This window comes from Saccopteryx leptura, chromosome 1 (assembly GCF_036850995.1).
Source record: "Saccopteryx leptura isolate mSacLep1 chromosome 1, mSacLep1_pri_phased_curated, whole genome shotgun sequence".
Classification (NCBI taxonomy): Eukaryota; Metazoa; Chordata; class Mammalia; order Chiroptera; family Emballonuridae; genus Saccopteryx; species Saccopteryx leptura.
Genome location: NC_089503.1, coordinates 11,841,294 through 11,954,264, shown reverse-complemented (window position 1 = coordinate 11,954,264; position 112,971 = coordinate 11,841,294). Strand labels below are relative to the sequence as shown.

General features: G+C 55.6%; 4 protein-coding genes across 13 annotated transcripts; 1 reads left to right on the top strand and 3 right to left on the bottom strand.

Annotated features, from left to right (window-relative positions):
• Positions 1 to 4,232: 4,232 nt before the first annotated feature.
• On the bottom strand, positions 4,233 to 22,948 carry FADS3 (fatty acid desaturase 3). Its single transcript, XM_066360677.1, has 12 exons — positions 22,514 to 22,948; positions 10,120 to 10,230; positions 9,449 to 9,646; positions 8,550 to 8,651; positions 8,303 to 8,425; positions 7,963 to 8,023; positions 7,305 to 7,381; positions 6,769 to 6,866; positions 6,284 to 6,380; positions 6,042 to 6,121; positions 5,765 to 5,890; positions 4,233 to 4,590 (listed from the first exon to the last, which is right to left on the bottom strand). Exons 1-12 carry the CDS (start codon positions 22,742 to 22,744, stop codon positions 4,539 to 4,541), a joined length of 1,356 nt encoding a protein of 451 aa, XP_066216774.1. The 5' UTR covers positions 22,745 to 22,948; the 3' UTR covers positions 4,233 to 4,538.
• Positions 22,949 to 31,215: 8,267 nt separating this feature from the next.
• Positions 31,216 to 72,041, bottom strand: RAB3IL1 (RAB3A interacting protein like 1). 8 transcript variants are annotated; one of them, XM_066360639.1, is made up of 12 exons: positions 72,008 to 72,041; positions 46,320 to 46,572; positions 45,861 to 45,956; positions 45,700 to 45,777; positions 44,778 to 44,996; positions 43,905 to 44,051; positions 43,150 to 43,278; positions 42,957 to 43,069; positions 42,600 to 42,623; positions 41,287 to 41,386; positions 34,851 to 34,917; positions 31,216 to 33,209 (listed from the first exon to the last, which is right to left on the bottom strand). In XM_066360639.1, the coding sequence occupies exons 1-12, from the start codon at positions 72,034 to 72,036 to the stop codon at positions 33,127 to 33,129; spliced, it is 1,338 nt and encodes a 445-aa protein (XP_066216736.1). In that variant the 5' UTR covers positions 72,037 to 72,041; the 3' UTR covers positions 31,216 to 33,126. The 8 variants fall into 8 exon arrangements, with proteins under 8 accessions (XP_066216736.1, XP_066216717.1, XP_066216723.1 ...); XM_066360620.1 differs by lacking the exon at positions 72,008 to 72,041 and adding an exon at positions 56,952 to 57,180; XM_066360626.1 differs by lacking the exon at positions 72,008 to 72,041 and adding an exon at positions 56,952 to 57,180 and having other exon boundaries at positions 31,216 to 33,206.
• A 58-nt stretch (positions 72,042 to 72,099) lies between these two features.
• BEST1 (bestrophin 1) lies at positions 72,100 to 90,170 on the top strand. 3 transcript variants are annotated; one of them, XM_066360610.1, is made up of 11 exons: positions 72,100 to 72,140; positions 79,649 to 79,835; positions 81,379 to 81,473; positions 81,951 to 82,184; positions 82,779 to 82,933; positions 83,301 to 83,378; positions 83,725 to 83,877; positions 85,253 to 85,333; positions 85,663 to 85,814; positions 88,041 to 88,685; positions 89,842 to 90,170. In XM_066360610.1, exons 2-11 carry the CDS (start codon positions 79,684 to 79,686, stop codon positions 89,858 to 89,860), a joined length of 1,764 nt encoding a protein of 587 aa, XP_066216707.1. In that variant the 5' UTR covers positions 72,100 to 72,140; positions 79,649 to 79,683; the 3' UTR covers positions 89,861 to 90,170. The 3 variants fall into 3 exon arrangements, with proteins under 3 accessions (XP_066216707.1, XP_066216699.1, XP_066216692.1); XM_066360602.1 differs by lacking the exon at positions 72,100 to 72,140 and adding an exon at positions 78,293 to 78,394; XM_066360595.1 differs by lacking the exon at positions 72,100 to 72,140 and adding an exon at positions 78,293 to 78,394 and having other exon boundaries at positions 79,619 to 79,835.
• A 115-nt stretch (positions 90,171 to 90,285) lies between these two features.
• FTH1 (ferritin heavy chain 1) lies at positions 90,286 to 92,931 on the bottom strand. The gene is made up of 4 exons (XM_066360583.1): positions 92,619 to 92,931; positions 91,136 to 91,282; positions 90,705 to 90,830; positions 90,286 to 90,607 (listed from the first exon to the last, which is right to left on the bottom strand). The coding sequence occupies exons 1-4, from the start codon at positions 92,730 to 92,732 to the stop codon at positions 90,449 to 90,451; spliced, it is 546 nt and encodes a 181-aa protein (XP_066216680.1). The 5' UTR covers positions 92,733 to 92,931; the 3' UTR covers positions 90,286 to 90,448.
• Positions 92,932 to 112,971: the final 20,040 nt, after the last annotated feature.

The following is a 112,971-nucleotide window of genomic DNA, read 5'->3' as shown; positions in this document are numbered from 1 at the left end:
TCCCCACACCTTTGGGGAAAGCCTGCGTGCGTCATCCCAGCCTCACGTCACTCACCGGTTCACGGGCAACGCCGTGGAGGCTAGGTCCAAGGAGGCAGTCCCGCAAGGGGGCTCTCGACCTCCGAGCCTGGGACGAGACCAAAGGGATGTACCAGGGCCACTTGCGCAGGTGGTCCCACACTGCTCCATGACCGTCCGCTCCTGGGCTGGCTCAGGGGGCCACGTCAAACTGGGCAGGCTGGGGAAGGACCAAGCACCATATCTGGTGCTGTGAAGGCACCGGGTAAACCTTGGCTTAGGTTGAGGGGCACTTGGATCTTTTCTGACTTCTTACCTTGCCCTTGGGTCAAGAAGCTGGGGGCTTGCCCTGGCTGGGTAGCTCAGTTGATGAGTGTCTTCGTACATGAAGGTTGCAGGTTCCATTCTCAGGACACACACAAGCATCACCCAATGAATGCACAAACAAGTGGAACAACGTTTCTCTAAAACCAACATACAAAAAAATAATTTTTTTTTTTTTAAATCATGTCTCAGTGCCTCGGTAGATAGAGTTTCGGCCCATACATATATGGATGTCCTGGGTTCGATTCCTGGTCAGGGCACACAGGAGAAGCAACCATCTGCTTCTCTTCCCCTCCCTCTCTGCCTTCTCTTCCTCTTTCCCTCCCGCACAGCCAGTGGCTCCATTCGTTCAAGTGTGGCCCTGCGTGCTGAGGATAGCTCAACTGGTCTGAGCCTGTCAGCCTCAGGTGCTAAAACATAGCTAGGGACTCGAACACTGGCTCTAGATGTGGTTGCCAAGTGGGTCCCAGTTGGGGTGCATGCAGGAGTCTGCGCATCTCCCTCTCACCTAAAAAATAAATAAATAAATAAAAGCCTTGGCCCTGGCCATTGGTTCAATCGATAGAGCGTCGGCCTGGTGTGCAGACATCCCAGGTTCGATCCCTGGTCAGGACACATGAGAAGTGACTGGCTGCTTCTCCCTCCACTCCCCTTTCTCCCCTTCCCATCCCACAGCCAGTGGCTCAGTTGACTCCAGCATCGTCTCCGGTGCTGAGGGTAGCTCGTTTGGTCTGAGCATTGGCCTGGGTGCTGAGGATAACTCAGTTGGTTTGAGCATCAGCCCCAAACAGGTTGCCGGGTGGATCCCAGTCGGGGTGTGTGCAGAGGTAGGTCTATCTCCCTCTCACTTAAAAAAACAAACCATGTCTCTACTGTCCTCTACCATTATAAATGTTTGTTTTAATTTTGAAGGTTTTTCTTCCAAATCATCTGGTTCAGAAGCAAGTGTCTTAGAGAATTAGTAATGGGCACCAAGAGCTTGCTTGGCAAGGGCCACGTTGACCAGGGCAGCCAAGGACTTCAGGGCATGTGTGGGGGAGGGGGATTGTGGGGAAGGCTTATGAAAGGGCCACTACTTGGTCACAAAAGTCTGTCATCGCTACCAGGCCCTCAGGACATAACAGGCAAGGACTGGTGCTTGTGACTTCTTTGCCACCACCTGGCTGGGTCAGCACACAGGTGACTTAGAGTAATGACTTCCCTCAGTAGTTTTGTGTTTCTTTGGGGCCCAAGACTGCAGACCATAGAGCAGGGACAGGGTTCCTTAGAGGGCCTGCCCTGTAATTCCCTTCTCCCTTTCACAAACCCCACACATGCCTCCAAGTTCTTACTCAGTGACTGCCTAAGAGACCTACAGCTGGAGAAGGGAGAGCTCGGCTCAGGTGCAGGGTGGCGACCTGTCCCCAGGGGCTCTAGTATGGAGGACAGAGTGGGACATGGGCAAAAATGTCTGGCCCGTGGAGGATTCCAGGCAAAAAGGAGATCTGGGAGTGGCTATTTGTTATAAGGGAGCCTCCCCAAGGGTCCTTTAAGCCAGTGGTCCCCAACCTTTTTTGGGCCATGGACCGGCTTAGTGTCAGAAAATATTTTCACAGACCCGCCTTTAGGGTGGGACGGATAAATGTATCACATGACCGAGGCAAGCATCAAGAGTGAGTCTTAGACAGATATAGCAGAGGGAATCTGGTCATTTTTAAAAAATAAAACATCGGCCCTGGCTGGTTGGCTCAGTGGTAGAGTGTCGGCCTGGTGTGCGGGAGTCCCGGGTTCAATTCCCGGCCAGGGGACGCGCCCATCTGCTTCTCCACCCCTCTCCTGCTCCTTCCTCTCTGTCTCTCTCTTCCCCTCCTGCAGCCAAGGCTCCATTGGAGCAGCGTTTGCCCTGATGCTGAGGATGGCTCTGTGGCCTCTGCCTCAGGCGCTAGAATGGCTCTGATTGCGGCAGAGCGACGCCCCAAGATGGGCAAAGCATCGCCCCCTGGTGGGCATGCTGGGTGGACCCCAATCGGGCACATGCAGGAGTCTGTCTGACTGCCTCCCCGTTTCCAATTTCAGAGAAATACAAAAAAATAAAAAATAAAAATAAAACATCGTTCAGACTTAAATATAAATAAAACAGAAATAATGTAAGTTATTTATTCTTTCTCTGTGGACCGGTATCAAATGGCCCACGGACCGGTACCGGTTCACTGCCCAGGAGTTGGGGACCACTGCTTTAAGCAAATGACGGCAACTACCCATTTGCAGACGAGAGGTTACACTGCCCACTTGCTACCACCAGGGGCAGCATGGAGCAGGGCCTGCCCCACAACGGTGCAGATACTCCGGGCGCCCCAGGGTGGTGCTGCAGGCTCAGTGTTGGCTCTGGGTGGGGGCATGCTGCTGTAGAGTCCAGGGTATTCTATCTCCCTGATGAAGGCATCAGAGGCACGGCAGGAAACGTACTGCCCGGTCTGCTCAGGCGAGGGGGACAGAGGGAATGCCATCCAAGGGCCCCCGTGGCACTAGGCTTTCCACAGGAAGGGGGACTCCTGGCAGAGGGAGGAGCCTGTGCAGGGCCTGAGTGTGAGCCCTGCCCTGGACATAAACAATTTGCTTTCAAGATAGAAATACCTTTCAAGAAGTAAACAGGCTCAGAGACAGCCAAGGGCTTGTCCCAGGTCAGAGCAGGTGATGGCCCCAGGGTGCCGAATCGTGTGCACACAATTTCAAAACACAGTTCTGAGCTCTGTTGCAGGGCCCTATGTCAAGAGGCTTCCACAACATCCCTTTTATCTTCCATCACCCTAGCCTAGGGGGTCACACGACCCTCAGAGAGGTTGCATAAAGTCCCCAAGGTCACACAACCTGAGTTCTAACAGAGAAGCAAGACCTGCAGCTGGTCAGCCAGACAGCAGAGAGGAGGGGAAGCCCTGTGGGATGAATGAGGGTGGAGCTGAGTGACCCCAGGAAAGGCTGAACAAGAAACACAATACCGTGCCCCTGCCCCCGCCTGCTTCCTGTAGGACCCAGCCCCGGGGCATTGGGGGCCAACAGAGTGGGGGACAGTGCTCAGCTGCCGGCTCCCATTCCGGCAGGGCCCTCCAAGCATTTCAGTATTTTCTTGAAATTGCTGACACTTCTTCAAATGGAACCTTTGTCTCAGCTTAGAGCTGTTACAGTGTGGGGGTACTGGGGTCTCAGGGGTCCAGCAGCCCAGCCCCCTCTTCCTCCCACCGTCAGGAAGTCCCAAGGGGCAACTCAAAGCCCTCCACAGAATTGTTGAAAACCACAGGCCCAAGGCCAATTGCACCCATTTTCCAGGAGCCTGAGGCTTAGGGAAGGACACTGGCCACTTCTCAGACTTCAGGGGTGGAAGTGGCTATTTCTCAGGGGCCCACTTAGTCACTGCAGCAATGACGGGCAAGCCCCTGGCTCCAGGCAGGCATGGGGAAGAGTCGGTGTCACTTCCTGTGGGTGACTGAGTGGGGTCCAGCTGTGCTCCCACTGGTGCACTGGCAAGTGTGATACTGAGATCGGCAGGTGGCCCACTGCCCATGGCCCTCTGAGGCCCCTCACCACAGAGGCTGCAGGAAGAGATGGCTTCCCCATCCCCTGCTCCAGGGCCACCTGCAGACATGGCCCTCAGGTCTGGACCCACCCCGATCCCACTGTGCCCAGGAGTCAGGTCAGGGGAGCCCACGTGACCACCCAAGGCTGCGGGTGAGCGGGTGAACAGGAAGGGCCCGGGCCTCAGGCGGATGTGAGCCGGAGGCAGCTGCAGCTCCCCTGCCCCGAGTAGAGGGAACCGAAAGGCACCCCCACCCCCACCCCCACCCTGCCCCCAACACCCTGCTGACCCCAGGGCCTGAACTCTTGGGGATCTCAGCAGACTAAAGTGCCAAAAGTCATGCAAGTTCAATACTTTATTTCATAATATATCTGAGTTTGTTTTTATATAAAAATAACAGTTTTCCCAAAATTTTTGCTCTAGGAAAACATCCCGTGTTCATCGTGTGGCTCTCTATCCCACTCCCCCTCGCCCTCGTCCTGTCGGGCAGAGAGCTGTGGCCTTAGGGCTGCTGAGCAGACAGGCAAGAGGGAGGATGGCAGGACCAGGAGGGCAGCAGGACCCCCAAGCCCCGTGGCGGGGGGGGGGGGTTTGGTCGAGTCTGCCTGTGCCCGCTGGATGGTTGCTGGGGTCCCCGCCGCTGCCGTCACTGTTGGAGGTAGGCTTCCAGCCAGACTTTGCCAGACTTCTTCAGGGACCTGGGAGGCAGGGGTGGGGGAAGGCGCTGGGAACTCAGTTCCAAGATACCAAGCCCCTTCCCTCGGGAGGATGAGTGTGTGGAGGTATACCCATTCCCCTGCGGCAGGCAGCAGGTGGGGCTGAGAGGGGACTGGGAGATGAGGCTGCCCTCTCAGGAACTGGACCGGCTTCTAGACCTGGCGTGGAGGCAGGGGGAGGGCTAGAGCCAAGGCCGAGTCCCGGCAGGAGCCAGGGTGGGCCTGGCCCTCTTTTCCCCAGATCTGTTCCCTCCTTCCGCTGGGCCCTGCGGCCCAGAGACTTGTGAGGCCTGGCACCTGCCCACCGGCAGCCTGACATCAGGCAGAGGAGCCAGAAATATCAACGGCTACGGAAACCCTGTGCCAGGTGTTCTGACGGGGCCCGGCTGCGTGGCAGGGGCTCAGGGGACGGGGCCGGGAAGGGGCCCGGCTGCGTGGCAGGGGCTCAGGGGCCGGGGCCGGGGAGGGTCGTAAATGAGAAGCAGGATTCACACACGACAGAAGGAAGGGCCTGCACGCAGACAGCACAGCGCGTGTGGAGGCAGAGAGGTGGAAGGGCTTCGGCTGTGGAATCCAATCCCGCGTCCCTCCTCCGCTCAGCGGCCCTCCCACGCTCTGCACCTGCCTCAGGGCCTCTGCACCAATGTTCCCTTGCCCAGAATATTCTTCCTCCAGATGTCTCCGTGGCCAGCCTGCCCCCTCTTCCCTGTCTCTGTTCACCTGTCACCTCAACACCAGCCACCTGCCGCGCTATTAAAAGCTGCAGCCACTGCCTGCACTCCCAGTCCCTCTCCTGTTCCCACCCTTGGGTTTTGTAGTTTTGTTTTTTGCCAAAGTACTTCTCCCTTTCACCCATTTTCTGTAACTTACTTAATTTATTGTAAGTAAGCTTGTTTTCCGTTTCCCCTGCTAGGACGTCAGTGCCAAGAAGGCAGAGCCCCCGGCCTGTTTTCACTGGTGTTTTAATAGCAAGCACCCAGGCTCACGGCAGGTGGTGAGTGAGCGCCGGGAAAGGGAGGCCACAGGCCGAGGACAGAAAGACCGAAGGGAAAGACCTCGAGTGTCAGCTCTTAAAGAGGGACCAGTGTGGGCTCAGACAAGAGGCTGACGGGCCAGGGTGAACAGGGTCCCCGGGGAAGCCACCATGAGCCCTTACCCAACAATGTCCACCAGGGCAGTGAGGAAGGGCTTCACCTCGTAAATGAGGCCGTGCTTGGCACACAGCGCCTTGACCAGCGGTGCGACCCTGTGGTAGTTGTGCCTGGGCATCGTGGGGAAGAGGCTGGGGGAGGAGAGCATGTGCTGGCACCTGAGGTGGGGGGCTGCCAGGGGGACCACCGCCCCATCACCAGCCAGGCCCTGCTCACCACCCCTTGCAGGCCCCAGGGAAAGCCTCACTCCCACCCCTGCTGGGCCCCAGGGCCTGCACTCACTGGTGCTCAATCTGGAAGTTGAGGTGCCCGCTGAACCAGTCAATGAAGAGTGAGGGCTCCACGTTGCAAGTGGCCGCCAGCTGTTAGGAGTAGGCGAGGGCACAGATGAGGGAGGCTGGCACGAAGCCCCAAGCTCGTGGCATGCTGAACCTGGCAGCCCCATCAAGGGCCCCTTCCCTCCCAGTGGGGAGCCCACCTCCCACCCCAGAAGATACCCCTCCCCGCCTGCCCCTGCTGCCCACCTGAGAGCTGGCCCAGTCCCGGTGCTTCTCATGGCCAATCTCCTTGGGGATGTGGTTCATCTGTGTGATCCACACGAACCAGTGGCTCTCCAGGACCCTGTGGGGGAGGCACTGCCCCATGTCCAGCTCACCACTTAGACCAGACCTGAGCCTCAGCTTCCTCATCTGTACAATGGGATTGCAGTAAACCCTCCCCCGCTGGTGCTTAGAGCTGCTGAGAGGAGCAGGCGCCCTGCCAGGCTGAGCCCAGAGCAGGCCTGCTCAGGAGAGGGAACACCCACAGGGCCACTTGCCCCAGGCCCACTGTCCCCAGGAGCCCAGGAGCCCGCCCCTCTCGGATCATTTGATTCTTGCATAACCCAGGGAGGCAATCCTGCTGTTCCCGTTCTGCAGATGGGGAAGTGGAGGATGCGAGGGTGGAGGGCTATGGGTCCCCTGCTGCTGGCACGTGACCGCCCCATCCCTGCCATGCCGAACCGCCGTACCTGACAGCCACGAAGAGGAGCAGCACCCCAGAAACGCTGTAGAAGGGGACGTAGGACCAGAAGAAGCGGAAGTAGAAGCTGGCAGCCCAGAGCAAGTCCTGCAGACAGCAGAGGGCAGAGGTCTCGAAGCAGCTGGGACGGGGAGCCGAGCTCATCCACCCCTCCTGCTTGATGTGCCCCGAGCCCTGGACCGGGCACTGCTCCTCGCTGGGGCCTTGGTTTTCTCAGCCAGGTAAAGGGACAAGGTCCTCACCCTGCCAACTGAGCACGGAAGTGCAAGGGCCACGCAGGGGCTGAGATGGGTGAACAAGTGCCTGGTGGAGTCAGACCAGTGGATCCCCACCACGGGGACCCCCCAACATGAGACCATGAATGCCACACCCTGAGCACACACTCGCTCCCCTCCTGCACGTTCGGCACACTGAGGCATGCGCAGATGCACACCATCTGCATTTGTGGACAGGGGCTGCCCCCTGAAATGCCCCCCACCGCCGTCACAGCCATGTGCCAGGGGGACTGGAGCAGGGCCCACTCACCCTCCACTGCATGCACACCAACATGTAGGCCAGATTCTCCACCTCAAAGTTCACCAGGGTGAGCAGCGGGGGGCCGACTGCAAGGAGGGCAGAGAGGGCTCAGCCACAGGGCAGGGGCGCCAAGCCGGCTGGCGGGGGAGGTGGGGGAGGGGACTTAACTCCAAGCACAGCCAGCTGGGGTGACCCGGCACGACCCACAAGCCCGGTCCACATTCTTCCCTCAGCATCCGAGCCTCCCCAGGCTGACCCTCACCTCGCTGCTGCAGGTCGGGGCTGGCCTTGCCTGTGCCCACCCTGCCTGCTTTGCCCACACGCCTGTCCACCCCAACAACTGCTCAGAGGCTCTGGAACTCTGCCTGGGCCACCCCGACGTGAGGGCAGGAAGGCACTCTGAAAGCTCGGGCTGGGCAGTGACCACCTCTGGCCGGAACCGGGCCTGGCAGTGGGACAGTCAGCACGGGCTCAGGCTGGGGCAGCAGAGCAGAGGCTGGGAGAGGCTTGGAGGTTCCGTGCTGAGGGATGGCTAACAGGCACCCCTGCCCCAAGAGGCTGCTGGGAGCTGCCCAGGGTTGGCAGGCACGAGGCAGACAGCGCAAGCTCAGGTGTGGTCCCCGGCCCAGCTATGTCCCCACCCTTGGGCACACAGAGGGACACTCACTCAGGAAGAAGTACAGGTGCTGGTGGTTGTAGGGTAAGTATCTGCGTTTCTTCCTGCCGTACTGTGGAGACAGGCGGCAGCTGGGGAGGGCAGCTCGCCAGGACCCCCTCCCGGGCAGGGGCAGGGGCAGGGCGCTGGCCAGGGCCACGGGGCAAAGGCAACTCTGGATGCCAGCAGCTGGGCCCATCATCACCAGAAGGCTGGAAGGTGGGGAGGGGACACCTCTGGGGGTGAAGGCTCAGCCTTGAACCAGCATGGGGGGCTCGGTTAGGGGCTGGGCCACAGTGGGGGCCCCTCAGCAGCAAGCCCAGCCCATATGTGTCCACGGCCCCCCACGAACCTCAACAGATGACTCCCCTAAGAGGAAGACGGGCGCCAGAGTCACATCTGGGTCTTTGTGGAAGATGTTGGGCTTGGCGTGGTGCTGGAAGTGGCGGAAGTTCCACCAGTGGGCGGAGAAGCCCTGCGGGGAGAGGCGGCTCTCAGGGGTGGTCCCGGCGTCCCCCGCACCACGCTCGCACACTGGGCGGGCCCTGCATGGCGCCCCAGGTCGGCCGCTGGCTGCCCACCACCCACCGCCCCCTCACCTTCAGCTGGCCCATCACAAACTGCTGGGCCAGGTGGTTCCACCGGGACTTCCTGAAAACAGAGGTGTGGCCCAGGTCGTGCTGCAGATACCAGCTCTGAGCCTGCAGGAGAGAGGCAGGCTCAGAGCCCTGGCCCCGGCTCTGGCCGTGGGGGAGGGTGCTGGCTGCCCAGGGGCCCAGCCCCGGAGTCCCAGGGAGCCCCCGCTCACCAGGCACACCCACAGCTAACGCTCCATTTTAGGACCCTGGGCACCAGCTAGCTTCCTCTTTGTACAGAGCAGCGAGTTTCGGGACGTCCAGGGGTCTGCCCGTCATGAGGCTGAGGGGGTGCAGCCTCCTGGCTCCCCATCCTATGCTCACCCGAGGTTAAGGAGCTTCCTCAGCTCATGCAAAATGCAGCTTGAGCCTGACCAGGCGGTGGCGCAGTGGATAGAGCGTTGGACTGGGATGCCGAGAACCCAGGTTCGAGACCCCGAGGTCGCCAGTTTGAGCGTGGGCTCATCTGGTTTGAGCAAAGCTCACCAGCTTGAACTCAAGGTCGCTGGCTCGAGCAAGGGGTTACTCGGTCTGCTGAAGGCCCACGGTCAAGGCACACATGAGAAAGCAATCAATGAACAACTAAGGGGTCGCAACAAAAAACTGATGATTGATGCTTCTCATCTCTCTCCGTTCCTGTCTGTCTGTCCCTATCTATCCCTCTCTCTGACTCTCTCTGGCTCTGTAAAAAAAAAACAAAAAAACAATGCAGCTTGCCCCTCAGACACACCTCGCGGGGCCTCTGGCTGGTCGTTCACTCGTCCGTTCATTCATTCACTCGTCCATTCATTCAGCACATCTGTCCAGAATGTTCACACATGTCTGCTGGACAGTGTAGGGGCTGCAAGGCGGTGCTGGGTCACCTGGGAGACGGCTAGGATGAGGGCAGCGAGGGTGCTGGGCGCCCAGCCGGGGCCGAGGAGGTAGACAGTGAGCCAGGCGAGCACCTCCATGGCCAGGATGTGGCCCAGCAGGAGAGCGAAGAAGGTGGGCTTGGCCTCGAACAGCTTCATGTCCTGAGCTGCCTGGCGCAGGGCACGGAAGTCCTCGACCAGCTGGGCCTGCCATCGTGAGTGGTCAGTCAGGCAAGGGGCGAGGTCCCAGTTCTCCCCAGAAACTGCCCACAGCCACTCCTCCCACGCCAGGCCCAAGGGGTGTGGCCAAAGGGGTCAGAGGGACAAGAGCACCTGGCTTGGGGTGTGACCTGGATTGCTGCCTGGTGGCAAAGGCTCCCCTGCAAAAGGTGGGCGGGATGTGAGAAGCAGAAAAAGCCGGAGCGGACAAAACCCTTCCAGCGCAGTGGAGATGGGGACGCTGGGCCAGCCAGGGAGGGCGTGTCTGGGGACAAGTGCTGGCCCAGCCAGAACCGAGGCCCTCGGCTCCTCGCAGGCACCCCTACAACCGCCGGCCCAGGAGGGGATGGCAAAGCAGCCTGGGCCCCAGGGCCCCTCGGGGCACTGCAGGCGGGGCCGCTACCCACCACGCCCCGCCAGCCCCCCAGGGACGGCTGAGCCGCCACCAGCGTCCTGCTCACATTCTGGGGTCCATCCTGGCTGGGCTCCTCGGGGGCCAGCTCTCCGACCAGCAGCGGCTGCAGGAACTTGCGTACAAAGCTGAGGTCCTGGTGGAAGGCATGGAAGGCATCCTGAGGGAGAGCAGACAGTCAGGTGGGCAGACAGACAGACAGCTGGAGCAGCACCCAGAGGCGGCAGGCGAGGTGGCGGGACTGTCAATGGAAGGGCAGAGCAGACAAGAGAGACGAGTGGAGGGAGAGTCAGCTGGTTGTTTAGCGGTCACAAACACCAGGTGGGCCCGCCTGGCACGGGAGCCTGTCCTGGTCCTCCCGGGCCCTCGGTGCCCTCAGTGCCCTGCCAGCCAGGCCCCGGCTGCGTCGCCCAGCACCGGGGCCCTTCTCCAAACCTGGCTGGGTGTCTATAAGTCTGGGTTTGCAGAAAGGTCTCCCTGGAAGACTCCTGATTCCTTTTATGACAGGGCTCAACTTTTCCAAAAAAAGATCTCTGAAAAGTCTTCCTGAAATCACATGGTTTTCTACTGCAGATAAAATAAGGTCTGGCCTGACCAGGTGGTGGCGCAGTGGATGGAGCATTGGACTAGGACACAGAGGATCCAGGTTCAAAACCTGAGGTTGCCAGCTTAGGTGTGGGCTCATGTGGTTTGAGCAAAGCTCACCAGCTTGGACCCAAGGTCGCTGGCTTGAGCAAGGGGTCACTCGGTCTGCTGTAGCCCCCCAGTCAAGGCGCATATGAGAAAGTAATCAATGAACAACTAAAGTGCCACGACGAAAAATTGATGCTTCTCATCTTTCTCCGTTCCTGTCTGTCTGTCCCTAACTATCCCTCTCTCTGACTGTCTCTGTCAAAAAAAAATAATAATAATAAGGTCTGGATCACAAACGTCACACATACGCAGCACTCACAAACACAACCAGCTGAAGTGTGGGTGGGGACATGTAACTGAGGACCACTAGGCCACTGGGAGAAAGAAAATCAGTTGAGGGCCACACAGACTGAGTTCTTAGGAGGTCTGCAAGGAAGATATTTGAACACTTAAACCAACAATTTTAAAAGCAGGAGCAGAACATGTAAGTTTTTTAAAAAGTAAATTAAATAATCTAACATGCTCTAGTTATGGGGAGGGGGTGGGGAGCAATGAAGGCGAACAGGTTAGAGGAGAGACAGAAGAGAAATAAAAAACCCCTAGTCAGGAAGTGGCCTGGGCATTTCTGAAGTGATGGTAACCTTGACATTCACACCTGTGGCTCGTATGGTCTCCCCGATCGAGCCTGGGTGTAACTGGCTCCTCCCTGTTCACAGCTCTTCAACTGATTGTTACACCTGGGCTTTCAGAGGCGCTCTCTGACAAGCTGGCCACAGCCACCTGGGGGTTGAGGGGAAGAAGCAGTGCCTAGAAAGGTGTTGTCGCCTGACTGGTGATGGTGGCACAGTGCATAAAGCATTGACCTGGAATGCTGAGGTCGCCGGTTCAAAACCCTGGGTTTCCCCAGTCAAACCACATACCAGAGGCTGCTTCCTGCTCCCCTCCCCCTCTCTCCTAAAAATCAATAAAAAAAATCAGAATGGTGCTGTCCCCATGGGCCTGGGGCAGGTGACTGCTGGCCTGCTAAAGGAAATACCCTGAAGGCTGAGAACAGCGGCCTCCTATTGTCCTCTCACAAACGAGCCTACCCACTTCTGGTGAGTGTTAAAAAAAGAAGTGACGGCCTTACCGGTGGTGGAACAGTGGACAGAGCCTCAACCTGGGATGCTGAGGTCCCAGGTTCGAACCCCGAGGTCGTGGGCTCCTCCAGCTTGAGCGCAGGCTTGCCAGCTTGATGATTGCATGGTCATTGGCTTGAGCCCAAAGGTCGCTGGCTTGAGCCCAAGGTCACGGGCTTGAGCAGGGGTCATTGGCTTGAGCAAGAGGTCACTGAATCGGCTGGAGCCCCCTGGTCAAGGCACGTATGAGAAGCAATCAATGTACTCAAGTGACACAACTACAAGGTGATGCTTCTAATCTCTCTTCCTTCTTGTCTCTCTCTCAAGAGAGACAGACAGAGAGAGAGCGAGAGAGCAGTGACAGCCAGGCCTGTACTTGCTGCCGGACAGCCCCGAGTCTTGGGGAGAGGAAGCAGCTTGGGCAGCCCCCCCAGACCCCACGCAGAGGCTACACCCGCAGGACGGCTGCTCTCTCACTGGCCAGGGCAGCCTGAGACCGGGACACGAGTGGGGGGGGGGGGGCAGGAGCTCTCTCACTGGCCAGGGCAGCCTGAGACCGGGACACGAGTGGGGGGGGCAGGAGCTCTTTCACTGGCCAGGGCACCCTGAGACCGGGACACGAGTGGGGGGGGGCAGGAGCTCTCTCACTGGCCAGGGCAGCCTGAGACCGGGACACGAGTGTGGGGGGGGGCAGGAGCTCTCTCACTGGCCAGGGCAGCCTGAGACCGGGACACGAGTCGGGGGGGGGGGGGGCAGGAGCTCTCTCACTGTCCAGGGCAGCCTGAGACCGGGACACAGGTGGGGGGGGGGCCCAGGAGCTCTCTCACTGGCCAGGGCAGCCTGAGACCGGGACACGAGTGGGGGGGCAGGAGCTCTCTCACTGGCCAGGGCAGCCTGAGACCGGGACACAGGTGGGGGGGGGCAGGAGCGCTCTCACTGGCCAGGGCAGCCTGAGACCGGGACACGAGTGGGGGGGGGCAGGAGCTCTCTCACTGGCCAGGGCAGCCTGAGACCGGGACACGAGTGGGGGGGGCAGGAGGAGGTGGGCGGGTGAGGCTTCCGGAACAACCTGGGCCCTCAGGAAGGCTGATTCGGGGCTCCTCCCTGGAGTTCCCAACAGAAGAGGGGGCTGTGTGAGCGGTTAAGGGCAGACCTCCTCTCCGGAGGGCGCGGCCCAGCGGGAAGCTGTGCGGGGAGCTGGGGAGACTGCTCTGGTCAGCTGACTCCCCTCACTGTGAGTCTGTTTTATTGGAACTAGGCAAAGGCAGGGGCAAATCTAGGGGCAAGGGGGCAAGGCTCCAGGGCCATTCTGGCTCCTGAATGAAGTATCCTTTCTTTTCCCCTTATTCTTAAAATTATAGTAAAGCATACATAAAATTTGCCTTTTTTTGGGGGGGGTAGAGATAAGATGCATCCACTTGTAGTTGCTTCATTTCAGTTGTTTATTGACTGCTTCTCATACATGCCTTGACTAGGCACCTCGAACTGAGCTAGTGACCCCTTGCTCAAGCCAGAGACCTTGGGCTCAAACCAGCAGCCTTGGCTTCAGGCCAGCGACCTTGGGATTACATCGGTGATCCCGCACTCAAGCCGGCGGCCCCGTGCTCAAGCTGGCAGGCCCACACTCAAGCCTCTGACCCCCAAGCTCAAGCTGTCAACCTCAAGGTTTTGAACAATGGCCCTCAGCATCCCAGGTTGACATCAACCCACTGCACCACCACTGGTCAGATTGTTCCAACCATTAAAAAAGAATTTTTTTTAATTTATTGACTTAAGAGAGAGAAAGAGCAAGAGACAGGAACATAGATTTGCTCCTAAATGTGCCCTGATTAGGGATCTCACCAGCAACCCCTGCACTTCAGGATGCCACTCCAACCCAGTCATCCGGCCAGGGCCCTTTTCACCAGTTAAGTGTACAGTTCGGTAGCATTAAGTGTATTCACCACCCTCCACCTCCAGAACTTTGTCATCCTCCCAAACTAAACTCTGTCCCCATTAAACAAACTGCCCACCCCCCTCACCCCGCTGCTGGCCCCCACAGGTCTGCTTTCTGTCTCTCTGAATGTGACTACCCTAGGGACCTCAAAGAAATAACAATGTTTGTCCCTTTGTGACTGCATTGTCACTGAGCATGTCTTCAAGGTTCCTCTATGTTGTGGCCTATGTCGGGTCTCCTTCCTTTGTAAGGCCAAGTGAGCGGGAGTCTGATTCCCTCTGCGTTCCTCAGCCCCCTGGCGGCTTGCCATGCTTGTGGGCACACTCGCGGGCACACCCACCAGGAGCCAGAGGCGCACACCTGTCACAGAAATGCAGTCAGTGTCTGCCGCCTGGGCCTCCACACGCTCCACTCACCTGGCACCGAGACTCGGACACACAGACGCACACTCGGAAACACGCAGTCACAAACACGCAGACGAGCAGAACACGAGCACACTCAGGCAGATACGGCCTCACGCACGCACTCACAGAGCAGGACTCACGTGCCGTGGCCGAGACCCCAGGGTTTCCTGTCCCCCAGGCCTTTCTCTCTCCCACCCCGTGTCTGTCCTGGGGCTCCCAACCCCAGGGCTCGCTGGGGGCCTCACCAGGAGGCTGGGCACCATCCCAAGCAGTGGGCTGCGCTAGGCGCCCCAGGGCCACGCCCTTGAGCTGACTTGCTGCGGGAGCAGGTCCACTTCCCCGACTCCGTTCCCTTGGTCCTGATCCACCCAGGTCAGGCCTGGAGATGAGCTGGGGGCGAGGACAGAGCCAGGTGCACCCAAGGGACCTCCAGCCAGGGCTACCCTTTGCAGTGACAAGGGGAGGTGTGAGTGCTCGGGGCCCAAGGGGAGGTGTGAGTGCTCGGGGCCCGAGGGGAGGTGTGAGTGCTCGGGGCCCGAGGGGAGGTGTGAGTGCTCCGGGCCCGAGGGGAGGTGTGAGTGCTCCGGGCCCGAGGGGAGGTGTGAGTGCTCCGGGCCCGAGGGGAGGTGTGAGTGCTCGGGGCCCGAGGGGAGGTGTGAGTGCTCCGGGCCCGAGGGGAGGTGTGAGTGCTCCGGGCCCGAGGGGAGGTGTGAGTGCTCCGGGCCCGAGGGGAGGTGTGAGTGCTCCGGGCCCGAGGGGAGGTGTGAGTGCTCCGGGCCCGAGGGGAGGTGTGAGTGCTCCGGGCCCCGGGTCTGGGCTTCCGCGGCAGAAAGGGGCTGGGCAGGTCCGGGAGAGCGGGGCAGGCACCTCTGGGCTCGGGCTTCCCGGCTTTCAGCACCAGCCGGGTGGGCCCCTGGCCTCAGCACCAAGCTTGATGCACCAACAAACAGCACTTTTCTGGTACACTGGCTGGGCCTCATAACTCAGTTCTCTTTGGCCTCTCTTTAGGACCCAGGGGCCCGACAGAAAACTCAGAGGATGATAAGCCAATCATCCAGCTCCATTTGGAGGCCGGATCAGACCCAGTCTGACCGACTGTAGAACTGTGCTTGTAGCCGCTCGGCCGGAGCCCCAGGGTGGCCACTCCTGGGCCGGAGGGGAGGTGGCGGACCTCCCAGGTGAGGGGGGATTCCTCCCCATGAGGCTGGGCACCATCCCAAGCAGCCAAGAACCCGGCTGTCTGGGACTTGGTTGTCAGGGACAGGAGGGTGGGCTTGGTGTTTCGTGGCCACAGTGACCCAGTTTCAGGGCACCCACCCCCGATGCACTTGGAAGAATCCTTCCAGGGAGTGAAAGCAAACCCATGGTCCTCCCCCACCTAACAAGTCAAAGGCGGTAGTCAAGGTCTCTCATTGGGGCCTAGAGCAAAGCTGGGAATGACTGCTGGGATAAAAATGGTGCTCTCAATGGCACTGCTGGTGGCAGCGCTGGGCTCTGATGACAGCGGTGTCCTCGGAGGAGGGGCTGGAGAGTAGGTGTGAGCGGACACGAGCCAGCCCTCCCCAGTCCATGAGCAGGGGTGTGAGTCATTTCACTGGTGGGGACCAGAGGCACAGTGCGGGGGGAACACCTGCCCAGGTCAGAGTGTGCCGTGCGGGGATGGCACTGACACCCGGGTCCATCTCCTGTGACATCCATGCCCTCAGGATGCAGCCACCACTCAGCCCTGCCTCGGTTCCTGGCAACCGTAGAGTGGCCCCTGCCCTGCCTCAGTTCCTGGCAACCGTGGAGTGGCCCCTGCCCTGCCTCGGTTCCTGGCAACCGTAGAGTGGCCCCTGCCTGCCCCGGTGCCTGGCAACAGTGATGTGGCCCCTGCCCTGCCCTGGTCCCTGGCAACCGTGGAGTGGCCCCTGCCCTGCCCCGGTCCCTGGCAACCGTGGAGTGGCCCCTGCCCTGCCCCGGTCCCTGGCAACCGTGGAGTGGCCCCTGCCCTGCCCCGGTCCCTGGCAACCGTGGAGTGGCCCCTGCCTGCCCTGGTCCCTGGCAACCGTGGAGTGGCCCCTGCCCTGCCCCGGTCCCTGGCAACCGTGGAGTGGCCCCTGCCCTGCCCCGGTCCCTGGCAACCGTGGAGTGGCCCCTGCCCTGCCCCGGTCCCTGGCAACCGTGGAGTGGCCCCTGCCCTGCCTCAGTTCCTGCAACCGTGGAGTGGCCCCTGCCCTGCCCCGGTCCCTGGCAACCGTGGAGTGGCCCCTGCCCTGCCTCAGTTCCTGCAACCGTGGAGTGGCCCCTGCCCTGCCCCGGTCCCTGGCAACCGTGGAGTGGCCCCTGCCCTGCCTCAGTTCCTGCAACCGTGGAGTGGCTCCTGCCTGCCCTAGTCCATGGCAACCGTGATGTGGCCCCTGCCTACCTCGGTCCCTGGCAACCGTGATGTGGCCCCTGCCTCCCCCGGTCCCTGGCAACCGTGATGTGGCCCCTGCCCTGCCTCAGTTCCTGGCAACCGTGGAGTGGCCCCTGCCCTGCCTCAGTTCCTGGCAACTGTGGAGTGGCCCCTGTCCTGCCTCAGTTCCTGGCAACCGTGGAGTGGCCCCTGTCCTGCCTCAGTTCCTGGCAACCGTGGAGTGGCCCCTGCCCTGCCTCAGTTCCTGGCAACCGTGGAGTGGCCCCTGTCCTGCCTCAGTTCCTGGCAACCGTGGAGTGGCCCCTGCCCTGCCCCCAGCCCTGAGCTCCATGCAGCAGCTGGTTAAGGGGTGGCGGGGGGGGGGGGGGGGGGCTGGAACCAGCCTGCTAGAAATGGAATCTGATCTGCCACTTATGAGCTGGGCCATGGGGACACAAAGATCACACTCTCTCTCTGTTCTCTATTTTCTCATCAGTGAATGAGGAGCTACAAATGTCCCTCTCGAGGGCCAGTGGGGAGGACCCAGCCAGCGCAGGTGGAGCACGCAGAAGGGGCCGCACGTCCAGCGGGCACTCCACAGCGAGCTCTGACCCGAGCCCCTACCGGCCTGAGCGCCCTAGAACAGTGAGCCCACAGCGGTGACATGTGGTAGGACAGTGTACCCTGCGGGTCTCGTCCTGGCCAACCTGAGGCTGAGGAATGAGAGGACTGGTAGCATCCCTTCACCCGAGACACAGAGGGGGTGGGGCAGCATGTCTGGCTACTCTTCAAAGATTCTGGAATGTTCCAGATCAGAAGGGGGGGACAGGGCTTTGGGGGTGGTCTGGATCTGCTCCTTAAGCCTTTGCTGAGGTGGCAGTGGGTTTTGGAGATGGGGGATAAGGAGATATGCCTCCAACGACACCCCAGGAATCCTCCATCCCTCTCCCAGGTGGGAAGACAGGGCAGGAACTCACACCAGCATGAGGCTGACAGACAGGCACTATCGGTACCCCCATTTTACAGATGTGGAAACTGAGGCACAAAGAAGCCAAAGGGCACACAGCTCTGACCATGGCACATCCAACTCCCACCCACGCAGCACAGCACAGCTTCAGGAGAGTTGCCCCTCTCGCCCTGGCACGGCTGGTGTCCCCAGTGACAGGCTGGCACACACGTTGGGGCCTCCTCCACCCAGCACCCTTGGCCTCACAAGTGTCACTAACCCCAGGGTGGCCCCAAAGTGGCCAGGCTCTCTGGCTCTTGGTCCTCTCCACCACTAGGCTCTGGCTCCTCTCTGCTGTTACACGAAAAGCCCAAGGCAGCTCGGGACCCTTGGGAAGACACGAGAAGGCTGCCAGCAGCCCCACCTCTGTACACTGTGTCCCTGCCCACTGCTGGGCAGTCTCAGCTCCTTCTCCAGGGAGGGAGCAGGCCACCACAGCAACACTGGGAAGGGGCCCGGGGGCGGGGACGTCACAGTAAATGCCTACAGAGCCCAGAGAGGTCACAGGCCATTAGGCAGCAGGGCTATCCCGGCAGCCAGTGTGGTGGATGGAAGAGTGTGGGCTCTGGAGCCAGGTCCCCCAAGTTCATGGCCAGTTCCCTGGGCCCCTCACCCTCACTCCAGAGCCTCAGGATCTGCCCTGCCTCCTCAACTCCACCAAGGCCCCACCCCACCCTCCAAGCCCAAGACGGAAGGCCCTGCTGTTCAAGGGCCCTAAGAATGTCCCTTTACACCACCCATACACAGCCTCCGTCTCCTCATATGCAAAACAGGTGAATACCAGCACCCGCCTTATAAGGGTGCTGTCTGAAGGCCACACTGAGCTACATCCCAATGGCTCCCCTGCGCCCACGGCACCTCTTGCCCTGCCCTGGCCACACCTGCCCTTTGGGACCTCTCATCTCTTCCCTTACCCCCTGCCCTTCTCCTGGGAGGCTCTGCCTTCTCCCTCCCCATTAGGGTTCCTTTTAAATCAAGACAGATTCCCCCAGCTCCCCTGTTGTACCCTGCAAGGCCCCCTTAGAATAAAACCACAGTCCTTCTTCCAAGGACACAGAAGAGCAGCAGAAGCAGCCGCTGCCACCCCTAGACCTAACCACTGCTCGGCTCCCGCGGCGCAGACGGCCCTGTGGCTCCTCGATCACGTGGAGCCGGGTGCCTCCTCGGAGCTCTGCTCTGGCTGGTCCACCCCCAAGGAGCGCCCTTCTGGCAGAGGGTTCGTTCCCAGCTATATCTTCAGAGGTGAGAACAGAGTCTGGCACTTAGGACATGTTCATTGAATATCTCCGGTGGGTTTAATGATTCAGTAGTTGAAGAATGCATGACTGAACGGAATAAACAGCTAAGTCACAGTGTAGCACGTGCTGAAGGGCATAGGCTGTGGGTTCAAATCCCAGGCTAACTTTTAATTTCAAGTCACTTTGCTTCTAGTCCTAGTTTCCTCTTTTGTAAAGTGGGAATAATCACAGTACTACCTGCCTCACAGGGGGATCTTGAGGCTTAAAAGAGAGAATCTATAGCCTGACCAGGTGGTGGCGCAGTGGATAGAGCGTCGGACTGGGATGCGGAAGGACCCAGGTTCGAGACCCCCAGGTCGCCAGCTTGAGCACGGGCTCATCTGGTTTGAGCAAAGAGCTCACCAGCTTGGACCCAAGGTCGCTGGCTCCAGCAGGGGATTACTTGGTCTGCTGAAGGCCCATGGTCAAGGCACATGTGAGAAAGCAATCAATGAACAACTAAGAAGTCGCAACGCGCAATGAGAAACTGATGATTGATGCTTCTCATCTCTCTCCATTCCTGTCTGTCTGTCCCTGTCTATCTCTGCCTCTGTAAAAAAAAAAAAAAAAAAAAGAGAGAGAGAATCTATAAAGCTGACTTCGGCGCCATAGTGGGTGCTTGGCGCCTGGCCTGGTCGACTTCTGACCATGGAGTACTGTGACGTCTTGGGACAGGACACAATCTCTTTTGCAGCAGCCGGGCCGGGCCTCACCCCGCCCGCCTGGCCGCACTCGCCTCAGGCTGCCTATGACTCTTAGACAAACCTGGCCCGGGGCCCAGAGCACTCTCCCTAGGGTACCCGCTTTGTATCCCAGGATGGCCACAGGCTGACTCAATGGCACAGGAACTCTGAGAATTTCCTGGCAGGAAGGCTTCTGTTGCCTGGACAGGAGAACAGCTGATGGATGGCCAGGGCGGGTGGAGGTAGCTTCAGAAACTCCGCCCTAGCAAGACAGCTGCCCCACCCCACCTGTGCTCTGGGACCTGGGACGGGATGCCTGGGGTCTGGGCTGGCCCACACAGGGCACTGGGCTCATCCAATCCTTGGTCTGCCCGGGGGGGCCCATTACGGACAAAGACTGGGCTCCCCCAACTCCAGCCACCTCATTACCCCTTTGGCCTGAGCAGACCAGGTATTTCTGGCAACTTCAGCCCAGTGTGGGGCCTTGAAGAAGTTAAGAGATGGCCCTAGTGCAACTCTTTCCTGTTACAGACATCGGCAGAGCCAGGCAAGGTCACCCAGCAGAGGGGTGGCTATGCCATCGCTGTCCCAATGCACTATACAATGTGCAGGGTTACACCCACACTTACCAGCCAGCAACATATACCCACCAGGAACAATGACATGGCAGCACTGGGGCCAGGGAGTCGAGAAGGCACAGTCCTGCCCTCAGCTGGCTTGCTGTCTGGCCCAGCTCTCCCCATCTTACTGACAAGGAAATCAAGGCTTAGAGCAGGGGTCCCCAAACTTTTTACACAGGGGGCCAGTTCACTGTCCCTCAGACCATTGGAGGGCCGGACTATAAAAAAAACTATGAACAAATCCCTATGCACACTGCACATATCTTATTTTAAAGTAAAAAAACAAAATGGGAACAAATACAATATTTAAAATAAAGAACAAGTAAATTTAAATCAACAAACTGACCAGTATTTCAATGGGAACTATGGGCCTGCTTTTGGCTAATGAGATGGTCAATGTGCTCCTCTCACTGACCACCAATGAAAGAGGTGCCCCTTCTGGAAGTGTGGTGGGGGCCGGATAAATGGCCTCAGGGGGCCGCATGCGGCCCACGGGCCGTAGTTTGGGGACCCCTGGCCTAGAGGAATGACATACCTGGTTCAAGGTCACTCAGGGCCTCCCGTGGCTGAGCCCTGACCCAGCCCCAGGGGAGGGACAGAATGCTTTTTGAAAACAAGATACAGACTTCACTGTGATGATGACTCAGTAAGAAAACTGTCAGATGGAGGTCTCGGGTCAAGAGCCACCTGTGTGACGGGGTTCCCACGTGGGAGGGTCCCCAGCACAGGTCCGGGCAAGGAGAAAAACGCAGTTGACGAATGCTCTCCGTCATCGCCTTCTCGCCTGCCTGCATCCTGTCCTGCAGATCAGCAGCTGCAAGTAGGGTCCTAGAGGGGTGGTCAGGGCTCCCCCAGGCAGAGGAGGGGCTGTGGCGCCTTGTACCCCCCTACCCGGACAGGCGTGCACACGTGTACAACCACACACAGACACACGCAGCATTCACACACATGCAGGCACGTACACAGTCACACACCGTGCGCCTATGGTTAGCTTCCACTCCACGGCCACCACCCGGCCCCTTGGCACCTAAGGACAAGGTTTTCTGTCCATCTCTAGAGTTTTAGGAAGCTTCTGACCCTAACCCCTCAGCTTCCTGGGGAAGAAGTGGGGGAAGAAAGACCTCTCTCCTCTAAAACAGTGATTTTCAACCAGTGTTGAAAGAAGCGCTCTGTCCTGCAAAAATTTTAAAACATGCAATACCTGCCTATTCAGCCGGGGGCACTGGCTCTTTTCCCTGAGATTGTCAAATAAAACAAAAATGACAACAGCCAACACAACAATAGCTGCCCGGTGTGAATGAATCAAAATTATACCTATTCTTTTGGTCAGATCAGCAAAAAATATATTTTTGGGTGTGCTGCAGACTTTCAGTAATTAGTTTACGTGTGCCGTCGCCGGAAAAGGCTGGAAAGCGCCGCTCTGGAAGAGCTCTGTGAAGAACGCCCAACGCAGGGGTGAAGGCAGTGGCAGAGCGCTGGTGGCCCAGCGACAGGGACACTGATCCTCTCGGGATAAGACACAATCTCTTCAGCTGACTCAAGTTCTGCCGAGTTAGGAATTCATTCCCTGGAATCTTGAAGACTTTCCTGGTACCCAGCCCGGCCTACCTAGTATTTCAGATGGTCAAAATCAGAGTATCACAGCCCCAACTCCTGTCCCCACCATGGGGGACTGTGGGAAAGGAGTTGATGGGAAGTCCCTCTACCACTGGGCTCCAGCCAGAAGGTCTCCCTGGGCCAGGCCACACCCTTTCATGGCCAAAACAAGTCTAGACACGGCCTGGGAAGGGGAAGTCGAGGCCCCCAGGGGCCAGCCTGTTCCTGGGGTGACTGTGCTTCCCAAGGAGGCCCACCCAACTTGGTTGGCAAGGTTCTCCCCCATGCGGCTGCCAGTCTGGGAGAGGTGAGTCACTGACCCTCACTGGCACTGACAGGCAGCTCTTGGGCAAGCCACATACCTCTGGGCCCAGTCCAACTTTTGTTGCCCAGTCCCCAACCTCTGATGGCACATCCTTGCCCAGCCCCTAGGGTCTCAGCCTTACCCCCGCACGCCGCATGAGGGACCTAATCTGGAGAAAGCCAGAACTGAGAATGCCCTGTTCTAAGGAAGATTCTTTCGGCCATGACACACCCACCTCTGAGCGCCCCTTCCTCCAGCACAGCCCGGCTCTGGTCCATGGCCGGATGTGCGGTCCTCCGCGCAGGGATGTGTCCCCCTTACCCTGCCTCAGGCCCTTGCCAGTCCATCTCAACTCAGGGTCCCCGGCCAGGAGGTCAAAGGTCACCTAGGGAAGGGCGCTAAGGCCCCGCTGGCGAAGCGGGACACAACACCCACGATTAGGCCCCAGCGAGCGCCAGGCTCCACCCCGTTGGCGGCGGAATTCCTTACCGTGGCGTCCTCAGCGCCGTGGTGGCCAATGAGGCGGCTGCCCCCCGGGTGCCGCTGTGCCCAGCGGCTGATGTCGTACACTCGGCGCTCGATGACCAGCCACTTGTCGCCCGGCAGGTTGTGCGGGCGGATCTGCTCCCAGCGAAAGGTGGGCAGCGGCGCCCCACGCTGCGCGGGCTCCTCGCGCGGCCCCGGCTCCGGCCCCCCGCCGGGCTCCCCAGCGCCGCCCATGGCTGCGTGCACAAGTCCTCTGGCACCAGGATCCTTCCGAAGTCCCCGCGAGACACGAGGGGCGCGAGGTGGCCTTCCCTGGGGCTCGCTCCGCCGCCACCAGCTCTCCTGCGGCCCCGCCCCGCTGCAGCAACCGGCGTACGAGCGTGCGCCTCCCGGCTCTCCCTGCCGCGCAGAACTTTCCTCTCTTATATCCGCGCCGGCTGCTCGCCCGCCGCCCGCCCCCGGCCGGCCCGGCCGGCTCCACCGCCCACCCCGCGCTCCAATCCCGGCGCAGCGCCCGGGCCCCCATTGGCTGCGCGGCGCAGGCCGCCGGGGAGGACCGTGTCGAGGCGGGCCAGCCCCGCCCTCAGGCCCGCGGCCACCACGCCCGGCCCTTCCCCGCGCTCCGGCCCTGCCCCGGGCTGTGTCCGCTAGTGGGCTCCGGGCTCGGCGGGGCCGAAGGGGGAGGGGCGGGGACAAATAACCACAGCTGGTGTCCGCCGTGCCCTCGGGGACCCACGTCTGCGCCTGGCGGGTCTGGAGCAACAGTCTGCGGATGATAGGCTTCCTGCCACGCGTCCCGGGACATCAAACCCTGAGCGCACAGAGCTGGGGACACTACTTTGGGGCGACTGTAAACAGCATGCAAACAGTGGAGCCACAGCATCTGCACAACTAGGCCACCGTGGGGCTGAGGGACCGACCCCGGGGTGGGGGTGGGGCGGTGGTCTTTCTGCTGTCCTAGCTGTAGGGTTGAGGATGTCCAAGGCTGGCCACTGGGGCAGAAGTGATGGAGGGTCACTGGAGTAGGCAGTGGGGGCTGTCATTCACTGACGGCTCGTTTGGATGGTTTGCTTGTTACCCTTCCCCCCATTTTTTACTTAAACTCAAATTCTTTTGAGAGTGTAGGTTTTGTCCACATGACTGTATTTCTTTAAGATAAAGATCCTTGTTCCTAAAAGTTAAGAGTTCACACCCAAGGCAGATGAAATCAGGCTAAAGTTATGCTTCAGGGCAGTCGTGTCACCCTGGCTTGCACATCAGAATTACCAGAGAACTTAAGGTGAAACCACAGGGCTTCCGAATGGAATTTCAGCAGGTCTGAGAACTGAATTTCTAAGTTTCCAGGTGCTGCTGATGTGCTGGTTCTGGAATACACTTTGAGACCACTGGGTTGACTCTTGAACAATAGGGGTTTGAACTTTGTGGGTGGAATTTTTTTTTCTTTCAGTAAACATATGGGTTCTGGCCAGTGGCTCAGTAGATTAGAGCCTCACCCCGTGTATCGACGTCCCAGGTTCAATTCCTGGTCAGGGCACACAAGCTAAGTGACATCTGCTTCAGTCCCCTTCCCTCTCCCTCTTCTCTCCCTCTCCCTCTTCTCTCCCTCTCCCCTCCGGCAGCCACTTGGCTTGATTGGTTCAAGCATAGCCCCGGGCACTGAGGGATAGCTCTATTCAAGCATCAGCCCCAGACCAGGTTGCCAGTGGATCCCTAGTCTGCCTGCCCGCCCTCCACTCATCAAAACAAACAAACAATAAAACATACACTGGGCCCTCCATTTTTCTTGGTTTCTTGTCCGCAGATTCAACCCACTGCAGATGAAACAGTATTTTCCTTCCCAGGTTGGGAATCCCTGGAAGCAGAGGGCTGACTGTATGCATCTTCTACACCAGTGGTAGTCAACCTGGTCCCTACCGCCCACTAGTGGGCATTCAGCTTTCATGGTGGGCGGTAGCGGAGCAACCAAAGTATAAATAAAAAGGTAGATTTAACTATAGTAAGTTGTTTTATAAAGCTTTATTCTGCCAAACTTAGCGAAAATCCAACATAAAGTACTTGGTAAGTAATTATTATTATATGCTTTAACTTGCTGTAACTCTGCTTTATAAATTTTATAAAGTTACTTCCCTACTTTATAAATCACCATTACTGTAGAACTAGTGGGCGGTTAGAAAATTTTACTACTAACAGAGATACAGAAGTGGGCGGTAGGTATAAAAAGGTTGACTCCCCCAGTTCTACACCATTTTGGATAAGGGACTTGAGCATCTGTGGATTTTGGTATCTGCGGGGGTCCTGGAACCAATCCCCCAAGGATACCACAGACAACTGAAGTTTTGGAGGACTCAAAAGTTACATACAGATGTAGATGTTCAACTGAGAGGGCATCCGTGCCCCCTAGTCCCTGTGATTTTCAAGGGTCAACTGTATAGTCCTCTGATATGCTAACATTTTATTTTGGTCTGACAGTTTGTAGAATATCATTCTAGCTAACATTTGTGGGTTAGGCAGACCAGGGCCCAGAAGAAGGGCTAAGGAGGCCACTGGTTCTCCTTGGTACCAAGAGCACCTGTTTTGGTTGCCAGGACAACCAGTGAGGCTGTGAGGTCATCCGCAGTGGGACTGCCTGAGCCCTTTCTACTGTGGCATCCTCAGACCGACTCCACAGCCTGTGTGTGTGGGTAGCGGGGGTAGAGAAGTGTGGCTGGCAGCTGAGGCTGGCTCCCCCTACGCCCACCATGTTCACAATGGGCATGAGGATAGAGGATGCAGCCTCTTGAAGGAAATAAACTTCCCGCACCAAAATATAGAGACATAAGCTGATGGTTGCCAAAGGGGGAGGGGTGGGTGAAAAAATAAAATGGCACCCCCCCCCCCAAACTTCCGGGCTTGTGGAGAGCCTGCGGGCTGCTCTCTCCTTCCGGCAGCTGTGGGTCAGCAAGGAGCAGGAGGAGGAGTCGGCCCCACCCCCTGGCCACTGCAAATACCTCTAAATGATGCAACTGCATAGTGTTTGTTGCATGAGTTCATTTACAAGTATAACTTTGCCCTGGCAAAATATATACACTTATGCCAAAAAGAAAAAAATGGATTAAATTCTTAAACGTAAGACCTGAAGCTATAAAACTCCTTAAATAAAACAAGGGCGGAAGGCCCCTGGACGTTGGTCTTGGCAACCGTTTCCTGGGCACAACACCGAAAGTGCCAGCAACAGAAATAAACATAAAGAAATGGGATTACATTGAACCAAAAAGCTTCTGCACAGCAAAGGAATCAACAAAACGACAAGGGAATCTTCTAGAATGGGAGAAAAGATTTGCAAATAATATATCTGATAAGAGGTTAATATCCAAAATATGTAAAGAACTCATACAACTGAACAGCAAAAAGGCAAACAATCTGATTTAAAAATGGACAAAGGGGCCCTGGCTGGTTGGCTTGGTGGTAGAGCGTCGGCCTGGCGTGCGGAAGTTCCGGGTTTGATTCCCGGCCAGGGCACACAGGAGAGGCGCCCATCTGCTTCTCTACCCCTCCCCCTCTCCTTCCTCTCTGTCTCTCTCTTCTCCTCCCGCAGCCGAGGCTCCATTGGAGCAAAAGATGGCCCGGGCGCTGGGGATGGCTCCTTGGCCTCTGCCCCAGGTGCTAGAGTGGCTCTGGTCCCGACAGAGCGACGCCCCGGATGGGCAGAGCATCACCCCCTGGTGGGCGTGCCGGGTGGATCCCGGTCGGGCACATGCAGGAGTCTGTCTGACTGCCTCCCCGTTTCCAGCTTCAGAAAAATACAAAAAAATAAATAAATAAAATTTTATAAAAAAAAAAAAATGGGCAAAGGAACTGAATAGACGTGTTTTTCCAAAGAAGACTGTTGGTCAAATAAGTTTGTAAATATGATATATAGGTTTGCTCACTTATAGTTTGCATTGGGTGTGGGGGACTGGCTGTAAGCAGGCAGGGTTGTTATACCCTAAGGCTTAGTTTTAAGACTAAGCCTTTCCCACCCTAAGTGACTTTGTATCAGAAACTTCCTTGTTTGTATGTTGGATTAAAGGTTTGGATTTCTACACTACAAAATGGGGGCAGACCAGGAGCTTTCTCTCTCTCTCTCTCTCTCTCTCTCTCTCTCTCTCTGTTCCTGAGATTAGCATTAGAGGAGAGAGCAGAGAAAGGAGAGCAGAGAAAGGCCACATGGAGGAGAGGAGAGGCAGCCAAGATGGTGGAGTGCTGAAGGAGAAGCCAGTTTGTGCAGAGAGAAGGAGATGGGGAACAGAGGTAAATAAGGCTGGTAAGGTACAAACGTTTGATTCTAGGAAACTCGGATAAGTCAGTGGCTTTGGGAACCCTGAATGGAAAGGGAAGTGTTTTCCCACTGTGTGTATTTCTTGCCCGTGAGGGCAAGCTAGGATTAAAGGTGACTGACGGCCCACCAGTTCGTGGCTACGTTGTTTCATTACCATCTGTTCGAATCAAACCTGAACCTGCATGGGCCAGGCGGCTGTGATGGTGGCTGTGGCTACTGGCCATACAAAGACATAGAAATGGCCAACAGGGAAATGCAAATCAAAACCATAATGAGATATTACCTCACACTTGTTGCAAACCAAAACCACAATGAGATCTCACCTCCCACTTGTTAGAATGGCTTTCATTTAAAAAAAAAAAAAAAAAAGACAAGAGATAAGTGTTAGCGAGAATGTGGAAAAAGCGAACCCTTGTGCACTGTTGGTAGGAATGAAAATTGGTACAGCCACTGTGGAAAACAGAGTTTTCTTAAAAATTAAAAATGGAACTACCATATGGTCTGGCAATTTCACTTCTGGGTACATAGCCAAAGGGGGAGAAACCCACAATCTGGAGGCAGCTGCGCTCCTGTGGTCCTTACGACAGTGGTGTTCCGAGGACCAGCAGTTGAAAACACTACATTACAGAATCGTTCGCAGTAGCCACGACATGGAAACAACTCGAGTGTCCATCCACCAACAGAGGAGAGGGTAAAGCAGCTGTGTGATGATGTGGACTATTATTCAGCCCTGAAAAGGAAGGGAATCCTGCCATGGTGACCACCTGGGTGAACCTGGAGGGAATTATGCTAAGTGACGTAAGTCAGACAGAGTCAGACAAATGCTGTATGACCTCCCTCATGGTGCGGAACCTAAAAAAGCCAAACTCCTGGAAACAGGGTGTAAAATGGTGGCTAACAGGCTGAGGGGTATGGGAAATGCAGCGAAGTTGGCCAAAGGGTTGAAACTTTCAGTTATAAAATGCATCAGTGTTGCAGATCGAATGTCTAGTGTGGCGATTCTAGTCGATACTACACTGTATACTGGAAAAGCGGCGAAGAGGGTCAGCCTTCAGTGTTCTCATCCAGGCCTCCACGGCCCTCACGTGGTGTTCAGCAGCTGTCAGTGGTTGGGGGCGCTGATCCCTGCCGCCCTCCCCCGGGGCCTGGGGCCTGCTCTCAGCTTCCGTACGGGTCCCTCAGGAGGTTACACAGGGACAGGGCTCGGTGCCACCCGCCCCTCCAGGCACTTCACCCAACAAGAAGGTGGAAGCACACGGGCCCTCCTGGCACCCGAGCCGTGTTCCCATAAAGCCTGAATTGTGTCTCCTCCCCACAGCGTCCCCCCTGATTTCTCTGCAGGCCTTGGTGCCCTCGGTGGGTTGCTTTACCTCTCTGGGCTGCAACCCAGTGGATCTTGCAAATCTCCTAGAATCAGGGGGAACCTGGGAATTCATTGTCTCCAAACCCCTATCGGGGCAACTGAGCCCTTTCTGACCACTTGGAAAGGGCGAGGTACCACTTGACATTCCTGAGCTGCCACTGGGCCACTGCCAGAGTGTTTGGTTTAGGGAGGGGGGGGGGGGGAAGCTAGCCAAGAGGCAAGGGGAGGGGGGGGTCTGGCCAGCCAGAGCATTTTGGGAAGGGACACTCAAACACAGCCCTTGTCCCAGGCCCCGCCGGCTTCTCCCTACCGCAAGCTGCCACACAGGCCTCTTGTTGGCCACACTGAAGTCTCCACCCCGATGGGGCCGCCAGCCACTGTCCTGGAGCCAAATGATGCTTGTACTGGCCAGCGGGGCTCGGGCAGGCCATGGACACACAGCGGCCCAGGCAGGCACATTTACGGGATGGTGCCAGCGCCGGGCTTCCCGGAGACAGCGCTCACAAAGCCTGGCCGCTGGTCTGCAGCAGACGCACCAACGGGCTCGAGTCAGAGCTCTGGAGTTTGGCTTGGAGTGAGAGCCTGCCACACAGCCAGCTTGACTACTCATCCCGGTCACAGCGCTTTTGTGACGGGAGGACTGGGCCCTGGGGTGGCAGGGCCCGCAGAAGTATTCAAGTGCTATGGCCCCACCAGCCACAGAAGACATCTCTGAAGGCCCTGAGTAAAAAGAAGCTGAGCAGGGAAAGGTGCTCAACGTCCTTAGTCCTCCCAGAGATGCAAATCGAAACCACAAGGAGTTACTGGCTCACAGCCATCAGTGTGGCCTTTATCAGACGGCACCAATGGCGAGGACGTGGAGAAAGGTGGGACCCTCGCACACTGCGGGAGAGATTGTAAACTGGTGCAGGCACTGTGGGAGATAGTCTGGAGGGTCCTCAAAAGATTAAAAATAGAACTATCGTATGATCCAGCAATCCCACCTCTGGGTGAATGTCTGAAGGCATTGAAAGCAGGGTCTCAGAGCGGTGTCTGCTCGCCGTGTTCCTACGGCATTTTTCACAATAGCCAAGAGGTGGCACCCCCCCCCCCCCGCCCCTGAGTGTCCAGCGGCGGATGGATGCAGCAGATGTGGTGTACACGCACAACGGAATGTTCTTCAGCCATAAAAGGAAAGACAGCCGGTCCCACGCTGCAACATGAATGACCCTTGAAGTCAAATAAGCCAGTCACATAAAGACGAGGACTGCGTAACTCCACTTCAAGTCGCCAGTCAACTTCATAGACACAGGAAGTAGAATGCGGTGGCCAGCAGCAAGGGGAGGGGAGTTGTCGGGGGGGGGGGGGGTGTATGGAGTTTCAGACCGCAAGATGAAAAAGCTCTGGAGACCTGTTTCATAACGATGTGAAGATAACGCAACTGACCAGCACACTTAAAAACGGTTAAGAGGGTAAACTTTATGTGTTCTTTTATTACAATAAAATAAATGAAACAAGAGGGAGGGGAGCTACGAAGGTCACTTAGTCCGATCTTTACAACCCACAGATGGGAAAACTGAGGCCCAGCGAGGAGTGGGTCGCCCAGGGACACCGCCCCGGCAGGATCAGACCAGGCCAGGTTTGGTTGATTGTGAAATGTAGCAGCAGAGTGAGGGGTACAGCCAGCCGCTGCGTGGAGGCCTCAGGCTCAGTGGCCACGGCTGGTACCAGCTTTCAAGAGCTGGCCCCATGCGCCAGGGCCAACTGGGTTATCTAGACAAGTGCTTTTCAACCTTTTACACTTACAGACAGGTGAAAATAGAATTATTTTGGGGAGTGCTAAAGCAGAACTCACCGTGAGAATAAGCAAATTTGACTAAGATCATTAGGTCTATAACCTTCACACACCAGGGGGGTTCACGCTTTTGCAGAGCAGCACGAACTTTCTGGTGGACCTATCCGCTGACCGGTGATTGAAAAACACTGATCTAGAGAATTCGCTTAAGAGGAACAACTCCTGTGTGGCTGATGTCAGCTGTCCCCTCTCAACTCCAAGAGCCAGAGCCCCGAGCTCCTTAGAGAGCCCCCACCCCTACCCCACACCAGGATAACAAGTATCAGGGCCGCAGTCACCAGGCAAAGTGTGGGAAACAAACGGAGATCAAGATCTGACTGCCCGAGTCCCAATTTGTCCATCTCTGAAAAACAGGGAAGGGCCTGACCGGGTCCAGGCGTGGGGCGGATGTCTGGTGAGCGGAGTCCGGGATGCTGGACGTCTGGTGAGCGGGTCCAGGCGTGGGGCGGATGTCTGGTGAGCGGAGTCCGGGATGCTGGACGTCTGGTGAGCGGGTCCAGGCGCGGGGCGGACGTCTGGTGAGCGGGTCCAGGCGCGGGGCGGACGTCTGGTGAGCGGGTCCAGGCGCGGGGCGGACGTCTGGTGAGCGGGTCCAGGCATGGGCGGACGTCTGGTGAGCGGAGTCCGGGATGCTGGACGTCTGGTGAGCGGGTCCAGGCGCGGGGCGGACGTCTGGTGAGCGGATCCAGGCGCGGGGCGGACGTCTGGTGAGCGGGTCCAGGCGCGGGGCGGACGTCTGGTGAGCGGATCCAGGCGCGGGGCGGACGTCTGGTGAGCGGGTCCAGGCGCGGGGCGGACGTCTGGTGAGCGGGTCCAGGCGCGGGGCGGACGTCTGGTGAGCGGGTCCAGGCGTGGGGCGGACGTCTGGTGACCGTGTCCAGGCGTGGGGCGGACGTCTGGTGAGCGGGTCCAGGCGCGGGGCGGACGTCTGGTGAGCGGGTCCAGGCGCGGGGCGGACGTCTGGTGAGCGGATCCAGGCGCGGGGCGGACGTCTGGTGAGCGGGTCCAGGCATGGGCGGACGTCCTGGTGAGCGGGTCCAGGCGCGGGGCGGACGTCTGGTGAGCGGGTCCAGGCGCGGGGCGGACGTCTGGTGAGCGGATCCAGGCGCGGGGCGGACGTCTGGTGAGCGGGTCCAGGCATGGGCGGACGTCCTGGTGAGCGGGTCCAGGCGCGGGGCGGACGTCTGGTGAGCGGGTCCAGGCATGGGCGGACGTCTGGTGAGCGGAGTCCGGGATGCTGGTTAGTGACGCTGTGGGCTCTGAGGCTGGGCTCATTCATTCCTATCGCGGGGCCACCATTTCCTCTGGGTGACATCTCGGTGAGTGCCTCAGTCAATTCATCTGCAAATTGGGAAACTAATAGTACCTCTTCAGGTTGCGGTGAGGGTTAAATAAATATTTATTCATCTAAAGGGCCTGGGATCAGGCGTGGGACATACAAAGTGCTCAGAAGTTAGTTATTGTTGGGAGACAATGGGGCCAGTGTGTATGTCCTGGTCCCACACACACACGCCTCTGCGTATCTCAGCTATTGTTTATTCATGATGGCCCCATGTGTGTCTGATGACAGACATGTCATCTGTCTCAGGCAGGCCAAGCAGGTCTGGGCTGTGGGACCTTCTGCCAGACCTGTAAAATGTCGCTTGGTGTCTCCTTGGCCCTGGGTGTGCCTGGACGAGGGGCATGGGTGCTGGGGGCAGGGATGCTCAGTACCAGGGCTCAGAACTTCATCCTCCTTTGCCCCAACGCTACTCCAGTTCCTGCCTGTGCCGCTGGCAGACGTCACCCATCAATCCTGCCACCATCCCGCGAGCACCAGGCAGCCTCCAAGTTTTGACCCTGGGCTCCGGGCTTCCATAAGGCTGAGGCAGGGAGGAGGGGACCTGCCCAATGCCCAAGAGGCAGTGGCAGAGCCAGCTCTTCTCCCCGACAGCAGCCGCTCCGCAGGGGACAGGAAGCCGGGTTCATCCCCCACCAACCCACAGCCCCACGGACTCGAGTAGTCCTCCCAACAGCGATCCCTTCAGGATTGGGGTTTAATCCCAAGCACGAGGGTGGGTGGGCAAGCGAAGGATTTGGTTTCCTTCCTTTAGGTGCCCGAGCCTTGGCCCGAGCCCCAGGGCACAGGAGTAAAGGCGTGTGGCTGCCGGCCTCGACCAACAAAGGCTTCCTTTATTAAATAGAGATGGCGTTACATTCCATTTGGAGGAGGAAATCGGACGTGGTGAGGGATGTGTCCAGGTTGTACCCTGGTCCCGAGTGGACTGGGAGGGATGAGGACGGGCCCAGGTCCTGCCCATCCCGATCCAGTCCTGGGTGCAGGGCTTGGTGACCTCAGCCCCCGCTGTCTGAACGGACACCCACAGCTGAAAACAGACGCGGCACCCCGAGGCCTTGTCTGGTTATACTGGGGGAAACGCGCCCCAGGCCTTCCAGCGGTGGGGGGGGGCACGGCCTCCTGGAACACAAGGCTCAGATAGGGGTGGGGGGAGCCGAGTGGGAGGGGCCCTTGGTCCACAGTAGAGCTTCAGGCAGTTCGCAAGCAGATACCAGCTGGCGTCAAGTCCCTGCTGGCCCCTCCTAGCACCACTGACCCAAGGGAACTTAGAATGGCAGGCTCCCTGGGGCAGTCAGAGGGGAGGCCGCATGGGGGGAGGGATGGCCACAAGGGGTGCTGGTGGCCTAGGGCTTGGGCACTGGGGTGGGGGAACTTGGGGTCAGGCCACCGAGCTGGGCTCCTTTCTGAGGAGAAGCAGCCACAAGGCACCTGCAGGCAGCAGCCCCCAAACTGGGGGTTAGGGGTGCGGGCTGGCCTGGGTGTCTCCTCCCCAAAGCGGAACCCTGAGTATGGGTCCGGGCTCCTTGGTCTTTGGTGCTTTCTGGAGTCTCTCCTGCAGCTGTAGTACCACCGTGGAAGGGTGAGGGCCAGCTCACAAGGTCCTGTCTGTCCTGGGATGGACGTTTGGTACCAGTTCAGCGCTGCCTCCATGGCCTGGCCATTTGTCCGTCTGTTCAGCTTCTGGCTCAGGGCTGGCTCCAGGACCCAGTCTTCCCGTCTGTCTGTCCGTCCTGGGGCAGATGTCGGCTCCAGCTCCGAGGCCACTTCAGGCCTGGGCCAGGCCCTAGGCCTCATGGGGGAAGAAACCCAGCTTGGCCAGCGCCATCTCCTTCCGCAGCCTCATGATCTCCCAAAATACCGGCTCTGCTGTAGGCAGAGAGAAGGGTGGACAGCTTGGTGACAGCTCAGAGTCACCTGAGGCCGACGGCCTGGGCCCCTCCCCTGGCTATGGGCAGGCAGCTGCTGGACACTCTAGAGCTTCCCAGTCCCCAGGACAGATGACCTCGGAGAGTGGCCGAACACTGAACTCCAGTCTGGGGCCGGGCAAACTGTAGAGTGCCAGACGCACTGGAAGGGTCGGTATCATGGTGGGGGGCACACCCACAGCCCGACACAGATGTGCACGGGCACACCGTCACACACTCGCAGATGCTTCCCAAGCTCGCCTCTCTGGGGTCTCGCAGAGACCCTGAGCACTGAGCAGGGCCCCCGTGTCAGTCCATGTACCTGGGAGGAGGTGGCCCCTCGGGGCGCACCCCCTGGCCAGCGTCGGCCTTCCACAGAAACTTGAGCCCCACATTGCGGAGGAGGCTCAGACTCCAAACCGGTTAGGGAGAAGACGCATCCGGGAACAGAGTTTAGGGGAGCAGGAAGTTTGCAGAATGGGAGGAGGGGCGTGGGTGGAGGGAGGACCTGCCAGGCAAGGGCACAGTGGGAGGTCCGTGTTCGGAGTAACATAAGGACACCACACCTAGAGAGGAGGGGATTACCACGGAAGGAGGGGACCCTTCACCCATGTCCTCAAATGCCAAGCCAGTAAGAGGGAGCTGTCCCTGCAGGCCCCGGGGGCAGGGAGAGGTTTCTGGGCAAGAGAAAACAGTCAGACCTGGTACGGGGGTGGCACGGGGCTAGCTTTCCCGATAAAGCAGGGCCAGGAGGCTCCTTCTGTGGCTCATCTCAACACCAGCAGGCTTACCAGCCCTTTACTAACCCTTGATCTCCCTCCTCACAGAATCCTAGCCTGAGACACGGACAGCAGAACCCCAAACTACGGGCCCGCAGGCCGCATGCGGCCCCTTGAGGCCATTTATCTGGCCCCCGCTGCACTTCCAGAAGGGGCACCTCTTTCATTGGTGGTCAGTGAGAGGAGCATAGTTCCCATTGAAATACTGGTCAAGTTTGTTGATTTAAATTTACTTGTTCTTTATTTTAAATATTATATTTGTTCCCGTTTTTGTTTTTTTACTTTAAAATAAGTTATGTGCAGCCTGACCAGGCGGTGGCGCAGTGGATAGAGTGTCGGACTGGGATGCAAAGGACCCAGGTTCGAGACCCCGAGGTCGCCGGTTTGAACGCGGGCTCATCTGGTTTGAGCAGAGCTCACCAGCTTGGACCCAAGGTTGCTGGCTCGAGCAAGGGGTTACTCGATCTGCTGTGACCCACGGTCAAGGCACATATGAGAAAGCAATTAATGAACAACTAAGGTGTTGCAAAGCGCAATGAAAAACTAATGATTGATGCTTCTCATCTCTCCGTTCCTGTCTGTCTATCCCTCTCTCTGATTCACTCTCTCTGTAAAAAAATAAATTAAAAAAAAAAGATGTGCAGTGTGCATAGGGATTTGTTCATAGTTTTTTCTATAGTCCGGCCCTCCAACGGTCTGAAGGACAGTGAACTGGCCCCCTGTGTAAAAAGTTTGGGGACCCCTGCTCTGGTTGATCCTCCTGCTGCGGGCCTGCACGATGCCCCCAGGGCTCCATCCCCCTCCGGCCACCAGGGGGCGCTCACCGTCCTGCCGCACCAGGCCTTGCTGGATGTAGCGGATGTAGGTGAAGAAGTTGCACACAGCAGTGATCTGTGGGAAGAGGGGGGGATGGTGTGACCGGCCAGTCCTCAGACTGCCAGCGTGGGTCAGAGACTAGGCGGGAAGCTGCGTATACTGTCCCAGAGCCAGATAATGCTCCCTGAATTGAACAGGGCTGGGCTGTTTAATGAACAATAGCTCTACTATTACTAATTCTAAATAAAATAAACAATTGCAGCAACTAACATTTAATCAAGTACATGCATCCAATGAGGCAGACATGCTTATCATTCTCATTTTACACTTGGGGAAAATGGAGGCCCCAAAATGAACTGAGGTCACAGAGCTAACAGTGGCAGAGCTGGACCATAAAACCAGGCAGCCTGCCTAGAATCTGCGCTCACCCAGGGGCCTGCTTGCTGCGTCTGCTGGGGGCCCCGGCCAGCCAGGCCTGAGCCAGCTGCTCTCTGTAACGCCCTGAGACACACAGGGATCAGAAGTCGCTCACCTAGAGGCCCCAGCTCCCTGTGCCCGAAGACCCCACCCGGCCTGATGCCTGCTCTATGCCAGGCCCTGAACTCACAGCAGGGCCCTGCCATGAAGACTCCCAGACCGTGGAGAGGGCACTGCTGGTGCCCTGCCCAGGCCCCTTACCCAGACTAGGGCCCCATCCCCCTTGCTGAGAGTGTTGGCCACTACTGGCTCAGAGATGCCCCTCTGCCACGGATGGGCTGGCATGGAGGTATGACGCCAGCTAAGGCCACACCCCGGCTTGCTCCCCCACTTCCTCCTGCCTTCCACCCCATTCTGCTGCCTTCACCAGCTCCTCAGACTTGCACAGAACTTCTCTTGAGCTCTGCTTCTGGGGAAAGCCGGCCTCGGATAGGCTGGGAGACAGCGGGCAGCCGCGCCCATGGCAGCCCTGCTGAGGGTTCGGCATTCCGGGGACGGGAGGCCCAGAGCGTGTGGGCCACAGTCTGGGGAGTGGAGAAAGTGGCAGGGAGGGGCAATGCTGCTGCTGGTCCTCACACAGGAGCTCTAGTCAGGGGGACAAAGTGGGTGTGGGGCTGGTGCCCGGGGAAAGGCAGGGAAGTGTGAAGAGAGCGTGGCTAAGTGAAGGGGCTCACGAGCAGGTGTTGGCAGGGAGCTGGGGGGTTCCCCCCCCCCGGCTATGCTTTGGGGACGGAGCTCTTCTCCCTAGGAACTCCACACTCCTTGGTGTCTTCAGGATGCGGACCACATCCTAGGGGACCACACCCTAACTCTTCACACCCTTTTCATCCCCCATGCTAGGGCTGCCCAGCACAGTGGACATGCAGGCCTGGGAGGAGCAAAGTTAAAGAAAGTTTGCTAGGCACAGGGTGCTAGGTGCGGGGGTGCTAGGCGCGGGGGTGCTAGGCGCGGGGACGTTAGGCACGGGGGTGCTAGGTGCGGGGTGCTAGGCACGGGGACGTTAGGCACAGGGGTGCTAGGTGTGGGGACGTTAGGCGCGGGGACGTTAGGTGTGGGGGTGCTAGGCACGGGGGCGTTAGGCACAGGGGTGCTAGGTGTGGGGACGTTAGGTGCGGGGACGTTAGGTGTGGGGGTGCTAGGCACGGGGACGTTAGGCACAGGGGTGCTAGGTGTGGGGACGTTAGGCGTGGGGACGTTAGGTGTGGGGGTGCTAGGCACGGGGACGTTAGGTGCGGGGGTGCTAGATGCGGGGTGCTAGGCGCGGGGACGTTAGGTGCAGGGTGCTAGGTGCGGGGTGCTAGGCGCGGGGACGTTAGGTGCAGGGGTGCTAGGCGCGGGGATGTTAGGCACGGGGGTGCTAGGCGTGGGGACGTTAGGTGCGGGGACGTTAGGTGCGGGGTGCTAGGCGTGGGGACGTTAGGTGCGGGGTGCTAGGTGTGGGGACGTTAGGTGCAGGGTGCTAGGTGCGGGGTGCTAGGCACGGGGACGTTAGGCGCGGGGACGTTAGGCGCGGGGGTGCTAGGTGCGGGGGTGCTAGGTGCGGGGACGTTAGGTGCGGGGGTGCTAGGTGCGGGGTGCTAGGCGCGGGGACGTTAGGTGCAGGGTGCTAGGTGTGGGGACGTTAGGCGCGAGGGTGCTAGGCACGGAGATGTTAGGCGCGAGGGTGCTAGGCACGGAGATGTTAGGCGCGGGGGTGCTAGGTGCGGGGACGTTAGGTGCAGGGTGCTAGGTGCGGGGGTGCTAGGTGCGGGGGTGCTAGGTGCGGGGACGTTAGGTGCAGGGTGCTAGGTGCGGGGGTGCTAGGTGCGGGGACGTTAGGTGCGGGGTGCTAGGTGTGGGGACGTTAGGTGCAGGGTGCTAGGTGCGGGGTGCTAGGCACGGGGACGTTAGGCGCGGGGACGTTAGGCGCGGGGGTGCTAGGTGCGAGGACGTTAGGCGCGGGGGTGCTAGGTGCGGGGACGTTAGGTGCGGGGGTGCTAGGTGCGGGGTGCTAGGCGCGGGGACGTTAGGTGCAGGGTGCTAGGTGTGGGGACGTTAGGCGCGAGGGTGCTAGGTACGGAGATGTTAGGCGCGAGGGTGCTAGGCACGGAGATGTTAGGCGCGGGGGTGCTAGGTGCGGGGACGTTAGGTGCAGGGTGCTAGGTGCAGGGTGCTAGGTGCGGGGGTGCTAGGTGCGGGGACGTTAGGTGCAGGGTGCTAGGTGCGGGGGGTGCTAGGTGCGGGGACGTTAGGTGCAGGGTGCTAGGTGCGGGGGTGCTAGGTGCGGGGACGTTAGGTGCAGGGTGCTAGGTGCGGGGGTGCTAGGCGCGGGGACGTTAGGTGCGGGGTGCTAGGTGCGGGGACGTTAGGTGCGGGGGTGCTAGGTGCGGGGTGCTAGGCGTGGGGACGTTAGGTGCGGGGTGCTAGGTGTGGGGACGTTAGGTGCAGGGTGCTAGGTGCGGGGTGCTAGGCACGGGGACGTTAGGCACAGGGGTGCTAGGTGTGGGGACGTTAGGTGCGGGGATGTTAGGTGTGGGGGTGCTAGGCACGGGGACGTTAGGCACAGGGGTGCTAGGTGTGGGGACGTTAGGCGTGGGGACGTTAGGTGTGGGGGTGCTAGGCACGGGGACGTTAGGTGCGGGGGTGCTAGGTGCGGGGTGCTAGGCGCGGGGGCGTTAGGCACAGGGGTGCTAGGCACGGGGACGTTAGGCACAGGGGTGCTAGGTGTGGGGACGTTAGGTGCGGGGACGTTAGGTGTGGGGGTGCTAGGCACGGGGACGTTAGGCACAGGGGTGCTAGGTGTGGGGACGTTAGGCGTGGGGACGTTAGGTGTGGGGGTGCTAGGCATGGGGACGTTAGGTGCGGGGGTGCTAGGTGCGGGGTGCTAGGCGCGGGGACGTTAGGTGCAGGGTGCTAGGTGTGGGGACGTTAGGCGCGAGGGTGCTAGGCATGGGGATGTTAGGCGCGGGGGTGCTAGGTGCGGGGACGTTAGGTGCAGGGTGCTAGGTGCGGGGGTGCTAGGCGCGGGGACGTTAGGTGCGGGGGTGCTAGGCGCGGGGATGTTAGGCACGGGGGTGCTAGGCGTGGGGACGTTAGGTGCGGGGACGTTAGGTGCGGGGTGCTAGGCGTGGGGACGTTAGGTGCGGGGTGCTAGGTGTGGGGACGTTAGGTGCAGGGTGCTAGGTGCGGGGACGTTAGGTGCGGGGGTGCTAGGTGCGGGGTGCTAGGCGCGGGGACGTTAGGTGCAGGGTGCTAGGTGTGGGGACGTTAGGCGCGAGGGTGCTAGGCACGGAGATGTTAGGCGCGAGGGTGCTAGGCACGGAGATGTTAGGCGCGGGGGTGCTAGGTGCGGGGACGTTAGGTGCAGGGTGCTAGGTGCGGGGGTGCTAGGTGCGGGGACGTTAGGTGCAGGGTGCTAGGTGCAGGGGTGCTAGGCGCGGGGACGTTAGGTGCGGGGTGCTAGGTGCGGGGACGTTAGGCGCGGGGGTGCTAGGCGCGGGGATGTTAGGCGCGGGGGTGCTAGGCGCGGGGACGTTAGGTGCGGGGTGCTAGGCGTGGGGACGTTAGGTGCGGGGTGCTAGGCGTGGGGACGTTAGGCGCGGGGTGCTAGGTGCGGGGTGCTAGGCACGGGGACGTTAGGCGCGGGGACGTTAGGCGTGGGGGTGCTAGGTGCGGGGACGTTAGGCGCGGGGATGTTAGGCGCGGGGACGTTAGGCGCGGGGGTGCTAGGTGCGAGGACGTTAGGCGCGGGGGTGCTAGGCGCGGGGACGTTAGGCGCGGGGGTGCTAGGTGCGGGGACGTTAGGCGCGGGGGTGCTAGGTGCGGGGATGTTAGGCGCGGGGATGCTAGGTGTGGGGATGTTAGGCACGGGGGTGCTAGGCGTGGGATGTTAGGTGCGGGGCGCTACGCGCGGGGACGTTAGGCGCGGGGGTGCTAGGCGCAGGGGTGCTAGGTGTGGGGGTGCTAGGTGCGGGGACGTTAGGCGCGGGGGTGCTAGGCGCAGGGGTGCTAGGTGTGGGGGTGCTAGGTGTGGGGACGTTAGGCGCGGGGGTGCTAGGTGCAGGGACGTTAGGCGCGGGGACGTTAGGCGCGCAGGGTGCTAGGTGCGGGGTGCTAGGCACGGGGACGTTAGGCGCGGGGATGTTAGGCGCGGGGGTGCTAGGCGTGGGGACGTTAGGCGCGGGGGTGCTAGGTGCGAGGACATTAGGCGCGGGGGTGCTAGGTGCGGGGTCGTTAGGCGCGGGGGTGCTAGGTGCGGGGACGTTAGGCGCGGGGATGCTAGGTGTGGGGATGTAGGCACGGGGGTGCTAGGTGCGGGGACGTTAGGCGCGGGGATGCTAGGTGTGGGGATGTTAGGCACGGGGGTGCTAGGCGTGGGGATGTTAGGTGCGGGGCGCTACGCGCAGGGACGTTAGGCGCGGGGGTGCTAGGCGCAGGGGTGCTAGGTGTGGGGACATTAGGCGCGGGGGTGCTAGGCGCAGGGGTGCTAGGTTTGGGGACGTTAGGCGCGGGGACACCAGGTACAGGCATGGGGACGCTTCTGCTGAACCCTAGCTGGGACTGGAAAAGGGGACCGAAAGGGCTCTGGGCAAAGACGTCTAGGATGGGGCTGCAGCCAAAAGAGACCGGATTCAGAATGGGGGACCCCAGGTTCGCTGAGCAGCCCCAGGCCCCTTTCCGTTCTAAGGCTCAGACCCCCTTGGGTAAATGGGAGCCCAGCTCCGACACGCTCGGTCGAGTTCCCTGCGGAACCTGTCGGCACCATATAAGCTGCCTGCGCTGACCAGTCTGCTGCCCGGTGCCAGGGCCATTTGTCCAGTTAACCCCCAAGAGGAGCCCCTCGAAGGTCAAATAGGGGAGACATTTCCTCAAAGAGAGCCTGTCTCCACTGTGTCACCCTTGCACCAAACTCAGAGTTTTCCAAACACATTCTCTTTTGTTCCTTATAATCCTCTTCACTGTCTATGAGGGGACAGAGGAATAGGGACCACCCCACCCTAACCTCCCCGCTGAGTGAGGCCCCCTGATCCAGCCTGGGTCACACAGCAAGAGAAGGCAGGAGCTGGGGGTCGAGGGTACCCTTGGCACCGGCAGCTGACTGTCAGTCAGGCTCTGTGACAGACATGCCACAAAACCCTCTCCAAAGGCTGGGGTCAGGAGCCTGGAGCTGTCACCTGAACTCCAGGGTCACCCCGTGAGGAGGTTACAGTAAACAGCAGAGGTCATGGATGTCACTCTGCGATCACGTTTTGGCTGGCAAGAAAATAGGTAGCTCAGTCCTTCAGCCTCAAGGAACTGAATTCTGCCAACAGCCATGTGTGCTCAGAAGAGGACCCAATCTTCAGAAAGGAGGCAGCTGACTGACACCTTGACTATACAGTCCAGGGACCCTGAGCTGGGGACCCGGCTAGAGCTGTGCCCAGACTCCTGACCCAGGGAGATGAGAATAAATGGGTGTTGATTTAAGCCACCACGTTTATGGTAATCTGTTATGCAGCAGCAGCAGCAGCAGCAGCAGCAAACTAGGACGCCTGGCTCGGCTGTGTGGCCCAAGTCTCTGCGCATCACTGAGCCTGCTCTGTAGAGCAGGGGTCCCCAAACTACGGCCCGTGGGCACCATGCGGCCCCCTGAGGCCGTTTATCTGGCCCCTGCCGCACTTCCAGAAGGAGCACTTCTTTCATTGGTGGTCAGTGAGAGGAGCATAGTTCCCATTGAAATACTGGTCAGTTTGTTGATTTAAATTTACTTGTTCTTTATTTTAAATACTGTATTTGTTCCCGTTTTGTTTTTTTTACTTTAAAATAAGATACGTGCAGTGTGCATAGGGATTTGTTCATAGTTTTTTTTATAGTCTGGCCCTCCAACGGTCTGAGGGACAGTGAACTGGCCCCCTGTGTAAAAAGTTTGGGGACCCCTGCTGTCGAGGAAGGCCTGAGGCCCAGAGGGCCCCTAAGGAGCCAAGTGACACGCCCAAAGGGATGACTCACCCTGGCCCGGGAAGATGGTGAGATGTAGTAGTGGCTCTCGGAGTCCCCGAGCCGGATTCGGTGACGACAGGCACGGGCCAACCCGCTCAGGGCACATGTGCTGGGGGAGAGCAGATGGAGGGAGCCGTGGGGGCTGACTGGGACTCGCCCACCCAGCTCACGCAGGAGGACGCAGCAGCCAGGAGGTGGCCCAGTGGGAGGGGCAGCAAACACGTGGGGGTGGAGCCTGGTATCCTCTCCCCAGGTCCAGCCTCCCCAAGGAGCCCAGGGCAGGCCAAGGAGTCCCCGGGACGGGCCTTCAAACCCAGCTAGACCCATCCCAGAACCTCTGTCCTTGTCTCTCTGGGAAGGAGGGCCTGGTGAACCTCATGTCGGGTAAACCAAAGCCCCACCCCCGGGAGTCCCTGAAACGGCCTCTCCTACCTCACTGGGGGCCTCAGACCCGTCACCCCTTCCCCCAGCCAGGCAGGTGTCCACTCTCTCCTCCACTGAGTCATCAAGTGCCCAGGTGTGGCACGCCGACGGGGCCTTGGGCCGCGCTCCCCTCAACCCCTTTTTCTTCACGTTACTGTGGGTGCCGAGGGGCTGGGGCTCCTCCAGAATCCCACACCTCACCCACCGCCCTGCTCTGCTGCTTACCTGCCGCCCAGGAACTAGACACGGGGCAGCCTGGGTAAAGCAACATTAAGTCGGTTCCTTGGCTGTGGGACTGGTCAGAGCTTTCGCTGCCTCCAGGTTCACTATGACTCTCTGATTGGACCAGGGAACCCTCTTTTTCAAGGACATCTTTTGACGGTTTGTGAACCGCTGACCCAGCAGGTTAAAGCCCAGATCTCATCTGAGGGCCTCTTCACTCTGGCCCCAGGCGCGCTCTGCAGCCTCGCCCTTCCCCCAGCCTTCCCCACAGCCGCGCCCTCCGGGTGGGTGGCCCTCTGGCGCTAGCCCAGCTCCTCATCCCTGCGCTCATTCTGCTGTCCAGAAGGCCTGTCCCTAGTTGGCATATAGCTGCTGACTCTTCAAACCTGGCTCAAACGTCCCCTTCTGTCCCGAGGCTCCTACCACAGGGACCCCCCCTTGCAGGCCACGGCCTGGGCGGCCGAGGGGAAGTGCCCCCCCCCCCCGCTGGCAGTGCCCCCCCCCGCTGGCAGTGCGCCCCCCCCCCCAGCTCGCTCTGCCCCTTGCTCCACCCTGGCGATCTGCTCTGCTCTGCTCTAGCCCAGCTCAACGCCAGTTGAGGAGCAGGAAGGACAGGACACCAGGGCTGTGTGGTTATTTGTTAGCAGAAGGTAGAGCTGGCTACTGAAATCACTTACATGTCAATCGGGGCCCGGAACCCACTGCGGGAGAGAGGGGAGTGGGAGGGGCGTCAGGTCAGCCAGGATTGGGAGGCCCAGATCCTGGACCACCTGGAGAGCCTGGGGCCGCATGGCAAGGGGCAGGATGTGTCAGTGGGCAGAGACAAAGATGCTTTCTTGCTCTGTGTGGGAGGCCACTGTCCCTCTTCCGCCAGGTGCCTCTGTACCCCTCCCTGGCCCGGCCTATACGCCACACCCTGCCCACCCCAGGAGCCACACCAGAACCCCCGCAGACAGGCCCGAGCCTCAGTCCTCCGTGGCCACCCCCTCTGCGGAGCCAAGTGGGCGGGAAGGGGTGCGGGGAGCTCAGCTTACTTGGTGCTGCCGTATTCGACGGCGGCCACCTTCATGGCGGGCGGTGTCTGTGAAGCCACGGGCTCGATGGTGAGCGTGTTGTCCTCCACGGCGGCCCGAACCAGCGCCGAGAGCTGCAGCAGAGCGGGGCGGCGGTGAGGGCGGCCCGGCTGAGGCGCAGGGCCCCCGGCGGGCGGCCCGCGGCCCGACTCACCTCCTGCATGGTGAAGTCCAGGCACGGGCCCACGTCCTCCCGGTATACCCTTTCGAGGAAGGGGCTGGTCTTGTCCAAGGTGGGCGATTCCCGCCAGGCCTGAAACTCTGCAAACAGGGTTGTGTCCACCTGTGAGGGAGGGCGAGCGGGGTGGGGTGGTCAGGGCACCGGGGACCAGCCCGGCAGAGCCAGGCGGAGCAGAAGGCGGCGGGAGCCGGGGGGAGGCAGGGCAGACGGCAGCGCGCCCGCGGCCCCATCCCCAGCGGCCCTGTCCCCAGTGGCCCTGTCCCCAGCGGCCGTGCAGGACACCTGTGACTGGAGGAAGAGACTTCCCTCTGCGTCAGAGACTGTGTAACTCAGACTTCCCCTTCCCTGCCCCTGGCGCTGCCCAGTCACAGAGGTGGGTCCAGGGCCTCGTCCTGAAGACCCTCCCTGTGCCCTGGAGGAGGAGAGGCCGCAGGGACCGCAGGAACCCCAGGCACGACACAAGCGCATGCAGGCCGAGGGACAGGCAGCGCCCAGAGGCTGCCCTCTGCGCCGGGGGTGCATGCAGAGTGAGTGAGGCGGAGAGGACAGACGGGGTGCATGCAGAGTGAGTGAGGCGGAGAGGACAGACGGGGTGCATGCAGAGTGAGTGAGGCGGAGAGGACAGACGGGGTGCATGCAGAGTGAGTGAGGCGGAGAGGACAGACGGGGTGCATGCAGAGTGAGTGAGGCGGAGAGGACAGAGGCTGGTCCCTCTCCGGAGCCATTACCTGCCGAGAAAAGGAGAGACAGGGAGCGGAGGTGGGGGCTGCGGGGGGCTCCCCGGGCGGGAGCAGCCAGGCCGGCTCGTAGGTCAGGTGAACCGCCCTGCTGGGGACCACACAGAGGAGCAGGGAGAGGAGGGCGGGCAGCCCGGGCTGGGCGGCGGGGGCGGCGGGGCAGACAGACGCACAGACAGAGACAGAGACAGACAGGAGGAAGCAGATGTTAGTGTCCAGTCAGAGGCTCCGAACTCAGAAGGGGGACAAGAGGCCTGGCCTGAGCCTCCTCCCGGGAAGCTCTGGAGACACAGACAGGACGGGGCTGGGGGCCGTCTTGTGTCAGGGGACCCCAGGAAGCTGCAGTCCCCTGGAGAACCCCGTGGACACTCGCTGGGTCCAGCCCGACCTGAGCTCTGGCCATCCTCAGCTCTTCAGTTCCTCTAGAGCCCCGAGAGTCCCCCCTGACCACGCGAGGGAGCTGCAGTCTACCAGAGAACCTCATGGACACTCGCTGGGTCCAGCCCCGACCTGAGCCCTGGCCATCCTCAGCTCTTCAGTTCCTCTAGAGCCCCGAGAGTCCCCCCTGACCACGCGAGGGAGCTGAGGCAACGACAGGTATCCCCACTTGCTCAAGGACCCCTGGCCAAGGATTTCACAGCCACTGTCCAACCCGGACCACGTGCTCCACGTACCCAGCCCGGACGGAAGGGGCACACAGCCCCGCCCAGGCCAGGCCAGTCTCAGCCCCGCAGGCGGCGGGTGCCGAGGACCCTCGCGTCCAGGGCGGTCACGGGCAGTCCTGGGCCTCAGGGCTGTGGCCACACAGGGCCCAGGGAGTGTGTCTCCCCGTCCTGTGTCCGCTGCCCGCCCTCTGTCCCTCACCTCTTTGCCCTCCTTGTCCGGGGTGAGGATGTGGCTCGCAGCAGGGCACACGACGGGGCAGAGGGCGCTGCTGGTGCTCTTATGACGCAAGTGGCCCTTGCGGGGCGCGGCCTTGGTGGGGCTCAGCAGCTGCGGGTGGAGCTCGCGGTTGGGAGAGGCTGGTGTGGACGTGATGACCAGCGTCTTCAGGGCCGTCACCTCTGCCTGCAGCATGTCGATCTGGACAGGAGGGCTGCCAACGTGAGCCCAGGGTGCCTGCCACCCCGGCTGCCACCGCCTGCTACCCCAGCTCCGGACAGCAGCCACTGGCACCTAACCCTACCGGGTGCCCTTGGAATAGCCTCCACGGTGGGGGCTGAGAAACCCAATTTACAGACAAAGGAACCCAGGCTCAGAGAGGAGACGAGGCCTGCCTGAGGTCACACTGTAAGCCAGGACTCTGTCAGGTGCCCTGGTCTGGAGCTGCGTGGGCCTCCCACCGAGGGGCACCCAGGGGCCAGGAACAGCCCAGCCCTCACAGTCTGCAGATCAGACAGACGGGCGTCAGTAAAGCAATGGGAAGTTACTTGGCCAGGCTCACACAGCCAGACAGAGGTTTCTGTTGTGTAGAGGGGATATGGGGTGTGTGTGTGTGTGTGTGTGTGTGTGTGTGTGTGTGTGTGTGAGAGAGAGAGAGAGAGAGAGAGAGAGAGAGAGTGCAGAATTGACAATGACCATGGGATCCTCCCAGCCCCTGGAATGTCCCAGAAAGGCCTCTGTGGTGCCCTGGGAATTTCAGTGACATAATCTCTGCCCCGCCCTCCTGGGCCTCAACCTGCCCATCCTTGGCAACCCCATCTGGCCTGCGAGGGTCTGACTGAACAGGAAGGAGGCCGGAGCTCTGGGCAGGCCTGGGTGTGGGGGAGCAGGGGGCGAGGCTCACCTTGCCCCGAGCCTCTTTCAGCTGCTTTTCCGATGCTGCCTGCTTCGTGTTGGCTTCCCGAACCATCTTGTGGGCTTCCTGGGGAGGAGGCGGGGGTGAGGGCTGAGGGACACCCAGCAGACCTGGGCCCCGGCCTGACCCCCGCTGGCCGGCCACCTCACCTCGAACAGGCTGGCTGTCAGCTCCTCCAGCTCCTGTTCCAGCTGCTCCCGGACCTTGGACAGCCGCTCACACTCCTCATCCTTCAGCTTTAGCTCCTGGGGGGGCATGGCGTGGGCGGCTGTCAGCCCCTCAGGCGCCCCCAGGCCTGACACTGGGGAGACCAGGCCCCCTGACCAGACTCCACGCCCCAGGCACCCTTCTGGAGGCCTGAGCTCGCCCCCCGCTGGTGCTCCAGGGTATGAGGCATTTTCCACTGAGCTCCTGGAGGGAGGCGGAGACCCCACTGTCCACCCGCTGGGACTTGGGACGGGTTTCAGCGCAGTCCGGACTCCTGCAAGCCGTTCCAGACCTGGTCTGCCCCTTGGACTTCCCTCACGCCCCGCACAGGCCTGGGTAGGTGCGTGCGATCTCTGGGCATCTGGCGCGAGCCGCAGACCTCCCGGCGCCCCGGGCCCCACCTTCTGGGCTCTGTGCAGCTCCTCCTTCAGGAACTCCGAGCCCTTCTCGCGGATCTCCACGGACGAGCTGCGCAGGCGGGCCACGTCCAGCCTGGCGGCTGCAGCGCCCTCCTCACCTTGGGGCTCCTCCCCGGCAGAGGTCTCCACCAGGCCTCCCGGGGTCTCCCTGAGGCTTTTGCAGGAGCCCACACTCTTCCAGGGAATCGGGACAGCTTCAAGAGGTGGTGGGTGGCCCTCGTCCAGGTGGGGCTGGCTAGGAAGCAAACAGCAAACATGGGGCGGGGGCCTGAGACCTAGAGAGCCGACCCTAGGGACCAACCCTGGGCGACACCCTAGCCACTCTGGGCCTCAGTTTCCCCATCTGTAAAATAGGGATGCTACCAGGGAGGTCATCACCAGGGTTGTCACAAGGGCAGAATGACCAAACACAAAACTTTCGGTGGCAAGAATAGGACTCATTTATCTTTTCTCCCCGCCCCCCTCCCAAGCCTAGGGCCTAGGGCTGTGTGTGGCACACAGTAGGTGGTCAGCACCAGCAGGTGCTGGGTTCTGTTCCTCCAACAGGTGACTGTCCACACGTCAGTACTGAGAGTCTGAGTTTCCAGTTCTACAAAGTGTGGACAATCCCAATGGTCCTACCTCAACAGTCCCTGAATGCAGAGAGAGCTGCACAAAACCTTGGCACACAGGAGGCACTTAAGTGGGAACTGCCTTTGTGATTACTGTTAATGTAAATTTTATGTAAATTAAGAGCAGACCAGAGAGGAAGGACCAAACAGAACAGGCAGGGCTGAGAGGCCGGAAGATTCGGCAAACAGCCAGGCAGGCAGACCCACTTCCTGCCCCCCGGACCTGAGGGCCTGCTCCGTGACCTCAGGCAAACACCCATGCTCTGGGCCTCAGGACCCTCTCCCCGGAGGCAGCGTGGGGCGGGGGCCACCAGCCTCTGCCCTCCTCTCCTTTCGCCAATCCACACTCCTGCCTTCCCCTCTGAAGCAGACCTCCGGGAGAGGGAGGGAGAGGCTTGGCCAGCAGCGGTTTGTGCCGAGACAGCACCTCCGGACTCGCTCAGTCAGCAGAAGCCCGGGCTCCTGAGCCAGCAGCTTCTGAGCGCAGGGGCCGGGCTGAGGGTGGGGGGCTGGGCCAGCCACTGATAACAGTGCGGAAGTGGAGGGGACGGGGCCCAGGGGGCCCACACAGGAGGGAGGAAAGACAAGGCCAGAGAGTCCTGGGATTCAGGATTGCCGAAGGGAAAGTGTGAAAGGCAAGGTTGGGGACCGGTCCCTCCTCCTTGTCCTTTGGACCCTGGACCCCAGCAATGAGCCCATTCCTTCACTCTAGTTGTTCATTGCTTGCTTGTCATATGTGCCTTGACCAGGCAAGCGCAGGGCTTTGAACCAGTGACCTCAGCGTTCCAGGTCAACGCTCTACCCACTGCGCCACCACAGGTCAGGCACTGAGCCCCTTCCTAGCCCTACATATGGCCCTGGGCAGCCCAGTCTGCCCTCTGCTTTGGAACTGGCCCAGAGTGTGGTCTCGGGGTCTCGGGCTGGGTCCCGCCTGGCAGGGATGCGAGGCTTGGGAGAGTAAAGTGGGAGCACACAGCCATCGCTCCATCAGCTGTGTATGTGCCTGACTGGGACCTCCCGAATACCCTTGTTTGGGAAAGTCTTTTTGGAAGGGGTCCCTGAGGCTTGAGGGGCTGTGGCAGTACTATAGTGGCCCTGGGCCACTGCACCCAGGGGACTTACACTGTCCTAGAATCCACACGGTGTGCTCTGCCCACACTTATCTCATTTAAAACTCTCAACAGCAGTCATGGTACTGTTGCCATTCTACAGATGAGGGACACAGACTCAGAGAGATGACAAAACTTGGCCAGCGTCACACATCTAGCTGGCGGGTGGCAGTGCTGAGACAGGTGGCCAAGCCCTCAGATCAGGCCCAAACCTCCCAGTGGGTGGGGGTGACCCACAGAGAGTGCGCCGGGCACAGACAGGATCCCCGGTCTGGGACCCAGACTGCACGCCTTCCCTCTGCAAGGACCACCTGCTGCCATTCCCCACACCGCGCCCTAGAAGAAGGCCACCAGCCCCTCCCCTGAGGGTCAAACTTTGTCCACCAGTGTGGTCCGGGCCTCTGGCCACTGTTCAAGACTCTCCTGCTGGTCCCGAGGGTACGGGCTGGGAGTGGTCCCCCTATTATTTCCACAACAGGCCCTCACTTCAGCCCACTGCTAGGGAGGCGGGGAGGAGACCCTATTCTGCAGCCAGAGGGAACAGTGATCCCGGGAGGCCTGAGACAGAGTCTGTGATAACCTCCCTCTCCCCCCACTGGAAAAGCCCAATGTGCAAATCCTAACGCAGAAAGCGTGGGAAGAGCAGGACCACCCTGTAGTCCCCCACTGTTCAACGCCTGGGTTGGGGGCGCAGAAGGAAAGGAGGGCCTACCCTAGCCTGGGAGGGAAGCTCCCATCTCAGGACCCTCCTCCTCCCACTTCCGGGCTGTGAAGCCAGCTCGGTGACTCAGAAGCTTCAAACTAAGGAGGAGCCCCAGGCCCCTCGCGCCTGGGGTCCAGCCCAAGCCAGAATACCCATCCTCCACACACCTCAGCCTCCCAGACCACAGGCCTGCAATGCTGGGTGTTGGCTCTGCGGAGGGCAGGGCATACTTCTCTCTCAGGTGAGCACAGGCCGCCACTGAAGTTCTTCACTCTGTCCCCCTCCCTCGAGCCCAGATCCATGCCCTCTGCTCAAACCTTCTCAGTCCCGGGTCCCTGCAGAATCAGAGTCCAGAGCCCAGGACACGACACTGCAGGGACCACGGGGAAGGGGTCTTCTGCTCAGGGGCAGGAGACAGTAAGAGTCAAGGTCACAGGGAGATGGGGGCCTGGAGCCCACAGCAGTTCATACAGGGAACTTCCTGCTGGGTCATGTCCCCAGGAGACACACAAGGCTGGCGGGAATGCAGTCACCATAACCCTCACAGCGCATCCATCAGGCCTGCCCCAGCGGGGCTTTTGTCCCCACCCACAAAGAAGGGCACACTGAGAACGTGGACCCCTGGGTTCTATGGTTCCCAGTCACCCAGCAACCCCCACTGGACCAGAGGCCATTCCTGAGGCCAGAAGAGCCCAACTAGGGTCCTGTGTGCCCTCTTCCAGCCCCAGCCAGACCAGCCTGCCAGGAGGTCTTTCTGACTCCCAGCCTCTCCCTCCCCACCCACCGGTGCGCCCAGGTCACCTCTTTGATCCAAAGACCCCTGAGCTGATGGGCATAACAGGTTCACTAAGCAAGCAGGGATGTGGCCAGCAAGGGAGTTCTGAAACTGGGGGAAGAGGAGGGCTGGGCGGGCACGCTGGGACCGGACCTCTCTGCCTGGGGCCACCAGGTCCCTGGTCCAGGGTGGCTGCAGCCGATCTGGTTTGAAGGAACTCCGACTCTGTGCCCAGCTCTGGGGCAGCGCCACGGCATAGTGGCCAGGTTTAGACTCATGCTCATGAACTTAGGGGCAGTCCAGTAAGCCCCAAGGGCACTGAGGCTGACAGTCACGTCCCTCTCGTCCAGGGGCCACGGACTTCCCAGAAAAGGTTTCATGCGTTGGCTCCCTGATCAGCTTCGGCTTACTAAGAGGGGACAAGTTTTCAGCGCCAAAGCCACCAGCACATTAGAATCCCAAGTCCCTGCCACACACGCCCACCCCAGCCCACCACGCCCCTGGACGGGGTGTGAGCATTATGCTGGCTGCCTTCCCCCCACCCTTGACATCCGTACCCACAGACGTCTCTGGGGGTGACTCGTTATGCCATTGCTAGGAGACGCTCCGCTCATCCCGGTTTGAACCACAAGGTACCGAGGTTCAGAGAGGTTTGGTGCCTTGGCCGGAACACATAGAGCAAGGAAGTGGCAGGGTGGGTACTGAACCCACAGTCCTGGCACCCGTGAGTCACGTGCCCCATCACCCAGAGAAGCCCAGAGGGGAGGAACGGGGAGGAACGGCGCTTTCGGAGAAACAAGGCAGGACGCAAATGGGTTTGAGGAAGTCTGAGAGGGTGCCTGAGTGGTGGTGGTGGGGGTGGGGCTACAGCCCTACGGCCCCACGGCCCCACGGTGGTCCCTACGGCCAGGCAGGCTCTGAGCGAGGAGGGGACACACAGACACAAGAGACTCTGAGAGGGGCTCGGAGGCTGGCTAGGGGGACAGAAAAAAATAAGCTGCAGTAATTAATGAATAAAATAAAAAAAAAAAAAGAGAAAAGGTGAACGAGGGGGAGTGGCCCCCACGGCAGGAATGAGGAACTGGGTGGGCCTTTCAGGGAAGGGAGGGGTGACTGGGGGGGGGGCACCAGACCCGAGGGAGCGGCCACAGCCTGAGCCTGGAGGAGGGAAGGGGGACAGAGGTGTGGAGGCCAGGCAGCCGGGACGTCGGAAGAGGAGCCATCCCAGGCGCTGGAGGGGAGGGCTCTGGAAGAACGGGACAGCAGTGTCACACAGGGGACAGGACAGCAAGATTCAGGGGTGGGAGCCGGGAAGCCTGGGCCGCGCCAGGAAGGGGGAGCCGGTGTGTGCACGGGAGGCGGGAGCCGGGAGCGGCAGCAGGGCCTCGCGGGAGGACACCACGCAGGAGCAGCCTGTGGACGCTAAGAAGGGAGGTCAGAGCACCTGAAGCAGGCGGGCCAGGCCTGCCTCTCCCGGCCACAGCCCCAGGCCCCCAGCCCTGCTGAGGAAACCCAGCCCTGTGTCTCCACTGAGAGCCAGCTGCACCCTTTGCTGGGGCAGGACACAGGCAGGGCACACAGCACACGCCTCGTACCCACCTGTCCACTACTAGAACCGGCCACCCCGAGACCTCAAACGCCCAGCGTGTACACAGCGAGCATCCTGTGCCAGCAATCTCAGCCCTGACCCACCCGATCTGCATGGCCTCTCGCTGCCAGCAGCTTCACCCAGCCCGTCTCACCACACGCTAACCGCCCCCCCCCCCACCCTGTTGGGCACAGACCCTGTGCAGAGTCTAGGACAAGCAGGGCGCTAGCGAGGGTGAGTCCCGCATAGATGTGCTGATTATGGAACAGCAGGAAAGATCTCCATCTGCTGAGGGGGAGGGGGCGGGGGAGGTAGTGATTCATGGAGGGCATCCAGGAAGAGGCCACAGTGAAGAGTGCATAAGCTCCTTCCCCCTGCTTTGGACCCGGAGCCCCAGGCCATACTTTACAACTGTCTCAGGAAAGTATTTGGGATCTTGCTTCCTGGCAATGTGATCAGTTTGGCTTAAATTAAATCTTATAAAATTTTTTTTTAAAAGTTGTCTTTGAGCTATAGTCTCCTGTGACTTAGGCCTTAGGCAAAAGCTCACAAACTCAAACCCCTTAAGGTGGCTGTGGCCCAGAGCAGTTAAGTGACTTGCTCAAAATCACACAGCCCTTCTCCAGCCCTGGAGCTCTCCAACACCCTGCTTGGCGCAAAGACACAATCCCCTACCCCTGGCAGGTTGGGTGGTCTCACCCCATTCCTGGGCGGTCCCTCAGAGCCTGGCCCTCCCTAGAATATGTGTGGTTAGCTCCATCTGTCAGGTGGGGAAATTGAGACTGAGGGGCTATACCAACATCGTGTGGTCATTAAGTGGCAAAACACTAACCCCAACCAAATTCCTGACCTCTGCTGATCAAGTCCCAAGTGCCCAGCACAGCGTTAGCTGCAGAAGGACCTAAGATGCCGTCCTCACTTCGTCCTCTCAGAGCAGGCTCGGCGTCCAAACTATGGACATGGGCACTGTGGGGACTGGGAGAGGTGCAGCCCAATCTGGGGGTTGCTTCTGGGTCCCGAGATACGGCCCACATTGAGAGTCCCAAGAAAGGAGGTCCACCGAGTTCCTGTAGAGTCCGCCACTGCCACCTACCCCAGGAGAGCAGCCCTGGGTCCAGGGCCAGGGGCTGAACTGGCACCAGCCCTGGCCATTAACGGCAGTCGTCCAAGAGGGATCCCTCAGTTCACCTTACAGAGGAGGACGCCAGGGTCACCGACTGCTAGTCCCAGATTCCTCCTGGCCTAGGATGAGGTGCACAGCTGCCCAGAGTTCTCACGAGCTACGGGGGCCACACACAAGCGGCGTGTCAGAGTTATGAGGGCAAGAGTGACCCCCAGGCAGGGTCTCTCTAGCTGCTGACGGGGTCTGGATGAGCTCCGAGGAGAACAGGCCCCAGTGGGTGCCGGCAGCTTGGCCGTGATCTGGATCCCCGCCTCCAATATCTAAATGAGGGGTCCCTGAAAACGTAGCGGTCAAGGTAACCCCAAAACTCTGCCCCTCACTCCCAGGTGCCCGGCTCCTCGTTCTGCCCCCTCATGCTTCCCATCTGCCTTTATGAAGCCACTTTGTGCTCCACACCCGGCTAGCCTCGGGGGATCGAAATGTTCATAAAAGAAGTGAGACTCATGAGGTCATGGGGGGGCCAGTTGGCAGCCTGGGTCATCCCCAAGGTTCCTGGGAATATGGCAGGGAGGGTGGACTGAGGACTTTTTCCAGAACCTTGAGTTGTCCCTTTGACTATGTCCTTAAAGAGAGCGTGGTGCCGAGCCTCGTCTGTCCGGGCCTGGCTCGAATGCCTGCAGGGAAGGGCATTCTCTGGGCCTGCATCACTCCCCACGTACGCACGACCTGCTCACTGCACCTAGCGGCCAGGGAAAGGGAGCCCGTGCTCTCCAGATCACGCAGCAACTCAGCGGCCGGGTTTTGCCTTGGGCACACCTGGCACAAGAGGCCACAAGTTTCCTCCAGACCAGGCTGCTCCTCAAATCAGCTGACGCCAGGCACGGCTGTCCTCACTTCTGCAGGTACCACCAACCCATCTCAACCACCTGCTCCCGGAGCTCAGTCTCCTTCCCTCCAGGCGTAATTCCAAAGAACGCAAGCTCCGCCTCAACACTCTCCCTTTAAGAGTCTGGGGCCTCTGCACACCTGACCCCGCTGGGAGCTCATTCTCTCAGCACCCCTTGCGGGGATGAAGCCTGCTCTGCCCCCAGCATCTCAGCTCAAGCTTTGCTGGATGCCTGTGAGGAGGGTGGGTCTGGCCTGCATCAGAAAACTCTCCAGCCCACCAGCTTCTGAGGGGCGGGGGTGCTTCCCTCACTCCCCAACTGTGTCTGGGAGCCCTGTCCTGCGACCACCCAGCTGGCCCAGTTCTTTCCAGGAGTACAACCCGCCCCCACTCTGGCCACATCCCCATCCAGGACCTAGTCTTTCCAGGCCACGGGAAAGAGGAAGTGTTTACCCAGCTCCATGAAGACCACAGCCTCTCTGCACATACAGGGCCAGGGGAGGCGGGGGCCAGGGACTAGCCCAAGAGCCCGATGAACAGGTCTGGGTGCTGGGGGGAGACCCCATCCTACATTGCTGAGCCCTGCTGAGTCCAGGGGCCCCAGATGGAGGCTCAGCAACTTGCAAGTGACTTTGGCACAGATCCAGCCCCCTTTCCCCAGCAGCGCAGCTTTCCAAGGGTTCTTCAAGCCTGGGGCCCCTCCTCTGGATGTGTACCCCCGATTTCCTCTGACTTGCACCCCTCCCCCATCTCATTTGCTCTCCAGATGAGCCAGGAGGAGTTGGCGCTGTCATGCCCACGGGGGTCTGCAGCCCACCTCTCATATCCCCCAGCCCCAGAACCCCCTAGTGACCTCTCCCGCCGACTGTCCTTCCATCTCCCTTTTTACAGCGGCTCTGCGGTCCTCGTGCTACAACAGGCTCCTCCGCCCGGACAGGGCTGCGGAGCAGAGCATCTCCCAGGCGGGGGTGCAGATCCGCAGGGATCCCCCATCCCCCAGGCCGGACGCAGCCGCGGCCCGACCCCGCGCAGAGCTGCGAGCTCGCCCGGACATACCCGCTCCACATCCCGGAGCCTCGGGCGCCCCGGCGTTCGTCCCCGCCGTCGCCTCCAAGATCTTCCCGCACCGCGTCCCCGCCAGGTCCCCGCCGCCGCCGACTCCGCTCCGGCCGGCCCGCCTGCCCTGCCGCCTGTCAGTCCTGTCCCCAGCCTGTCTGTCCGTCCGGCCGGCGGCGGATCGCGCCCGGGCCCCCAGCCAGCCCCGACCCTGCCCTCGGGGGTCACGTGGCCGAGAGGGTGGCCCGAGGACACGTGCCCGGCCCCGCCCCTCCGCCCGCCCGCGGCACAGCTCCCGCGCGCGCCTGGGGCCTAACCCCACCCGGCCGCTCGCTCCAGGACCAGGCGCGGTCGGGAGTGCGGGGAGGAGCCCGGGCCCCATCACCGCGGCCAGCGCGGCGCGGATGCTACCCGCCGCTGCTGATCACCGGCCACCCCCGCCCAGCGCCGCGCAGCACCTACTCTGGGCCACTCCGCTCAAGAACCTACAATGGTTCTCGGGCTTTCTGCTGCTGACTCTTATTGGATTGTCCCTCTAGGTCAGCAGACATCCTCCCAACCCATCACCCGGCCCTCTGGCCATCACTCCTTCCTGAGCTCCCTGCTCCCTGCCTGTCCCTGTGCAACATCCTGCCTGGTGAGAAAGGGGGGCAGACCCCCAAACAAGTGTTCCCCGGCTTACTCTCTGAGAGCTCAGCCCAGGCAGGACCCACGTTTGGCCCGAGTCTCCAATCCCAGCTCCTCCCTATGAACAGGCCCTGCCCATCCTTGCCTTTGCCCACATCTTCTCTCTGGAGGAACCCCTCCCCCACCCCACCCGGGCCACACACACACCTGTCTGGTCCCACAACCTCTGCAAGACCTTTCCCTGAATCCCAGACCCTTGGCCTTCATGAACTTCAATGTCTCTGACCCCTCTCACCTATCCTGAGCTCTGACCATTGCATTGGGCCTCAACTTCAACCTGAAACCTGACCCAGTGAGAGCATAACCCCCTTCTCTCCTCCTGGGAACCACGGCTCCCACCCTCCTAATCTAGGGGAGGACTGGGAGGGCTGGGATGAGATACTTCTCTTCTGGATGCTACCAGAACTCTAAGCAGCCATCTTCCAGGCCCACAGAAGCTTCATCCAGGGGTACGTAGGTATTTCATTCATTCAACCATCCTTTCTGAGTACAGACCATGGACCGTACAAGGGCTGGGACCCCAAAGAAAACTGTTAGACACAGGCTCTGTCCTCTTGGGGCTCCATTATAGTGGGGAGATGGGATTATGGGGACGTATTCTCAAGGACGTCCACTTCGAGGGCCACTACTTGCCCAGGGCACACCTGCCTTGCTCAGTAATGATATCTTTGTTCAAAATAGAAAACAGCACTCTTTCCCTAGGCGGGCACGACCCATGCCAAGGTTCAGGACTGGGAGAGTGGCGAGCAGGCTGGATTTCATGCCTTGCTCCCTCGGCCCCTTGGCCAGCGCCTTGCACAGTGGACCACCAGGGCATCCCTTCCAACTTTCCAGAATCATCCTGCCCAAGTCTTCCTTCCAGAATCATTCCATACCCTTCCTTCAGTAGAGCAGCTGTTCCCCTGACTGTGGCTTCTCAAGGACAGGGACCAGCGCCTCCCTAGAGCTGCGTTTCCCCACCCGGCCCAGCCCAGCCCAGGCCAGGCTGAAAGTTAGACGTCATCATGCTTGTTGACTCGAATCCTTCACCAAGTAAGTCTTGAGCAACTCCTATCTTCCTGGCCCTTGCTCTGTTCACTATGTAGGGGCAAAAGGAGAGGATGACACAAGGCGCTCAGGGCAGGACAGGACACTTAGCTTCCATCTTCACAAGCCCAGGCCGAAGATAAGACCCGGTCCGAGTCTGGCAACCCTGACCGGTGGGAGATAAGGGGTGGTGGGTATGTCAGCCCAGGACCAGCGCACTCGAGGAAGAATCCTCAGTGTGGGAGGCCTCGTGGGCCGTGGAGGCCCTTGAATGAGGCCTCGATGGACAAGTGTGGGGTCACAATTCTGGGAGCATTGACACCCCAATTACTAGTCAAAAATACCCCCTCAGCTTTGCAGCCAGTTCCCTCGGCCTCCCAGGCTTCGTTAGCTTCTCCCACAGCCCAGGAAGCTCTTCTCCTCAGCTGAAAAGGAAGGGCTCAGAGAAGGTCAGGACCCTGCCTGATGCCACACAGCCAGGGGTGGTGGGGCTGAGACCCCTTATCCCAGCTGTCTGAAAAGACAGCCCGAGAACCAGAGGACTCACTGGAAGCTGCAGCTCCGTGCAGCCAGGCGACAAGGGGTGCCCACGAGCGCCTGGCCTACAGGTGGGGAGGGGGGAAGAAAAAGCGGTGTGTCCCCTGCCTGCCCCCAAACCTCTGGCCTCCCCAAATTCCCCCCAACCTCCCTGGCCATCCCCATCCCATCATCCCACCTTTGGCCACAGTCCCTTGGCTGAAGGGACATTTGGAGCAGAGCTGACAGCCTGGGTGACCCAGGCCTTGACTCTGTCCTCAGTTCAGTGTGTGACCCAGGATGCGGGTCTACTTCCTGAGCCTCGGACTCTACGTGGTTATACAGATAACCGCCAAGCCGGACAAACACACTCAGGGCCACCCTCTGGCGCTGACCTTATAAGAGGCTCATGCAGTTCCTCATAGTTCCAGGCCAGTCTCCTGTCCGGAACCTGGCTTCTCAACCCCTCCCCCACCTGCCCTGTAGAGTGGCAAGATTCCTCCCTCCCCTGCATGTCCCAGGTCACTGGCTCACCTGTGTGTGTCCCCGGACTCCTCTCCCAAGTTCCCCTCAAGTGCAGGGCCTAGACCCGATGGGGCATAGCGGGCGGTCCCTGAGCTCAGCGCCAGGTACACTGGGCACGTCCCCCGGGCAGGGCATCTGGCGCATTCCTCACGGGGGTTCATGCTTGGAGGGCCAGACCAAGGGTCCCTCTGGCGACTGTCAGGCAGGCAGGTGGCAGGAGCCTTCTCCCCACCTCCAGGGTCACACTAACCTTTGCTATCTTTGAGAAGCAGCTGCTTGTGAGGGAGGAGCCTCCTAGACAGGCCTCTATCTCCTTACGCCCATAATTATTAACTCCTGTGGCTCAGCAGGCAGCACAGCACTCTGGGGCCCTCCTGCCCGGGCTCTGGGCCTGGCAAGGTGGGACCTCAAAGGGAGGTGGGAGCCTCCTCCTCCTCCCCGAGGGCCCAGGCTTCCACCAGGCCCACGGACAGACGAGGCTGCCTGTTCCTCCCAGCCCAGGGGGGCAAGCTGGAAGGAAGAAGCCTGTCCAGCCGTGGCTCTGTCACCAGATGGCTCTGTGGCCTTGGCTAAGCCCCTGCCTCCCCCTCCCTAATCCCTGGCCTCAATGTCCCCTTGAAACCTGTAACAACCAACAAAAAGAGACAACTCGGTAAAGCAGTGAAGAATACAGGCCTCACGTCAGACAGGCTGGATTCGATCCTGCTTCCAGACTGTGATCCTCTTGGCCTCTCTGGGCCGCAGTTTCCCCAGCTGTAAAATGGAATCTTACCCTCCAAGGCACGCTAGGCCAGTGGCTCTCACCCAAATATGCCCCACCCCATCTCTCTCCTGATATAAACCCCTCGCTCTGCAGCTTCCACCCCACCCCACCCTGCTGATCAATTTCTCTTCTGCTTATGCCCCTTCCTCCAGGAAGCCTTCCTCCGTGAATTGCTTTCTTCCTCTGCAGGCATCAGCCTCTAGCCCTCAGACACGTGGTCTGCCTTGTGACATCGTAGGTGCCCCGTGGTACTATTGGAACCCCCACAAAAGCTGAGTGACCCCTGCGTAGAGGCTGGCTCACACGCATCACCAGGTCCCCAGGGCCCCCCTTGCCTGGCACACGGCCAGCAGCAGTTCACCCAGGAGGGGGTCGAAGGTTTCACCCTGTCTCCTTTGGCCTGAATTCTACTCCCAGTTCTGCTATTCTCCGGCTGTGTGAGCTTGGGCAAGTCACTTAACCTCTCTGGGGCTCGGTTCCCTCATCTATGAAGTGAGAACAATTTTCCCCTGTGACGTTGTGAACATCTAAGGAGGTCAGATTTGTGAAGTGTCTGCCTCAGCGGAGACTGAAATGAGCCTTTCCCGACCCTTCTACCCAGCCTCCCCTCTTCTTTCCTGTCAGCCTCCGAGTTCCGAGTTCCGAGTTCCGCTGGGGAGAAGCTGCCAGTTCCTGACCAGCGGCCACACCCTGCCCGCCCACCCGCCTACGGATAACAATATCTCCCACTCAGGCTCTGGGCTTCCAAGCTCTCCGCCTTAATGCGAACCAGATGCCGGCCTGCCTTTCCTAGCCATGAATTTTCCACGGCCGGCTCCCACCCCCTTCCTGTTTTTGCTCCTCACTGGTCCCCCTGCTAAATTCTTCTGTGCCCCCACCTTCCTTCGCAGGGCAACCTCTGGGCCCACCTGGAAACAATTAATGGAAAACAGGATGTGTGAAAAGGGGGAGTCTCTCCATCACCCCAACATGGCAGGAGGGGAAGGGGCTCTCAGTCCAGCCAGTGACGGAGTGTGTGACAGATAGTCCTTCGCTCCCAAGCCCCGATCAACAAGGGGGAAACTGAGTCATAGCAGCTCTGGGAGCTGTATAGAAAACTCGGCCACTTTCTGGATGTTCAGGTCCAGCTGGGACTGCATGGGGAACTGGTGAGGGCCTTATCCTTGGCCGTGACTTCTTAGAAAACTCAGAGCCAGAAAAGGCCCAGCCCCTTCCTGCTGCAGGTGAAGAAACTGAGGCTCAGAGACCTGTCCTGGGTCACTGGTGAAGCCGAGGCCGGAGGCAGCCAGGTCAGAGACTGGCTGCCAATAAAAGCTGCTGGCGAAGTCACCTGCGGGGATGCTATCTCAGCATCCGCCATTACCCCCCCGCCCCCGGCCCCATGAGCCTAGTCACGAGGGGAGGCTCACAAGCTGCTCAGCCACCTCCCAGCCAGCAGGCAGGAGTCTGTGCTGCACACCTGGCCCGCAGACCTGGCCTCCCCGCGCCCCCCGGGGGGCTGGACGCTCTGGAGGGAGGCCTTGGGCAAGCTCCCAGTGCCCACGGCCTGTGGCTGTGGGGGGCTTTTCCTTTACCCTCTGGGCCCTGTGAATGCCCTCAGGGCAGTCAGGGCTGGTCCTCCCGGGGAGGACTCCGCCACTTCCAACAGCCCGAGGGCTCCCAAAAGCCTGCCTTGGGCTGCCCCTCCCTCTGCCAGCTGTGCAGTGTTTGGACAACTGGGTGGAATGTTTCGCAATGAGTGAGTCCTCCCTGGATCCCTGAGCTCAGATTTCCAGAGGGCGGGGAGGAGAGGATGCCGGCTCCAGGGAGAGGGCAAGGGGCTCAAGCAGTCAGATGTGGGCCTGGAGGCCCCCTCCCAGGGCTGGCCAAGACACTGCCCACCCGGACCCAGGGTCCTGGGGAGCTGGACTCGGACCCGGTGTCTGTAGGAAGGATGGGACAGAGGGTGGAGGCTGCCAAATGGAGTCAGCTGATAGGGCCAACCTGGTGAAGTCAGGCCCCAGGGACAGTCTGGGCTCCAGGAGGGGCCAGGCCCAGGACAATGCTTTGAGAATATTAAGCTTCTATGACAAAGATGGTTACATCTACCACCACCCCATTCTACAGATAGGGCAACTGGTGTCCAGAGGAGGCAAGCGCTCTCCCCAGCTGGGTCTGCAGCTGGGCTGGAATCCAGGGTTCCTGATCTTCAGCTGGCTCTCCTCACTGTCCAGGCTGTCCCTAACTCACTCCTGGCCCCAGACACACATACACCCCAGCCAGTGAATGGTCATTGTTGGGCAGATAGAGTATATTATGCTCACTTTGTTAAATATGACGCTGCCCATGAGGAGGCCGTCGCCCAGGTGATATTAATGTGTTGAGAATCCTTGTAGCCTGGGGCTTGGTTTTGGGATTAAGCCTTTCCCACCCTTTTTGATGTGGGGTGGTACAATCCAATCATGCCTCAGAGAAGTGACTTTGTATTAGAGACTTCCCTATTTTGTATATTGGATTAGGGGTTTTTGGTTTTCTACACTATAAAATGGGGGCAGAACCAGAGTTTGCGCTCTTGGTTCCTGGGATGATTAGCATGAGAGAGCAGAAAGAGGCCATGTGGCCAGGAGAAGCAGCCAAGATGGCGGAGTGCTGAGTGAGATGCCAGTTTGTGCAGTTTGACGCTGGAGAAGGAAGGAGATGGGGAACTGAGGAGAATAAGCCTGGTGAGCTAGAAACCTTTGATTCTAGGAAACTTGGATAAGTCAGTAGCTTTGTGAGCACTGAATGTGAGTGGGTTTTGGAGCCCAGTGTGTTTTTTTACTTGCCCGCCGGGTGCAAGCTAGAATTAAAGATAACAGCCTATCAGTTCTTGGCTCCGTTGTTTCTTTACTGACTGTCCGAATCCAATGAGAACCTGCATGGGCTGGGCTGCTCTGATGGTGGCCCTGGCCGTGCCTCCTGGCTTTACAGTCATCATCCTTGCTTTTCCCAAGTGACCACTACTCCAGTGTGGTGCTCCAGGTTCACAAAGAGAATACGCAGACACTGAGCTCCCCGCCAGCACTCACTCACCTGGGGACAAGGGGGAGGCCCTGACAGCCAGGATTCATGCACCAGCTCCTACCCTGGGGCCAGAGCTCCCCCACATTCTCCACCACAGCTGCCCAGCCTCCCAGAGCCCCTTGAATAAGGCTGAGAAGTTTAAGTCCTAGACCCACTGCATGGAAAAGAGTTTGAGCCTCGGTTTACTCCAGCGGTTCTCAACCTGTGGGTCGTGATGGCTTTAGGCGACCCTGTGTTTTGGTCATTCGATCCCCGCCGGGGTCGCGACCCACAGGTTGAGAACCGCTGGTTTACTCAATCCAAATTGGGAGGATTATCCTTGCTTTACTTGACTCATCGTATTTGTGGGTGCTGATGGTAAGGGGCAGGGGGTGCCAGGGGACCCCTCTGGAGCCTTAAACATTTCCCAGTGACAAAACTATTGGAGCTTGCATGAAAAAAAGGAAAGAGGAGATTCCTTTGGGTTCAAATGGGTGTGGGAATCCCACCTAGGTGCCCGAGGGCCTGGGCTGGATTCCTTGGATGGAACCTGTTTGTTCACTCCCAGCTCCCAAGCGGAAAATCTCAGCCACGTCATGGAACTTGAGAAACTGCCAAACCTTCAGGGGCAGATGTGACTAGAGGACGGGGGTAAGACATCATCCCTACCCACCCTCACACACAGACACCTGGCCCCTGACTCCCTTTCAAAATGGCAGAATGTGGAGTGGGCTGGGACCATGCCAGGGTATTTACATGTGATATCAAACTTAGTTCACATTTGGTCCTATCCGGTTGGCTCAGTGGTAGAGCGTCAACCTGGTGTATAGAGGTTCCTGGTTCAATTCCTGGTCAGAGCACACATGAGAAGTGATCATCCGCTTCTTTCCCCTCCCCCTGACCCTTCTCTCTCTCTCTCTCTCTCTTCCCCTCTGCAGCCATGGCTAGATTGATTTGAGCACATCAGTCCCAGGTGCTGAGGATAGCTCCGTAGACCAATGAGGATGGACTCATTGGAGCCTCAGGTGCTAAAAATAGTTCTATTGTGAGCATCAGCCCAAGACAGCGGTTGCCAGGTGGATCCCGGTTGGAGCATGCATGGGAGTCTTTCTATCTCTCTTCCTCTCACTTAAAAAAGAAAAAATCTTAGTTCACCCTTGCAACCATTCAATGTGGTCACTCACTGCCTTCTGTTCCCATATTGAAGATAAGGAAACTGAGACTTGGAAGGATTAAATAACTTGTTAATAGTGAACAACTGATGGAATTAGGATTTTAATCCAGGTTTGTTTGAGTCCAAAGCTCACGTTCTTTTTTTTTTTTTTTTAATTGAATTTTATTGTGGTGACACTGGTTAACATTATTACACAGTTTTCATTCTGCAACACATCTCTGTACACCCTGCTGTGTGTTCACACTCAACCCCATTCCACCCCTGCCGAGCAAAGCTGAAGTTCTTATCCTTCTGGCATGTACTCTCTTGGGAAGAAGGATAAGGTCAGACTCTTTTTGGAACGGAGGGCTTAAAGAAATAGTACGATGTACATATATAGAAATGAAAAATAAAAGAAATGGAGGGTGAGCATTCTGCGCAGAGGGCCCATCAGGAGCAGAAGCTTGGAGGTGGGGCAGAGCAGGCACACACAAAGAGCAGTAAAGCTTCACTTTGGTGGAGCTCACGCTGACTGGAGCCCAGTGAAGACTAAATGGGCAGTCTCGAGATGAATCAGGGAAAAAGTCTTGGAGGTCAACTTGAAGAGTTTGGACTTTATTCTAAAGGCTCCAAGGGGACATTGGGCAGGAGAGTGATGTGATCAGGGCCTCGCTTTTGGGAGCTCAAATTGACAGCAACGGGCACAGAAAACACAAAGAAACGCTTATCAAATATCCAGAGAGGAACAGACTTTCTAAACTTAGAAAAGTTTCAAGAATCCTCAAAAGAAAAATCAATAGATCTATTTACATTAGAATTTAAAACTTCTCCATGTTCCTCCCTTCTCCAAAAATTAACCAAAATTAAAAGGGAAATAGCCTGGGGAAAATATTCCCAGCAAATGGCAAAGTGTTAAATCTCTACTCTATAAAGAAGCCACAAAAACCAGTAAGAAAAACACTGGGAGCTCAATAAACAGGTTCATTCACTCATTCAACAAATATTTAATGAGCACCAGTGCCAGGTTCTGAGGAGATAATGGTGGACGAGACAGAGTCTCTGCACCCGTGAAGTACACAGTGCGGGGAAGGGGCAGGTAGAGGGCATTCCGACAGCTAATTACAGCCCTGTGTGACCGGGACAGGTGCAGGGATGGGAAGCGCCTCCGGGGGCGCCTAACCTAGACCTGGGATTTGGGAAGTGGTCCCAAAACAGGGGTTGGGAGTTAGAAGGGGGACTATTGAGAGAGAGAAATCTGGCAAAGGCAGCAGGGGCTAGATCGCAAGGGGCCTTGTGTGCTAGGTAAGGAGTTCAGACTTTATAATGGAGGGCAAAGGGGAGTCATTGAAGGGCTGAAGCAGGAGCATAATGTGAGACTCACACGTCAGACAGTGACATGGAAGTGGCTCCTGTGGATATGTGTGGAACGGATGGGAGAATTTCTGCTTCTAGTGATGTGGTGGGCTTGGAGCAGTGGGGAACTTTCCTACTACAGAAAAATCATATCCCATACAGAGAGTCCGTGATTCCTCGAGGCCCTGTTGTTTACCAAGATCTCCAGAAACCACTTCCTAATCCACAAAGGAAAGTGAGAGTGAAGATGGGAGGTTGGCCGGGAGAGAGGGTGAGCTGGATCTTGGGCAACTACATTGATCCAGGATCCTCAAGGAAGGCTGAAATGTTCCATGTTGGTGATATCCCTCGGCTCCTGGCAGGAGCAGTCGCAAATACCCTTTGGAAGAAAAGTGTCCAACTTTAAGTCTGAAAGATTGCCATTGGTTACTATGGATCAGTGAGCTCACAGAGATCGCCAGCACAGGAGGCTAGCCGCTAGGAGTAAGAATCAGCAGCAACAGTACACACAGATTAACATGCTAGAGGACTTCAGCTATTCGGGTCCTTTATACAATATAGAAAGGTTAGGTATGAATTTAAGATGAACAAGCAACAAGAGGTTATCAAGGACAACCAAGATGATATTTTAAATGACCAACTAAAACACACACACACACACACACACACACACACACAATAATGGGTTAAATAGACTAGACACAGCTACAGAGAGAATTAGAATCCTGGAAGATACATCTAAGGAACGCAACAGAAAGCAGCACAGCGAGTCACACACAGAGATGGAAAATATGAAAAAGAGGTTTCAAAAAAGATTTCGAGTCTGACCTATGGTGGCACAGTGGATAAAGTGTCGACCTGGAAATGCTGAGGTCGCTGGTTTGAAACCCTGGGCTTGCCTGGTCAAGGCACATATGGGAGTTGATGCTTCCAGCTCCTCCCCCCTTCTCTCTCTCTGTCTCTCTTCTCTCTCCCTCTCTGTCTCTCTCTCTGTCTCTCTCTCTCTCTCTCCTCTCTAAAAATGAATAAATAAAAAAAATTAAATAAAACTCAAATAAATAAACAGATATAAAAAATAATTAAAAAAAAAGATTTAGAGCATAGACTTGTAGGTCTGTAAAACCCAAGAAGAGAAAATAAAAAAGCATGGAGGGGAGGTGATATTTGTTTAGCAGATACAGAATTTCAGTTTGGGAAGATGAAGAAAAGATATGTAGATGGATGATGGCTATGGTTGCACAACAATGGAAATGTACTTAATGCCTATAAGCTGTACACTTAAAACCGATTAAAATGATTTTAAAAAACATGCACCCGACACATCTCAGCGTAAGAATATGGAAAAGTTAAGCTTGAAAAAGTTATACCAAGAAATATAGAGCCAAAGAAAGGCAGTATACCTTTCTTAGTAACTGAACTTTAAGACAAATCATATTTAAGGCTAGAGATGGCCACTATGCAGAAATAATAAAATAATGACAATGTTAAGTAAAATAAAAATTAAATTCACCAGAAAGATGTAACAATTCTAGATTAATACGTGCTTCATAAAATAGCCTAAGAATATTTAAAGCAAAAACCAACCAGAGCTAGAGCGGAACACTGGACAAATCTATAATTATGGGGTAAAGTGTCAACAAATCTCTCTCAATTGTGAATAGATCAAGGAAACAAAAGTATCAGGAACTGGCAGCAACAGAGACCTCCAGCCCCGGCAGGGTAGTAACGGCTAAAACACTGAGCTCTAGATCAAAGCTGGTTGAGAAGCAATAGATGCCCACATCTCCTCCCCTGCTTCATGTCATTGGGCAACTTCTTTCCAGGTCTAGTGTAAGATTAGAAATTTATTCCCTGGACATGGTAGGCCAGAGAATCTTTGAGCCATTAACTGACTAAGGGGATTAAGTGATTGTATACAAATTGGAAACATAGGCACTTCTTCCCTCCCCAGCCATCTTCCCTTGGCAGCCAGACCTTTCCCTTTCAGGAGCAGGTTGGAAGAGCTTTCCCTGGGGACTCTGGCCAGCCGAAGAAGAGAGAACTAAAGACCTTAAGTCTAGTGTCCCAGAACAACTAAGGTGTCGCAACGAAAAACTAATGATTGATGCTTCTCATTTCTCTCCGTTCCAGTCTGTCTGTCCCTGTCTATCCCTCTCTCTGACTCTCTGTCTCTGTAAAAAAAAAAAAAAAAAAAGACTAGTGTCCCAGGACAAAGACTGTGTATAGCACAGAGAGCAACCAGCCCAGATAAAATAGAATGGTGGTCATTAGAAATAATGTCTCTGTGGAAAGTCACTGACAGATTAATATGATTGAAGATACTGCAGGTGTGAGAAGAACTAACAATAGGGGATACAAAAAAAGCAAAACAATTAGTAATTTTAGAGAAAACCAAAAGTAGAAAATATAATTATAGCTTCTAAAGTGTTCAGCAATGAATAACAGTTGAGTAGGTATAAAAATGTAAAGCTCAAATACTTTCTCAGCTGTTATTGTGCTAACTCACAGTGGTGTCAAATAACTAAACCCTCACCTACCAAATAAGACGTCCATAGATTAAATGATTAATTAAGTTGTCGGTATACTCGTTACCTAGAGATAAGAAAAATGTGTAGATCCCAGATGGCACAGCTAGAGCGGTGGAGGAGAAAATTGCTGTTTCATTATAAGCCTTTTTGTGACCATTGACTTTTTTTCTTTTCTTTTTTTTTTTTTAATTGAGTGAGAGACAGACAGAGACAGACAGACAGGAAGGGAGAGAGATGAGAAATATCAACTCATAGTTGCGTCATTTTAGCTATTCATTGATTGCTTCTCATACGTGCCTTGACTGGAGGGTTCCAGCAGAGCCAGTGACCCATTGCTCAAGCCAGCGACCTTGGGCTCAAGCCAGCGACCATAGAATCATGTCTATGATACCACGCTCAAGCCAGATACCCCACACTCAAGCTGGATGAGCCAGCACTCAAGCTGGCAACCTCGGGTTTCAAACCTGGGTCCTTAGCATCCCAGGTCAATGCTCTATCCACTGTGCCACCACCTGGTCAGATTGTGATCACTGGCTTTTTAAATTATATACACATTACTACTTTGATAAAATCAAAATTAACCTGACCAGGCAGTGGCGCAGTGGATAGAGCGTTGGACTGGGATGCAGAAGACCCAGGTTCGAGACCCCGAGGTCGCCACTTGAGCGCGGGCTCATGTGGTTTGAGCAAAAGCCCACCAGCTTGAACCCAAGGTCGCTGGCTCCAGCAAGGGGTCACTCGGTCTGCTGAAGGCCCACGGTCAAGGCACATATGAGAAAGCAATCAATGAATAACTAAGGTGTTGCAACACGCAATGAAAAACTAATAATTGATGCTTCTCATCTCTCTCCGTTCCTGTCTGTCTGTCCCTGTCTATCCCTCTCTCTGACTCACTCTCTGTCTCTGTAAAAAAAGAAAATTAAAAAAAATCAAAATTAATTTTAAAAAGAAAAAGAGAAACCCAACAAGGATGTATGAAACGGAGAAGTATAAGCCAATGTCACTAATTTTATTTATTAATTTTACAGAGAGACAAGAGAGAGAAGGACAAGGAATGAGAAGTATTAACTTACAGCTGCTTCACTTTAGTCGTTCACTGATTGATTCCTTGTCGTATGAGCCTTGACCGGGAAAGCCCGGGGTTTTGAACCAGTGACCTCGGCATTCCAGGTTGACGGTCTAGCCACTGTGCCACCACAGGCCAAGCTCACTAACTTTAGGTGCAAGAATTCTAAATGTAACATTAGTGAACTGAACCCAGCAATGAGTACATAAGGATTGATATATAGATCAATGGAACAGAATTGAGAGTCCAGAAATAAACCCACACTTTTATGGTCAACTGAGTTTCAACAGCATGCTAATACCATTAGATGGGGGAAGAAAATAGTCTTTTCAACAACAAATGGAGCTGGGACAACTGGATATCTGCATACAAAAGAATGAAGTTGGTCTTGACCTGCGCCTCAGTTGGTTAGCGCGTCACCGATAAGCCGAAGCTGGGGGCTCGATCCTCTGTCAGGGCACCTAGAAACATCAACCAATAAATGCACACACAAGCGGAAGGACAAACCTGTTTCTCTCTTTCTCTCTCTCCCATCCCGTCTCTAAAAATCTATCAGTGAATAAAATTAAAGAAAAAAGAATGAAGTTGGACCTTTACCTCACACCATATACAAAAATTAACTCAAAATAAGTCAAAGACCTAAATGGAAGAGTTACAGTTAAAAAAAATTTTTTTAAAGAAAATGTAAGGGCAAGTCTTCATGACCCTAGATTTATTTGCTTGTTTGTTTATTTATTTATTTATTCTAAGAATCTTTAACATTCTTTGTGTGTGTGTGTGTGTGTGTGTGTGTGTGTGTTTGTGTATTTTTCTGAAGTAAGACAGGGAGGCAGAGAGACAGACTCCAGCATGTGCCTGACCGGGATCCATCTGGCATGCCCACCAGGAGGTGATGCTCTGCCCATCTGGGGTGTTGCTCCGCTGCAACCAGAGCCATTCTAGCACCTGAAGTGGAGGCCATGGAGCCATCCTCAGTGCCTGGGCCAACTTTGCTCCAATGGAACCTTGGCTTCAGGAGGGGAGGAGAGAGATAGAGAGGAAGGAGAGGGGGAGGGGTGGAGAAACAGATGGGCGCTTCTCCTGTGTGCCCTGGCCAGGAATCGAACCCGGGACTTCCACACACCGGGCCAACACTCTACCACTGAGCCAGCCAGTCAGGGTAACATTCTTAATTCTAAATACTTTTTAATTGATCTTAGAAAGAGAGAGAGAGGTAGAAATGTCAATCTGTTTCTATATGTGCCCTGACTGAGGATCATACCAGCAACCTCTGTGCTTGGAGACAATGTCCTAACCCAGTGGGCCACGGACCGGTTTAATGTCAGAAAATATTTTCACGGACTGGCCTTTAGGGTGGGACGGATAAATGTATCACGTGACTGAGACAAGCGTCAAGAGTGGGTCTTAGACGGATGTAACAGAGAGAATCTGGGCATTTTTAAAAAAATAAAACATCATTCAGACTTAAATATAAATAAAACAGAAATAATGTAAGTCATTTATTCTTTCTCTGTAGACCGGTACCAAATGGCCCACGGACCAGGACCTGTCTGCGGCCTGGGGGTTGAGGACCACTGTTCTAACTAACCAAGCAATCCGGCCAGGGCATGACTTTGGATTTAGAAATAGTTTCTTAGATATGACACCATAACACAAGCAACAGAAAAATAAAGACACCTGATAAACTGGACTTCATCAAAATTAAAAACTTTTGGACCCTGGCCAGGTAGCTCAGTTGGTTAGACAGAGTGTTGTCCCGATATGCCAAGGTTGCAGGTTCGATTTCCGGTCAGGGCATTGTTGAAGTTTCTCTCTCTTTCTCTCTTTCTAAAATCAATTAAAAAATTTTTAATGAAAAATTTTTGTGCTTCAAATGACGTTTTTTATTTTTATTTATTTTTTTACAGAGACAGAGAGAGGGATAGATAGGGACAGACAGACAGGAACAGAGGGAGATGAGAAGCATCAATCATCAGTTTTTCGTTGTGACCCCTTAGTTGTTCATCGATTGCTTTCTCATATGTGCCTTGACCGCTGGCCTTCAGCAAACTGAGTGACCCCTTGCTCGAGCCAGAGACCTTGGGTCCAAGCTGGTGAGCTTTTGCTCAAACCAGATGAGCCTGCGCTCAAGCTGGCAACCTCAGGGTCTCAAACCTGAGTCCTCTGCATTCCAGTCCGACGCTCTATCCACTGCGCCACTGCCTGGTCAGGCCAAATGACATTTTTAAGAAGATGAAAAGACTACTCACAGAGTGGGAGAAAAGTATTTGTAAATCATATCATATATATCTTATCAGGGTCTAGGATCCAGAATACATAAATGACTTAAATGACTCTTACAACTCAATGATAATCAATCCAATTGAAAAAAAATGGGAATGAGCAAAGGAATTGGATAGACTTTTCTTTTTTTGTTGTTTTTTTTTTGTTTGTTTGTTTGTTTTTGTATTTTCCTGAAGTTGGAAACGAGGAGGCAGTCAGACAGACTCCTGCATGCGCCCGACTGGAATCCACCCAGCATGCCCACCAGGGGGCGATGCTCTGCCCATCTGGGGTGTTGCTCTGTTGCAACCAGGGCCATTCTAGCACCTGAGGCAGAGGCCACAGAGCCATCCTCAGCACCCAGACCAACTTTGCTCCAATGGAGCCTTGGCTGCGGGAGGGGAAGAGAGAGACAGAGAGGAAGGAGAAGGGGAGGGGTGGAGAAGCAGATGGGTGCTTCTCCTGTGTGCCCTGGCCGGGAATCGAACCTGGGACTCCTGCACACCAGGCCGACGCTCTACCACTGAGCCAACTGGCCAGGGCCGGATAGACTTTTCTTTAGTGAAGATATACCAATGGCCAATAGGCACAGGAGATGTTTAACATCATTTGTCATTAGGGAAATGCAAATCAAAGCCTTGATGAGATATCATTGCGCACTCACTAGGATGGCTCTATTCAAATTGAAAAAATAGCCTGACCTGTGGTGGCACAGTGGATAAAGCATCGACCTGGAAATGCTGAGGTCGCCGGTTCGAAACCCTGGGTTTGCCTGGTCAAGGCACATATGGGAGTTGATGCTTCCTGCTCCTCCCCCCCTTCTCTCTCTGTCTCTCTCCTCTCTCTCTCTCTCCCCGCTCTCTCTCCTTTCTAAAAATGAATAAATTAAAAAAAAATTGAAAAAATAATAGCAAGTGTGTCTGTGGATGTTGAGATACTGGGACTCTCATACAACGCTGGTGGTACAGCCTCTATGGAAAACAGTTTGGCTGTTTTTCAAAACATTAACCATAGAATTATTATCAGACCCAGCAATGTCACTCCTGGATATGTCTTCCAAAGAACTGAAGACAGAAGTTTAAATAAAAACTTTTACATAAATATACAATAATAGCCCCCAACATGGAAACAAACAAACCAAATGTTCATAACTGATAGATGAATAAACAAATTGTGGTCTATCCATATCCTTCAACCAAAAAGTAATGACGTGCTGGTCCATGCTACCCCGTGAACGAACCTTGGAGACATTACGCCAAGTGAAAGAAGCCGGACACAAAAGGACACTCTGAGTGACCCCATGTTTATGGAATGTCAAGAACAGGCAAATCCTTTGAAATAGAAAGCAGAGTCATGGCTGCTAGGGGCTGTGGAGGCGGGGCTGGGAGTGATTGCCTAACGGGAACTGAGCGTTCACCTGGGGTGGTTACAATGTTCTGGGATGAATGACTGGTGATGGTTGAATAACTCAAAACCACTGATGTACTGGAAGGAAATACATCAAAATGACAACCTTTGCTGGTTTTTTTCCTGCATACAATGAACGCGCAGTTCAATAATAAACTTAAATCTCTCCTGCCGTTTTCTGAAGCAAGCGTCTTGAATTTTCACGGGCACACAGATCTCCTGGGGGCTTTAGTAAAATGCAGATTCATATTGGGTAGGTCCAGGGTGGGGCCTGAGAACCTGCATTTCTAACAAGCTTGCAAATGCCCATTGTGCCAGGAGAGGGTGGATGGACGGGGCGATTTGGATACACCAAAGCTAAGGTGCCAACACCTGTTGCTTCTGAAGCCCACCCCTCCCCTCAGAAGCCTGTACGTAGGGTTGTTGTTGGTCTGAAATTCGTACTTAGCGGACTGTCCTGCATTTTTATTTGCTAACTCTGGAGCCCTGGCCTGGGGCAGAGAAAGAGGCGGAGCTGGGATCTCCCAGGTAACCATGGCCTGAAACACCTCAAGGCAACTGAAGGTGGCTTGCCAGGCGGTCCTGTTGATCTAACCGATGTCACCCATGTGGCTTACTCCTGGTCTGGTGTGCCCTGTGCCATCCTCCCCTGCTGTCCTTGGGTCAGTTCCACCCAGCTGGCCACTTCCTGAGTAAGGTTCCCTGAAAATTGACACAAAGATTCCCAGAGCAGGTCCAACCACCAACCCAGCCAGGCTAGGGGTCCCCTCCAGGGCGTCCCTGCCAGGGTCCTCACCCTGACCCTGTGGACAGTAACTAGGAGCCAGGAGGCAGTTTGCACCGTCATTCCTGCAAGACCTCTGGACTAGGCAGACCTGGACTCCAGTGGAGGCTCAGTCCAGCTCCTTACCTTCTTTTCTGGGCCTTGGCCCACCTGTAACAGGTGGCTAGCCCTTCCTACACCCTGGGGTTTGTTCTGATGAAGAGATGAGGAGATCACTTCTGCACAGCGCTTAGTGTGCTGCCTGGCAGCCAGTCAATGCCCAGATAGGGGAGAAGCCGTTGTTTCTTCTCTCCCCCACCCACCCCACCCCCACAAAGCCCACCCACCGCAGCGCTAAGCCCAGCTGCATTTAGCAGTGGAACTGAAACCACAGCGACATTCGGGAACAGCAAAGACACACCCTGCTCTGACGCAGACGACGACCTCCTTACGCCAGCCCTGACTCTAATTTTGGTGACTCGAGGCAAGTCAATTCCTTTCTGAACGCTCGGGTTTCTTTATCTGTACAACGAGCAGCTGGACAGGAGCCGTTCACGTGCTCTCAGAGCGGGCTGAACCGCTGACCTGCCTGAGCAGTGAGCGTGAGACGGACCAGGCCCGCCCACACCCTTGCTTTCCGGGAGAAGCCCCACCTGGGACACGCCTCCCTCCTCCCCGGCTCCCAGGCCCCAGTTCCGAGCTGGGGGCTGGGTGGGGGGTGGGGGACGTCGATGGGGGCTGTGCCTCACCTGGCTGGCCTCAGCGGGGCAGAGGCCATGGGGACAGAGCCGCTCGGAGATCCGTGTTCTCCCCGGACAGTGGTGAACCCTCTGGCCCTGCGTGGCCGGCTCTGGCCTCTGCCATGCTTCTCCACTGTCACGGGTAGGTCTGGGCTGGGCGAAGCTGGACCCAGGCGTGCCCCAGCCTCTCCCTGCCTCTTCCGGTCCCTGTGTCTTTCTGCAGGAGCCAGAGCTTATGTGTCCATCTCTTTGAATGTTACGTCTACTAGCCCTTCAGGGGTGAGGCTGCCTGGCCCCAGGGGGTAGGTGTCTGTCTTATTTCTAGCCCCCGGGCGGCCAGTCTTCCATTCTCCTCTGCCCAGCTATGCCAAGCCCTTCTTTTTCTCTCTTGACTTCTGCCCTGCTCGTTCCTGTTTGCCCCAAGAGGGGTGTGGGCTGGCCGGAGCCCTATGCAGAGCCTGGCGGCAGCATCCAGGACTGGTGGGCTCACCGCAGGGTCCCCTGCCCACTGCCCCCAGCCAAGCCGGGTCTTTTTCTTATGCCCGGCTGAGGCAGGTCCTGGAAGGGCACAGTGGCAGCCCCTCTGTGATGATACTGTTGCCATGGTGATTCTAGATAAGAATACCATAGCGTTCTGCCTTTGGAACTCCACCCACCTGCACAGCTCTGCTCTGCCTGCCCCCCGAGATGACTTCCCACTAGGGGGCTTGAGCACATGGGCTCTGCTCTCATCAAAGTATTTTCCATGGCCCTGGCCGGTTGGCTCAGTGGTAGAGCGTCGGCCTGGCGTGCAAGGGGTCCCGGGTTGGATTCCCGGCCAGGGCACACAGGAGAAGCGCCCATCTGCTTCTTCACCCCTCCCCCTCTCCTTCCTTTCTGTCTCTCTCTTCCCCTCCCGCAGCCAGCGAGGCTCCATTGGAGCAAGGATGGCCCGAGTGCTGGGGATGGCTCCTTGGCCTCTGCCCCAGGTGCTGGAGTGGCTCTGGTCGCTACAGAGCGACGCCCCGGAGGGGCGGAGCATCGTCCCTTGGTGGGCGGAGCGTCGCCCCTGGTGGGCGTGCCAGGTGGATCCTGGTCGGGCGCTTGCGGGAGTCTGACTGTCTTTCCCCGTTTCCAACTTCGGAAAAATACAGAAAAAAAAAAAAAAAGTATCTTCCATGCATCCCCATCCCTTGGACCTCCTTTCAACCCCCAACAGAGACCACTAGGCTAACACACAAGGCTCCACCCCTCAGAAACCTCCGCTGGGGAGGTGACGGTGGATAATGGACAGTGCACAGGATTCATAACAGATGGTCCGTATTCCAGTCCCCACCTGGCCCTTTCTGGCTGAGTGCCCTTGGACAAGGCTGGTTTAGCTTCAGCACTCTCCTCTGTAAAATATGGGTAACAATGCCATACTGACCCTCTCCTCGGCAATTCCTCTGTGACTGCCCACGGGCTATTTCCTTCGTATGGAATGCTCTTCCATTCTTCTCAGTTCAGGCGAACTTCTACGCACGCTTCAAGACCCAGTTCAAATACTCTTTTCTTTGCAAAAGTTGCCCTGACCTCTGTGCACTTGGTACAGATATTAGGCCCTGATGTTCTGTGTTAGAGTTATTGTTTCCTTGGTTTTTATTTGACTATGAATTCTTTAAAAAAATTTTTTTTTAAAATGGTTATTATTAGAGAGAGGGGAGAGAGGCAGAGAAAGCGGGGTGGGGCAGGAAGCATCAACTTGTAGTAGCTGCTCCTTGTACGTGCCTTGACCGGGCGAGCCCGGGGTTTCACACTGGCGACCTCAGTCTTCCAGTTTCATGCACTGGGCCACCACAGGTCAGGCTAAGAATTATTCTTTAAATTACAGTTGACATACAATATATTAGTTTCAGGCATACAACACTGTGACCAGGCATTTATATAACTAACAAAGTGATCACCCCTGTAAGTCTAGAAGCCAACTGGCACCGTGCACAGTTTTTACAATATTATTGATTACATTCCCTACGCTGCACTTTACATCCCTGTGAGTATTTTGTAACTGCCAATTTGTACATCTTTTTTTTTTTTAATTTATTTATTTTTTACAGAGACAGAGAGTGAGTCAGAGAGAGGGATAGACAGGGACAGACAGACAGGAATGGAGAGAGATGAGAAGCATCAATCATTAGTTTTTCATTGCACATTGCAACACCTTAGTTGTTCATTGATTGCTTTGTCATATGTGCCTTGACCGTGGGGCTACAGCAGACCGAGTAACCCCTTGCTGGAGCCAGCGACTTTGGGTCCAAGCTGGTGAGCTTTGTTCAAACCAGATGAGCCCGTGCTCAAGCTGGCGACTTCGGGGTCTCAAACCTGGGTCCTCTGCATCCCAGTCCGATGCTCTATCCACTGCGCCACCGCCTGGTCAGGCTTTTTTTTTTTTTTTTTTAAAGGTTTTGTTTATTGATTTTAAAGAGAAGAGAGAGAGAGAAAAAGGGAAGGCGGGGAGGAACAGGAAGCATCAACTCATAGTAGTTCCTTCCTGCATATGCCTTGACCAGGCGAGTCCTGAGCTTTGAACCTGTGACCTCAGTGTCCCAGGTCGGCACTCTGTCCACTGCACCACCACAGGTCAGGCCAGTATATATATCTTAATCTCTTCCTCTTTATCATCCATTCCCCCAACCCCCTCCCATCTGGCAGCCATCAATTTGTTTCTGTTTTGTTTGTTCATTTATTTTGATTTTTAGACTCCACATATAAGTGAAACCATGTGGTATTTGTCTTTCTCTGTCTGACATTTTATTTAGCATAATACCTTTTGGTCCATCTATATTGTTGCAAATGGTGATGTTTTGTTCTTTTTTATGGCTGAGTAATATTCTGTTGTACCACATATTTTTTATTCATTCACCTACCAATGGACAATTTGGTTGCTTCTATGTAAATAATGTGATAAACACAGGAATGTCTATATCTTTTTGAATTAATGTTTTGGATTTCTTTGGATAAATTGACTATAAATTCTTGGAGATGGGAATCAGGATAATCTCAGTTTGGGCATCAGAAATGGTTTGTTGAGCGAATACTTGGCAGACGGTAAGTAGAAGAGACTTACTCTGACTGCATTGGGACCCTGGAAAAGGTCAGTCCTGGGGCCCCTTGTCCAAGCATGACTTGGGTCAATCAGTGCTTCTTGTGGCTTTTCTGTGTGCCCGAGCTGTCCCTGGCTGGCTGAGAACATTTTCATGGCCCAGTCCCAGTGGGAGATACCATCACTTGTGCCAGGGTGTGCCTGTCTTAGCGCTGCGGTGGTGCCAGGCACACCTAGCTGCTCATGGGTATTTCTGGGGACATCCTGGAGCATCTGGGAGGGGAAGGGGGCCTGGGGCAGCACTGTCAGCTGGTTCTGGGATGTTGTGAAGGAACCCCCAGTTCAGGAAAAAGGGAGGGAGGACTCCAGTGTCTCCCAGCTCCCTTTTATGGCTCTATAGCTGCTGGCCAGGGTCAAGGAGATGAGGGAGCCATCCAATGTAAGCTCCAGGGTTCACAGATTCTGAGCCAGCAGACCAGCTTCGGCGTGAGAGCCAGATAGTCAATGGCGCCCTCTAGCGGCCATCATGGGGCAGTCAAAACCCTGATCCCACAAAGGCCGGTGTTTTCATTTATTCTTTCAACTAATATATACAAAGTGAACATTGCGAAATTGTGCCAGGTGTGGTGCCAGTCACATATTTCAGTTTTAATTAGAATACATATTTATTAATCATTTGCTAACTGGAAAACTCTCTCTCGAGTGTTATGGGGGGTGGGAAATACATGATAGACAAATATTCCCTTACAGCAGCGGTTCTCAGTCCGACTGTCCCTTAGGCTTGCCTGGGGAACTTGAAAAGCCACCAGCACCTGGACCCCGTGCAGACGAATGGGATCTGGAGGGGTGGGCAGAGGCACCCTGGTTCTCAGGTGGTCCAGGAAAAGTTAGCAGGCAGCCAGGCATGAGAATCACTGGTTTGGAGAGTTGACTGAAACATTTCTTGTCCCGCATTCTTACTTAGCTGTCCAGGTAGGTGTTATTATTATTGTCCCATTTCGCAGAAGAGAAGACTGAGGTTCAAGTGAACCTGCCCCTTTCCCGGTTCAGTTAAGGACAGCGATGGGAAAGGTGCTTCCCACAGCATGGGTGGCAGGGATGCAACCAACACTCCTCCAAGGCTGTCCCTGATCTCTGAAGAGGCTCCCTCATGATAGTGTGCCACAGAGGCAGATTTAACGGCGGGTGCACCGGGCGTGCGCCCTGGGCCCCAACTTCTGAAGGGCCCCGCAAAACCCCAACCTTACACTTTTTTCTAATAACACCAAGTTTGGTTGCATATGTGCAATTTTAACATGAATAACACAAAATATTTTTTATTTATTTAAAAATATGGATAACATATATATATATATATATATATTTTGTATTTTTCTGAAGCTAGAAATGGGGAGAGACAGTCAGACAGACTCCCGCATGCGCCCGACCGGGATCTACTTGGCACGCCCACCAGGGGGCGACGCTCTGCCCACCAGGGGGCGATGCTCTGCCCCTCCAGGGCGTCGCTCTGCCGGGACCAGAGCCACTCTAGTGCCTGGGGCAGAGGCCAAGGAGCCATCCCCAGCGCCCGGGCCATCTTTGCTCCAATGGAGCCTCGGCTGCGGGAGGGGAAGAGAGACAGAGAGAAAGGAGAGGGGGAGGGGTGGAGAAGCAGATGGATGCTTCTCCTGTGTGCCCTGGCCGGGAGTCGAACCCGGGACTTCTGCACGCCAGGCCGATGCTCTACCACTGAGCCAACCGGCCAGGGCCGATAACATGTATTTTTATTTTCCCTCTTCCTCTTTTTTTTTTAAGGGGCCTAATATTTTCTTCTGCGCCCAGGGCCTCAATTGACTTTAATCCACCTCTGGTTTGCCATGAATACAAAAAAGCCAATTGTAAAATAATTATGAAAATTTTTCAGGCGCTGACTTATAGCAGCAAAAGTGGTGTGCACCGAAATCCCCCTCAGTCTCGGCACTGTTAGCACTTAGGGACTTGTCAGAGAGAGAGGAAGGGGCTGGTGGGTTTACTTTACGGCTCAGGATCAGGTTGTAAGTCAGGGCTTCTGAAAGTGGGGTCCGAAGGCCACTAGCATCATAATCCCACGGTGCTCCTTGGAAATGCAACATCCCCTGGGCGCAGAATCAGATGCTGGTGAAAGAACCTGGCAGCCGCACATTTAATTACGATTCCCAGCCCTCCTTATGGCCACTGAAGACCAAGTGCCATTACTATTTTGGCCTTTCCCTCAATTCAAGAGGAACATGTCCTAGACACACGTCACTTCTGGTGGCTTAGGAGGGCCCTCAAGTATGGATTGATGTGTTAAAATGAATGAAACCCGCCCTGGCCGGGTAGCTCATTTGGCTAGAGCATCATCCCCATACACCAAGGTTGCAGGTTCCATCCCCAATCAGGGCGCATATAGGAATCAACCAATGAACGAACAAATAAGTGGAACAACAGACAGATGTTTCTCTCGCTAAAATCAATAAATTAAAAAAAAATTTAAATATACGAAACTAGCTGCTGAGCTATTAACCAGCTGCCCTCAGGGACCTGAGCACACACCCCATTTCTCTTGGGCTGGCTGGGAGCCAGAGGCATGAACCCCAGGCCTGGCCCACCCCCATTCTCCTTCCCTAGCTCTGAACCAACCTGCTAACTCTGTCCTGCCAGCCAATCACCGAAAGAATAGCTGATGTCATCAGTAGCCAATCAAAGTTCCTCACCGGCATACAGCAGAATTCTGTCACTCTTGCAGAGGTGATGGAAGCTGAAGAAATGCCATCCTTTGCGGATAGGAACACTGAGGCCTAGAGAGGAGCAGAGGCCCTCCCAGAGTCACTGCACACAGGTGGCAGAGTCAGGACTTCTGAGTGTGGCTCCCGGGGCTGCCACCGCCTCACAGGGCCTGGGCAGAGGCTCCCGTCTGCACGTCTGCAGACAGCCCTGGCCCTCTTCCCCACAGCACTCCCCGCAAGCCCTCAAGGGTCAGAAGTGAACTCCTCAATCTTGGGATTTTAGAGCCCCCAGAAAATGGCGGGATTGGCGGGCCCTGGTGGAAGGGGTTTGCTGGAAGTTCACCCCGGCTCTCGGCCCTCACCAACACACACCCAGGAAGGAATTAAAGGGGTCCTGGCGGCTGCTTATGGACAGATTATGGGGAGGAACCAACACAAGGGCTCCTTTGTGGAGCTGTTGGCTTAGGGAGTCAAGTGACCGCTTAGCACCCACATGGGCAGTGCCAGCCCCTAAGTGTAGGCAGGGGCATTGGCCACAGGACCCCAGAGAATCTCATCAGTCCAGTGGCCAGACCTTTTGTGGAATCCCCCGACCAGGCTGGAGGCCCACCTGTGAGTAGGGGCTGCCTGGGTGGGCTGCTCTGGGGCTTTGAGGGCCTGTGGGGTAGATGACTATCCAGCATATGTGTGTGCAATGTATACACACAGGCAACACGTGTGGAGATGCGTGGGCACCTGTGTGTCTAGGCCAGTGGTCGGCAAACTCATTAGTCAACAGAGCCAAATATCAACAGTACAACAATTGAAATTTCTTTTGAGAGCCAAATTTTTTAAACTTAAACTATCTAGGTAGGTACATTCCTTATCGAGGTAGCGCCCACACGTGGTATTTTGTGGAAGAGCCACACTCAAGGGGCCAAAGAGCCACATGTGGCTTGCGAGCCGCAGTTTGCCGACTGGGGGCTGTGCAAAGGCATTGAGGCAGGAGTGAGCTTGGTGTGCACTAGGCACAGAGAGACAGCCAGTGTGGCTGCATTAGAGCGACTGAGGGAGGGTGCGTGTCAATCATTGCTGCAATAAATTTTTATCAAGCTCCTCCTCTGAGAACACAATAGGAGCCTCTGTCTTAAGGAAGGAATAGGCAGTAAACAAGCAGATAGTCTGCAAAATATAATTTCAAGTATAACATAATTAAGTGGTGTTTAGAAAAATTGAACAAGGTGAGGGGACGGAAAGTGTGGTGGCACCGGGATGCTATTTCCAGGTAGGACAGCTAGGGACATTCTTTTTGAAGAGGTGATCTGAAGTGGGAATGAGTCATACTGTTAGATCAGGAAGAACATCCCCAGGGCAGGAAGATCAGCAGGTGGAAAGGCCCTGGGGTCACCGTTCAGTAAACATTGTTTGAACATCTCTGCCAGCCAGGCCCTATTCTGAGAAGTGGGGACAGGACAGTGGACAAGACTGACCAGGCCTCTTACCAATTCTTTCTTCAAGGGGGTTGAGGGAGCTTGGAGAACTTACAAATAAGATGGGCCCAGAACAGAGGACAGCCCAGTGCGTGCAGAGGACAGCCCAGCGTGTGCAGCGCCATTGTCCTTGTCATACAGTTCAAGGGCACAAACCTCTCTGTGTCTTCCCTGCTGAGGTTGGGGGCAGCCTCTGGGTTCACTGCCCACCTCCCACAGGCAGTCAGAGCGGGAAGAGCCCGGGGACCACCACATCCCCATCTCGGGGTCTTGAAGGAAGAGTGGGGTCCAGAGCAGGGAAAGGGTCCTGGCTAAGGTCACACATGAGCCCCAGACTTCCTCTGACCAAGGCCCTGCTCCATCCCAGCCCCCATCGGTGTCTCCCTCTGACCACCAGGACCCAGCCCACCTTCCGCAGCCCAGTGCCTGACCATGACTGTCACCTACTCGAGCCAAGTGGCGAATGCCCGCTTAGGCTCCTTCTCCCGCCTGCTGCTGTGCTGGCGGGGCAGCATCTACAAGCTGCTCTACGGCGAGTTCCTCATCTTCCTGCTCAGCTACTACACCATCCGCTTCATTTACAGGTACAGGCGGAGGGCTGAGGCGGGGCCCGGGAGGGGCGCAGCTGGGCCTTGGCCATCTCCTCAGAGCTCCATTGGGGGTGCGGCCACCAGAGACCTATCAGGCTCAGCTGAGCATGTGACCCAGCCCCGGAGTCGAGAGTCGGGGCTGGGGAGGAGAGTAGAGGAGGGAGCCTCTCAGACACCCATTCCTCCAGCCCCCGGAGGGTCCTAGGACCCAGGCCTTACCTGGTCCCATGCAGCTGGGCCATTTTCCTGAACCTTACACAGGCTTACAGGTTCAGATCGTACCTTTTTCTTTCCCCAATAAAAATGTTTACATAAACAATAACATATGGACAGATATAATCACAGACTATACACTAGCATTTTAAATGGAAAAAGCATTAATAACTGAATGGATTGAGTATATCCACTACATAATTTTTTTGAGTCCATAGTGATAAAACTAAAGCACATTGGCTTTCTTTGGTTGTTGCTAGGATACTAATATACTTTTTTTTTTTATTAGACTTTATTTTTTAGAGCTGTTTTAGGTTCATAGCTGAATTGAGCAGAAGATACAGAGTTTCCATAAACCCCTCCCCCATATACACAGCCCCCCCACTATCAGTGTCCCACAGCAGAGTGGGTACACTTGTCATAGCAGATGGACTCTCGTGGACACACCCTTATGACCCAAAGTCCACTTCATAGTTTACGTTAGGGTTCACGTTTGGCGTTGTACAGTCTATGGTGTCCTAAAAAAAATAGGCCCTGGCCGGTTGGCTCAGTGGTAGAGCGTCGGCCTGGCGTGCAGAGGTCCCGGGTTCAATTCCCAGCCAGGGCACACAGGAGAAGCGCCCATCTGCTTCTCCACCCCTCCCCCTCTTCTTCCTCTCTGTCTCTCTCTTCCCCTCCCGCAGCCAAGGCTCCATTGGAGCAAAGATGGCCCGGGCGCTGGGGATGGCTCCTTGGCCTCTGCCCCAGGCGCTAGAGTGGCTCTGGTCGCAACAGAGCGATGCCCCAGAGGGGCAGAGCATCGCCCCCTGGTGGGCAGAGCGTCGCCCCTGGTGGGCGTGCCGGGTGGATCCCGGTCGGGCGCACGCGGGAGTCTGTCTGACTGTCTCTCCCCGTTTCCAGCTTCAGAAAAATACCAAAAAAAAAAAAAAAAAAAATAGTTTCACTGCCCTAAAATCCCTCTGTGCTCTGCTATTCATCCCTCCCTACCGTACCTTTTTTTTAAAGACCAAATATCTTTTGTTTTAACCTACTTAAAAAAACAACAACTGTCATTTGGAGCCTTTAAAAGGCCCCCAGAAAATGGCAGGATTCGCAGCCTTTCACGGAAAACCTCCCTGGGGACCTCCTTCAGCCATGGCACTCGGCTGGGGTTCACGCTACCGGAGCAGTGGGACCCAGCCCAGGCAGCCAGAGCTGGAGGGCCCAGTGAACGGGCCAGGGAAGCCGCAGGGCAGTACAGAGGCAGCCACACGCCTACCCTGGGGCCAGTCTCCGCCTGTGCTCCCAGTGTCGCCCCATCTCCGCCTCCCCACCCCTTCCCCAGGATGGCCCTCACGGACGAACAGCAGGTGATGTTTGAGAAGCTGACTCTGTACTGCGACAGCTACATCCAGCTCATCCCCATTTCTTTCGTGTTGGGTGAGCTCCCTCTTCCGGGCGTCCGCGTCCCTCTGGCCGTTAGGACCGCAGGGAGCTAGCAGCCGGGTGGGGGGTGTGGGGGGAGATCAGTGTCAGGTCCGTGGCTCTCGGTAGTTCAGGGATACGGGGAGACTGCAGCCGGAGGGACTGACGTTAGACTTGAGGAAGGACTCCTGCTGTGAGCACTGAAGACCTCCGTTTCCGGGGCAGCGCCGGCACCACCGTCCCTGGAGCCGCTGCGCAGGCGGGAGCGGGCTCTGGCGGATTTCTGGGATGGGCGGCGGAGGGTGTGGGAGAGATCACTCGAGGCTCTCCGCCTCCACGCGGGACTCTGACGGCCTCCCCTCCCGCGCGCCCTCCTGGAGGAACCGGCTGGGCCCGCTCCGTTAGGGAGATGGAGAAGCCGAGGCGTCGCCGCGCTGGGCGCCGGCCGCAGCCTGGGCCCTCGCCTCTCGTCCCCCCACCCCTTCTGCCCAGGCTTCTACGTGACGCTGGTCGTGACCCGCTGGTGGAACCAGTACGAGAACCTGCCGTGGCCCGACCGCCTCATGAACCTGGTGTCCGGTTTCGTGGAGGGCCGGGACGAGCAGGGCCGGCGGCTGCGGCGCACGCTCATGCGCTACGCCAACCTGGGCAGCGTGCTCATCCTGCGCAGCGTCAGCGCCGCGGTCTACAAGCGCTTCCCCAGTGCCGAGCACCTGGTGAAAGCAGGTGGGCGGGGCCGGGCTGGAGGTGGGTGGGGCCAGAGGCCCTGGGCTGAGGATTGGGTGCGGACCCGGAGCGAGTGCGGTCGAGACCTGGGGGCCGAACTGGTAGGGTGGAGTTAGGTGCCTGCAGCTGGGGCCAGGCCAGAAAGCTGCCCTAGCGGGACAGGGGTTTGAGGTGGGGTTAAGGACCCTTGAGGGATAAGAGAAGAGCAGGTAGGGGGCAGGAGATCGGGGAACGGGGTAGGGGGTCCTTGGAAAGAGACGAGGTACTAAGGTCTACCTCCCTCGACCATTCCCCATCCTGTCCTCCTGTTCTCTGGTTTCCAGGCCTGTACATCTGTGACCATGGTCTCTGGCCTTTCCTGACCGAGTCCCGGTTAATAAGACAGACCCCTCTTAAGTGCTCTGTCCAGAAGAGCACTTAGTAGGCACTCAGTAATTACTCTTTGAAAGAAAGAGGATGGCAAAAGAGCTCCGAGCTCCCTACAGGCTCAGCAGGAGTTTGGGCCTGAATCCTGAGGACCCTCCCACCCCCAGGGCTTGGCCACCACCTTCTTGCAGGTTCCCCGATCCAGTGGTTCTTCCCTCTACCCTGCAGGCTTCATGACGCCCGCGGAACACAAGCACTTAGAAAAATTAAACTTGCCACACAACACGTTCTGGGTGCCCTGGGTGTGGTTTGCCAACCTGTCAATGAAAGCTTGGATCGGAGGTCGAATCCGGGACCCTGTCTTGCTGCAGAGCCTGCTGACTGTGAGCCCACTGCGCAGATGGCCGGGCGGCAGAGCAGGGAGGGTTGTGCCCCAGGGGGAACAAGGATTTCAACAAAGAGGAGGCTTGAGTCCCTGAGGGTCTTCCTAGAGCCTGCCTTGGGATTGTAGGATCTTTTCCAACAGGATTCCACAGTCCCAAGTGGCCCCTCCCAAAGTCCCCTTAAAGTGAGCTTCTGAGAGCCTTGTTCCTCTTTGATAGATGAGGAGGCTGAGGCACAGAGAGGCCAAGTGACTGCCCAGGACCACACAGCTTAGGGCTAAGCCATAAGCACCAGACCCTGGTACCTGGGAAAGAGCCTGGGAGAGCAGGTGGCGGCGGAACCCCAACCCTCCGTCCTGTCCCCCAGGAGATGAACACCTTGCGTACGCAGTGTGGACAACTGTATGCCTACGACTGGATCAGTGTCCCGCTGGTGTACACGCAGGTGAGGACAAGGTCGGTGAAGCTGCCCCTTTAGAACTGAGGCTAGGGGGTCCCAGGAGGCAGCCTGTGACGAGAGGGACTCACTTAAGGGCTGAGAAAGAGGCTCACCCCGGGAGCTGGGTCTGGACTTCGCAGGCTCTCTCTAGTGTCATGTTGGAAGAGCCCAGGCTCCTGCCTGTCTAACCCGGTGGAGGCAGTGTCATCATCCCCATTTTAAAGAGGAGACCACAGAGACCAAACTCACACTAGTGTGAGGGTGAGAGCAAGGCCTCGTCCTCCCAGCCCCGGGAACATCCTGGCCCCAGGCGGCCACCCAGCCCGTTTTCACCGCCCCCTTCTTTGCCCAGGTGGTGACCGTGGCGGTATACAGCTTTTTCCTGGCCTGCCTGATTGGACGGCAGTTTCTGAACCCAGCCAAGGCTTACCCGGGCCATGAGCTGGACCTCGTTGTCCCCGTCTTCACATTCTTGCAGTTCTTCTTCTATGCTGGCTGGCTGAAGGTGAGCCTCCCGGGCCAGGCTGGGCTGTGGGTGTGGCCGGAGAGGTCACTGCCAGCCGCTAGAGGAGAGTCTCCGGGGTGGAGAGCAGGGCACCGCGGTGGTCCTGACCATGACCCAGTCTCTCCACCTCTTTACACACAAAGAGACTGAGACCCAGACGGAGCGGAACCTGTGTGAGGCCCGTGTCTGATGGCACTGCTGCGCCCAGGCCTGGAACTTAGCAGGCATGGGAGGCATAGGGAGAGTTCAGCTGTCAAACCATCTGATGCCTCCTCAAGAGAACAATCTCCACGTTTGTCCAGAACGAGGGAAACACATGAACAAGAGCGGTGGTGGCAGGCCGTGCTGGCGCGGCAACTTCTCACAGTCCCCAAGGATTAGGTCCCAAATCTGTTTCCTCTGCTTAGTGAAACAAAGCCCTGAGGCTAACTACCCCCAGCCCTCATCCTTTATAAGACAGATGTGCACCTCCTCTCTTTACTCAAGTTGTCTGTGGTGGGGTCATGCGGGTCCTGGGCCCCACTCCAGGTGGCTTATTAAAGTATCACTTCCCATCACAACCAGTGCTCTTTCTAACAGGAATTCTGAATGACAGTGTTCTGTCCACCTCTTTCTCTTGCCACCCATTTCCCACCCATTCTCCCATCCTTCCTTTCTTTTGTGGCAGCGGTAGTGGTGGTGTTTCTCTCTCCCACCTCTCCATGTCTCTCTCTCTCTCTCTCTCTCTCTCTCTCTCTCTCACACACACACACACACACACACACGTATTTCCCCCCTTCCCCAGATCAAACCACATCACACCATTTTGATGCTTGGAATTCGGGTGGTACCTGCTGGCTTGCGGGATGCCGCCGACCCCTTAGCACGCTGCAGCTCACCGCCAGCGCAGGGCTGTGTCAGGCGAGGTCAGAGGTCAGTGCCAGGATCTGCCTGTGGCTCTGCCCTTTAATTCAGCACAGCCTCAGCACGTAGGTCTGTTGCATTAGCAAATAATGAATAAGAGAATGTTTGAAAGCATGAATGAGTAACTGAACAAATGTACAAAACTATGCCACTCCAGGTAAGATGCAGTGCCGGGTGATAAAGGTGGTGACTGGGCTGAGTGACACCCTCACAGCCAGCTCTGGGTCTGCAGCGGGAGGACTGGCTCAGGGGAGTCAGAAAGACTCGCTGTCCCAGAGGGCAAGGCCATGTGTGTGGGTGACCACACGTGTGGGTGGCTAAAGCCCTTAGACAGTGGCTTTGGAGACAATGGTCACACAGGAGGGACATCCGGGAGGGGCGGGAGGTGGAATGTCGGAAGCTGGGGTTTGTGGGTGGGAAGCGAGGCTGCAAGTCCCACCTGAGGACTCCCAGAGCTACACCTACCCCCAAGGTGGCAGAGCAGCTCATCAACCCGTTTGGAGAGGATGACGACGACTTTGAGACCAACTGGATTGTCGACAGGAGCTTGCAGGTACGGAGGAGGGAGGGAGCCCGTGCCATGGAGCCTCCCCTAAGTAGACCTGTGGGGGATCCCCACACTGGACCTGGGGAGGGGACCCAGAAACTCTGTAGAGGGGCCTGACAGTGAACTGCCTCCCCCTCTTCCCCACCAACCATTCACTCGTGGGATTCCCACCCCTGCTTTTGAGGCTTCAGGTACACATCAGTCTCTCCATTTTGCAAGTAGGTAAACTGAGGCCCAGAGACACAGAAGTGGCCTCTCCAAGCCACCTGGCAAGTTCATGGTCCTGCTTGGGCTGATCTTTCTGTTGGACGTCTGCTTCTGTCCCCGGCACCCAGGTGTCCCTGTTGGCAGTGGATGAGATGCACCAAGACCTGCCCCCAGTGGAGCAGGACATGTACTGGAACGACCCGGAACCACACCCGCCCTACACAGCCGCTTCTGCCCAGTCTCGCAGACCCTCCTTTTTTGGCTCCACCTTCAATATCAGGTAGGCAGTGCCGGGGAACCATTTCAGTGGACAAAACCCAAGTGCAGCGGCCTGCCTAGGAACTTAGAATAGCCTAGTTAATGCGGATGGGTGCTTGCTAAGTGCAGGCACTGTTCTAAGTTCTTTACATACAGTATAGGAACTGTTTTTTGCTTTCCACTAACCTTGGTTGGCTGTCTCCAGTTTCCAGATGATTCATTCCAGGTTCAGAGAGGTTAAGTAAGGTGCCCAGCCCGCTGTCCCATAGCCAGCAAGCAGCACCTGTGGGCCAGGGTCTGGCTCACCTCCACCTTGTACTGCTTCAGGGTTCTTGGGCGCCTCCAGTCTAACCCCGTGTCCACAGATGGAAACTGAGGCCCAGCGAGAGAAGGGACTTCCTCAAAGGCAGTCAGTGGTCAGCGAGACAGTGGGGACATCAGGGCCTGGGGCCTGACTCTGGTCCAGAGCTGTTTTCTGCTAGGCCAGGGTGTTTGGATGGGGAGCAGAGTGGCGGTGGTGGGAGGGGGTGGCCCTGGGATGTGGGAGGGGTGGCAGGCATGACCCAGCAGGATGTACCTGCTGGGTAGTACAGTGTGACCCAGCCTCAGATCACCTACAGCAGCCAAACTTCCCTCCACTTGGGTCCCATTTTTCTGATTTGGTCAGAAATCCTTACCTGACCGGGCGGTGGTGCAGTAGATAGAGTGTCGGACTGGGACGCAGAGGGCCCAGGTTCAAAACCCCAAGGTTGCTGGCTTGAGCATGGGCTCAGCAGTTTCAGCAAGGGGTCACTGGCTTGAGCCCAGAAGGTCGCTGGCTTGAAACCCAAAGTCGCTGGCTTGAGCAAGGGGTCACTGACTCTGCTGTAGCCCCCCTCCCTGGTCAAGGCACATATGAGAAAGCAATCACTGAACAACTAAGGAGCTGCAATGAAGAATTGATGCTTCTCATCTCTCTCTCTTCCTGTCTGACTGTCCCTATCTGTTCCCCTCTCTGACTCTCTCTTTGTCTCTGTCAAAAAAAAAAAAAAAGAATTCCTTTTGAGCTGCTGCTGGGCCACCATGGGCTAGAGGCCACCCCAGAGAGAGGATGCTTGTTGCATGGCGGGGTCCATACCATCAAGGTTTCTTCTGCAGTATTAAGCTCTTATTCTCTTCTTGTTCTATAGAACCCACTATCCTATTATCTGTAATTAGAATTTGCTGGAGCTCCCTAGTTTGCGTGCACAAAGTTTGGAAAAGGGATCAAACGAAGGCTTACTTAGGCCAGAAACATTTCCAGAGGTTGCCTTTGAGCTCTACGCAATCCGTCCTCCAGCAGCTGAAGGCTGGGGACAGCGCGGGGGAGTAACAGAAAATAATAATGCCTAGGGCTTGCCTCTGAGGAGTACAGTCTAGTCATGCAGGGGTCCCCAAACTTTTTACACAAGGGGCCAGTTCACTGTCCCTCAGCCCTTTGGAGGGCCGCCACATACAGTGCTCCTCTCACTGACCACCAATGAAAGAGGTGCCCCTTCCGGAAGTGCGGCGGGGGCCGGATAAATGGCCTCAGGGGGCCGCATGTGGCCGCGGGCCTGGTAGTGAGCAAGCTCAGACTCTGGGCCCAGTGTAGGGGCTGGGCGCCCGGGGCAAAGGTCAGACCATGGGAGGAGCCTCTGGCTGGGCTGCACCTGGGCCCTGAAGTATGGGGAGAGAGTTTGGACAAGGGCAAGGGCGGGCCACCCTCTGGCGTGGCTGGGCTTTCTCTCGCCCAGTCCAGGCCTTGGGCTCCCAGGTAGCCAGACTTGGGGATGCTGCTGCCCAGCTGGAACCACAAACCCCTGACTTGCCGAGTCACTCCTGGGCTTCCTCTAGCCACCCCTCCCTGGGGCCAGTAATTCCGACTGGCATGAGGGGGTGTGAAAGGGAAGACGCAGTGATGACGAAGAAGCCCTTGAATGCCAGGCTAGGAGTCTGAATGTAATGTGGGCAAGAGGGGGCCACAGCACGGTGTGGTGCGCTGGGCCAGAGGGACTAATCGGGAGGTACAGGGTGGGTCGGGAGGGAGCCACAGCACGGTGTGGTGCGCTGGGCCAGAGGGACTAGTCGGGAGGTACAGGATGGGTCGGGAGGGGGGCGAGTCAGGCACCGTGAGGAACACCGTGTCCTTGACCTTGGGCCAGAGGGAGGGAGGAGCAGCAGGGAGAAATAGATCAGGTTTGGTCCTTTGTTCCCCTTACTCAACCCTCAGCCTCCTGCTTCTTTCCAGCCTGCATAAGGAAGAGATGGAGTTCCAGCCGAACCAGGAGGAGGAAGAGGAAGAGGGTGCTCACAATGGCATCATCGGCCGCTTCCTGGGGCTGCCGTCCCACGACCACCACCCCGCCAGGACAGCCTCAAAGACCAAACTACTGTTGCCCAAGAAAGAAGCCCTTCTCCACGAGGGCCAGCCCGAGAACCTCGGTGGGGCCAGAAAGAGCGCTCGAGATCAGGAAGATGGCCGGGCCTGGACGATGAAGGGGGAGGACGCCTTTCTGCCCACGGCGCTGTACGGGAGGCCAGGCTACCACAGCGCCCCGCAGACGCCCCTCAGCCCCGCCCCGATGCTGTTCCCGCCGGGACAGACTGCACCCTCAGGGCTGCGCCGAATCTCAGGCGGAGACAGTGCTGTCAAGGACCAAAGCCTACAGCCTGGGACTCCTGGGACCAAGAGCTTTGAACTGCTCCCAGAGTGTGCTGGGGCCTCAGTGGAGCACCTGGAATTGTGTCACATCAAGAGGAAAACTGTCGAGTTTAACCTGACCAACATGTCAGAGGCCCCTGCAAGTCATCTCAGAGAACCACGTACACAATCAACAAGCAACCTACACACTATCCTCAAAGATCATGACCCCTACTGGGCCTTGGAAAACAGGTCTGTCCTTTACCCGAACCAGGGTCACTGCACCCCCTCTTTGGGTGCACCCCCACTTCTCTCGCTTTGAGTCTGCCCTTCTTCCACGATTTCCAGAGCATGCCAGACCTACGCCCAGCACTGGCTTGGGGCATACACTTGGCCACCCCAGCAGGAGCCCTAGGGAAGTGCTGGGCCTTTTGCTCATTTCACCCACCAGCCTGGTATCACCAGGCAGGAGTCCCGGGACCTAGGTGAAGGAAGGGGCTGCACTGACAGGCATGACAGCAGGGCCCAGGCTTGCATGGGGAGATGTGATCACTGGATCCAGCTGACCTTTGTTTGAATAGTGTGACAGACACAACTCAGGGGGTAGAACTGGAGGCTTTAGGTTGTAGCCCAGGAATTTTACCTCCCTGCCCACACTCAGCGGGAGACTGTATTTGAGCACTCCCCCACAACCAGGCCTTGAAGCTCCTACAAAGGCCCCCATACCTCTGGGAGCAGATGACTTAAGGCGAGGGTGTACAGGTCCCTGCTTCGGGGACCTCAGCAGACTTAACTTAAACGTGCTCTTCCTGCCTCACGCATGTGCATGTGCGGAGTCAATCCAAGCTCTTCCAAAACCCTAAGTATATCCCTTCATTCCATCTCTACTGGACACTCACCCAATTACACATCTGCCTCATCCCAACCCCAATCATGATATGGGAAACTTAATACTAAGCAGTTTCTCTCACGGTCAGAATACATCATTTTGACTGAAAACTTAAAAAGGCTACCATCTCTACCTTGCTTCTAGTGCTAGACAAACATCCTTGTGGCTTGTTTGGGGGAGGGGTATTAATGGCTCTGCAATCTCTTGACAATAGCCATTGTTTTTTTTTTTTGTTTTTTTTTTTTTATTCATTTTAGAGAGGAGAGGGAGACAGAGAGAAGGGGGGAGGAGCTGGAAGCATCAACTCCCATATGTGCCTTGACCAGGCAAGCCCAGGGTTTTGAACCTGCGACCTCAGCATTTCCAGGTCGAAGCTTTATCCACTGCGCCACCATAGGTCAGGCTGCCATTGGTTTTTAATAATTAAGCTGCCTCAATCTTTGATCTCCTACTGCAGCTAATTTAGTATTGAAGTTATCTTCTATACTCATGTTGTCAATTTTCTCCAATTTTCAATAGGGATGAAGCCCATTCCTAGCCGGTTTCCCAAGGGGATGCTTCACCAGCCTGGTCCCACCTGCGTGTACACCAGCGGGACACTGACCCAGTCCTAGTCATCTAGTTCTCCACACTGCAGTGTTCCAGGACAGCCTGAACTCAAGGGTTAGCTCCATGGATAATAGTTAGTTTCAGGACCACTTAAGCCTTTAAATGCTTAATGAACCACTGGAAACGTAATTTAGTCATGAGTCCTTAAGTTCTGATTTCAGACACCCAAGCCTTGGTATCGTTCCCAAACTTAGGTGTTTCATATAACTAAGGTTTAATAAACTAAGGACTTTCACAAATACAAATCCTCTTAGGTGTTTCATTCTGATTAGTGTGAACTGTGGCACTTAAAAGATTTAGTGAAGACAGCCTAGATACATTCTTAGCCCATCCCAAGAATTCAAAGGTAACAGCTGGGTACCAAATTACTTTATTTGAAGGAATGGTACAAATGAAAGGACATAAGTGGATGATTTGGTACAAGTTTTAGAAAAGGTAAAGGTAACTCCAACATGCACATACACTGCTTTGGTGACCAGGGAAGTCACGCTGTGGACATGGGCAGCCAGCCTAAGGCTTAGCTGTCTCCATCTCCCAGGGTGTGCTTGTCAAAGAGATACTCTGCCATGCCTGTTTCAGGGGCCCCCAACCTGCGCAAGTTGGTTATGTGGTCACCCAGTTCTTTGATGGATTTCACCTGCTCATCCAGGTAGTGAGTCTCAATGAAGTCACACAACTAGAAAACAGAATGGAGAAGAAAGTTATTGGTGAAACTCTCCCAACAACCAAGGGAAATGATTCCCTCCATTTACTCCCTGGTTGCCAATACTCACATGAGGGTCATTTTTGTCAGTGGCCAGTTTGTGCAATTCCAGTAGTGACTGATTCACACTTTTTTCCAAGTGCAATGCACACTGCATTGCATTCAGCCCGTTTGCCCAGTCGTCGGAGTCCGGTTTCTGAAGGAGAGAAGCTAGGTCAATACGTCCAATCTCCACCAATCAAACCATGACAACTTAGCGGGCATCTAATATGTAACCTTTCGGCAAAAAGGACATCTAAGTTTCTCTTGATAACAATGTCCAATTCAACATCCTTGGCCATTACCATTTGCCTACTTTGGCTTAGATGGTGGGCCAAAATAGCACAAAAGCCCAACGTACCCTCCTTTTAAAAGGGCAACTGCTGGTCTGAGCGGTTTCTGACACTCGAGGACTGACTGCTAGATAAATGTAGCACAACATCCCCACCATCCTTTGTTCACCTTGATGTCCTGAAGGAAGATGCGGCCACCACGCTGGTTCTGCAGCTTCATCAGTTTTTCAGCATGTTCCCTCTCCTCATGAGATTGGTGAAGAAAATATTTGGCAAAGTTCTTCAGAGCCACATCATCGCGGTCAAAGTAATAAGACTGAAAGAGAAACACAAACACGTTATGTTAGGGGCAAGCTGTGTTCCTGGACTGAACACAATAATTACTTTCTAGTCCAAAATACAGAAATGAAACCTGGTCCTTGAAATCGAAAGCTTACTACAAGGAACCTTGAGACTATCACAGGAATTACCCGCAGTATACGGAAGGTCTTCAGGACCTGTATTACTGCAAAGTTCTTACAGCTGGTGTCAGATTTCACTGGTGAGGGTGCAGGAGGCTTTTCCCTGCACTTTTAGTGCCTTCTTCCCCTCCCTCCCTGATAAACCCACGTTGAAACACAAGTTTGCCAGCTTACAGGCAGACTAAGAATTTCTAAAATTAACCGGCTAGGCAAGGGGACAACTGTGGGAAATGCTAATGTAGACAAAATGTTATCAATAGAAGCAAAAATCTGATTCAGTTTTTGACATTTCCTGTAGTCAAGGAGTTCCTTAAATGGAACAGCAGTCACAGAAATCCAGGCCTGTTTTCAAATCCATCTGGAACATATCTATTCTTGGATGACTGCACAATCATAAGACAACTCTAAAACTCCCACCACACCACCTAAAATCAGGATTTGGGGGAAAACCGATCTCCCGATTACAGGGGTAAATTCCTTGTTAACTGTTGGTGGATTTTATCCAAGAACTGCGCGTTCGGTTAGAGGGACTACAGTCCAGTTTTTAGATACAAAAAGGACAAAGAAGTACCCAAGCACTAGGATGGTGAGTAAGACAACTTCGTGTCCACAGTAGACAATTCTAGAGATATCCTTAAATTCAAGTGGGGTTTACAGATAAGCAGAGGGGAGCGGACAGCTGTTAGGGAGTGGTCGGCCCAGGCAGATAAGCCACTTAGCACCAGCCCCCAAGGTTGCCATCCGACACCATTACCCAGCAGGCTCCGCCATGCCCAGGGGGATGGGAGCTGGACCTCTATGCCCGTTAGTCAAGAAAACCGAGGGCCTCAGGGACACGTGATCAGACTCAGAGGAGGCGATGAAAATGCAAAAATCCACCTTCCTAACTGCAGAACTGTATGCGATGTAGGTGCAGCAATCCCAGGATTTCTGGAAACTAGGCTCCCCTTAAACGCAGTGGTGCGCAGAGGCAGACCTTGCGCACCCTCCCAGAAGATAGTCGGAAAGGGCGAAGTGCCCGGAATTTCTGCGCACAGGTCCCAAGAGACCCAGAGGAACCTCCATTTTCTCCAAGGGCGCATGCGGGCGGGGGACCCCCACCGGTAGCCCCACCTCCGTCCAGCCCCGAGAAACCGCCCCCGTCCCGCCCAGCCCAGCCCAGCCCAGCGGCCAGGCCGCACCAGCCCTCACCATGGACAGGTAGGTATAGGAAGCGTAGAGCTCCAGGTTGATCTGGCGGTTGATGGCGGCTTCAGAGTCCTGGTGGTAGTTCTGGCGCACCTGCGAAACGGTGGGGGTCGTCATGGTGGGCGGCTGAGAAGAGGCGGCTGGACGGCGCTGGAGCTGTGGCGGTGGCCTTGGGACGGTCTGAGGACGATGTGAGGCGGTGGCGGAGGAATGAATCCGGTCGGCCGGCTGGGATGGGGGGGAAGTCGAGCGCCGGGTTCCGTTCAAGCACTGTTGAAGCAGGAAACCCCAGCGACTCCGGCGAAGACTGTGGCGCAGGCTCCAGCCGCCCGCTTTTATAGCGGGAGCGGGCGTCCGGCCCGCCCTGGCCAATCACACCGCCCGCCCTTGGCGCCCCGCCCCGCCCCGCCCCTCGCCGTGGGCGCGCGCCACCGCCCCGCTGGGCCAATGGGGGCGGGAGGCACGGGGCCTGCGCGTGTGCGTGGGAGCCTGCGGCGGGGGAGGCTGCCTCTGCTTTGTGTGGAGCGCTTGGTGTGCTTTCAGGGATGACCTGGGGGAGGAGTGGGAGGCCCAGCTCGGCAGCTCGGTCCGGACCCCACTGGGGTCTTGGGTCAAGGAACCACGGGAAACCGCCCCTGGCCCCTGGTGCTGTGGGTCAGGGCTGTTAATCAGCGCTGCACAGTAGCAGTTACCACACTCCGAGGTCACCTAAAGCAAATTGGGAAACACAGGCCCTAGGAGGCCGAGGGAGTCAGGCTGGGCTGGCAAAGAGTGCACTTCTGTTCCTTAAAGTCTGGGGAGAAGCGAAATGGAGGCGGAGTGGGGCTCACGCCATCTCGGATCAGCCTGTTGCCTTTTGCAGAAAGTAAATATGGCTCCTCGGCAGTTCATGCGACAAAGGGCGGGCGGGCAGGCGGGCGGGAACACAGAAACTGCCTTCCCCGAGGGAGCCACGGGGGTGAGGGAGCCACCTGGGTTTCTGAGGAAATGACTGATGGCGCTTTTAAAACTCAAGAGATCGAAGGTTAGAAAAAAAAGGAGAAGCGACTTGGATCTGAAGACGATGCTGGGTGGCCATTTTGAAATGGCCTCTTTTGTTCGGTGCGACAGGCGCCCCGGACCCCCTGAGGGGCAAGTCCACTGCATGTGGCTTGCAGCTGTGGCCCAGGCTGGGTGTGAATTCATGGGTGCAGGACTGGAGCTAAGCTGAGCTCTTGTCCCCGAGTCTCCTGGCTTCAAGGTTCTCTATTCTTAGCCAGGTCCTTCTACACGTAGGTGGGAGACCCATCCAAGACCCCTCTCAGGTTGCTTACAGACATGAAACTGGTAGCCAGACTTTCAACCCTTAAAAAAAGGGGGTGGTGGAATCCTATTAACATATTTTAAAAAGTTGTTGATGGAGTTATGGCACTTTCTCTTTCTTGGGTCTTTATTCATTTCAAAATAAGTGTATATTACTTTCAGGACATATTTAGTGGGGCTAGAACTACAATAAGGTAAGCAGAAAGATGCTGGGAGAGGAGACGAATGCTTTACCCCGTCTGGGATAGGAAGTCAAGGAAGGCTTCCTTAAAAAAGTGACACTTGGGCTAAGTTTGAAGGAAAAGTTAAGAAAAAGGTGAAATGCAGGAGGGAGGTGGGGGAGGGAAGTCTAGGCAGAGAGAACAGCACATGCAAAGGTGTAAGTGTGGGAATGTGTGTCTGTTCAAGGTACCTTAAGAAAGTGTATTGGCTTGGAAAGAAGAGTTATGTTGGAGAATGCTGGAAGAGTAGTCTGGGGCCAGCTCAGAAGGGGTAGGGGCCAGGTAGTCTTGTGTGCCATAAAAAGAGGTTAAATTTTATCCTGGAAGACATGGAGACACTAAGGGATTTCTAGCCAGGGTGATACCATGTTGGTTTGTTTTTGGAAACTTGACACTGAATCAACAGAATAACCATTAGGCTAAGAGTACAGCAAAGTCATCAGTTGCAAAACTTTTGTATAACAATAACCTTGAGTTAGAAAGTGTAATGAAAGAAAAATCTTTCATCTACATTGGCGAGAGAAGCTTAAAGTACCCAGGAATAAAGTTAACAAGAAACGTGTGAAGAAAACTATTATAAATATTTATCTCTGGATAGGTATGAAAACTTGCTTCAGTGAGGAGACACCATGCTTCTAGATAGCCAACCTTGGTTTTGTAAAAATGTCAGTTTTCCTAAATAAACTTATAGATTCAGTGCACTTTCTATAAAACTCAGTGGTTTTTGGGGAACTTGACAAAATGATTCCAAAGTTTATTGGGAAAAGTGTGTAGAATAAGTGATAAACATTTGGGGGTGAAAAGGTTAGGAGGGTTGATTTGTCCTCCCTGATATATATAGATATATATATGCTATAAAGGATTGTGAACAGTTGGTACTGGCACAGGGAGAGGCGACTACATCAGTGCAACAAAACAGCCCTTCTACTCTCATTGTACGGGAACCCAGTAAATGCTAAAGTGGCATTTCAAATTAAGGGAGAAAGAAGGGTTTCAACAAATTATGTTGAAACAATTGCTAGTCATGTGGAAGATAATGACTCATTGTATTTCAAAACATATTCCAGACTGATTACATGTTCAAGCCTTAAAAAAAAAAAAGCCTATGAAGTTGTTAGAAGATTATGTAGAAGATTATCTTAGAATTTTGTGATAGGGAGTATTTTTCTGAAGCTATCAAAAACCATAAAAGGACAGTTGACAGGTTTGACTACTTAAAAATAAAAAGCTCTAAGACAAAAGTTGCCATAAAGTTAAAATTCAGATGACAAATTGAGTTGATGATACCTGTAGCTCCTGTAAACAGTGAAGATGAATAACCAGTAATGTATATTTATTTGCATAAGTCACACCTTGTAATGCCTTTTTGATGATCTTCCCTGCTACTGTATACGGTGAGCTGCTGGAGCGCAGGCATTATTTCATCCTGGGCTCCCAGCAATGTGCAAGGTGTTTGTTCCTTGGTGCTCAGTCCTTGTCTATTGAACAAATGGCCGCATGATTGACTGTGGAGGGTGGATTAAGGTCAGGCCAGTGGGCTCGGCAATAGCCCTAGTTCTCATTGAGCAGAGGAGGCAGAAAGCAGAGCTGAGAATCTGGAGAAGACAGAACAGACAGGATGAGGTGGCTGATTAGATGTCATGAGGGGTGGGGGTTGAGGGGTGGGAGGTGGGCAAGAGAGCAGGGTGAGACAGGGTGCCAGGAGGAATGCAGTCGGGGGAATAGGCCCGCTGGGTTTCAGAGCCTCCAGGACATCCACGTGGACAGAGCCAGCATGAGGTCGCGCCCACAGGAGTAAGGTTGGTCTGTTGCAGAAAGGAGGTGTTATGAACCAGTACTGGCACCGCGCTTGGTTAAACACAGCGGCTGCACAGACTTTCACTGCAGAACTGAGGGACAGCTTGGCCCAGAGGTCACCCGGGGAGGCTCGCTGGGAAGAGTGAAAGGAAAACCTTGTGTGTGTGTGTGTGTGTTCGCTTGCTATTCCCCACCTTCTGGGGTGTCAGAACGGCCAACTCTAAGCTTCTAGAGCCTTCCAAAGCAAGGGCCTGGTCTTTGGTTCTTTGTTGACCAGGATGCAGGCTCCCTCCCCTCCAGCCTGAGCATCTTGTGACTTTGAGGAGGAGGGGAGTGTGGCTGACTTCCCGGAACAGCCGCCTCGGTGGGGAGGAGGAGCCACACGCAAGAGCCGGGGGAGGATTGTTTCTGGAGGGCGCAGGCTCCATGCGGGTTGCGGTGGAAGCTGCTGTCCCACCGTGACTCAGCACTCTGCTGTTCTGGAGGGGTTGGGCAAGGGCTCCAAAAGTGCTTTGTCAAGGAGAGGGAAGGGAGGGCTTGGAGGGCTGTTGTTTCCCTATAGGGTGGGGGAGGGAGAGCAGCCCCCATTTCCTCCTGTGGCTGGCTGCCCAGGCTGGACCAGGAACAAAGGGGCTGCATCACCAAGCCAGGCCCTACACTGGGTTTTTGCTGGAAAGGGGCCTGTGTCCCTTTCCTACCCACCTTCCTCAGGGCCTTCCTGCCTTGTGGGGAGTTCTCAACAGACGTTGGTTTCTCCCTTTTGGGGATCGTTGCTCTGGGGTTACAACTTAGGATGCCACTGCTGGAAAAAAATCATACTTTCAGAATGTCAAGCTTAGAAAGGACTGGAGAGTTTCCACATTACCGTGTTTTACAGATAGAGAGAGGGGAACACCATAGAAGGCCAGAGCTTGTCCAGGGCTGTAGTCACGGGCAGAAACAAGGTGTAGGACTGGGCGCATAAGGGAATATGGCGTGTTAAAAATAATACATTTGTTGGTGGAATGTGTATGTGAAATGAAAGCTGAGGGTTGGGAGAGAATAGGCTGAGTCAGGTTTTCACCAAATAGCTGATGTTTTCAGTGTCTGGGATTCTCCCTGAAGTTAAGTCAAGGGATGTGTGTAAGAGACTAGAGTTCAGGAATTCTGAAATTGAGACACAACAATCCTGGGTGAGATTCAGGTACATTTCTGGATGATGCAACCATGATTCAGAGAGCTGGTTCGGAAGCCTTTTCTTGAAAACTCACAGAGCAACGTAGACTGGAAGTCTGGGTAGGATCCCCCTTATCCAGGAGGTTAAGGTCAAGAGCCTTGACCTGGGCTGTTAGACAGTGACAGAGGATGGAAGGCCCACTTCCTTCAGGCAGCTGGGGCCTTGCTGCCTCTGTGGGAGTTTGGGGTGGGGCAGCACACTGCACCCCTGCCAGACCGACACCCTGGGCTCTGGCTGTTGGCTTGTCTGCCTTCTCACTAGACTTTGAGCTCCATGTTATGCTGCGTCTCAGACCCTAGAACAGCCCAGGGGCCCTTCCCATCTGTTGGGCAAATAAGTTTGTAAAAAAAATGGCCGCTCCTCACATGATGATGCTGCCATGTGGCCTTCCTGCTTGGGAAGGAGCTTGGTTATGCTAATGTGTGCTGGAGTGGGGTTGGTTGTCACACAAGAAGGTTTGTGAAGAAGGAAGAGCTAGGAGGCCATTTTGGAAGGGAAGCCACGTTGTGGCAGAGGAGGCAGGCAGCCAAGATGGAGGTGTGCAGATGGGGAAAGGGAGGTGGCTGAGCTAGCAGGGCCTTTGATTCTAGGAAAACTCGGCTGTTTCAGTAGCTTTGTGAGCACTGAATGAGTGGGTTTTGGAGCCCCGTGTGTTTGTGTTTAATCACCTGCCAGGTGCAAGCTAGAATAAAAGAAATGGCCCACCATTTCTTGGCTCCATTGTTTCATGACCGTCTATCTGAATCTATTGTGAACTTGCACGAGCCAGGCGGCTGTGACGGCCGCGACTGCTGGACTTACACAGTCCTAAACCTGCAGCTGTGCAGCCATCCTCTGGGATCATCGCGCCTGGTGGAATGTATGGTGTCTGCCTTCGAACCATAGGCCCTGGAGGTCAAGGACCTTGCTTTTTTTTTTTTTTTAAAGACTTCATTTATTTATTTTAGAGAAGAGAGAGAGAGAGAAAGAGACAGAGAAGGGGGGAGGAGCAGGAAGCATCAACTCCCATATGTGCCTTGACTAGGCATGCCCAGGGTTTCAAACCGGTGACCTTAGCGTTCCAGGGTCAATGCTTTATCCACTGCGCCACCACAGGTCAGGCAAGGATCTTGCCTTTGGTTCTCTGCTGTGTCCTTCCAAATTACCTCCTGGGTATCTGCCTGCATTCTAGACACTTCAAAGTCACCTGGCCTTTCTGAACTTTGATTCCTATATTGATTTACAATATCTGGAGCCAGTCTTCTCCCATGTTAGCACGGGTGTCCCCCAACTTTGGGTGCCCTTGTCACCGCAGCTTATGTTGCATGCCATGATCTAGCATCCCAGAAGCCGACCCCTCACACATCAGGACTTGGCCCAGCTGGTCTCTCTCCCCAGCTGCCTTCCCCTGACTTTTCTGCCTGAAAAATGACCCAGCTCTCAACACCCAGCTCACATGTCCTAAGCCAGGCTTCCCTCACTCCCCCTGCAGAGGCGAGAATTTCCATTCCTGTGCCCTCCAGCAGGGCTGCTACCCTACACCGCCTGCAGCAGCTAGGTACCTGCCTCCGCACTGTAGGGGGCCCCTGCCCCCTTCACCTTGGCAAGGCCTCTCCCTTCCCCAGCTCAGTCCGCAGCAAAGCGCTGGGCTCACTGGCTGCGGAGAACCACCTGTCGTTTTCGCTTCAGGCCCCGCTCTTACTCACCTTTCCTGTAACTGAGGACTGGGCCCCCAGCCCTTGCCTCCCGGGTTTGCCTTTCCCTGTTTACTCAGGTTACACTCGCTCGCTAGCTCTGCCTCCCACCTGGAAGATGCAGAGAGAAAGCGGATCTTTCCGGGGACGAGGGTTATTTCCCAGCAGAGACCTGAGAACACCGTGACCAGCTGGGCCATGGGGATGGTGATGCCACAGTCACGGGCTCCCTGCTCTTCGCCGGCTTCGGTGGCAGAGGGAATTCGTGGGAGGCCACAAGGAGCCAGGGAGGAAGTGTAGAAGGGTTGATTCTGACAGAAAACATACCCCGTGCTTCCTGGAGACCAGACCAGAACGTCCTTGGAGCCACTGCCTTCCCGTAAACACAGCATGCCGGAGAGTTCACACAAAGCGAGTTGACACCTTGTGGTGGCTGAAACAACCTCTGAGGAGGAGGTAGGGCAGGTAGCCTCGTAAGCAGTCTCCACTTTTCAGGGGAAACGAAAGGTCAGAGAGGTTCAGTGACTGCCTCGCCCAGGGTTGCACAGCTAGCAAGAGACAGGGCTGTGACTGGAACCCGGAGTCTCATTGGGGGACAGTTTAATTTTCCGGATCTGGGGCCCTGATGTACGCATGCAGTTTTGAAAATCAGCTGGTGGTACATGACTGTCAGCCACGGGCACGGAGGACAGGCAGTCCTTGAGATGCTGGTTGCCTGGAGACCGGAATACCCTTGCAGATGGAGAGGAGTTCCTGCAGTCCCAAATCCAGGCGAGGGCCAGCCTGACATAACCAGAAAATACGGTTACCTTGGGAGCAGGACAGCGGAGCTGGGACGCCCAGGTCTGTCCCTTCCGAGTGCAGTCCTGCATGTAGGTCTGTTTGGAGACCTCTGTGGGGCCCAGCACTCAGGTTTTGGAGTCCTGTAGGCCGTTTGTGTATTTTATTTAGAGAAATATCTATTCAAGTCCTTTGCCCGTTTTTAAGTTGGGTTATTTGGCTTTTTGTGCTTTATATGTTCTGGATATTCACCTGTTATTTGATATAGTTTATAAGTATTTTCTTCTATTTCATAGTTTGCAGTTCATTCAGTTGATTATTTCCTTTGCTAAGAGAGCTTTTAAGTTTGGTTTAGTCCTGCTTGTTTATGTTTGCTTTTGTTAACTGTGCTTTTGGTGTGATACCCGAGAAATGCTCACTGCTCATTACAATGTCATGAGCTTTTTCCCTTATGTTTTCTTCTGGAAGTTCTATATAGTCTCAAGTTTTATGTTTAGCTATGTAATCCACTTTGAGTTAATTTTTGTGTATGTGTGCTTTATGCCAGCACCATACTGTTTTGATTATGGTAACTTTGTTATGTATTTTGAAATCAGGACATGTGATACCTTCCACTGGGTTCATCTTTCTAAAGGTTGTTTTGGGTAATGGGGAGTCCTTTGAGACACCACATGAACTTCTGGATTTTTTTGTCCATTCTGCAAAAATGGATAAAATGCCGTTGGGATTTTGATAGGGATTGCATTGACTCTTTAGATAATCTTGGATAGTGTGAACATTTTAACAATATTAAGTCTTCCAATCTGTAATCACAAATGTCCTTCCGTTTGTGTCTTCTTTAATTTTATTCAGCAATGTTTTGTAGTTTACAGCATGCAAGTCTTTTGCCTCCTTGGTTAAAGAATCACTAAAAGTTCTAAACCCCTTTTATTATTGAGAATTTGCAATGCTCACCAAAATATAGAGACTGTTCTAGTGAATTTCCATGTATCCATTGCCTCGTTTCAACAATGCCGACATCGATTTGTTGTTCCACTTATTTATGCATTCATTGGTTGATTCCTGTATGTGCCCTGACTGGGGATGGAACCCACAAAGCTTGGCATGTCGGGATGACACTCCAACCAACTGAGCTAACTGGCCAGGGCTACTATGCCTTTTTAGACTCTTTTAATAGATTTCCCCTCCCTTCCCCCCCCCCCCCCAGCCCCTCAGCAGTCTGGATCTTGCTGACTATATCCTTTTGTTGTTATTTAATATGTTCCTCTGTCCCTTAAAATTCCTAGGAGTTAAACCTTGAGGTTTGGTCATATTTTATTTTTATTTATTTATTTATTTAATTTATTCATTTTAGAGAGGAAAGAGAGAGAGGAGAGAGAGACAGAGAGAGAGAGAAGGGGGGGGAGGAGCTGGAAGCATCAACTCCCATATGTGCCTTGACCAGGCAAGCCCAGGGTTTCGAACCGGCAACCTCAACATTTCCAGGTCGACGCTTTATCCACTGCGCCACCACAGGTCAGGCCTTGGTCATATTTTAGAGAGAATATATTTTGGCAGAATTACTGGTGGTATTATGTTCTTTCATTAGGAGGCACGTAGTATCCATAGTATAAGGTCTACCGGAAAGTTCTGTCTGTTTTTGGAATAAAACAAAATACAAATTTTTCTTACCGTCAATAAACTTTATTAAATAATATAATTGCCATTATTATTAATGATTTCTTGCCAGTGTGAGGGCAATTTGTATATTCCATTTTTGAAAAATGTTTTATCTTTTGATGCAAAAAATTGAACCAGTGCTTGTTTGATATCTTCTTCATTTTTGAATTTTTGCCCTTCAAAAAATTTTGTAAGGACAAAAACAAGTGATAAGTCGAGGTGCTAAGTCCGGGAAATATGGTGGATGTGTGACAGACATGCTTCTGTACATTTTCTTCCTTGTTGAAATTCGTCAAAATTACAGTGGCATAAATGAACTTTATCAGTAGCCATGGGTACACTATCGCTTCACACATAAGACTAACGTGAATCAACTTTGTTTTAGTTAATTTGCTACGTCAGTAGGTATACATTAAGTGATAAAAATAGGGAGGCACACATGCACCAAATAAACGTGCTTACGTGTCAAAACTTGTTGTGGTAGGCCCTGGCCGGTTGGCTCAGCGGTAGAGCGTCGGCCTGGCGTGCAGAAGTCCCGGGTTCGATTCCCGGCCAGGGCACACAGGAGAAGCGCCCATCTGCTTCTCCACCCCTCCCCCTCTCCTTCCTCTCTGTCTCTCTCTTCCCCTCCTGCAGCTGAGGCTCCATTGGAGCAAAGATGGCCCGGGCGCTGGGGATGGCTCCTTGGTCTCTGCCCCAGGTGCTAGAGTGGCTCTGGTCTCAACAGAGCGACGCCCTGGAGGGGCAGAGCATCGCCCCCTGGGGGGCGTGCCGGGTGGATCCCAGTCGGGCACATGCGGGAGTCTGTCTGACTGTCTCTCCCCATTTCCAGCTTCAGAAAAATACAAAAAAACAAACAAAAACAAAAACAAAAACTTGTTGTGGTAGAAACGGACAGAACTTTCCAGTAGACCTTATATTTGTCTTTCTGCTTGTTAGCAACTGTTGATCTATTTATTCATTAGGATTTGCAAAGCGGTGACAATCAAATCTATCAGTCCTTCTTTGGTTATTATGTGGACCCTTTCTACAGAGAGAAGCTTTCCCTTGTCAACTGTTTGCTCACCCTGAGGTATAGTTCTTAAGGAAAAGACAGAATAAATACTTGATGCCTTCCCTCATTTACTAGTTTTCCCAATAAGTTAGTTCTCTGGTATCCACCAAAGGTGACCAATGAATTTTTTAAACCACGATGAATTCAGAGATTTAAATGTATATGACGTGTTTCCATGAACTGCAATTCTTATTATTACCGGTATTGCCTTTCAAGGTTGTCTCGTTTTGGATTCAGTGGCAGCCTGGACTCCATTACCCTTGAGTCTTGCACACACAGCCTCGTATTAGAGGCCTTTGACAAATTCTTTGCTTTCTGGGATGACAAGCTGTTCCAAGCTCCAGCCCACTTTGTCCCTTTGTTCCCCCCGGTTTTTAGCCAGCTGTTTCTCCAAAAACCCCTGGTTCCTTTTATTTGAAAATGGTATTGAGAGGCCACCAACCGGGTCCTAGAAGCACTCATGGCCTCTGTGTATTCAGTAACGCTGGGTCTTTTCAGAGAACAGAGACTCGATGTTTTTTTAAAGACGAAATATAAGTTCATACTCTTACTTTCCATTCAAATTCAGAATTCTAGGGGTTTTGTTTAATCTTAATAGCTTTTATATCTGAATCGCCATTCTCCCGTGCTTCAAAACTCAGTTCTCAAGGGCACCACATAATCGTTTAGTTATATTTTTTCTCCACTGCATACACAACAGGCTTAGAGTAACAATTCTAATACTACTACCAAGTAATGATTATTGAAATCAGGTTAATATTTTGCTTTTGTAGTTTTCTTCTTAAAGTAAACCCCAACTAGGAAGACAGAGTCCAATTAATGTGTTTAAAATTTTTTTTATCGATTAGAGGGGGTGGGAGAGAAATGGACCCATTGTTCCGCTCATCCATGCACACTCATTGGCTAATTTGGGGATGGAAGTTCATGTGTTTTACAGCTACTTGGAACAGTGCCTTTCTGTGTGTTTTTGCTACCAATTCATCACTCAAGAGCATTGACTTTGTTTTGCTCTCAGTTTGTAGGGCTTGCTTTCTAAAATTTAATTTAGTTTTCTCTTTTCTGCCAGAACAAAGCCACGGGCATCTCTTAGGACAGCTGGCACAAGCACCGCAAGGCCAGGGGCAAGAGAAGGCCTCACAAGCAGCGAAAATATGAGCTGGGAACCGTGTACCCACTGTCTGCATGTGAGGGGGCCGTAGCAGCAAGACGTGCCAAGCCTGGAGGCTGGACGTGGGCAGTTCTCCTGGGGCTCTCGGACTGTTGTCTGCCCAGAACGAGGATGTTGTCTGCACTGCACCCAGCCACAAGCTGGTCCCCCCCAAGACCCCCGTGAAGAACTGCATTGTGCTCGTTGACAGTGCACCGTGCCCACAGTGGGGCGAGTCCCTCTAGGCATGGCCCCCCTGGGCTCCTGAGAAGGAGGAGATTTTCAATAAAAATCAAAGAAAATTCAGAAGAAATGTGATGAAAGGAAAAAGATGGCACCGTTAGCAGTCCCCTAGAAGAGCAGTCCCAGCCAGGCCAGCGTCCTGCGCGTGGCGCCAGGACCCCGCCAGGGTGGCCGCAGACACCCATGTGCCGGAGGGAGGGCCAGGAGCTGGAGCCCTGGCCGAGGAAAACCAGCGCCCAGAAAGGCAAGTGCAGCCCCCTCCCTCCGCTTATAAGGCTGTGTATTCTACAAAAAGGTTAATTTAGTTTTATAGTTATGTGAAGCCCATACATGGTCAAAGTCAAACCTATATGGTAGAATATGTTTAAAGGGACCTAGCATCTGTTCTTTTCCTCTATCGCCTCCCTTCTTCCTGTTCAAACCACCAGTTTATAGTTTCATTATAAATAATCTATTTATATTTTATCTTTCTTTCTTAGGTAAGTAGTACATTATACACACTTTTCTCCACCTTGTGTTTTTCTTTTAACGTGGCATCCTGAGGATCCCACTGTAGGAAAAAGTATGTCCTTTTTTTTTTTGTAAACATAACTTGCCGTCTTAACCATGTTTAAGCGTCCAGTTCAGGGCCGTGAAGTGCATTCCCACTGCCGTGCAGCCATCCCCACCACCCGCCTCTAGACCTCTCCATCCCGTGAAACGGGAGCTCTGTGCCCGGGAGGCCCTGACGGCCCGCCACGCTCCGCCAGCCCCGGCAGCCACCATTCCGCCTCTGTCTCTGCGAGTGTGCTCACGCTGGGAGCCTCAGATAAGATGAATTGTACAGTATTTGCCCTTTTGCGATGGGCTGATTTCATTTGGCACGTTGTCCTCAAGGTTTATCCATATTGTGGCAGGCGGCAGATTCTCCTAACTTTTTAAGACTGGAAAGTATTCCATGGTATGTGTAGGACACATTGTGCTGACCCATCCCTCCGTCAGTGGACACTGGGGTAGCTCCCATGTTCCGCTGCTGTGAACTGTGCTGCTATGAACGTGCCATGTGGCCCTATCTCCTCAAGACCCCGTTTTCAGTCTTAGTGTACAGCCAGGCGTGGCGTTGCTGGATCATTTGGTAATTCTATTTTTAGTTTTTTTTGAGGACCTTTCCTCATTCTTTCCGTGGCTGCAAAGTACTCCATTGGGTAGATATACTATTGTTTATTCTACTGAGCCTTATTGATGGATATTTTACTTTTTTCCAGGCTTTGGATATTCCAAATAGAGCTGCAGTAAATGTCTGTCCCTGTGTCCATTTGGACCGTTTGCGGTGGCTCTTTAGGGTGCATTCCTAGGAGTGGAGGAAGAAGCAAGTACACACGGCATTTTGTCAGGTGTTGGCGCACTCCCGTCAGTGGAGACGGTGCCATCTCCCATTCCCGCCAGCAAAGGGTGAGTGTCTGTTTTCTCACAGCCTAGACAAGAGAGTATTCTGTTAAACTTTTAGATTTTGGCCAATCTGATCAGCAAGAAATAGTTCCTGGAGGAAGTTGGCATTTTTTAAACTGTAAGTCAGGCTGAGCACCTTTTCATTATAGATTCAAAACACTTGCCTTCCTTTTTCTGTAAACTGTTCATATTTTTAGCGCATTTTTCTTGTAGGTTGTTGGCTTTTTAATTTTACTAGAAGCTCTTTACATTCTTTTTTTAAATTGATTTTGAGAGAGAGAGAGAGAGAGAGAGAGAGAGACATTGGTTTGTTGTTCTACTTATCTATGCATTCACTGGTTGATTCTTGAATGCGCCCTGACTGGGTATCAAACCCACAACCTTGGACTATCGGGACGAGGCTCTAACCAACTGAGCTATCAGTCAGGGCCCACTCTTTATAGTCTAAGAATATTAACCCTTTGTCTGTGATGTAGGTTGTGAACTTATTTCATTTTTTACCAGTCTGTCATTTGTTTTTTTTTTTTATTTTACTTGTTTATTTAAATGGATTTTTTTTTTTTTTTGCCACATAAAACTTCAATTCCTTAAAACTTATTAGTCTTTCTCCTTATTGCTCGTGGATGTTGAGCCAGAATTAGGAACGCTTTCCCCACTCCCTAAGTAGAGAAAAATGTCCCTATGTTCCCTTTAGTTCTCGGGCAGTTTCATTCCCGCACTGACTCCCCAGTCCCTCTGTAGTGACGTGTCCTGGTATATAGAACAGAGCCCTGCTTCTCCTGACTTCACGGGGTTCTCCAGGCATCCTGACACTGACCGTTAAATCGCCCCCCACCCCATGTCTGAGGCCGCCTTGATCATATATGAGCTTCCCTGGGTCGGCAAGGGGCTACTTCTGGGTTCTGTACACTGTTCTCCAGAGGACTCACTTCAGTTCTGTCACCCCTGCTCAGGACCCCTGTCCCCGGGCCAGGCATCTACCTTCCACCAAAGCCTTCCGCGCTAGGCTCAGAGGTCAAGCTTTGGTGGGAGATGCTCCTGAGAGGGAGATGTGGGGGGACCACATTCCCAAGAACACGCACTCTGTGGCTCAGGAACTGTTTCCCGAGAGTCACCCTCAGAGAGGAGGGTCCCTGGAGTAGGAGAAGTATGTGCCCTGCGGATGGGATGGAGGGGACCAGTACTCTGTGCTCACCACCAGCCCTGGGGCCCGGGGAGAAGCATGTGGTGGCCGATGGTGACCCTTTGAAGGGTCATACGAAAGACAGAACAAGGTTTCCTCTAATCCGCGGCAAAGACCGTGCTTTGTGCTGTGGGGAAGGGAGTTCGCAGCTGTTCGGGCCTCTTTTGGAGTGATGAGAGCAGAAGCTCTGAGAGCTGCAGGTGTCATAAAAAGAGGGGTTGCTTTGTTTTCTGAGCAGTGGTCACTGCAGCTGCTTCAGTAAATCAATGTCCTTGTCAAAACTCGATCGGCTAGAAATACGACTTCTAGCAGGAAGCAAGGCCCAGGGACCTGGCACGGCCGGGGCAAACTTTAATGACAAGTTAAGCTCTCGTTCTCTGAGCAGACGAAGCAAAGCGACAAAAAGTACTTTCTGAAAGTTTAGAAGGGGAGAGATTATGTCCAGCTTGGGGGCTCTAAGGGAAATTTTTGTTGAATTGATTTTTGGTGGGCTGGTTTTCAGTGAACTGATTTGTCTATGCAGGCGTCCCCAAACTACGGCCCGCGGGCCGCATGCAGCCCCCTAAGGCCATTTATCCGGGCCCCCGCTGCACTTCCGGAAGGGGCACCTCTTTCATTGGTGGTCAGTGAGAGGAGCACTGTATGTGGCGGCCCTCCAGCGGTCTGAGGGACAGTGAACTGGCCCCCTGTGTAAAAAGTTTTGGGACCCCTGGATAGCGTGGGCTCTGGGAACGCAGGCTCACAGCACCTGACGGGCAGGCCTGGAGGTCTGGAGCTGAGCAGACTGTGAGAAGTGGGAGCCTATCTTTTTCCCATCTCTGGACACCTGCATGATGTCCCAGCTGCGCTACTCACCTCATAAGGCTCACTGTGAGAATAGACGCATGTGTAGACACTGTCTATGTAATTAGACTTATAAATGCCCCACAATATTATTGTTCATATGGCCTAGATTTTGCAACCAATGTCCCTGCCACCAAACAGCCATTCACAGCTTAACAGCTCTGTCCCCTGTCCTCCCTAGAAGTCCCAGGAGACCTGGCAGCCCCAGTTTCCCAGAATCAAGGGCATAGACGTGTTCGAGTTAGAGTGACCCTAGAACTCGTGGTGAGCAGTGAGTGTCAGTGTGGGAGGTACTTTGGTTTAGGTAAAGAACTGCGGCAGGTGTGGGTACTGCTGCCTGCACAGACGGACTTTCCTGGGAAGTCAAGTGTCCTGAGAGAGGGTGTCCCCCGTGAGTATGGTAGAGGCGCCCAGGTTGTCTGGTTCTAATCCAGCCTGCTCCAAGTGCAGGCTTCCTCCAGGTCTGGGACGAGCCTGGTGACGCTCCCCTGCTCTCCTGAACTGTCCCCTCGGGCCGGGAGAGCCAGAGGCTCAGCATGAGCAGGGTGGGGGGGGGCGGCCACCGGAGGTAGCCCCTTCTCCTGCTGGGCTGCAGCCGAATTGGGCTGTTCTCTCTTAGAATGAAGTGATCTCTGCCTATTTCTCCAACTCTGGGGAGTTACACTCATGTCATCTAAGCATCCTCTGCCATATTGCCCTCCACTCTCTAATTGTAAAAAAACTTACTGATTGATCTTAGAGAGGAAGGGAGAAAGAGAGACAGAGACAGAAACACCATTGTGCTCCTGTGTGTGCCCTGACTGGGGATGGACCCCGCAACCTCTGTGCTTCAGGAAAACGCTCTAACCAGCCGAGCCCTCCAGCCGGGCGCCCTCCCACTCTAGACTGGCACCTGCTTCCCTTGCCTCTGCCCCACCTGGCATGCTTTCCAGCAGTCCTTGTCCTGGTCCCCTCAGCAGCCTCCCTCTCCTCCTGCTGGCGTGAAGCCCAGTGCTGAGAAGAGAGGGACAGTAATGACCCTGACGGGGAGCATGGCCTGGCCTCGTGCTGCCCACGGTGACTGGGAGAGAACGGCTTTTGAAGGAGGAAACGGCTCCATGAAGTGAGGAAACCAAGCACCCAGCACCCTGAGACGGGAGGGGTTTGAATGATCCCCCCTCTCCACAGACTTACTAGGATGTTTTCGTACAGAAAACCTAGCCCCAGGGGCCAAATCTCCCGTCCCGGTGTCAGCGGGAGGACAGAGCAGTGGATACTGGGACTCAAAGTCCCTCAGCTCATCTGTCCTACCACCAAGACCCTGGCGTTTACCGATAACGTCAGATAGACTGCATGAGCTGAGCGGGGACTGGGCAGCTTGGAGACCAGGGCGGAGGGAGGCGCTTTGGGCCGAGCCGCGCCGTTAGGTCACGGTGTGAGGACGGCCTTGGCCAGGAGCTGCCGGCCGGTTAATCAGTACCTCGTCTGGCTCCACGTCTCCTGGGAGGAGAGTTCACGGCCCTTGACCCTCAGCTCTGAGAGGTGTTTTGGGCCTACCCTGCCAAAAGGACTGTTTGGGTTCGTAAGCTTTCAACGCACTCGTGTCCAGAAAGAAGCAAGTTGAAGCTCCTGCGGCTGGACAGGGAGTTCCGTCGTCTCCGTCCCGGGCACGCCGAGTCAGCGTTCTGGGCGAAGCGGCCAGGCCTCTGGCTGCACGAGGCACTAGGAAGGGAACACAAGGCCGCGTCTGTTCTGAAAGCTTTGGGTTCCCCGGCAAAGAGCGCTGCTTTGTCACAGGGACACTCCAGCTAAATGTGTCCACCCTTCGTGCAGCCGCACGAGATTTTCTGCTTCTATGATCATCTCTGCGAGGAACCCGATGAAAGGAAAAGGGATCCCAAGAGATTCCTCAGAGATCTCCCTGGATCTCCTGGTTCTGGCCATTCAGTGTAACTCAGGACTTCCGTACTTGCTGTTCCCTCTGCCCAGAGGCCCTTCCCCAGGTCTTGACTGGACTGGCCCCTTCCTGGCATTGATGGCTCAGTCGGAACATCAGCTCCTGGTTGACTTCCCCGACCCCTCCCCAGAGTAGCTCATCCCCCTGAGACTCAGTGTGTCTTAAGCCGTTACTGTTTCTTCTCTTGTAGTCAAGACGGTTTCTGTTTGATACGCTCACTTCCTTTTCGCAGTCTCCACGGCTCCATCGTGAACTCAGAGCCGGGCCTGCCTGTGGCGATCATTGCCACATCCAAGTACCTCGGCCGATACCTGGCACCTCGTGGATATTCAGTCGGTATCTGTCGCCTGGGTGGGCGGGCCTTGAATTTGATGGGGAAGGGAAAAAGACGGCTTTGAGGGAGAAGTGGACACAGAAGGGAGGAGACGGCTTTCTGTCAGTTTCCTCGTCGTGTGCGTTCAGAGGTTCTGATCACGTGAAGAAAGAGGCATCCCACCAGTCTCTGTCCCTTTAAACACCTTTCCCGGCCCCCTTGAGGCTGGGGTCAGGCAGATGGACCACCCCCTAACAGAGGTGTATGTGGGTCAACAGGATTCACACTGGCCACTGTTCTTGGCCAGATAAATCCAAACAAACACGTCCAGCCCCCTGAGCAAACCCACTAGAAATACGTTGAACATTCTTCTTGGTCTGCGTGTGGCTGGAACCCTGGGGCCCCGTGTTGGAAAAAGTGGAGTGGGTCCCTGTGACTTGCTGGACTGAGGTAGGTGACACAGGTGGGAACAGGCCGGAGGAGCGGTGTTCTTCTGTTCGGTGTGCTTTCAAGCTCCGACCTCTTCTGCCATCCCTGGTCGCCTCTGCTCTGCCCTGTGCCGGCCCGAGCTGGACTGAGCCCCTCAGAGGCAGATCTGAGATCGGGGAGCATATGGAGGAAGCGCTGTCAGGATGAAACTGGTAACGAAGGAGGGAACGCTGGGTGGGGCAGAGGTGAAGAAGACGAGCAAAGCTGTTTCCGCTCCGGCCGGACCCCAGACCGACCCCACGGCTGCCTAGAGTGCGAATGGCACCGCAGAGCTGTTCCACATTGGCACCGGCGTGGGCCTCTGTAACCCTGTGTCACACCGTCGTTGGCCGCAGGTCACCCCCGGCTGGTGTGAGGACGAAGAGGCTCCTGTCAATCAAAGGAGAAGGGTACAATATGGGCCGGCAGCGCCCAACATCACAGCTGGAGAGTGGGTGCACCTGCCGGTGATGGGGACCTGGGAGGGGACATTTGTTGCGTCTCCTGAGCCTCCAACCTGGCCGCCTTCTGCTCCAGAATGAACCACAACCGCCCCCCGGTGCTTGTGCCTCTGCCGTCTCCTCTGCCTTCAAGGTCCCCTTGCCACTCCTCTGAAGTCCGGCCTGAGCAGCTGCGTCACAGCCTTGGGTCCTTACGGTGCTGCTGGCACCAGTCGTGCCTCCCTGCCTCCTTAGTCCGTTCTGGAGTGTGGGCCTGTCTCCACATGCCCTCGCCAGGCAGGGACCACCCCTGTCTGTGTCTCTAACGGGACTTCAAAAGGAGCTGTCCATCTGTGAAGTGGCTCAGAGTAGACCCCACAGAATTCCGAGGACCCTAAGCCCAGGAGGCCACAGCCCAGGGCCTGCCCCTGGTCTCTGGGCTGCAGGAAGAGCCAGGATTAGAACTCACGATGCCACTTGAATCTCGCTGCTGCCACGGCCAGACGAGTGTGCATGTTTTCTTTTCTTTCTCTTTACACTTTTATGTATTGATTTTAGAGGGAGAGGAAGGGAAAAAGAGAGAGAGAGGCAGGAATATAGATCTGCTCCTGTACGTGCCCTGACTGGGGATTGGCAACCCCTGCGCTTCGGAATGGTGCGCGAACCAGCCGAGCCACCCAGCGGGGCAAGAGCACGTGTTTGCCAACTCCCTCGCCTGTGTTTCTGGTGTCAGCTTTGTCGGGATCGTAACCCTTGCTCTCCCGAGTTGGGAACTCTTTGTGTATAAGCTTAGTGCAGTTGGCCCGCTGCTCAGAAAACTCGTGAGCCAAAACCCCCAGAATTGGGACACACATATTGCAGCAGGCTCAGAGGTCGAGTGGGATTTCCAGAGGAAGTGAAAGCTTCAGCACCGGCCAGAACACCCAGAACAGCTGGCCACAGCCCATCCCCACAGTGCGCTGTGCTTTAGAACCCAGACAAGCTGGTTTCCCCTGAGCCAGAGCTCACAAGCCCCCAGCGGACAGCTGGGCCTCTCCCAGTGCCCCCCCCCAGCGGTGTGTCCCCCGAGGGCCCGGGAGGTGCCAGAAAGGCTGAGGCCCGGCCGTGGACTTTGCACTTAGAAAGCAAAGAGTCTCTCTCTCTCTCTCTCTCTCTCTCTCTCTCTCTCTCTCTCTCTCTCTGTCAAATGAGTTGTCCTAGGATCCAGCCCCAAGACAGCCAGGAACGGACAGGACAGACAGAAGGCAAAAAAGGCATTCCTGGACGACTCAGAGGCAGTGTCTTATCTGTTCTCTCACAGAGCCAGAGAGGACGTGCCCATCGATCACTCTGAACGGGAGTCAAGGCAGCAGCTGGGCTGTGCCTCCAAACAGTCTGGAGGAGGAAAGCAGTGCGAAGAACGGGTATTCAGGGCCACAGACAGCCTCTCCCTCCCGCTCAGTCCCCCCTCACTCCCTGAAACGCTTCCCACCCACGGGCACCAGCCGTGTCTGTCCCGTGACGGGTGTGGGGGGGAATCGGAGCACCGGTTGCCCAATTCTGCCTGGCCAGCTGGCTGCAAACTGTCGGTCATGGAGCACAAGGGGCTCTGGGTCGGAGTGATGTTCCCCAGACACCGCATGTCAGTCCTGAGGTGTCTTGTGTTTGCTGCCACCCAGGGACCTAAGATTTTCCTCTTTCAAACCGGGCAGCTGGACTCAGCCTTTTCTTTCAGAAGGTTTGTGACCGGAAGGTTTGATGAGAAGCCCCCCTGACACAGTATGGTGGCCACGGGCTTCCCCAGAGAAAGTGACTTCCAGGCCAAGACCTTGCAGAGTCTTATCTGTGTTTTTCCGACTTGGACAGCTGGTTGGGAAGAAAAACTAGAGAGTGGTTTTCGGTGTGTGTCTGCGCCCCGGCACTAAAAGGAAGGAACTAGAAACACACAGCTTGCTGAATTGCAAAGTCATCATGCTGAGCGAAGGAAGCCAGTCTCAAAGGTTATAGCTATACTTCCATTTATATGACATTCTTGAGGACAAAACGATGGGGGGGCTGATGAGCAGTTGTCGGGGGTAATATGAGTGGGGGAAGGGAGAGGGACAGAGGAGGGAGTTTTCAGGAAGATAATGAACTGCTGTGTATTCTGATTATGGTGACAGTTACATGAATCTATACATGTACTAATTCAAAGAAGTGTTTGCCAAAAAGGGTTGATTTTACTGTAGTGATAATTTTTTAGATATAAACCTTAAAAGTCAATGACAATAATAATGGCTGACATTTGCTTCCAACATGCCCAACTCTGTGCCAGTTGCAATATAGCCATGACTTCATTTATTCCTCTCGAAAAGCCCACCTGACATTCCGGAGACGCAGCTTGCTCATGGGCCATGTAGTAAGTGGCAGAGCGGAGACTTGAACCCATGTCTCTCGGACTCAAGGGCCTGTGATCTGACCATTGGGCACTGGTGCCTCCTTTGGGGGCAGGAGTGGGAAATGGTATCACAGTATTTAAGGCCCTGGCTTGGAGAGGAACCAGTGAGAATCAGGCTTTCTTCTAATGAAGAGAAACTGTCAGGGGGAAGGCTACCTATGGTTCTAGACAGGCCCACAGAGTTGAATTTACATCCGTCTGCTTGAGATGAGTCTTGGTGACCCAACCCCGTTTCTC

Excerpts from the sequence above, each read along its gene's own strand:
- FADS3 (XM_066360677.1), bottom strand. The coding sequence starts at position 22,744 with ATGGGCGGCGCTGGGGAGCCCGGCGGGGGGCCGGAGCCGGGGCCGCGC. Across the intron at positions 9,647-10,119 it reads GCCAGGATGGACCCCAGAAT|GCCCAGCTGGTCGAGGACTT; the intron begins GTGAGCAGGACG and ends TCACGATGGCAG. Across the intron at positions 6,867-7,304 it reads TGGTGTGCATGCAGTGGAGG|GACTTGCTCTGGGCTGCCAG; the intron begins GTGAGTGGGCCC and ends TGCTGTCTGCAG.
- RAB3IL1 (XM_066360620.1), bottom strand. The coding sequence starts at position 57,103 with ATGAACCCCCGTGAGGAATGCGCCAGATGCCCTGCCCGGGGGACGTGC. Across the intron at positions 41,387-42,599 it reads TTCCGGGCCCCGATTGACAT|CACATGTGCCCTGAGCGGGT; the intron begins GTAAGTGATTTC and ends GCTCTCCCCCAG. Across the intron at positions 33,210-34,850 it reads AGGCCTGGTGCGGCAGGACG|CAGAGCCGGTATTTTGGGAG; the intron begins GTGAGCGCCCCC and ends CTCTGCCTACAG.
- BEST1 (XM_066360610.1), top strand. The coding sequence starts at position 79,684 with ATGACTGTCACCTACTCGAGCCAAGTGGCGAATGCCCGCTTAGGCTCC. Across the intron at positions 83,878-85,252 it reads TCTATGCTGGCTGGCTGAAG|GTGGCAGAGCAGCTCATCAA; the intron begins GTGAGCCTCCCG and ends CCTACCCCCAAG. Across the intron at positions 85,815-88,040 it reads GGCTCCACCTTCAATATCAG|CCTGCATAAGGAAGAGATGG; the intron begins GTAGGCAGTGCC and ends GCTTCTTTCCAG.
- FTH1 (XM_066360583.1), bottom strand. The coding sequence starts at position 92,732 with ATGACGACCCCCACCGTTTCGCAGGTGCGCCAGAACTACCACCAGGAC. Across the intron at positions 90,831-91,135 it reads TCTTCCTTCAGGACATCAAG|AAACCGGACTCCGACGACTG; the intron begins GTGAACAAAGGA and ends TCTCTCCTTCAG. Across the intron at positions 90,608-90,704 it reads CTGACAAAAATGACCCTCAT|TTGTGTGACTTCATTGAGAC; the intron begins GTGAGTATTGGC and ends TCTGTTTTCTAG.